Source organism: Spodoptera frugiperda, chromosome 4, assembly GCF_023101765.2.
Source record: "Spodoptera frugiperda isolate SF20-4 chromosome 4, AGI-APGP_CSIRO_Sfru_2.0, whole genome shotgun sequence".
Taxonomy (NCBI): domain Eukaryota; kingdom Metazoa; phylum Arthropoda; class Insecta; order Lepidoptera; family Noctuidae; genus Spodoptera; species Spodoptera frugiperda.
The window spans coordinates 10,137,409-10,281,587 of NC_064215.1; the positions used below are offsets into that span (position 1 = coordinate 10,137,409).

Here is a 144,179-nt window from a genome sequence, read left to right on the forward strand (position 1 = left end):
ATAGCACGCAAAACACATTGGCAATTTCCAAAACTGAGCTCATGTCGGCTAACTACGAAATGCAGGCGTCATTTTGCCAGCAATTCTGATTGCAATGGACACGATTATGTTCATTAGAGTCGCATTTAAGCTGACATGCAACGAATATTACTTGAAAGTCGTTCTACTGTAGACTCGAATAGGAATATGGCATATAATTTGGAAATAGTTTTGGCTTTTTAGATAATTATATAGCTTCTTTTTATGAGGGGAATTCATTCAACGATTCTCCTGCCTTGTTGAGACAAGAGGGAGTGTCAGACTCTTACTGACTAAAAACCACCCAGTTCCTGCTCTTTGAACTGCTCTTTGAACCGGAGCCGTTAAACCCGCTGGATAGTCCGCAGCTCCGGGTCAGGCATCAGCCCTATTTTTGGATTATTATATAGCTAGGATTTTATGTAATACTACATTTTTAACTAATCTATATAGAAATCTATGACTGTTGTCTTAGTACTAAGTGATGACCTAGAATCAAGACGTGGGTTTAATCGTGCAGTCGAGGTAGGAACTGTAAGGTATTTGATCTCACAGTAGAAGCCGCAATACGCAAAGGCCCGAGATGGAGCCTAAAATGGTACCGTAATTGGTATGTAGCAACAGACGCACCCTATATTAATAACGTTTGTAGAATGATTAAAAGGAGAGACTATCTTTTAACACGTGTAATGTGAAGACTATCTTGTAATATTTACTATGATGTTATAGTATATAAACAAACAATTCTACGTATTTCAAGCAAATGCATTCCTCGTAAACTAGCATGCGTATACGCTTTCGTAGGAAAACCTCCTTGCATCCAAATTACGTTTACAAAACGTAAAATTTCGCAAACAAGTCGTAAGTGGTGCGCCATATTTGTTTATACGAAGCTTAAACTGTAACGTTTACTGCCCGTCAAATATTCTCGTGTATTTTATGTGCTTTTAAATTACCGGAACATATGGCATTTGGAAGAAAGTCATTCGACCTTGGACTCTATGACGTTATAGTTTGGTATCATTTTGTTTATTAGTGTTTCGATGCTATTATTGTCCTTTTGTTGCTAGACAGATAATGCTACTTGGAGTTCCTATGCATGGTTTTGGCTGAGAGTATTGATACGCCTTTCATTGACCCTTTTCATTGCTGTTGTCCCTGCACTCTGATTGGTGTTCAAAGTCTTATCGGTCGCATTATGCTTTTAGCACCTATAGCAGTGAAATTCTAGACTAACTAAAGCTTACCCGTTTTTTTTTCAACTACATAATTATAGAAACAAAGCTGACAATACCAGAAAAGCAAACAATAGGTACTTTAGTTCTAATTTCAACAAGGGTTTTAGACATAACCTAAATTCAGTTCAAAACACTTGCCAAATAAATCATTACCCGTTAAAACGTTCAGAATATTTATTTACACAAACCTAGAAACTATAACAACGATTCCTTTGAAAATTACATCCAAAAACTTCAAAGGGAGAGCTTGCAAAATAATTCCTTTTAGTTGATGTCTTCGAGGCAAGTTCCTGGTACAATTTATTATAAAACTAAGCCCCCTGAAGATAAGACTCCGTGCTAACTTGAAACAGTACCTGACAATTTGTTAAAACATCATGATTCTCGTTAAATACTCTCAGTTATCTCAATTTAGAGTAAAATGGAGAGAAAAGTAAAAGGAAGGGTTTGTTTTGAGGGAAATTGTGGCTCTTTGTGCTACACTACAAAGATAACAGGCGGGAGTTGAGAGTTTTATGAGTGAGGCTAAGCCTCGAAGCGTAGCAGTTGGAAAATGTTGGGTGGTAATGCGAGCGGGCGAATTTTATGCAGTATTGTCTTGTTATATTCTAGAATGCTGCAGTGATTACTGTCGTCTTTACTGACTCAAATGATGGTACCTTAAATTATTATATTTTTCTAAGTAAAATGTTGCCTTACACTAGGACTTTCTCCTATGTCGTGGGTCTGTTTACAATCATACAAGTTTAAATATACATGACACCTAGATGCAGTGGCTGGGCCGCAAATGGATGGCAACCGGCTGCCGCGCAACGTCAAGCGGGTTGGTTCCCGCATGAGTAACTCTCTGTGCGATCCACAAATTGTTGTTTCGGGGCTGAGTGTGATGTGTATGTGATCTTGTATGTTTTTAAACACACCCACGGCCACGACATAGGAGAAAGTCCTAGTGTGGAGCAACGTCTGAAAATATAGTCGCTACAACTAGAAACCCACCTCAAACATTACGTGTACTCTACATACAGGTTTCCAGACGTTCTCTCGAGCGTCGTAAATAATGCTAATCCACCAGTTTTTCACGATTAACGGCTATATTAGCCCATATTAGCAGTGATTAGCTAATTTTAGGCTATCAGTACTTGTAAACATGGTGTATGAAACTTTATTTTACTCATTAGATATGAACAGAAATATCTTCGGATTTTAGCACTTTAGTTTAGCAAGATTCCGTTTTCATTTGGTATGTATTTTTGGATCATGACTTTGAAGAATGAAATTGATTAAGGTGTTATTGTTAGGTTGGTTATGTGTTCTCATCTAGGTTAATTTATAAATCTTTAACCTAATCTGTTATATTACAGAAAGATATTGTTACAATACTTGTCCATTGTTTCGTCTTTAGTTGCTTTTCCACCAGAGATGTGTTATGCTACGTTACTGTGAACGCGTTTGACTTCCACCAGTCATATTCATTGGTACACATAGCTTAGCACTGGTGGAAACGGACTCAGCTATGCCTTGTTTTTTATATGGAAAGAAGCGTGCTATGGACGCGTGCTATGGATGGCTTCACTACCATCGAGCTACGTATCTTCCTCGCACAGCTATAACTGCAGTAGTGTGTTCCGTTTCAAGAATTTGACTTATCGTCCAAAATGACCACAATGATCAACCTAGTTTTCTTGCAAACTTTCTGATTTATGACTAACTTCTATAAAACTGAAATTTCTACGAACTGAACACATTGTAGACCGAAGTCTTCATCTTACTAATGTGAATGTTTGTGAGTTTGTGTGTTTGGTTGTTATTCAATCACGTCAAATTGGCTGAAGGGATCGGGATGAAATTGGGAAAAGGAGAAGATTATGGTCTGGTGACACATAGGATACTTTTTTATTCTACAAAACAGCAAGCGAAGCCACAAGCAGAAGCTAGTAACATAATAAATGAATACTCGCTAAGAAATTAGACTCTTATTCATTTCAATGATCAAAACAAAGACTAATTATCATTCTACAGGAATGCAGATGACTAATGATCTATTAGCACGCTAATCTAATTTCGCCTGAACCTGTATACCTCTAGAAACAGCTATGCCACTTAATTACGATCATATCAGCACAAGTGTCGAATAGTTATGCGAGTAGAATTAATTAATTAAGGTCTGACTAATAAATCGTGTCGTAGGGTATTAAGTTCATAGTCCTACGTAGACAGGCTACAGATAAAGTTATACAAAACCAGTTTATCATGGTCTCGCTTAGTATGGTCTTTTCACATATTCAACGGTCAGTTTATACTGGTTTTGTATAGCTTGAAGTGTAACCGTGTGTGTTTACTGTAATAAAGAAAGTTACATATAATATCTTTGTGAAATGATTTGACTATGCAGTAGGCACTCATCAAGAATCGGCTACGAGATGTCGTCTGTTACAATAACGTCTCTCTCCCAGGCTGTCCATCTTGTGGTGGACATCCTGCGCAGTACTTAGGTCGTAATATAAGTATTCTAATTTAGCCTTTACCCCACATCCAGGCCACAAAACATCGGCTTTATTGTATTGACGTTATGAAATATATCATACGTCATACTCTTTAAAGTTGAAATTGAAATGACAAGCCAATTGCTGGATTGAAGCAGTGCTTATTACTTATTATGATATAGCTTCAACCCGGGTACAAGCCGTGTAGTTCAAAAACTCTTTTTACGAAGAGGTACCTAATTGTTAAAAGAAGAATGAAACAAGAAAGAACAAAATCTGTACAAATATGTCGTCTTTCTCTTTAAACTAGTGATTGCAAGCAGTCTCCACCGGTACCCGGATTTAAGAAAGCTTTACCGGATTCTGCAATTAGAAATTCACGGTTGTAACCCCGTTGTAGCAATTCAGAATTGAGCCCGTAGCACAGACCCGTAATGTGCCAAAAAGACTGCTAGCTGGAATCTGAGAAATAATTTTAAATAATAATTTAATGTGCAATGGTATACAAGTGTTTGTAAAAATATATATTCTCAAATAATACATTAATAATGTCAGGCAAAGTATAACTGGGGCTCTTTTTTCAGATTTACGAAAATTTCTCAGTAGTAACACCAAGTCTGGAATTGTGCTCTCTGTATGGCAATAGGCTCACTCCCTATTACATGGGACTTAAAACATAAAGGGTGAAAATTCGGTGTACATTGTGTAGGGACATTACATGCCGTAATGTGCATTTCTGCCTACTCCTACAGGGACAAAAGGCTAAGTTGCAAAAAAAAAATATATTTATGCATAACCTACGAAAACGACACCATAATCAAATTTGTCCTGTGATACCTAAACCTTATTAAAAAAAGGGAACTAGATTCCAAGATAGTTTAATAGGAACCTTAAGTTTTATGTCTCAAGCCTTTAAAGGGGAATAAAATAGGAGCTTCCCTAGCTAATAAAGTGCAAAAGGTTTGGTTTATTGAGCGCATTAAATCTAAACGTATGGCTATCACTTCCAGGGTGAATGACCCTGCTAGTTCATTAATCTTTCGTTTTTCTTTTTACTAAAATTACATCGATAGTTTGTTGACTGAAATCAGTTATTAAGTCTTTGACTGCCAATAGAAAACTGTTGAAGGCAAATCCTCTGCTAACGTCGGTCACCGGTGACCACCACGGCGTTCAATGTGTTAACACGTTAACTGCCACGTAGGTCACCGGTGACCTATGTTAGTGGAGGATTTACCTTCAACAGTTTTCTGATGGCAGTTAAAGGCTTAAATATTATAGTTATTTACAGTTATAGAATATTCCTAAACACTAAATGACTCACTCAATACCACAATTAAAAGTTTACTAGACCTAAAGCCAGGCCACAAAGAAAAGTTACGATCTGTCTGTCAGAGCCTAAGTATTTTTCTCAACGCTCGAATTCAATACAAAAAGTCCTAACAATTTATCGTAAAGGAACTTGTGAGCAAAAAAATCTGCCACAAAAACAGGTCTTATTCAACAAATAGAATATTCAGACCCTTAGTTGATTGGTCCACACGTTTTTAGGCACAGAAACCAGCAGTTTGTCATTGAATTTTCGACTGTAGATATATTATAAGAATAAAGTTGAAAATCGTTTAAAAATTAACAGGAAGAAGTATAGCTTGACCTGCGTTTGTACTAACCTAAATTCAGTTTAGTACTTTATTCTGAAACCACTGATTTATATCGGTTTTAAATCCTTGTAAAGTATTTACACGGCCGTGTAAAATGTGGGACGAATTGCGAGGTGATTTTGAGAACTGTGATTCTGTATACTAATTTCTTTACACGAAAAATTTGTTAATTTAATAACATTTTTATATCCAACTAGCAAACTCGGCGAACTCCGTTTCGCCACCAATGATTTTCCCTGTTTTCCTGCTTTTCTCTTAATTTTTTCCTGAATTTTCTTTTCTATAAACCTCACGGAGCCCGAGACCTTTCCAACGAATGCAAAACCGTGCAAATCGGTTCGTGCATTCTGGAGTTATAGCGTCAGGAAGGAAAACCCGACTTATTTTTATATAATAGATAAGATCTTCTTACACAATACTATTTAGTTTAACCCTTAATGTGCCCAAACGTAGGTAGGTCTAAGCGAGGCACACTGTATTTTTTCTATTGTGCTTAATTTAGTCGAAGTGATGACAAACCAGGATATGATGATAAAACAGTAGCAGCAGCAAAACAGGGCGTAATACTCGTATATTATGTATGTACAGTCACTGTACGAATTACTATATTAGCTTCTGCTTCTTCTTAAAAAGTAGCATAAGTATAACTCCAGCCAGACATTAATCTACCTCTGATCTTGACGTGCTTGAGTAACAAACACTCACAAGCTCAAACTCACTTACTCACTCACATAAGATAAAAAAAAATCATTACTTACAAGACACACTGCAAAGTGCAGGGTCAAAATAAGAATTTCCAAGCCAATTCTATTTAGACAACTGAAAATCTCCCAGAGAAGTTATGAAAAAGTAATTAAAATGCAAAATTGTCATTCTAAAAACTAAAATATTTAGTTTAGACTTTAAACTTTACAAAATACAGTCGTCGTTTGCGCAAAAATTTTGATTCTGTTATAAAAGAAAATTACATTTTTGGATGCAACGCAAATATGGTTGAAATTTTCATTTAAAAACTGTGAAAACAAAACAAAATTCTTGGCAGTTTCACGTTACGATGCGTGAACATGGAACGTATTATGCAGCTTTGAAAATTTAACATAACACAGTTTGACTGCACGGTTGGTGCGGTGGCTGGGCAACAGGCTGCCGCCCAACGGGTAGCGGGTTCGATTCCCGCACAGAGCAACTCTTTGTGTGATCCACAAATTGTTGTTTCGGGTCTGGGTGTCATGTGCCTGTGAACTTGTATGTTTGTAAACGCACCCACGACACAGGAGAAAATTCTAATGTGGGGCAACGATTTTTTATTAAAAAAAAAAAATAAAAACATCCAACAGAAAGGAATAGCTTTCCAGCTTTCCTGATTGTTACTGCAATGTGGAGACTTCGAGAGCAATGAAAGAGACGTGTTATTCTAAAGAAGAACGCTAAAGTCTGAAAAATAACTATGCGGAAAACCGCATCAAAATCGCTTTAGTTCGTAAGATAATCGCGTACAAACATACATACAGGTCAACATGAGAATTTACGTTTTTTGAATTCAGTTAATAAATAAGGTAACCTTTCGTATATAAGACATCAATAGAAAATACATTGTGTCTCGCGTAGATCTGCGTTCCTGCACACGACGGGTTAAATCACAACCTTTTCAAAACTTCAGTATAAAGATAAAACTATATCATCAACATTACAATAAAATTAAGCAATTCCTCACAAAATTCCACAGTATGTATGTACCTATATGTGTCATTACTATTTTTGTTCTTAATTAGTTTATATTAACGCCGCGGATCAAAACCGCTGACTCCATTATCACGTACAGTTTGTTACATAATGTGTGTGTGTGTGTGTGTGTGAGTAATTGAGTATGTTATGACTAATGGATCAGGTAATAAACAGTTTTTTTTTTTATGATTCCATATTCTATATTTTCTAAGGCATTTAGTACTTTAAAATCTATACTAATATTATAAAGCTGAAGAGTTTGTTTGTTTGTTTGTTTTAACGCGCTAATCTCCGGAACTACTGGTCCGATTTGCATGATTATTTTTGTGTTGGGTAGTGCATTTATCAAGGAAGGCTATAGGCTATAAAACATCACGCTATGATCAATAGGAGCTGAGCAGAGCGGGTAAAACCGCGCGGAAGTAGCTAGTTTCTCATAAAATCACGACTCTTATTTTACAAAAATAGGTGCACATACTGCACATAAACATAACATGTAAAAGCATAATAATATTAAATGAGACCACCTATTGTTATTGTTCGCCAATTATATCTCATGTCTATACGTCGCTCTATTCCAAACCGTGATATTTGTAGCATAATTGGCACATAATAAGAGTTATAAAAAGAAAATCTTTGATAGTATCACATTACGTAATATTATGTAACTTCAAGCTATCACCACCATGTAGTATCTTTTAACAAACCAATAAAAAAATACTCAACTTATTCCAAAGAATATGTAAAACCTTTTTCCCTAAAATCTAGTCCTTTCCTCCACATTTCATCCAGAACATCTGATAAGGATTATGAAAAAAGGGTTTTTATACCTTTTTTTCTCGAAATAAGTACCGTACCAAATTCATGGCGTATATTTCAGTAAAGGTGCTCTTTAAGTTACCTTTTACTTAAGTCCATCCCCGCCTTACCCATCCCCCCTATTTATCATCCAAACGACCATCTCTATTGGAAACTGAATGAAAAACTAGGTGCAATATTTTTAGGAGCCGTCCAATATCATCATTTTATTTTATATCTTTACTAACAGATCAACCTGGCTTTCGGGAATTTGCCGTTGAATTTACTATTTTTTTTACTCGCACTTTTTTTTTGTTTTGTGTCGTGGTAGGTACCGTTACCTATCTATACGGTATATAGGTAACGGTACCTATCTTATACGTGGCTTTTGAGTATGGACCCCTTTGTCACTTGAATATGTACGGGCAACTCCGTAACAATTACGTAAGAACATTAAAATTACTATACCCAATTTGATACAGTTGTGTCTCTCTGCCTTTATCGTTTCAAGTGTCCATGGGCAGCGGCGATTGCTTACCATCAGATGATCCGTTGGCGTGTTCTATAAAGGTGTTTAGAAGTTATACTGAGACACACGTACTGATGTTCCACTTTTATTCATAAAGGATACTTTACATCGATTTATTTGGAATTCGTACGTTTCTAGAGGTACATTAGTAACAGATGGTTTGAAATAAATCCTCTTTAGTTTTATTAAAATACTCTTGTTTAATTAGTTATATATTTGTCTTTTTAGCTAAAATCGTATAATTACAAAAGAAAATATAGTTGCGTTGTTATGTACTATTTAATGATTCTTTATTTTTATGTCTGCGTATATACGATTCAAGCTGAGTAATAAAAAGTATCTCTGTGTTAAATTGAAACGTGTACCTCTATTTCGACACCAGCAATTTATACTACGCTAACTCAAAAAAGCGTACTTTACAGTAGAGGCGTTTAAAGGGAAAAACGTGATAACGTTTACATTAATTAAGATACTTTTTTGAAATTTGGTATGCTTAATATTTAATTTATTCATTGTAATATCTCAAATTTATATTTCCTTAATTATTTATATTTTTTGATTTAGCGCAAGTTAGCCGTATATAAACGTAATTCATCAAAAAAATGTTACATCTTATACACGTCTAACTTATGTTAGCGTAGTGTAGTACGGGAGGTCGTAGTGCATGATCAATCATCTGATGCATATTTCAATATTTTTATAAAGAACATGTACTTACTTACAAAAATAATAGTCAACGTGTTGTTTTGTGTATCAAAATTGCAACCCATTGAACATTTACCGCCCTCTAGTGATTTTTCTAGGAACTAAAGTAAGATTGTTATAATCTGTGTAATTGTTCTCAACATTACTTTTTTTAATAAATTTTCACTTGCTCTGTACCCGCCAAAACTGCGTTTCATTATAGGTTATGGGCCCAGCATTAATTAATTTTCTATCCGATAATCAGTGAAGTCCAGTACAGTTAAAGTATTCCAAAACAGTGAATATTGTGTTATTCTACGAATAAGTGGTAGTTTGCAAGAATGACATCGAATTACCTTGTAAACGTGCCTAAGCTAAAAGGGCGCGAGAACTACGGGGAATGGGTGTTTGCAGCCGAAAATTTTCTAGTCCTGGAAGATATGCTACATTGCATAAAGACAATTCCCGGGAAGATACTAGAAACAGCAGATGACACGAAGACTAAGGCGAAACTGATTATGACAATTGATAGTGCGTTGTATGTTCATATAAAAGACGTCAACACTACGTTGCAGCTATGGAACAAGTTAAAGACGTTATTTGATGATTCAGGATTTACTCGAAGAATATCATTATTACGAAATCTGATCTCAATTCGTCAGGAAAATTGTGTATCCATGCAGTCATATGTAACGCAATTAGTTGAAACCGGACAAAAGTTGAGCGGGACAGGTTTTAACATCAGTGATGAATGGATCGGGTGCCTCATGTTAGCTGGATTATCAGAAAAGTTCATGCCGATGATCATGGCAATAGAGCATTCGGGCATCAAAATCACAACCGACGCCATTAGAACAAAACTCATGGACATGGAAACGGATGTGAACGCAAGTCAATCGAGTGAAGCAAGTGGCGCCTTTGCAAGCAGCGCACAGAAGTGGCAACATAAGAAAAATAATAAATTGTCTATGGATAAAATGCAAGCGAATGAAAAACAAAATGTCAACAAACCTCATGTAAAGTGCTACCGGTGTAAACAGAACGGACATTACAAAAGTCAGTGCCCAAATACCGACAATGATAAAAGAAATAATACGAAGCAATCGCATTACAAACAAACAAATGCGTTCAGTGCGGTATTTTTGAGTGACAAGTTTCATAAGCACGATTGGTACATTGACTCAGGCGCAAGTATGCATTTGGTTGCTAACGAGGAGTGGATCCAGAACAGTAAGCAACACGATAAGAAAGACATTTATGTTGCGAGCGGCGAGAAACTGCAGGTATCATGTTCAGGCGACGTGACTATCATAACTGAAACAGATCAATGTGAATTTAAAGTTCAAGTCAAGGATGTATTATGTGTTCCAGGATTGACAACCAACTTATTGTCAGTGAGCCAGTTAATAAAATCCGGTAATAATGTGCTGTTTACATCAGATGGGTGTGAAGTATATAACAGTAATAACATATTAGTGGCTTCAGCGGTGCTGACTAATGGTGTATACAAACTGAGAGTACCTGAAAGCATAGTGGTCAATATGACAGTCTCAGGTAGTACTTGGCACCGCAGAATGGGTCATCTCAACAGTAAATATCTAAATAAAATGACAAGTGCTGTTGACGGAATGAATCTCCAAGAAAAGGTTGATCTGGACAAGTCATCATGCAAAGTTTGTTGTGAAGGTAAACAGTGTCGTCTTCCATTCACAAAAGAAGGTTCAAGAAGTGAAGAAATACTCCAGTTAGTTCACACAGATATAAGTGGACCTATGGAGCATGAGTCACTTGGTGGTTCCAGATACTACATACTATTTATTGATGACTTCAGTCGTATGATATTTATATATTTCATCAAACATAAGAGTGAAGCACTCAGTTGTTTCGCAGAATTTAAGGCGAAAGTTGAGAAACAAACTAATAAGAAAATAAAGATATTAAGAAGTGATAATGGATGTGAATATTGTAATAAGGAATTTGATTCATATCTCAAGAAGGAAGGCATAATTCACCAAAGAAGTAACCCCTATACCCCAGAGCAAAATGGCTTATCAGAACGGAATAACCGCACAATTGTAGAAAAAGGCAGATGTTTGTTATTTGATGCTAATTTGAGCAAAGAGTTTTGGGCTGAAGCCACAAACACAGCAGTTTACTTACAAAACAGGACTGCACTTCCTACATTAAATGACAAGACTCCGTTTGAAATCTGGACTGGTTGCAAGCCTGATGTTAGTCACTTGAGAATATTTGGTAGCAAGGTTATGGTGCATTTGCCAAAAGAGAAGCGCCAGAAATGGGATAGGAAGTCGGAAATGCACATTCTTGTCGGCTATCCTGATGACGTCAAAGGCTACCGAATATATAACCCAAGGACAAAGCGCATAACAACGAGCAGGGATGTCGTCGTTATGGAAGATGAAAAGAATCCAGATGTCAGCATACCAATCACAGAAGGTAAAGAAAACTCATGTTCAGTGGGGGACAGTAATGTGAATGATAAGAGTTCAGAGAATGATGATACAATCTGTGAAGAATCAACTACTGACTCAGATTATACATACTTACCTACTGACTTACTGACTATGAAGATGCCAACAGCTCACCTGAGCTACGAGAAAGAAGTAGCAGAAACAGAAAGAAGCCGGAACGGTATGGGATGTCAAACATATGTATGCCAGAGGAAGTGTTTGATGATGCTTGTGGACTGACCATCGAGGAAGCGTTACAAGGTCCTGAGAAGGATCAGTGGTTATTAGCTGTGAAACAAGAACTTCAGTGTTTCAAAGACAATAATGCGTGGGAAGTAGTAGATGAGCCAAAAGACGGTGGGACTGTAGTGAAGTGTAAGTGGGTGTTACGAAAGAAGTTGGACAATGACAATAAAGTGCGTTATCGTGCGCGTTTAGTTGCCAAAGGTTACATGCAGAAGAAGAATGTGGACTATTCAAATACTTTTTCGCCAGTTGTTAGGCATTCGACGTTAAGATTGCTGTTCGCATTATCTGTTAAACTTAAGTTAGATGTATGTCACCTAGATGTTACTACGCATTCTTGAACGGGGATCTTGAGGAGACTATTTATATGCATCCACCAGAATGTTTACTGAATTCTGAGAATAATAATAAAGTGCTTAAATTGAATAAAGCTATTTATGGGCTACGACAATCCTCAAGAGCCTGGTATAAGAAAGTTGATGAATGTCTTACAAATATTGGTTATAAACGTTCCAAGTTAGAACCATGTCTATATACTAAAGGTGATAATGATAAAAAGACAATAGTTAGCTTATATGTTGATGATTTTTTTATCTTTTCAAATGATGTAACTGAGTGTAATAATTTAAAGAAGGTATTGTCTTCTAAGTTTAAATTAAAGGATTTAGGTCAGGTTAAGAACTGCTTAGGAATGAATGTAAACTTTGATAAAGTTAATAGAACAGTTACATTGTGTCAAAAGAATTATATTATTCAATTACTGAACAGATTTAATATGGCAGATTGTAAAGAAGCAGATACACCGTTAGAGTCCAAATTGAATGTTAATTTAGATAAGAAAAGTAGTCAGGACTTACCATATCAGCAATTAATTGGGGGACTCATGTATTTGGCGGTATTAACAAGACCAGACATAGCTTTTTCAGTAAGTTTTTTAAGCCAGTTTAATAATTGCTACAATAATGAAACTTGGGCTTATGCAAAACGAATCTTAAAATATCTTAAAAAGACTAAGCATTATGGACTTAAATATACTAATGAGGGTAACTCAAAATTAGTTGGATTTGTAGATTCAGATTGGGGTAACAATGTTGTAGACAGAAGGTCTTACACGGGTCTGTGTTTCATGTTATCAGGGAGTGTTATTTCATGGGAGGCGAAAAAACAAAAAACAGTTGCTCTGTCTAGTACTGAGGCAGAATATATGGGTGTTGCTGAAGCATGTCGAGAAGCAGTATATTTAATTAATTTGTATAAGGATATTGTAAATGAGTCATATACCATATGTTTGTATAATGATAACCAAGGTGCAATTAAGCTGTCTTCAAGCGATAATAATTTTAATAAAAGAAGCAAGCATATAGATATAAGATACCATTTTTCCAAAGATTGTATTAGTGCAGGTTTTGTAGAGTTGAAGTACTTGGAAACAGCTGAAATGCCAGCAGACTTATTTACAAAAGGCTTAGGTAGTGTTAAACATTATTATTTTATGGAGTTGTTGGGTATACAGGATGTAAAGTATTAACATTATTTTGATAAGTGGGGGTGTTGTTTTGTGTATCAAAATTGCAACCCATTGAACATTTACCGCCCTCTAGTGATTTTTCTAGGAACTAAAGTAAGATTGTTATAATCTGTGTAATTGTTCTCAACATTACTTTTTAATAAATTTTCACTTGCTCTGTACCCGCCAAAACTGCGTTTCATTATACAACGTACCATTTATAAACTAATTAATACGTTAACACATAAGTATTTACTATGTAAAAGTCGCTAAGTCGTTCATTTTACAAACGAACAAGTATACACACGAACGCACTAAACTACGCTAACTATGAGTTAGTGCAGTGTTGCACGGACTTTGACCAAAGTGATCCCCGCGCACACTCCGCTAATAATAGTTGGCGTAATATAAATCGAGTGATTTCAAAAAGTACCTTTACTTAGCGTTTTATAAGATTTGTAACTTTCTTATTTTTGCATATTTCTTCTCAATTTTTTTATGATGTATGTAAACACACATTTTAAGCAACTTGGCATAAAAAAACGTTTTTTCCAAATTTCGAGTTAGCGTAGTATAAATTGCTGGTGTCGATTTGTGCGGATTAAAAAGTGTGATTTGAGGTAAGTGTCCACAGGCCCGCATCGTATGCATTCAGTATGACGTTATCGGCACGCATCACATGTAGGCATTACTGATGATGCAGTACGTACGATGCGGATCAGTGGACGCAGTTGTATGAGTTTCTATACAAGACAAACTAAACTTCGTTGCGTGCGCTGTGTACGATGCTGGCCTGTGGAGGCGTATCTTAACGCGTTTTTAATAAATGATAAGTTAACAAAATCTATGTCGACATAAACCATCTTATCATAAGATATTTAAAAAAGTCAAAGCAGTATAAAAGTCAATTTAAAGCAGTTTTCAAATATCGCCATCGCAGCGTGACACTGTCACCTGTATCCACCGGAGATGGGGTTTATATTCACGTACATGTAGATTTCTACGTCTCACGTCAATAACATAAGTTGTACCTATGTTAAATAAAATATACATGAAATAAAGTAAACTGTTTCCACTATTCTGTGGTCGTTTGCTGTCGTACTTTGTTAATTCATAGTGTAGGTAACGATAACTGTTTTATTTTTATTTATTACTAGTTTTTGCCCGCGACTTTGTCCGCGTTTGTTTTAAAGGGGGAAAATCATCCAATTACTTCTCCTGCCTTGAGGGAGGCGAGAGGGAGTGTCAGACTCTTACTGACTAAAAAACACCCCGTTCCTACTCCTGCTTTTCGAGCCGGAGCCCCGGTAAACCTGCTAGGTACTCCGCAGCTCCGGATCAGGCATCAGCTCTACTAGGCCCCCTCATGGTGGTCTAATGGTGGGATAGTGACTTTTGGACAGAAATATAATTATTAATTTATTAGCAACAATGTTTTTAAATTAAACACATGACTCGGGGAATATCGTAGCGAGCGTAACTGCTTAAAGAAACAAATAAACTGCTATGTGTAAAAGCAAAGCTGATTACAAGTAACTAATGACAGTTACAAATTAAACAAAAGTTAAGGAAAAAAGTAAAGTGAGTAAAGTTCCTTAAGAAAAGGATGATCCTCCGACAAAGCGAGGTGATCGTGCCTGGCGGGCTTTTTGCCCCACTGTTGTTCATTGGCATTTTCTATTCATGTTTATTCCGATAAACTTCGTATGTACGATATAGAATTTATTACGTCATCCGTTAATTTGCTCGTCGATCGTCTATGTGGGACTTCTATCATCTGTCACACTTGTTATGTGTCGCCACAATGATTTTATTTCAACAGCATTTAATGGTAAACTCACAGAAGGGTAAACTAAACCCCAAAATCATAAACTACACAACCAACATACACTATCATAACATAACATAACTAACACATTAGTATCTCTTGACCCATGCCTCGCTACTCAAATGTCCATCGAGGCGACAATGGCCGGCAGACGGCCATACCAACCAATTTAACCATCTGACATGCATCGTTTGACATGAAATGTGCACAATCTAGCGTATTAATACTGGAATTGGGTGTGAGATTGGAAATTACTATGGATCTTTAGTTTCGTTATTTATAATTATTTAGTGTTCCCACACTATCTAGGGTCTAGTATCTTGGGTGCAGATTCAATAAAAAACTGGTAACTTGATAATAAATAAAAGATGTAAATCTATGCAGAATATTACGCTTTTCTTTTTTCTCAAAGGTAAGTAAGTGTGCATGTATTAAATGTAGAGAAAGCACTGATTCAAACTTCTTACCATTCAGTAGATACCTAACGTAGAAACCTAAATAAAGTTGATTTAAAAAATCGTTCAGATTCACTGGTATCAAGTACCGAAACGTGTACCTATAGATAAAATCACGGATAGATACAACAAATAAAATTTTACGTATACATACATACATATAGGACAGTTTATATAGTAAAATATACAAACCTCCTAGCTCCAAGGAGTCCCGAAGCTGAAGAGACTTCTAAGCACGAACTCTCCCTCTAGGGAGGACGCTGAGGACAGGTATGATGTTACATAATTATACTATGTCGTCAACTGAACGTCACTAGTTCTACATTTTAAGTACCAAGTGTCCAGCAAGTCAACCTACCCCTTTCTCTCAAATTTCTCTATACGATTCTCAACTTTATCTTTTTAATATAGAGTCCAAAATTCAATAAATAAAAATGATGGATTGGGATAGGTTGATCTGCTTGCCAATGTTCCAAGGGTCCTTGTGGATTGACTTCCAAGGTCAAATGAAGGATCTCTTAGTTTGACAACATTTGAGAAATGTCTAGCTTTTAAGTTCCATCTCCGTAGGGATTTTTATACACTACAGCTTGTACCAGCGGCCTCGCCCGCGTTCTAGTGACATAAAAGTATCCCATCTGTTATTCTAGACCATAATCTACCCTTTTTTCAAATGTCATTTTGTGAAGTGAAGAAGTTACAAACAAACAAATATATAAACCTTCGCAGGATGTTTAGAAATTCTGATCCTTTATTTTTATTCATGAACTGGAAAGAAAACTGAACCGTTGCTCTCGGATTCACAAAATGGTAACAGAAGATGCATTTTCAAAAAATCTTCCAATTAACATGAGTTTGGAATTGAAAGCAATCTCGTATTTTGCCTGGAAATACGTACAAATAATTAGTTTCACACTTTTGCATTTATAAAACATACATAATCTCACGCTTGTCTTCTATAGGGGTGAGCAGAGACTATGAAACGCCAATTGCCAAGAATCTTACATACCACTTTCGCTTCATCAACAGTCATCATCATCAATCTTTTCATGTATACTCGTTGGTTAAAGGTACTTTTAATCCCTGTTCTCTACAACATTACAGTATGGAATCTAGCTCATTAACAAGACAAAGCCTTAAAGCCTTCAACCCTCTAACCCTACTCAGAACTCCTTTTATTCAACCACAATCGCAACAACACAAATGCATAAAGACCAATCTATTAACAATAGGGTCATTTGGTTAATTGATCACATAAATCCATGCCACAATTCAATTAGCATTACAACCAGTGACACTGGACATCTCTTGTGCATTGTAAATGTATATAATGGGAGATTATCGATAGACATTGTACACTATCGTTTAATGGCCAGAATTTTGCATGATAATGTCATTTGTGGTGTGATCTAGTGAGTTGTATGCCCTGGTGTAACTGCTGTTTAGTGGGCTTGGTGGTTAAAAACATAATATGGCATATCAAGCATTTTCGGTTGTTTTTTTAGGGGGAAATCATTCTATGACTTCTCCCACCTTTGGTGAGACAGGGAGTGTCATACTCTTACTGACTAAAAACTACCCCATTCCTACTCCTGCTTTATTACTAGCTATACTTGAATATGGAACTAAATATAAAACTTCAAAACATAAATTACAAAGTACTAATTAATGGACTGTAATTCAAACATCAGAGACAAGACAAGGTGAAGGTCATCTAGTAGTCTATTTCTAAACTACAAAACGAATATCTATCAGCTAGGTTCGAGTCGAACTTAAGCCAGGGTTTCCGTATAACTGAGAAGATATTTTAATTTTCTAACTCATACTTAAATTGAGTAAGCGTATTAACTCTACACGTGACCAGAAGGCTGTCTATTTTTTCGGTCAGAAAATAACCATAGGTAGCCATTTATTCACTGTCTTAGTTTCAGTTTATTTTAAAGTGTACATACGAGTATTTATTTATTTTCTTGTCATTTACGTTTTAATAGACGAGACGATTTTAATTTGTTTTTCGTTAATTTAGAGTTATAATTCTCACAACAAATTGGGAGACATATTTACCAGTTTGCAATCTTGCCATGCCAAAATGGCATACTTTGGCTCTACTTCTACTTTGCTCATAACCCACATAAAATCCTTAACAAACATTTCAAAATTTCTGTTACTTCACCAGCGTTCTAATCATGCAGGGAATTTTGTATCAAAAAGGTCGTCTCATTTTGGTGGGAGTAGACAGAAGGATGGTATGTTAAAAATATTTTTGCATGCCTCTTATATTATTACCAGCTGCTCCTGCGTGTTATATAAATTATTAGCATCTGCCAGCGGCTTCTCCCGCGTTCCCGTTTGATAAAAAGTATCCTATCACCCAAGTCAGTTCATACCAAATTTCATCAATAGTTCAGTATGATAGACAGACAAAAACCCAAACAAACAAACTTTCACATCTATAACATTAAGTGTGAAGCGTGATTATGATTTTAACAGCACTAGGCGATGTTGTGCCTAAGAGACAAACCCCTAAATAAATTGAAAAAAAAACTCAAGCACCGATTTAACCAACTGCTCGTATTCGCACCCATTCGTGTGATGTTTTATCGCCATTCTCAACAAATAGACTACTCAAAACAAACATACATGTATTACATCTATACATATAATAAAATCGTAGAAAAGTGCTGTCTGTACATTGAAAATAAAAATAAAAAAAATAGCCGGGGTTATTGTTATGTCGATTTCGAACCCAAAAATGTAATTAACTTTTTTTTGTCTGTTTGTCTGTTTATCTGTTTGTCTGTTTGTCTGTTTGTCTATGCGCGCTAATCTCAGAAACGGCTGATCCGAGTTGGATGCGGTTTTCACGAATATATTGTGGTATGCTTCAATTTACATTTAGTGTTTGTTTCATGTCAATCGGTTCATAAATAAAAAAGTTATGTCAAATTAAAGAATCACGTCGAACACTATTCTATGCTTATACCAATAATCTCCGCAACTATTTGACGGATTTGGTTGAAATTTGGTACAGATATAGTTTAGAACCTTAGAAAGGACATAGGATTTTTATTTCAAAAATCAAAAAATAAAAAATAAATTTATTCCGGACATACAGCGCATGTTCAATTTCGTACTTATAGTACGGAATTGAACGGAATTGAATAGTGGTCCTGCTGTTTCGTATATTCTAAATTGGTTTCGTTGTATTTGTCAATTAATAATTTTATTAGTTGGGTTTTCCTGGTTTTCTGGTTAAACTATTTAACGTAGGTTTAGTTTGATATCGATTATTAGTAGTTACTGTAGTTAGTTTTTTTAATAAAATTGTAAGTCTAATTTATAAATTAATTAGATTAGATTTCGTCGTTTCTTTTAAATTATTTAGTTTAAGCTTGGTTATTATAGCATAGAGGATAGGTTGTAATATAATTTCTTTCTTAATTGTTATAAATTCGTAATTCGTAGCTTTCTTTAGTTTTAAGTTAGTTTTCATCTTAAGTTCGGAAAGATTATAATATTTCTTTAGTTTAAGTCCGTTTTTAAACTATTTTTTCAATGCCCTAAGTGAGTATACATCTATTAAATTCAAACGCAGAGCTCATTATGTTGATTTTTGAAGAGTTCCCTGGAATATCTTCCACATCTCATTTTTGAAGAGATCCCGCGAGATCGGGAACTATGTGGTTAAAACCAAAAATTTGCCGGAAGTCACTATTCCACGCGAACGAAGTCGCGGGCAAAAGCTAGTACATTAATATATCATATACATTTTACAATAAACATCAGACAACAGAAAACACAAGACAACAACAGACATCATATACATAAAAAATATATTAAAGGCTTTTAATGTGCTCATATTGTATGGTCATCAAGATTAAGAGTGAGTACCTAATATCAGATCGATCGGACATCAAGAAGCAAGGTTAAATGCCAATTACTAAAGACCTAAACAAACAAACAGTACTAAGAGAGTACTAATTTGCTTTACGTTTAAAGTAATCGAGACGAGAACGCGTTCGGCCCTGATTGGTTGGTTTATTCGAACCGGCCAATCATTACGTTTCAATTACTTTAAACGCAAAGCGAACTCATACTAAACCTTTTTAATGACGCACAAAAATCAGCTAGTTATACAAACTAGTGGTCGCCTAGTGGTTGAAATTCAACCATATACGATTTAATTTACAATACCACTTAACATACGTTCAAGGATAATTTTTATTTAACTCAAACTCAAACAAACTCTTTTATAAAACTCTATTCATATGAGACGTCAATATCATCGCAATGTCTATCGATTTTGACGTTTTGTCAAATACGATCAGATACTATGCATGTGTGTGTAATGTTTTATTTATTGATTTAATGTACTTTATAAGCATTATTTTTGAAAAATATTAGCGTTCTTCACTTCTCCTACACATAAACTATAAGTGTACCAAATTTTATGCTCCTACGTTCGCGCAATTTTCGTAAATAGCGGTCCAAAGTTTTTGCATCACGTATTAATATATAGATGACAGTGGAAGTGATGTCGTTAGTACCTACTCGTTAGCCAAAAACTAACTTGAAAGAGGGTAGACCGATTTGTCTGCTCATATACTCCAGTTCATCCATGATCATGGCACTTGCAACAGTGCCGAAATATCGGAAACTCACAAAAACTAATAAACATGGTAAATGTCCCGTTTTAAGTTCTAATGATAGTACTAAATAAAACCGTTTAAAAATGGATTTATAAGTACGCCACTGATCTCTTATAAAAAGCTAGTCTACACAGTGCGTGTCAAAAGTCTATTTAGTATCTGCTATTCTTGTTCTTGATACGCCCAGTGGTGTCTGAAAGAATTATGTTTTAATTTTTTTCTTCAGCCATAGTCGTGCAGGGCAAAGGCCTACCTACCCTCCTTCCACTAATACATCATACTCATTAAAATATGAAGTATGTAGGTTACGTATACCTACTGCATCTGTATGCATCAGGAGGTATTTAGGAAGAATTAAATGAAAAGTGATCCTTAATTAACGGTTATGGGAGGTTGTATCAGGCTGGTCGCAAAAATAAGGATTTTTCCTTTGAAACCATGGACGAAGCTATGGGTATAAAGCTCTCAAAGAGCTATCTGACCACCACAGAATAGGGCTGATGCCTGATCCGGAGCTGCGGACTACCTAGCGTATTAACAGGGTCTCTAGCTCGAAAAGCAAGAGTAGGAACGGGGTGGTTATTTTTGTCAGTAAGAGTCTGTCGCCTCGCCCAAAGCGGGAGAAACCACTGGATGATAATTCTCCCTGAAAAAAAAACATGCAATATAATATTTCCCGACATGACAACAAGGCCTGAGTTTACATAACAGATTAGAAAAAAATAAACAATTAAAATATTAACCTCCTCGTATCCGGAGACCACTCAATGATTTCATTATGTTACTTAATTAATTAGTTTGGGTATTAGTTTCAACAAGGGATCGTTTTAAACGTTCCGAGTTTATTGTTCAACTTCATATAAATGGCGGCTTTATTTAATTTACTTTCATTTGTTAAGTGATATTGTTCTGAAGCTCAGTGTTAATATGAACGAAAAAGCGGTCAGGGATAGTGTTTCCTATTTTCCGTATTGTTTCGTGTGAGTTTGTTTTAAGTTGGACATTTTAGTTTGTATAGAAAAATTGTGTGGTATCTTTGTATTTTGAGACGTTTCTACTACTTTATTAAAACCTAAGTGCAGTATCATCATCATCGTCATATCTATAGAATAAAAATAAGTCGGGTTTTCCTTCCTGACGCTATAACTCTAGAACGCACTTACCGATTTCCACGGTTTTGCATTCATTGGAAAGGTTTCGGGCGCCGTGAGGTTTATAGCAAAGGAAATTTAGGAAAAAATCAAGAAGAAAAGCAGGAAAACAGGGAAAATCATTGGTGGCGAAACGGCGTCTGCCCGGTTTGCTAGTCAGTCATAATTATTCACTACTATTATTTATTTAGTAGATATGTAAAAACATAAAAAAGTGACCCATCGGAGGAATCCAAGCTACGCCGGTAGCTTCAGGGCTAGCAGGTCAGAGCACAAGGGAGAGGAATTTCCGAACAATACGCGCCGTGTCCAGAAGTACTGCTTTTTGCATAAGGCCGTTGATCCAACCATCTAACATTAGCCTACTCAGGTGTTGGTTGAGACTTTTAGCTATGCGGCCATTGGAATCAACATACGGTACTATTATTGTTATTACGCACCTTCATCTATTTACATTTTTTATCAGTAAATTAAAAATAATCTTGAATTTTTCAGATCATACAAGGTTCTGGATAGCCGAACAACATTTGAAGGTTACAAGAACCCAGAGAATCAACCCCTTTAAACGATGCACTTCAAAATTTCATCACAACACCACACATGAAAAGTTTTGTGTATAAAAACAACTAAACAAAAACTAAACAATTAATATGAACAAAAACAATGTTTTGAAAACAATAAAAACATGTCAATGGCATAGACTGACAATGGTCTAGTGGTTTTTACGCTAAAGGGTCGTGGGTTGAGGACCCGACTGTTGAACTGACGGGACATGATAAATGCAGTGTATTAGCCTTGCAGAGGTTATCTCTACGTCACACAAGTCAGACATATTGTTTAATTAATAATAAATAATTTATTAATTTACTCTTGAAATAAGGTCAGGCGAGGTTATGTGAAATCATTAGTTTCTCGACTTTCCTGGTAAAAGACTACATATTTGTTAGTTTTGCTTAATTTTATCATTGTCTTTGACACGTGTGTTGTCGCAACTTAAATGATCAAGATTTCACATACAAAGTTCTTGAAAACTACTTTAAGTTCATTTTGTGTTCTTTTTATGTATGATTTCCATATAAAATAGAAGCCGACCAGTAGCGGGAGCATGATCCAAGCTACCGGTGGTTAGGGCTCCAGAGACAGGAACCTCCTCACAATACGTGCCGTTTCGAGGAGTACTGCCTTCTGCATCAGGCCCTTGATCCATCCGCCCAACGCCAGCCTCCTAAGATGGATGTCGAGGCTTTTAGGGATCAACCCATTGGCCGACACGACTATCGGCACAATGATAGCCGAATCCACATTCCACATATCGACAACCTCGTGCTTATGTATGATTTATTATTATGATTTTACTATTGATGCTTATTTAATTACATAATTATTTAATTACACATCTCTGGTGCCGGGGTAAAATCAATAACAACGTCCTAATAAATAAATCGTATTGACACGTCTTTTATCCTCGAAGGGGTAGGCAGAAGTGCACATTACTGCACGTAATGCCACAGTATTATGTAAGCCCACTTTTTCATTAGTTGTGTTATAAGTCGCCATATAATAGGGGGTGAGCTTATAAACCTATTGGACACAATTCCGGACTCCATGCTTATACTGAGAAAATTTGAAAATCCGAAAAAATCCCAGCGGTACTTTGCCCGAACCGGGAATCGAACCCACAAGACTTGGGCGATTACTCTACTCGACTCAACAGAGGTAGTAATAAATATGTATTATAAAAACATAAAACTGCTATCAGCCAGAAGACTTATCACCAGCATGACTTGAGAAACAAAGCCAGTAAAAGAATATAGGTCAAATTACTGCTTAGTAAGTTCCCGATAATATTTCACACAACTACAAACAGCATCCTTCGAAAACAATTGGAAATACTGCACTAAGGCAGTTGTCCCACCGGCAACGATGAACGAGTAACGAGTAGAGCTAGAACTAGAAACGAGTGAAAACGAGTGAAAACAAAAACAAACAAGTGAAGCGAGCACTCGCCGGCAGTGTGAACAGTCAGCGATCAACTATTTGTATATGCATCTCTTTTGTTTACACGGAAAGTATATCTATTGTACTTTACGTACGTATAAACAACGCTTCATAAGTCTAATAAAATTATTACAAATATTTAATATCTCGATTACAAAAAATAACATTAAGAGAGTTCTAGACAGAAGCTAAGAAAAATAAATTACGAAACAATCAAAAGATTAAGTAATTACGTAGCAAAGAATAGCTTTTCAAACAGAATATGTGAAAAAGTATACATTATCTACAAACAAATATCTCTAATTAAATACTATTAAATACACACACACACACACATATATAACTCAGTATACTTCAATTGTATCATTTGTGTAATTTATTAAGTAACACCTCTTAAGTCACAGATAAGATTAGTAATCGTCACGATAAAAAAAGTATTACAACATTCACTGATACTCTTTTCACAAAAAAAAATACTGGCCGGCTGAAATGTGCACGCTAGAAAAATAAACAAACACATGTCAACATGACGCGCGATTCAAATATCGAAGCAAAAAAATAAAAAACGTCGAACGATGTCGACACGGAAAATTCAATATTTTAAATTGTGACGTTTGGTAAATATTTTAGGAAACTGTTGTTTTAATTCCTCTTCCAGGCAGTAATGGGAAAAATAGGGCTTTCGTTTAATACCGTGACGTATCATCGTGTCAGCGGACGGGCAGCTGCTACGGTACAGCACCAGTCTCACATTGAACATTGGTGCGTGAAGACGACTTGACGGCCCGTTTAACGGAAACGTACGTGCGAAAACTTTGTTCCAAATACAATTTTCGAAATAAATTCTGCTTAAAACTGGCTTTGTTTTTCAAGTCATACGACTTGAAAAACAAAGCCAGTAAAAGAATATAGGTCAAATTACTGCTTAGTAAGTTCCCGATAATATTTCACACAACTACAAACAGCATCCTTCGAAAACAATTGGAAATACTGCACTAAGGCAGTTGTCCCACCGGCAACGATGAACGAGTAACGAGTAGAGCTAGAACTAGAAACGAGTGAAAACGAGTGAAAACAAAAACAAACAAGTGAAGCGAGCACTCGCCGGCAGTGTGAACAGTCAGCGATCAACTATTTGTATATGCATCTCTTTTGTTTACACGGAAAGTATATCTATTGTACGTTTCTTGAGCGAGAAAATAGCCGATAGTCAGTCGTTTTCTCGCCGTTGGTGGGACAACTGCCTAAAGAGATTCTTGCGGAACATGGAAATATATTTGAAAAATATATAGACAGCCAGCACATTGAAGTATACCTATTTCCAATTAATTTTCGACTGTATTACAAAAGATGTAAAGTTGAAAATGCCTTGTTGAAATTGTATAGTTAGGATAGCTTCATGTGCTAGCAGTCTGTTAAAGCTATTTGTAAAAATAGGAAAGACAGACTGTAAACCTCACAAGACGGGATTAAGGGATTTTCCATTTGACACTGGCTGTATAGCCGACAACTTTGAATCGGCATCTCGGTTGCCATTCAAGGAAAAAAAGAGATACTCCATGTTTTCAAAATAAAACCTTCTTTGAAACGATATCTAAGATTATTTCCTTAAATAGTGACGCTTCACACTCTAACTTAAGCTCCAATTCATAGCCCACATCTCATAAATTCCCTTTACCTACACAATTTCGTAAATACAAAAGCAACCCTTATTCTAAGGGAATTAAGGTCCAAACCAAATCCAAACATTTACCATGGACGTGTCGGTTTTACCATTAAATATCACGTTATTCATCAAAGCCAGGGGTTTTGAAAGGACCCCAAAACCGTCCATATCTAACCAACCGATAATAACTTCAAGCTTATCCTTATGCTGACTTCGTGATAAAAGGGAATGAATCGATTCAAACATGATATTTCGATGAAATGCTGTTGATTCGATATAATCCGACGAATCGATATCAATTGAGAGTTAATCCCTGGTGCGAGCGAAAATTTCGACAAAAATGTTTTTTAATATTTTAAAAACGATTTATTGTGTTTGTTCAGTCACGGCATGTACCATGCCTTCCTATCATTCATCCTATGGGATGTGTTTATTTGTTTATGCAAAAGCCTTAAAGGTGATCTAGCTTAAAAGATATTAAAAATTAGTCTACTTATCACCTTTAATATTAGCAGATACTTAATACTCTCCGTCAGTGCGTATCATGACCTTTATAAAAGGTTTGCATCAAAAATATCTCATTTCTAAATCATCTTTACATAAGCTCCAAAAATAGAGTACTCTTTACGTACGTATAAACAACGCTTCATAAGTCTAATAAAATTATTACAAATATTTAATATCTCGATTGCAAAAAATAACATTAAGAGAGTTCTAGCACAGAAGCTAAAAAAAAAATTACGAAACAATCAAAAGATTAAGTAATTACGTAGCAAAGAATAGCTCTTCAAACAGAATACGTGAAAAGTGGTACATTATCTACAAACAAATATATTTAATTAAATAGTATTAAATACATACACACACACATACACACCACTCAGTATACTTCAATTGTATCATTTGTGTAATTTATTAAGTAACACCTCTTAAGTCACAGATAAGATTAGTAATCGTCACGATAAAAAAAGTATTACAACATTCACTGATACTTTTTTCACAAAAAAGAATACTGGCCGCTATAAATGTGCACGCTAGAAAAATAAACAAAACACTACATGTCAACATGACGCGCGATTCAAATATCGAAGCAAAAAAAAAGAACGTCGAACGATGTCGACACGGAAAAATTCAATATTTTAAATTGTGACGTTTGGTAAACATTTTAGGAAACTGTTATTTTAATTCCTCTTCCAGGCAGTAATGGGAAAAATAGGGCTTTCGTTTAATACCGTGACGTATCATCGTGTCAGCGGACGGGCAGCTGCTACGGTACAGCACCAGTCTCACATTGAACATTGGTGCGTGAAGACGACTTGACGGCCCGTTTAACGGAAACGTACGCGCGAAAACTTTGTTCCAAATACAATTTTCGAAATAAATTCAACAAATTGTTTTTAAAAACTTTTTCAATCTGTGCCCCGAGATATATTTTTAATTACGTGCGACTTTTTGTTTTGTTTGAAAAGTTTCGTGAATTAATATTTCTGATTTCATTTCTTCGGATCGTCTTTATTGGTAAGTTTTTCATTGTTTATTATAACTTTTTTTACGAGTTTAATGTTTATTTTTCTTGGTGTAATGTGCTCAAAATAATAGATACGATTATTGATATAATAGTGGTTATAGAAAAGCTCAATTATATTTTTAATTTTGTAAATATTTAGAAATTTATATTTTGAGAACGTTACGTTTACAATAAAATATCAGGAAGTGTAAAGATGAAACACATCTTTTACGCCACGTATATTTTTAAAAAAAGTGTTTTATAATTTACTTATTACCTACGTACTTTCCCAGGAATTATTTTTATGTTAAAGAGGTTTTAACACTATTCATATTTTTAAACAATTAAGAAAATGGTTAAATTAAAATATACTTCAATAAAATTCCTTCAAAATGAATAATACCATGATAAAATCTAGAATTCAATTTCAAATCGTGAGTGTCAAACAGTGTCTGCGGTACACGTCTACATCTCAAAAGCCATCAGATAAGGATAACAGACAGGCTAATCTCACGGATTTTACTTTATCAATTCTCGTTAAAAATCGTTTTTCAAATATTCAATATTCATTTTCGAATAAAATTGATTTTTATTCGAACTTAAAACTATTATGAATTTATTTATTCAAACTCGATTTCATCTAAGTTTGTAGAAAAATGTTTCGTATTTATTCGACGAAAGAATTTAAAATTCGAAGCCGCATTTAATATACTTAGCAACTTTATTTACTGTGAAACGGTATTTGAATAAATTTAATATCATGTTTAAATTTAAATATTATTAAGTACATATAGAATTTATTTTTATGTAGGGTATTTATGCAAGTAGACTTGGTGAGCTCTGTATTATTTTGTTAACTGGATAATATTGAACAGTTTCGTTTTAAACTTCTTTGTATAAAAATATTTATTAAGCATCTACTTACTTACATCCTACTAATATTATAAATGCGAAAGTTGGTGAGTATGTATGTTTGATACTCTTTCACGTCAAAACGTCTTAAGAGATCGAACTGAAATTTAGAACAGGAGTATATAGCTTATTGTCTGAGATAATACATATGTAGGCTACTTTTTATCCCACGGGAATATGGGCAAAGACGCTGGCAGAAGCTAGTATTCAATCAAATAAATTATTATGTTACATTTGGTATCTGTAAGCAAAAGGTATGTCGGTCTTAGGTAGACAACGAAATGTTTTGATACTTATACATATGTACCTACATAAGTACATACATAACTTCACGCCTGTTTCCCATACTAATGCTGATACTTATACGCTTGAAAATAAAATTTTATGTAACAACACATCAGATTATACCTACTTAGCCGAGAATTCAACTAATCATAGTAAACCCCAAATCATGCTAGAACAAGATTTTTTTACACACCGAATTTTCTTCACAATTTACTTTCATCAATATATTTTCTCTAGCAAACAAACTGACGACAGCTGACATACTCGTACGTAGTTATCGTCAGTCTATTCAGCGTGTCCTACACGGAACATTAGCTTTGGACCTCCGATGTCTCGTTCCCAAGCTGGCCATCAAATGTAACCAACTGGAACATGGCTAGCTAAGCTAGCTCTCTATGTAACCTAAATAGTGAAGGTTACATCGAAAATGTTGAGTAACATCGACATTATTTGTCTAAATCCAAAGTTACTGAATACTTCTTCTTTTTTATTTTATCAACACGTTGCCTTACTCCAGGATTATCTCCCGTGTCGTGAGTGCGTTTACAAACATACAAGTTCACATACACATGAAATCCTGACCCGAAATAACAATTTGTGGATCACACAAAGGGTTGCTCCGTGTAGGAATCGATCTCGCTACACGTTACGCGCCAACCGTGCAGTCAGTCAAGTTCTTGTTAGTTTCTGTAGTTACCTTTGTACAAGCATTCAGTGACTGTCGCCGCGTCGTGTGTCGCGAAATGTTGCTCATGAATATGAGCCTCTAGCATGGCTTAGTTTCAAGCCATGTCGAGTTCCTCGTCAAATTGTTACGAGTGTAAGCCGAAAAACATAATAATTAATTTAGCATTCAGTGACGTTCAAATCAAAGTATTACTCAGAAGTGATACCTTAATTATTGTTTTATATTATAAGTAATGGATTCTAAATATTTCGCCTACGTTGTCCGAAAACGAGATCATTGGCATTTAGTTAATTAAAAGAGAATAGTAGAAAGTGCAGTCATTTTAAATGAATATCGGGAAATATCATGATTCCAAATCAAATCAAAATATTCATTTAAGATTGACGAAACTCAAGATAATAATTGATTCATTACAGACACCAAAAGAACAATTTAAAATATAAATTGTATTCAATTGTAAAGATTGCGTTTAGCTAAATTAAATATTCGTCGTCACACGTGCTGCGAGAACAATCATATTCAAATGTAATTTTCTCAGTTACCAACGAAATTACAGTCAACCCAAATCAATTACATAAGTATGTACCTTGTATGTTCCTTTTATATTTCAATTTCGATCTTTATTAAAGGAAAATGGCACACCTTTTGCCATTAGTGCAGGGGTACAATTTTACCGAAATGAAACTTTTGCTCGCCTTTCGGTTGCCTGGATGAGATCGCTCTAACCGATAAGACCGTCCATTATAAGTACATTCGCTTAGATGTTTTAATTTTTCTAATGTGTGATCTGTTTTAATGGTGTACAATCAAGCAATTATCTATCTATCTCCCTTCAATTACATGGAACTTATAACATTTAGAACATGTAGTAAGTTACCGTAAGTTTAAGTGACTTAGATTCTTAGGCGACCACGGGTAGCTTACCGCCCGACCAGAACCAGACTCAGACTCAGTCACGTTCCATCACCACAGATGGGGCCCAGTAGGGCTGATTGAAGAGATTAGAGAGAGGATAATTGGGCCTTCGGTAACCTCACTCACACGACAAAACACAATGCAATGCAAGTGTAGTTTCACGTCGGTTTTCTGTATCACTCCGGTTGAGCCAAGCTTTCTCACACTTGAAATAAATATGAGTTTCCATTGCAGTTTTTATTTTTAACATAGAAAATACGTGATGTAATATTATGAGTTTGTTCTGACGCAACATCATACTTGGACGTATGAATAACATGTAATGAAGATTATTGCTAGGTAACTCGTTCGTCACTGATAAAGAGATTTGTATAGGAACTTATTACAGTCCATAGTATGGGTAGCTAGCAGCTGTGTGTATTGCGAAAAATGTAATATTAGTAATCATCATAATCTCGTGTTTGTTATAAATCCTATCCTAAATGTGCTGAGCTACTTATAATGCTGTTACCATCTTTGTTTCTACGAATAAAGATTTATTGTTATTATTATCGATAGTTTCGTTGATTGAGTGGTCAGAAAAAAATCTAAAAACCCGTCTCAAGACAATCTATTTTACTTATATATGTAAAGTTTTGTTTGTTTAAACGCGTTAATCTGTGGAACTACTGGTCCAATTTGAATAATTGTAATTGTGTTATATAGTCTATTTATTGAGGAGGCTAAAACTATAAGCTATACAACACCACATTACGACTAAAAGGAGCCGAGCAGTGTGTGAACAATTAAATATAAACACGAAAGTAACTTACTTCTCTGTCTTTTTTTACGCCTAAACCATTGTACCGATTTGACTTAATAAGGACTTAAAGAACAGTTCAATTTATAGATTTTTTAATTATTTTACAAATCTTCTCTCCTACCAGACGTACTACTAGAAATCATCATAAAGTGGTACAAGGTGCGCTTAATCGATGAATTCGTACATTTCTGCAATGGGGTCACCAATGCAGAACTTTCCATTGGAACGCCAGCCGTGGACCGGCTGCACAGAAGTTGGGTCGAGTCAAGGACGGACTTACATAGGTCTAATAGTTAGTTGATGTATATTGTTTAGGCTAATTCAACTCGGTGCCTATATTTCTTTATGTTATTTAGGTAAGTGTGTTTCTGTGCTGTTAATAATTTTAAAATTTTTTGGTTTCAATGAAATGTTGAGGTTTAAGACGTGTTCTCATGCATGAGGATACGGGTTCTAAACATACCAAAAACAACTACCAATTTTATTTATTTTGATTTATTTATACATGCTTTATTGAACACAATAAAGTAGCCTAGGGTAATAAAGTAACAATGGGCGGTCTTGTGATTGAGCAAAGTGGCGAACAATTGGGGAGGCCTATGTCCAGCAGTGGACTGCTATAGGCTGATGATGATGATGATGATGGGCGGTCTTGGTGATTTCTTCCAGAGAACCTTTGGATGGAATATTTAATAAAGAATAGGGTAAATATGTGACTTTTTCCAAATTACATATATTTTCTAAGATTACTTATATTGTGGAATACCTATGAAACGGCATATCATGATCATTTTTATCTTTCGACAGTAAGAGAACATCAAACAATGACTCCCGACGTTTTAAACAAATACGCAATACTTATCTATTTATCTATATTTTTAACAGACTTTAAGTATCTGATTGTTTGAGAAAAGTGATTTTGTAGTATTATGATGTTATCATTGCCAGGAAATCCTATTACGTATTGGTTCTAGAAAAGGTACGACTTACTGATGTTCGAGTGATAAACTATTAAGTAATAATACTAAATACTTCCGCGCGGTTTCACCCACTGTTCGGCTTCTATTGGTCATAGCATGGTGTGTTATACCCTATAACCTACCTCGATAAATGGACTATCCAACATAATAATAATTATACAAAGCAAATAGTGTGATAGCGGCCAAACGTAGATTCATTAAAAGTAAAAAAAAAAGATTAGCGACCAGTAGTGCCAAAACAAACAAACTCTTCAGTTTTATATATAGTATATATAGAGTATAGAAGAAAAGCGTCTCAGAAATATGTAGCCTTGTCTCTGAGGAGTTGTATTGGTGTAACTATAACAATAGAATTTCCCCCTTATTACATGTGACTTAAAGGTATCTAAGGAAAAATAGGTGTGCCACTATAAATTGTCCAAGTTTTTCGTTCACCTCTAGTTATCCTATTCAACGAACAAAAGCCGACGAAAATAAAATGTATTCTTAAAAAATAAAATAAAAAAAAAAAACAATTTGGCTCATTCTCTGCGCATTTCCCGCTACAATGCACGCTGTTCCAAATTCGAATTGAAATATGGAAGCGTGCAATGGCCAATGACAACAGTAATGGCCAGTATTAGTGCTATGAATGAGCAATACTTTTTAACCGCCTTGTTTGTTTAGCACACAGGCACGACTACTCATTGTGAGGATTTTGTTCTATTCAAAAACATAATAGTTTTGTTGTCTATTTTCAAAATGATCAGTAGTAGCCCTGAATTGGTATTTGTGTCAGGTATATACTAATAATTGCAAGGGTATATATTGACTGCCTCGTTGGTCGAGTGGTCGCAAGTGCTACTGCTAGACAAGGGGTCTCGGATTGGATTCCCGGGTCGGGCAAAGTATTACTGGGCTTTTTTCGGTTTTTCGAAAATTTCTCTGTAGTAGCACGGATTCTGGAATTGTGCCCAGTATATGGCAATAGGCTAACCCCCTATTACATGGGACTTGTAACACAAACGGTGAAAAGAAGATGTACATTGTATAGCGGCATCATTGCCGTAATGTGCATCTCTGCCTACCCTTTCGGGGATAAAAGGCGTGACTTGCGTCAGACACAATGACAGTTAACATTATAATATATAAAATTTAATTAATGTTTTGAAACAAAAGTAAGGTCCATCTCTCATAATTTACCCAAAACCCGATACTTTAAATAACAATATTTATGTAAACACATACAAAACCTTTCTAACACATAAAACCTCAGAGGTCTGATGAATTTACAGAGGTCCAGTTTGTTAACAAAAATGTTTGGCCGGCTTCAAATTGAATTTATATTTCAAGAAGGTATTGAATTCTCGCCGCTAACATAATTGACCCTTTGAATAAACCATGAAGGTTCTTATATCGGTTTTACTTTTTTATGGCGCAAAGGTTTTGTTTACCAAACATTCTATTTAGCTGTCCAGGTGATGATGTTGAAAAAGTAACAAATGTGTTCGTGTTCGATTTTCAAATAAATTAATTTTGATTCTTCTTCGTTTTTTTGGGAGAGAAGTTTAACGCCTATGTGAGCGATCTAGAAGCGAACGCGAAGCTGTGCGGTGACATATGAATACAACGCGATGCGGTGTGACGCGGCGGCTATGTCCTACGTGCATGTGAATCGTTTCTGTTTCCGACAATATAAACAAAAACGTGAAGGCACCGGGTCTCCTAGATCGCAAGAAAATATCAATTAAATGGATCGCATTCGCGCCGCACCGCACCGCGCCTCACCGCATCCCACAGGCAGTTGGTCACGTAGGTCATTTCAATAGATTTTGTCAGTTTGTCGTTTTCGCGCCGCGCCGCACCGCATCGCCTTAACGTCTATCTACATCGCTCACGCAGGACGTCGCGTAATTTTAAGTATCTACCCGTAGAATACTTATTTATTTAACAATTAATCACATTGAACACGCCAATACCTAAAAATCGACTACAATAAGTTTTAAACTTTCGTTAACTTATTTCATATCTTTATTAGTTCAATTAATTAGTTTGAATGATTTATTTGTGGAGTCTCTAACATTCTCGTATCTTGAAAGCATTATGACACCCAAGAGAATTGTAGATTATGACCGATGATACTGAAAAGTCATCCATATTCATTTAAAACTTTCATTAATATACGGTAGTGAACAAAACAATATTTAAAGGCTTAAAGAAGAATTTAGCGTGTTACCGAGGTTCCGGCTTGAAAAGCAGGAGTAGGAACGGGGTGGTTTTTAGTCAGTAAGAGTCTGACACTCTCTCACGCCTCACCCAAGGCGGGAGAAGACATTGGATGATTTTCCCCGTTGAAAAAATGGTTTAGAAATTTTGCCTACGTATTTGCCACTTGGAGGAGTAAAAGACACCTTAATACTATTGTGCGTATGAACTTACACACCAGTTTAATTACACAGAGAAAAGTAAATATGACCAAACCAGTTTGAACCGCTTTGAGAAAATTCGCGGGAAATGGATCATTGACATTTAAATGAGCAAATTCCTCCCAAACACAATTGCAAATAGTAATAATAGTAATTACTTAATTATGTGTCTGTCTGAACACTAAATCATTAATTATTTTAATTACTAGGCTCATGAGATGTTTCCTGTGTGTACTGTTTTGGAATGTGAAATTAGGATGATGGCCGGAACATAATAATACCTTTTTTTTTGAGGGGGAAAATCATCCAGTTTGTCAGACTCATACTAAAAACCACCCCGTTCCTACTCCTGCCTTAGCCGGAGCCCGGTAACCACGTTGTCCGCAACTCCGGAAGGCATCAGCCCACTGGGCCCCATTTGTGGTGGTCTGGCTCCTTGAGGCGCGCGCGAACGCGACGCGCCGTACGCACGGGTCTGGAGTCGGGCGGCAAGCTACCCTTGCTCGCCGCCGCACTTACGGTGGCCGGAGATCGTCACGCGACATAATTTCTACCAAGTCTTCTACAGGCCATACAAACGTGCGCGGGAGTAGCTAGTAGTAAACAGAGCAATAGAGACGAGCCTGCTGCTAAACACCTTCTAATAGATATGACGTTGTGTCATAATCTGTGTAAAAATACTCACGCATAAAAATAGGATCTTTATCGAGTTTCAAAGTTTATTTACAAAACGTGAATGTTTTTGTAGTACCTACATCGTAAACGTTTTAAAAACAAACTACAAAGAATAAACATTAAAGCTAATAATATTGACGGTAAACTATTAAATCTTGGTGCATTGTCCTCTTATTATGTAGGTCGATTTAACGAGGATGAATTCGAGGATAAATAAATGGATTTAAATTAAACATGAAGACTGCAAAAAATACAGGTTTAATTATTATGTTATCGGTTTTCTCACGTAACTGTTGGACTAGGAACTCGACTAGTTTCAAGCCATGCTAGAGGCTCATATTCATAAGTAGCATTCCGCAACACACGATGCGGCGATTGTGGCATAATTAATTTAGTATGTCTCATGAAAGTTAGAATAAAATACAGGTTACCATTACTTACCCATATTTTTTCAATAAGTTGGATATTCTTCGATTTCAGATACGCAATCATTTTAGTTAATATTTTTTTTAAATATGCCGTAGAACATAATTATACATGTATGTACTCACGCCTGACTCCCATGGGGGTAGGTATTAGGGTGGAGTGAAACAAACCAAAAAAAATTTTTTTGTCTTTTCTTTTGTCCTTATTATTAATTGGTCATATGTAAAACTTTGTTTATGCAGCTCTACGACATTATTTTCAGGTGGCGCACCGAGGATACCCCTAAAAAAATCATATTTTTGTATAAGACCACACAAAAAGAGTTGTGCTTATATGCTATGCTTATAAATTTACTGTTTTTAACTTCAACTAAATGTTATCTCGTATGCAAATACAGTATTATCTTATAAAACTTTCTATATAGTTGTAAAATAGTGAGTTAAGTAAATTTTATTAAAAAAGCCTAAAACGGGTAAATAATGCGATGTCCTTTACTTGGCGATCCATTCAATATTCACGATAATTTATGTTACCTACATATTGTGGCGGATAAAACACTATTTATAGATCGACAATATGTTCAGTGAATGTGGAAAGGATCCTTAGAAGAAATATGTGTATGATTGCTTGTAACCAAGTATTGTACAGAACCGATTGAAAAAGACCTATGGAGTTTCTTGCTCGTTCTTCTCCGTACGAATCTACACTTTGGAACGACCAAATAGAGCAACAGAGGACTACAACATTTTGTTTTGTTTACATTGTAATATTTGCTTTGGCGTTCAAAAGTGGCTTCCCGGTTTATTTGTAATAAATAATTTTGACTTTGACTTTCGATTGTAAAGCTATAGAATAAATCTATCTCTGCAATTATCCATCAACAAGTCGTGTCTAGGTTGTCTATTTTGTACTTTCAAAAGTACAAATATGTAGGGTGACGCCAATAAGCAAATATTTACAAATATTTTTTTTAACGTAAACATTTATCCCGAGAAGTATGCAAATGTGTGACTAAAGCACCTGCTGCTGAGGAAAACTTCTTAAAAGATACAGCGCAAAATTTATTTTCTGTATAAGTGACAACTATCTATGCGATGTCATTATTAAGAAGCGATAATATGTGAGTTTGTTTGCAAAATATATCGGGAACAGATGCCGAAGCCTCTGTATACATTTGACACAGCTTTCTATGTTTGAGTGTGGAGGCAATTTCAAACAATTTACCTCCAGGTGCAATCATATAGTGATTTCCGAGTCGCATTTCATTGTTACAGGAGGTTCTGTTATCTTTTTTTCGCCAATTCTATTAAATCATAATAATTAGTCGAGCAAGCAGTAGAAAGGTGTGTCATAACGTATAAAGGCTTCGGCATCTGTTTGTGGACCCGATGATGAAATGGTTTATCCGAATAAAATAAAATCCAGGCAAGAAATACCTATATTTGACACTAAATCTCAGTATTTTTGCAAAATGATGAAACTGGAACCTCTGGTGGACATCAAAATTTTATTTTTATGGTAATTTGAAATCAATTTTATTATTCTGGAGGTTTAGTTTAAATTTTTTAAATATATGATAATTAGTTAGAAATAAATATTTGCTTGTAACTTACTTTTCAGTTATATACATACCTAATGCGCCACCTCAAGATATTAGTTAGAAAGCTGTATTTTGCATGAACAACCTATTACTATGGGTCAATCCTGAAAACACAGGAAACTTCAAATTGATTTTTTCTCCACCCTAGTAGGTATGTCGAGAGAAACATTTCACGCCTGTCTCCCATGGGGTAGCAGAGATAATGGAATGCCAATTGCTACGATTCTTACATACCTCTTTCATCAACAGTCATCAGTCTTTTCATGCACGCTCGTCAGTTAAGGGTACTTTTAATTTGGCTCTTCTTTAATATATCGCTCCCGATCGATGTCTGTACAACATACACTCTTCAATATTTAAAGGATCGATAAATAAACGAATGATTCATTGCTTAAATCTAAACGGAAAAGAAAATCCTCTTATTTTTTAATTTCCTATAATTTCTTTTCATTTAGTCAGATCAGAGAATTAATAAGAAACGAACCAAAGAGACAGCGAAACGAGATAATCAAGCCAGTTTGGCGAACATACAAAATATCTGACACGAAATCGGCATTAAGGTCGCTATTGTCAGGAAATACAGTTTCCTTTTCCAAAGACGATTTGCCCCGTAATCCAGTGAACGTGTGGATTGGTTCCCAAATGTATGTAGGTCTGTATGTATGTCTTGTAAACATAGAATCGTCTCAGCTCGCGAATGCCAAAACGATTGACGAAGCGAATTGCAAATGAACGGATCACACGTTCCTCTTGTTTGAACGTTCGGAAATCCGGGGCCTATAATATATTTTTATTTTATTTTCTTTTGTTACATCGCTTCATAGATGGTTATTTTTTTCTTTTGTTGTTGGTGTGTTTTACATATAAAGCTCGTGAACAAAGGTGTATTTTTGGTCGATGTATTTTTCTTTTTATGGTGTTAGAGGCAAACGAGCAAACGGATCATCTTATGGTAAACGATCAGGTAAAGTTCAGATTTTATTTTTCAAAAGAAGGTTTGATTTTTGTCGAGAATTTGTGGTAAAAATATGTTTATTACATAAACCTTATCTTTCCACCCTAAATTTACGCTATCCCCATCATTAAAACATCACACTAATATTATAAATGTGATAGTTTGTTTGTTGGTAGTTTGTCTTTTCACGCTGAAACTATTGAACGGATTTTGATGCAATTTGGTATACAGATATGAGGTATGAGCTTTTTATCCCACTGTAATCTAGTTTACAAATAAAACTAAGCCTCAATAAGAAACAATATTTTAGTTGCCTTTTCTAGAGAACATTGGCACTTCAAACATCGGCCCAATGAAGAATCACCAAAAACCTTTTGCAAAACAAAACGTTATCATAAAAAGTTCATTCCATTGTCCAGACTTGGAATACGCAGAAAAATTGAAATTCCATGCAAATGAACTCCCTAATATTTATGTTAATTACGCATTTTCCTTTCTACGTAACTTAACATAACTTTCTTTCTTGTTCATTAATTTTCATTAACTGTTTGTTTATGAAATATGACTATTATGTAGTTGACTGTAAGTTACTTTTTCTTTGTGGGGATGGACAATTATCAAATGACTCCTTTTGTCTTGCCAGTTAGTGTCATATCACTCCGTTCTAACTCCTGTCCTATACCGAAGCTGTATGTACTAACTAGTCTCGCTAACAATCCTCGCAGCTTGCCGGTCAATAGCCTAAAATAGAAAACATGAAATGACTTCTCCCGCCGTGGGTGAAACGAGAAAGATTTTCAGAATTTTACTGACTAAGAATCACCTCAGTCCTACACCTGCTTCGAGCCGAAACCCCGGTAACCCGTTCTGTCTTCTGCAGCTCCCTATGTATCGTGGTAGTAGTTCCTTGCTCTTATGGACATCACCAAGCAAGCATTTGGGTTTTTCCGGATTACTGTGAATCTAGCGATAATCAGTAAGTAAGATGAGTAGGTAAATGTCTAGTAAACAGCGTTTTAGCGTGGAAAATTTTGACCTAATAAAGTACGAGAAAAACAATAGCCTTGTGATTATGAGATCATCATAATCTATTTGTGTATGATCAAAGACTCACAGAATTTTCGCGTTAGTACGAGTAATCATAGTAGGTAGTAGAATCACAAATGTATGTTACTTTTGAGTTTAGTTTTATCACAAATTTTTATCTCATTTTAGTGCGAGTATCATTCTAATGTAGATTAGATAAACCTTTGAGAGTTGTTTTAAAACGGTGAAATGTTTTGAGATTAGAACGCGCGATTGACTAAATACTCTAAACAAATAAAATATGTGCCAAAATATTTACCTTACTTCTTTGCCAATATACGGAAACTATAGAGCATATTTTTTATGACCATTACTCATTATAATATTAAATTACTTACATACTAACTTCTTTAACTTCCCTCACTACATGTATTTTATACTTCTATGTATGTAAATCGAGTTCAAATTCAAAAACTATAAGAATTTTTACCCATGGCCAAATATTTTAGGATGAATGAAGAGCAATATTTAAAAATTATAAATATTTTTCTTTCAATTTCTTTTACCCACTCGCATTACTTTAATCGATAACCTCTATAAATTATCGTGAACCCACCTTTCCCATTCCTACATTACTTCCTTTTTAAAATTCTCTTTTCAAGTATCTCTCTTTAAGTGAACTTCACCTCTATACCCAGTGCAATACATTATAAAATGGCGTGCAAACTCTTCATTGGGACCCCTGAACTACTCACAGGTCCTGCACTGTTGAACAAAGCACTCGTTTCCTCATCATTTTGTTTGTACTCTCGAAGCTATAAAAAGGTTCCATTTTAAAAGACAACCTTTTAAAGGAAATTAACTTAATTGGAGACCTTTGTTTCTAAGGTTTTTTTGTTCTAACGTCTCTTGAACAAGAGGATGCAACTAGTAAGTACCTGTCCTGTCGGTCATGAGTATGTTTTCCCTTTTTTAAGTCTGATAGATTTCATGTTCTATCTATTACGACTAAATATGGTCTTGTATGTATTTGTGTTTTATGTTATACAATCAGCATTGCCAATGGCAACACCAGAGGAACTCCTCTGGTGTTGCACAAATGCGTTGCCGTTGATGGAGAGATTTGAGGTCAGATTCATACCAATTCCTTTGTTCACTATCAAATTAAAGAGATAATTGGGAAATTAAATACACTTTTGAAATGTTTACTACAAAAATATTCTTGATTGATCTACTTACGGAATTTTTTAAAGAATAATACTCAGATTAATATTGCATTTCCCATATTTTTATCTGACAGATTGATTGTTTATCTATCTGATTGATAAAACAGATTGCTATCAAGTCGCATATTTTGAAACTTCAAAGGATTCTTTATCTTGTATCTATAGGTTTACTTAAACCGATATATTTTTACGGTATAAGCCGGTTAACAAGTCAAGCCAAGACGGATCACCTGATGGTAAGCAATTGCCGCTGCCCTTGGACACCTAAAACACCAGAGGAGTTACGGGCCGGGTTGTTGGGAACCGATTTCCCAAACAACCCTTAATATCTTAACCCTATTAAATTGGAAAGATTTGGGGGGGGGGTAATTGGGCCTCCGGTAACCTCACTCACACAACGTGAAACAACGCTTGCCTTGTTTCACCGCAGTATTCTGTGAGGCCGTGGCGGTACTCCGGTCGAATCGGCCCATTCGTGCCGAAGCATGGCTCTCTCACACTTGTGGGTATTTATTTAAACAGGTAACTAGGTTTTGTTTCCTGACTAGTAACCTCAGGAGAATATGGTTTAAATTCGTTGAATTTGAGCGATAAGGATAAACATTGTCTTTTCATTAACTTCAGTAGAATAACATCACAACTCCACCATTATTACATAAAAAAATAAGAAAACTTATTAATCATACACTAAATTACATATACTAATCTTCTAGGAAATAAAGAGGGTTTCATCAGTGATTATACATTCACCCATTTAAATAATGATTTACGTAGCAATGTAAGTCCATATTTTTATTGTACACATATATTATATTTTACTATACATAGACTAGATCCTAGACATTCAAAGAAATCTGACCAAAAATTATGTCCAAACTTTTTCTTATCATCTGACCCGTACTAATGGGGTCATGTCATCTTTATATGACAGTAGGTACCTACAGATTCTATTCTTACGTCACAATTTAATCGCGGTTCATACAAAAGGTTATCATTTGCCCTTAAATGACAATTTTACGGGTGATTAACTTCAATGATAACTTCTACGTACTTGATGACAGATTGATATGAAAGAGGATTATTATATGTCTATATTTGAAGTAATGGAGACTTGACGTCTTTTGTTAATTGGATTTTTGTGTTATAGTTTGATGATTATTAAGATCTTAAGATTGAAACTGTAGAATAAATTAGTTGCGTAAATTTATTGTGACGATTTCCTTTCAATGAACGCCGTGGTTCACCGGTGACAGACGTTAGCGGAGGATTGGCTTTCAACAGTTTTCTATTTGCAGTCAAAGACTTTAAATTGTAATTGCATGGTTATAACTGTTCTCTGTCAAGTCTTTAAAGTGCTTTTTATAACATCATCACTGTCAGGGGCTACGGGGAGTTTGACTAAATAATTCGGTCCCTCTTGCACTGCTCAATGAATCGACCATTCTGACACAATTGTATAGTAGACTAGGCCCCAACAATACGTCCACTGCTGAACATAGGCCTCCCTCAATGACTTTCAGATAGGCCGGTTGGAAGCGACCTGCATCCAGCGGCTCCCTGCGACCTTAATCAGGTCGTATCACTCTCATTAATTGTTTATTTAAATACTGTCAAAAAGTATCCTACCGTAGCTATTAAAAAAAAATTAACAACTTACCATTAGCATACAAATCAGACTTACAACCAAAGAAAAAATAACCTACCAACTATAAAGCACCAAGGTACAATTTCCAAAAAAATCAAAGTCAATTAAGCTCCACCATTGATTAGGCCACGCCCTTCACATGTCAGGTGATGGTGGCCTTATTTACCCGTGCACCAAATTACCCTCAACTGTTGCCCTAGTAATATGAGTGTTCATTACTCCATTACCGTCGTTTACTCAGGCCTTCGTATTGCTAACTTCGTGTTATAGAAATTGGTGGATGTTATTGAAGATACTTTTGCATTTACCACATCATCTCTTGTAGAGTTTCTCCTTTGTATCCTAAAGACTTTGACAAACAAAATTGGGCATAAAGATGGGGTATCCCGCACGAAGCAACTTGTTGATCCACAAAGTATTGTTAGAAACCTAGGTATCATGTATTTCATCGGCTCCAGTGTGCACTTGTAACCCTGTAAATACACCCATGACACAGGAGAAAATTTTAGTGCTTGCAATTTGCATAAAAACGGCGTATATTTATTTGGACATTATATAGCATAATGTCATCCCAAAATCTCTAGAAAGAAGTCTTTTGATCATGTATAATAAGTATCTTGAAACAATAAAACGGTTTTCTCACGTAAATGATTGGGAACAGCTCCGCAAACGTCGCCGCGTTCGCTGCTCATGAATAAGAGTCCCGTTGTTACTTGAAACTAGTAGAGCGTGAACCGTTATTTTCAATTAATCTGATAGAAATAACTCTAGCGAAATATAAATCAAGTTCTAGTCAAGTGACAGTTGACTGGCTATACTATTCCGAAACAACCTGCCAATAGTTTTGGAAAGTTCTGAAGTAGTGTTACTGTGCTCAAAAGACGTCTGAAAGTCACGAGAATTTGGAAAATGGAAGAATGGTCTATCAATGAGTACAGCTAAAGTTGTCTTGATTAGAAGTGAGCGACCAAGCATAATGTAGTGTAGGTACTTATGTACCTGATGATCCAAGCGTTATGAAAGTACTCCTCTGAGTGTCATCCACTGTAGTACTTATTTCCTTTCCACATTCACTTACACACTTATTTATTATTTATTTATTTTATACTTTATTGCACACATACATAAAACACATTTACATTGTAATAGTAATTAGAGTACAATGGGTGGTCTTATCACACACGGTGATTTCTTCCAGACAACCTTTGAATGGATTCAAATGATCTGGGCTGAGAAGTTCAATGTCAGACATAAAATGTTAAAATAACCCGTCGGACATAAAATAAGTTGCTGATTAAAAAAAATCGTACATCCAAAATAGCTTGCTTGATGTCATCACAGGAAAACCAGCATTTATAAAACTCCCACTAAATAAAAAGTCAAATCCTTCTACAGAAATTCTTGTTTTAATATCAAAAGTATCACAAACCACTCGTATTTATAAGCTCAAGACATGAAGAGAAACAAAATAGACCAAGCGATTATATAAGTAAGTAGGTAGATACAATCGCTTTCATACCGAGGATACCTTTTCACTAAAATGTCATTTGTGCAGAGTAGGGTCAACCGGTTACCTTGTGCTTATATTTTAACGTATAACAATAATAATATGATAGTGACAACCCTATTTTAAAGGTCGTCGGGGTCAAAGGAGTAGAAAGAGATAAGGGTTGATTACAAGAGTTTTGGAATGTGTTATCCGTGGTAATTTGGTTGTTGATCCAGAAAGCGCGGAAGTGTTATGGAAAATATAGGAAAGTGTAATTGTTTTTCGAGTTGAAAAAAATTGAAAATATAAGTAATATGCAAAATTATAAAATGCTTGACGTATATCAAGACCACATATAGTGATATGTGGTCTTGATGTATATCTATGTATTGTAATCAAATAACTGGACGGTTGGCTGACCGGCTGCTGAGTAACGTGCCGGGTTCTGATTTTCTGAGCAAAATCTCAATTTTTAGCCCAGAGCCAGGGAGTTCAGCGGTATTTCTCCCCCGTGCTTCGGAAAGCACGTATCGGTCCTATCTTTTCGCTGCCCTATCGGTTTTAAAGAGTTAGGGGACCAGAGGTTTTAGAGAGTTACCAGAGAGTCTGATCCGGAGCTCCGGACTACCTAGCGGGTTTTAACGGCGCTCCGGTTCGAAAAGCAGAAGTAGGAACGGAGTGGTTTTTTTTTTTTTTTTTACATTTAATGGGTCGACGTTTCTCACCTAATGGTAAGTGATGATGCGGCCTACGGTGGAGCACGTCTGCCCATAAGCAACCTATTCACTCGGGCCTTGAAGACACCCAGGTTATACCCATCAGGAAACACAGACTCCGGCAAGGAGTTCCACTCCCTAGCAGTTCGCACAAGGAAGCTTGAAGCGAAGCGCTTCGTGCGAGTTGGTGGGATATCTACCATGAAGCGGTGACGCCTCGCCGATTGTCTTGTGGTTCGATGATGAAAAGGACTAGGGGGAATCAAGTTGTGCAATTCCCCCGCACACTCTCCGAAATGTATCCGGTAAAAAACGGAAAGGCTTGCGACCTTGCGCCTGTGTTCAAGGCTTTGAAGCCGGGCCTCCACAAGCGCATCATCGTTGATGAGCTTCTTGGCACGCCTTTCAATGTGTTCGAGCGCATCTAGCTGGCATTTAGCCGAGCCGTCCCAAAGGTGAGAACAGTACTCCATACATGACCGAACCTGCGCTTGGTACAGGCTCAGCAGTTGTTTCGGTGTGAAGTACCGTCTCACCTAGAAAGAGGATACCCAACTTGATACCAGCCAGATGCGCCTTCGACTCTATATAAGAGCCGAAGTTTAGCGTTGGCGATAGAGTTACGCCAAGAAGCTCTAGTAATGATCCGATATTGGAACGGATACATTTCGGAAAGTAGGAGCCAGCGGAAATTGACTCCGTTTGGCAGAGAATAGACACGCCTGGGTTTTGGTAGCGTTGAACTTGACCAAGTTGGCGTCACCCCAATCGGAGACCGCCTTCAAGGACGAGTTCAACCGTTCGACCATGGATTCTCTTAGAGACTGGATCTGTGTTCCGCTAGTCCGCGCATCGGACACATACCTTTCAACAACTGTGCTGTCATCTGCATACCCAAAGATACCGGGCTTAAGCAGGTCGTTGATGTGCAGCAAAAAGAGCGTTGCTGAAAGTACTTACCCCTGAGGGACTCCGGCGTTGATACCAAATTGGTCAGACGAGCAGCCATCGATGACTACTCGAATTGACCGATCCCTCAGGAAGTCTGCAATCCATCTGCACAGATCAGCGGGAAGTCCATATGCAGGAAGCTTGCCGATAAGGCTGTCGTGCCAAACCCTGTCAAAGGCCTTCGATATATCGAGAGAGACCGCTATTGCCTCCCCGTGCTTCTCGATGGCCTCGCTCCAAATGTGGGTGGCATACGCAAGAAGGTCCCCAGTGGATCGGTTGCGGCGAAACCCATACTGCTGATCGCTGTAATATGCAAAATTATAAAATGCTTGACGTATATCAAGACCACATATATTGATATGTGGTCTTGATGTATATCTATGTATTCGGAAAATAACTGAACGGTTGGCTGGCCGGCTACTGAGTAACGTGTCCGCTTCTGATTTTCTGAGCAAAATGACCATTTTTAGTCCAGAGCTAGGAAGTTCAGCAGTGTTTCACCCCCGTGCTTCGGAAAGCACGTATCGGTCCTATCTTTTCGCTGCCCTATCGGTTTTAAAGAGTTAGGGGACCAGAGGTTTTAGAGAGTTACCAGAGAGTCTGATCCGGAGCTCCGGACTACCTAGCGGGTTTTAACGGCGCTCCGGTTCGAAAAGCAGCAGGAGGAACGGAGTGGTTTTTAGTTAGTAAGAGTCTGACACTTCCTGTCGTTTGCGAGACAAAGTCATTGGATGATTTTCCCCACTCAAATATCTCCTGCATAGTAGGCCAGTCTAATTAGATAGACTAATTACCATGATCGAGATTTATGTAATCAAAGATATGTTACTCCTACTTATATGTAATCATTAAAAAAATCATTGACGTCAATAAACATATTTAGAAAAATCTAATTAATCTTTCAAACGAAGTTAATATTTCTCTCTATACGTATCTAAGTACTCAAGTTAATATTTAATCATGTCGGCTAACAAGTACATAAAGTCGGGCCAAAGTATACCCACTTCAACAAATTGGTATAATAATAACTTCGTGCCTTTTGTTGGCTAAAGTTGAACGATTAATTTTCTAATGATTTGATTGCATTTAATTTTATTTTTAGTGCTTTTTAGGTTTATCGTTCTTCGATATAATGGATGCTGGTTATATGTTTTTGTATGCTGAGTTGCTAGTCCTAATTAGGGTCATAGCTTTTTCTTTCACTGCTAAACAATCGTAGACTTCTCTTCATGTTTTGATCTGTAACCTTAGTATGAGTTTGCTTTAGGTTTAAAGTAATCGAAACGAGAGTGCGTTCGGCGCTCTGATTGACCGGCTCGAATAAACCACCCACTTTTCTTTACCGCCTCCATTTTTTAAGTCAATTAATATCTCTAAAACATTTTGCTAAGTCTGAAAAATACTATTCTGAAAACCGCATCAACATCGGTTTAGCCAAACACGAGATAATCATGCGCACAAACTTACAGTACAAACTGAGCACCTCTTCTGTTTTAAGTCGATTAAAAATTTTATTTAAATCAAATTGCTCAACATTAGCTTCATTGCTTGAAAACAATAATAGAAATTGTTTCATTATTTCAACATAAGTACTACTAAGATAGCCATCAAAGAAATATAATCCAATAAACAGATCTAAGGAACCCACACACAAGTAGCAGGTGGAGGGAATCAATCAGCTACGTCACTTCAAATAATATTCCTGTATACAATCAATAAAAAGGTACTTAAATAAGATTTACGTGTTATGTAAACTATTAAGATTTATTACCGCTGTTATAGTTTGTCGTTAAACTTAAGCGTTTGCACACTTTTTTAGTAGTAAATAGAGGGACTAGTACGTTTATAGTAATCTTAACTAGAGCGCGTTCGGCGCTCTGATTGGTTAGTTTATTCGAGTCTGGACGGCTGGACTGGATCAGAGCGCCAAACACGCTCTCGTTTCGATTTCGTAAAACGTAAAGCAAACACATACTACGAATTGTGATTGGTTGGTTCATACGCGTCGGCCAATCAGAACGCCGAACACGCTATTGTCCTTTACATTTTCGTTCAATATAAATGAAACTCGTACTAAGGGTACTGAACAGTGGCTGTAGTTTCTATAATGGAATAAAAAAATCTTTAAGGTGCTCCCACACAGCGGTTATATAACTAATAATATAATTAATAGTTAATAATTAATATTTATATAAATTTTCTGAATTTTATATTTTTAAATTTTTGTAAGGTGTTGAATAGTGTTATTGGCTTGTACCGTTCTATTCAAATAAATAAATAAATAAATAAATAACGTTATACAACAATGTGTAACAATAACATTGTGTTTAAACAAATTATAACAGTGGTTGTAGAGTATGTTACATGCTGTTATAAATGTTACACAATGTTGTATAACGTTATATAACTGCTGTGTGGGAGCAACTTAAGTAGGTATTTCTTCGTTAAATACTAGATTTTTACAAACAGACAAGTCCCGAAACAACAGTTTGTAGATCACAGAAAGAGTGGCTCCTTGCGGCAATCGAACGCGCTACACGTTACACGACATCCGATTGCCCAGCCACCGCCCCAATCCTACAGTCTATTCAGAATTCTTATACCAATTTAATAAATGAAAAATAGGTAATGTTCGCTTACTCAAATAAAATACTGAAAAAGTACCGACATACTGGGGTCGTTAAAAAAGGCTAGAATGTTGGTAGGTGTAGAATGCAAACACCAGAGCGGGGTCGGGAGAATTGTTCCATGCGTGGAACAATACCGGGTTTCCCTTACATAATAGTCTGTTCAAAACCCTTTTTTTAATTAAAAGTATCCGCGTTAATTTGATCGTATAATGGGGCTTTTCCAACAGGGATGTGCTGTATAGGTATGCTGCGAAGTTCACAGCTTAGCTATTACAGTTAAGCTATTACAGTGAAACTTTGTGATCGTTTCCACCGAAACTAAGCTATGTAGCGGTGCGAGCAAGATGTGCTATGAAGATGTTTGTGTCGCCGCAAAGTACATAGTTGTGCGAGGACGATGCGCAACTCGAGTATGTTATGTATCGATAGCATCTTTCCATATAAAAAACATATCTTAGTTGAACCTGTTTACAACAATGCTAAGCTATGTGTAATTGTGTACTGATGAATATGATTGGTGGAAGCCAAATGCATCCACAGCAACATAGCATAGCATATCTCTGGTCGAAAAGCACCCTAAGGATCGCCGAGATACGGTGACCCTTTTTTCGATAGGTATCTACCAACAGTGGTACCTATATTGTACTAGTAGGTAAAGCTTTAACTAATCTATTCGTCTCGTTAAACTATGAACATTTAAAAATATTTTTTTTTCTCTTTATTTACCAAAAAGGAGGCAAAAGAGTAAAAGCAAATGTAGTTAGAGAAGAAAATTTTAATACTCGTAAATATGCATAAAAACTGCTCGTATGTTAGCCGACCCACCAGGTGATTAAAAGGCTGGCTTTTTCTTACGGCGTTGCCAAACAGCCGCCAGTCTTTTGAGCACGTTTTCCGATAATAGTGACGCGTTTAAATGCATTAATACTTACTTAAATCTTAAAAAATATATTATAACTTTCCTGAGATAATCCTTTATTATGTATTATGATGTTCAGCATACTCACGTAACTGTTTGACGAGGAACTCGACTAGTTTCAAACCATACTAGAGGCTCATATTCATGAGCACCATTACGACTGTCGCACTGTTCTACTACTACTCAGTCCCTCGTCAAAATTACATGAGTAAGCTGAAAAACATAATTATTTAAAAAAAATGTTAACTTAATGATATCCTCCAAAAATAATTTGATTAATTCCAGGTAATGTACTCGTAATTACGTTAATCTGACAAGTAAAAAGACATTCATTCAGCCCACACGTTTCATTTCATTTCATGCCGGGAATCAAATTGGATAAAACGAAAAAGAGCGAACAGTAACGGTCGGCATTTTCCACCGACTGTAGTTCAATAAGGGTCAAGGGATAATTGCAAGTGAACCATATAAAGTATAAACGGTACTCAATGTTCCATGTTATTTCTGGCAATTTATTTTGTTGTTACAGTCTAAAGAAATAGAGTTCTATTTATATTGTGTGTTGTGTATTTGTTGCTAAAATGGACAATAAATTACTTACATTTGCACAATATTGGGCCAGTCAGACATTGGAATCGTTCTTTTTAACATAAAACTAAACAACGTATGTATTCATAATGTTAACAAAATGTTTAAACAAGCTCATTTCATAATGGATTTTGAAAAATACTTCAGCAATATATATGTATTTTATTGGGAGAGAAAAATTAGAAAAAAAAAGTTGTAGATAATATAACAAAATAGCTGAACTAATGTGTTATTTAAAGTGTAATGTAAGTATGTATCCAATTTGCGGGTAGCAAGGGTAGCTCGTCGCCCGACCAGAACCAGACCCGCGTGTACGGTGCGTCGCGTTCAGCGCGCGCCTCAAAGAGCCATCACACCACCACCACCACCACAGATGGGGCCCAGTAGCGGGTTTACCGGGGCTCCGGCTCGAAGAACAGGAGTAGGAACGGGGTGGATTTTAGTCAGTAAGAGTCTGACACTCCCTCGTCTCGCCCAAAGCGGGAAAAGTCATTGGTTGATTTTCTCAACTTAAAAAAAAGTATGTATCCAATTAATCACCTTAAAAAATTGTCTAGCTTTATGCGTAATATTTTTTTTTCAAAACAATGCTATTTCAATTCAAATGATTAATGAGAACTTATTTCATGACCTAAACTTACAAGAAACAAATCTCATTCATGCTAAACTAAATACTTTAGTTCTCCCAACCAACTTTGTCCCATTTCAGAACCATAATGACAGTTGACAAAAAGAAAATTAATTTTCGTAAACTTTTCTTATGTTTTAATAGTTGTTCTGGAATTTGGGGCGAAGAATAAACCAATAAAAAGATCTTCGTTTATACATCTTAAAGTAGGAAGATAAATAAAACCCATACATACATAACTTCACGCCTGTTTCCCATGGGGGTAGAAACAATGGAACGGCAATTGCTATGCTACTTACATACCTATATCGCTTCATCAAACCAGATATATTAGTAATAACAGTGTTCCTTCAATTTTTTACGTACATAATATGAGATATCATTTAAAAAAGTAACGTCACGCTTTTTTATCCCCGAAGTGTTTAGCAGAGGTGCACATTACGGCACATAATGCCGCTGTACTATGTACAACTATAATCCAACCAAAAGATATCATTTTAATAATAACAAAAACTTAAACCCATTTAAAATACAAGTCACAATTTAAAATAATTTTCCCTATTATCCAAGCAGCCATTATTTCAGCACAGATTCATCCAATGTTTATCTTAGTGCATTCACGACAGTTTCTAATTAAGAGTTTGTGATTTCAACGGAGTGTAATCAGTGCAATCACGTGTGCTCCCTCTTTAAATATACGTACAAAGTAATAAAAGATAATGCAAACAAACAACTGGACTGGAGTTTAAAATAGTCATTGGCAACTTCGTTATAATAATGTATAATGATTAACGACTGACTTATAATATTAATTGTTACATTCGAAGCAGTTCACTGTTGACTGATAATCCACTTCCTACATATGAGTGGTTACCTAGTCTTCTTTTTTTTGAAGGGGAAATGATCCAATGATTTCTCCCGTCTTGGGCGAGGTGAAGGGAAATGTCAGACTGTTACTAACTAAAAACCGACCCGTTCCTACTCCTGCCTCGTTCCTACTCCTTTTCGAGTCGGAGCCCGGTAGCTCGGAGCCGGAGCCGGCTCTGGCTCTAAGAGCAGGTGTACGAACGTTGTGGTTTTTAGTCAGTAAGTGTCTGACACTCTCTCTCGCTACGCCCAAGGCGGGAGAACCTATTAACCGACCCCCCCCCTCCGTAACAAAAAGGTGAGTCTAGATATTTTATAGTTTTACTTTTAATTTAATATCTAGTATCCAAAAACATTATAATTTGAATAGATTGAAAGCGGTATTTTAGATCTAATCATTTCAAACATAGCCATGTATTTCATTATAAATGAGATATGTCGTGTCAATGTATGGCAAATTAAATAAACCATCAATATTCAAAGTGGCATTGAAATATAAACCTTATTACAATCATGTTTAGACAATTTGTTGTTGTATTAAATTATAATGTTTCAACGTCAAAGTCAAGGCTGCCAATATAATTAAACGGTTAAGGTCATGAAAAACTCTTTGGAAACTGTTCAAATATTTAATAGTTTTGGCTACGAGTTTTAAATTGTGTTTCTTGTCCACTTAAATATCACAAAATGGAAACTAATAACTTAATTGGATATAGTCGAAATCGGATAATGTTTTAAAACTTTGGACTACAACTACGATAACTCCTCTGGCGTTTCAGGTGTCCATGGATGGCGCAAATTGACGTTCAAGACATTCATGTCTAACGCGTTAGACTTCAGTCTTCCGTTGTTTTTATGGTTGTATCTGTTCTAGATCCTGGCTTATAGGTGTTGCAGCGGTTTCTCGGAGGTTGTGACGGGCTTGCCCCAATAAAAACAAGTATTTTCCTTGAGAGCTTATGTTTAGAAAACCTTCGACTAGTGGCTCATTTCGCTTATTATAATGTTTACCGGCTATATATTTATAGTTGTTTAACGGACCTTTGCGCTGTTAGCTTCTACTCTTAGAAACTTTAAAGACAGGAACCCAGTGGTCCCTTGCGTGAAAAAAACAGTCTCTTGTTTAACGGCAAAATAAAATTATGTTTTCGAAAAAGATGTAGTTGATGGCAAAAGATATGGTTTCATAAATTTATGGCTGTATTCCACGGCAATTTAGTGCACATTTGACCTCAATATGAAGGTAATTGCTTCGCTTGTATTAAACGTAAAGTACTTTGAAACAGCTATTAATATTTTATAACAAATAGGCTATAAACTGCAAAAGCTAGGCTTAATGACTGTGGTTAGCGTAATTTAAAGGATAACTCAATTCTTTATTGTAATTTATTAAACACCCCTTGTGTTTTTTTTTTTAGGAAATCATTAGTTGCTCATTACATGATGCGCTTAACATTTTATTTTCAAGACAAGAAATAGGGTTATGGTAAAAACATTTTCTTTGGACAATGTTTTGAAAGGTAAACTGGTTATCATTAAAATAGTAAGGTACCTATCTGAAACTTCAATTATTTTTAACTAAAAACCTTGGTTTACTCACATACATTAATGGAGAAAAGCTCTACTAGTTTCGAGTCACAGAGGGTCTCTTCATTATAAGCAGCGCGACTGACTGGTCAGTAGGCTTTTCTTCATTGATGTACGTAAGTAAACCTTGATTTTTAGTTATTTAGTATGTCTTACGATACTTATTACTTCAATTCTTATATAACATTGGTTCTTTCTTTGATCAGGAAAGAAAAATAGTGTTCTTTGACCTATATAAGCACAATCTATCAATATCTAACAAATAAACACATTAATATTGTGTGTTTTGTATCACAGCAAATCACGCGATGCCTTTATTGACATGTTCCAACACATTATTTGCGGATCCATTACCTCATACACCCGCTGTGTTAGGCTGGAACTTAGTGTAGATGGCGGGAGCGAGAGCGGAAAGCGGAAAGTGAAATGTAAAAAATAATTCACAACATGGCATTTTAACTTAAGACCTTATAAAGATGTAAATAAATGTCCATTTCTGTTGTCTTTTCTGGACACAGCGTGATTTCTATTATTGTAGTTTTCTTATTAATAAATTATTTTTTTATGGTTTTGGTTTAGTTAAATACGCACATTTCACAGATACGCTTTTCGTTACGTGATGTTTTTCTTATTGTGTAGCCAGTAAACGAGCAGACGGATCACCCGAAACACCAGATAAAGGCGTTGCCGCCCTTTTGGGCGTTAGGAATTTAAGGGTTGTTGGGGAATCGGGGATTGGGAAAGGGGGTAATTGGGCCTCCGGTAACCTCACTCACACAACAAAACATCGCAAACGTTGTTTCACGTCGGCCCATTTGTGCCAAAGCCTGGCTCTTCACATTGAAAAAATAGACTAGAAATCCTACGAACTGGAAATCTACAAACGCTAAGTACACATACAGACAAAACATCATATTTACATACATTAGCAACAAAAACATGTAGTAAATGTTCCGTAAAGAGCTTATCGTTACATTCATTTACTTGTTAATTAAAACTTGCGAACAGAAACGTTGATGTTAAAGCTCGTTATGATAACTAAATGGCTTCACTGCTTAACATGAGTTCACGGTCCTTTATCTGAACATTGTAAGCCAAAATAAACCAATGTAAGAGTAATTTGGTTTTTAGCCAAGTAGTTTATATTCCGGGAGCAACACTCTCCGAAAACATAGCCACTACAATTAAAGAATTTTCTACATTGTCCGCAAATAATTATTTTGTGACATATCTCCGATATTGGTAATAAAGCTATGGTTTATTTATACGGGGGAAAATCATTCAATGACTTTTCACGCCATAGGTGAGGCTAAGAGTGTCAAACTCTTACTGACTAAAAACCACCCCGTTCCTAATCCTGATTTTCAAGCCGGAGCTTCGGTAACCCGGTATACTCTTAGTCCAGTTCTATTATAAAAACTCACATTTGACTTAATCTACTTAATACAATTGTTGTCAATTCTAAAACTACATTTTTGTAATCAGATGAATATTTATCTGGTTACAAAAATGTACTGCACTTTATGCAGCCATCGTATAAAAATATTTCAGTATCTTGCTCCAGAAATTGTATGTTCGTGTTTATTATTAGGTAACTAACGTAGGCGAGTTACTGCAAACATATTTTTCATTTACGTGTCTCGTATTTTTATGTTGAAATGGAAATTGGCACATGAGAATACTATTTATATTAGACTTTGAAAATAGTCAAGATTTATAGTCTAAATGCAAAAATACTCGGATCAAAATAGTCTGCTTACATAAGTAATAATAAATGCATGCAAATCGTATAGATTTCACATCATCAGCCTATAAGTGACCACTGCTGACCAAAGGCATCTTCTCACACGGAGAAGGTTTGAGCATTAATCACCACGCTTGCTCAATTTAGAAATTATAAGTCCAGGTTTCCTCGCGATGGTTTTCCTTCACCGTTTGTCAGTGGTGTCTAAATAATCTAAGTAAGTACATATAACACGGAGAATCTCACATTGCTATTTGCTATTGTTATGCTATGTTTCGAACCCGCACTCTCATCAATGAGAAGCGGGCTTCTTAAACTACCGGGCCACCTCTACAAATTCATTTTCCAATTAAAAAAATATTATTATACTTCTTTATTTCTCTAACTTACTATAAATAATAAATAAAAATGTATCAAAATCATTTCATTACTTTATGGCCCCTATTTATAAATAGGTATTTATCCTTATATCGGAAATCTACAGTTTTTTTTAAGGGGGAAAAATCATCCAAAGACTTCTCCCGCCTTGGGCGAGGCAAAAGTGAGTGTCAGACTCTTACTGACTAAAAACCACCCTGGATCCTATTTTTGCTTTTCTAGGTGTATGCACTATGCAGGTCGTCAACCGGCCTATCTGGAAGTAATTGGGGGAGACATAGACCGCAGACGACTTTTGGCTGATATGATGATGAAACAGTTGCATTAATTCTTCAACAAGAAATCACGACATACAAACAAATTATACGAAAATCAAATCGTACCAAAAATAATTTTACGACAGTGTCCACCTTTGATCGAAGCAAGAAGCAGTTTGTTTTTCCGGCAACCTTCATGCATGGGCTCGCAACCAATTTAACTCGGCGACGGCAACGGACATCAATCATAAACAAACTAAATTATAATCTACACACAGATTCCGCTACGAAAATAACTTTAATTTTATGTAATGCCGATTATTACGACTTGGAAGACGTAGTTTTTGATGTTCCAAACTCTAGGTAGCAAAAAAAAAATATCGGCTCGCTCGTAACTGTTTGACGAGGAACTCGACTAGATTCAAGTTATGCTAGAGGTTCATATTCATGAGCAGCATTACGCGACACACGACGCGGCGGTTGTCGCACTGCTACTGGTTTATTAATATAGTATATCTTACGAAAATTATAAAAAACATCAGTAGAAAATAACGATTTTTCGGTACCTATGTGGCTAGATATCACACTATTCGTAAAGTTCTAAACACGGTGAACGCCAAAGCTACTTTAACGTCCGCCACCAATGGCTGACAAGGCTCTATAGGTTTTAATAATTTTTGTATTTGTTTTTAAAGGACTTCTCAAAAAGGAGGTAGTTCTCAATTCATGGACCGATTTGCGTGATTCTTTCTTTGTTCGACGCGGATTAGCCTACATTTTTCTTATTCTTTGTAATTAGAATACACCAATCGTGATCAAGCCAATACATTTTTCTTGCCAGTATCTAAATGCATTCCACACCCTAATCCAAAATAAAAAAAGCACCACGACATTCACCAAAAGAATGCCTAATTGATAAAGTTAAAAATAAATTGAAAAATGTTCCTTCATTAGTTGGAACATTGTTCTAGTTTCCAAATACGGTTCAGTGGTGACACGACAGCGAGAATTTGTTACACGACGCGGTAACAATTTGCCACTAATTTTAGTACTTCGACTCCCCATCAATTGCATCCATTGACCTAGTTGGGTTTCTAAACCAGGGTTAACACATATTTATTTAAATGCATATATGCCGGATAAAATCGCTGTTTAGTGCTGCAATAAAACACTATTTAGTTTGTAAATCTTATTTGTAGTAAATATATATCATTGGTCAAATAAAGCTGAAGAGTTTGTTTGTACGCGCTAATCTCTAGAACTACTGGTGCAATTTGAAAAAATATTTAAGTGTGGGATTGTCCGTTTCTTAAGGAAGGGAGCCGAGCAGAGCAGGTGAAACAAAGGAGTAGCTAGTAGACTAGAAAATAGTACTTTCACATATAAATCTTTGAAAATCATCTGGATGAAACAAGTATTTTCAATAACAAACAGACAACTCAAAAATACAGTACAGTACAACCACAATAACAAACAGACAACTCAAAAATACAGTGCAAGTACCGAAACTCCCATGCAAATTCATTCTGTAGTGGTCTTTTGAGGAAGTCTTTGAGGAGTTCTCCACATAAGCTTGAGTGGACCTGTCTTGACGGCAAGCACGCATGTGTTAACAACATTTCATAGTCTATTGTGGTAGTAGTAGTGGGAGTATCTTCATCACGTGATTCTGAATGGTAGACCGCAAAGTTTTCAATTGTTTCGGCTTTAACTAGATGGACATGACATAGGTACAATGGTACAATACAAAGGTAACGTTGTCCATCGAAACTGGACACAACCGTGTTGTACACACTTATAAATTACTTGCTTATATACTTGTGTAGAATTACACTGATGTGAACTATACAAGAACCTACCACCTACGTGATAAAATATGTACCTTTGTAACCGACTTCAAAAAAAGAGCTTTCTTTGTGGGTCGTCTATATGTGTTTGTGCGCGATTGTCTCGCCTTTGGGTGAACCGATTTTGAAGCGGTTTTCATCTTAGTATTTTTTAGGCTTAGAATAAATTTTAGGTTTATTACCTACTTTAAAAAATTGAAGCTTGCACTTTAACACACATGTGATAAAACAGTAGTTTTATATTGAGCTATTGTGATAAATTATAAAAAAAAACTTAAGATCGTTTAAAGAGCTAATTTAGAAAGTTGAAATAATACACCAACTCATCTTAATTATACTACGTTATTCTGCGCTTTATTCGAAATATTTCCCCAGTACCCTTTTTCTCCTTATTTCATCCAAGTTGGCATTGTAACACCAGCTAAATATGTCGTTGTACGCGGATAAATAGGCGACAATTTGTCCTTTTCTCAATTTGACAAGCCACAACCATTTGCAAATTGACAAATTAAGGCAATAAGTTCTCGAAAATTCCCTAATCCACATCCGAAGCAGCTACGCAGTGAAATAATTTAACAATAAATAAGTACGTAGGTAAATATTCAAGTATAATTTATCTCATTTTCGAAACGTCTAGGAACGAAGGTCAAACTCTTGAATTATTTATTTTATACTCTATTTTAGGTTTCTATCTGTTATTTTGATCTAAAGAGTTTCTATTTCATATAAGAGCTTAGGTTTATAAAGTCTTACTTTAATGTTTATTTTCTATTCACCTGATATATTACGAAAACAGCTTTATACATTTTTAAAATATATCTTCAAGATAACTAAAAGCAGCGGTTTACTTACGTAAATATATTGAATAAAGCTCTACTAGTTTATATATAATACACAGAGCATTATACACAGAGCATGTAATGATTTCATTAACTATCTAATAAAAATTTATTTTAATACCTATTGGTAATTATTAATATTAAATAGTTGAATAAGAACAGAAGCTTACCGATGCCAATAACAATTTTTTTTATTGTAAACTAGCCTTGTCTTCAACCATTTTTTTTTATCAAATTAGACTTTATCAACCTAGACTTTACAAAAGAGAAGCCGTCGGATGATTTTCCGCCCATAAAAAAGTATACTAATTCAACAAAATATGAAAGTTAAAAAGTAATTTTTCCATAATCGCGAGAGTCTATCAACATACTCTCTCCCTTCAGCGCAAGGCGACGATTTGGCGCGAACAGTAATTTGTTCGACATCACCATCGATCGAGAGCCCTTATTGCCACGATTGTGTTGTTTATGGCTTTACGTTATTGACGTTCCGTGATAATGATAATTACATTTGGTTAAGTGATACTATCGGGGAAATTCACAATATTGTTCAGAGTTCTTTGAACTCTGTTGTCAGTAAGTGGTATTATGGCGTAGCTGGTAGCTATAATGTACTGCGTTTAAAGTTTCATAACATTAAGTATAAGTAATGTCCGCATATTACAATTCAAAAGTAAAACTTCACTTGTCCATATAAAACTATTCCACAATGTTATTTCACGTCACATCACATCATCAGTCTATAAGTCGCAACTGTTGGCCAAAGGCCTCTTCTCACACGGCGTCACCGTGCGAGAAGAGTTTGAGCATTCATTACCACGCTTCTTGCTCAGTGCCGGTGGGCGATTTCAAACTTATAATTAGAAATTATAAGCCCACCTGGGCTTCAATATCGTAAGGAAACCTTTCCTCACGATGTTTTCATTCACCGTTTGACAGTGGTGTATAGATAAATAAATCTTAGAAAGAACATATAACTCGGAAAAAGTCACACTCATGCATGAGAAGCGGGCGTCTTAAGCCACCGGGTGACCATGACATGTTATTTCAAACTCTTATAAAAACACATAAGTATCATTGTAACTATCACTATACCATCCTATCAACACAACAGCATCATCATTAGTTTAATGTGTTTACAAACACCTCAACTCACAACAGCAATTACTTATTTACACAAAATACGTTCTCTAAGAAAATCACGGAGCTACTTAACATTGTCAACTTTGGCCTCATAATTTTATAACCTCTGTAAAAACATTAGCTACAGTAATGTTATGTACTGAGCTCGTTAGTACATGAGCAATGACTGTGCCTTATCATACTTCTTAAGACTTGAGTGTGAGAAGTCTCATAGAACTTGAAAATGTTAGTAGTGATGGAGTTTCGTAAAAAGATAGCACTGTTTTATATTCATCTTATAGATTATAGGGTTTTATGAACTAAATGAATATTTATTTTTCATATAGACATCCCTTAAAACCAAACATACAGATGACTTATGAATGACGTTTAAAACAACAACCCATGTTTGTATTATTCGGTAAAGATTGAAGTGCCCTAAACATATTACTTATATATTATCCCACAAATTTGTAAAAACACCCTTAAAAACACCCCTTTAGACTAACAAAACTATTTATCAGTACCCATAGTATACAAAATAAGTGAAGCTACTTAATATAATAGCTAATCTTTTATTAAGGAGCATGAGACTTTTAACGTTTTTCTTTTATTTATTTTACAATCCGTTCTGAATTTAAACTTATTACATCATTTTGCAAGCACCGGCACATGTGAGAGTAAACATAACTTTGTCCTATAACCGCTTTTTAACGCAACCCATGGGTTTACGAGCTCGTGAGCCGTGACGTCACAAATAATGACGTCATTATCCACGTTTGGAAGCTGGTACAATGCGTTTTCTATTACGTAGCGTTCCATCACAGCGTAATGTGTCTTTATTTACATTTCGAGTATATTATTTTGTTTTTAAAACAGTTCACTTTATACTTTACTCAATGCTTTATGTTAAGTGGTAAATCAACTCTTGCGTTGAAGAGATAAAATAGTAATAATTAAGACAAAATAGAAAATTTTCTACCTAGTTAATGAAGTCTACGTGTATTTTTGATCATGTAAAAACATAAATATTTGTCTGCACAGTTGGTGCGGTGGCTGGGCAAACGACTGCCGCGTAACGTGTAGCAGGTGATTCCCGCACGGAGCAACTCTTTGTGTGATCCACAAATTGTTGACTACTGGCGTCTATCATGGGCTATCCTGTGGCTGGGACATCGAAAAAAATCTTTCATACAGTACAATGTTTTTTTACTTTTCCCAAACATAAATAATTATTCAACGTTTCTTTAAAAGTAATTTGAATAGGATAAGATCCCAAAGGTCATGTAAGTACTAAGTACAGCCTTTTACAATTGGGTCTAAGCTAGGTTTCATTCGGCCGCAATAAAACGAGGTTGTTCTAAAAACGAATTCAATATGAGTTTTAGGGACCACAATAAAAAAGATATGTTACAATCATTGGCGTATTTTTCGAACATTCAATCTCAAGGATTTTATTGGTTGTTATTCATTACTGAAACGCGATGTAGGTACTACGTGAGCGATCTAGAAGCGAAAGCGAAGCGGTGTGGGGACACGCGAAGTCAACGCGATGCGTTTATGTCGTTTCGTTTAGTTTGTGTTTCCCACATTATAAACTAAAACGTGATTATTTAACGTATGTTTGTGCGATATTATTTCGTGTTTGGCTGAACCGATTTTGGTGAGGTTTTCAACATAGTATTTTTCAGACTAAGCAGGCAAAAAAAGTTGAGGTTCGCACTTTAACACGTGTTTTTAGTTTATAATTTTTGAAGTCGGTTTTTTAAACGTAGTTTTATATTATAAGTACTAATAAAATCCAATGACCGCTTTCGTTTACTAACAACACAAAAAATCATTTAACACTTCAAATCCTTAAAACATAATCACGAAAGATAAATTAAAACATCAAAACCAACTTACTAAGCGACTTAATAAAAACCCTTTTAAAATATGACGTTGGTTGAAGACGAAGCAGGAAAACGTTTTAATTTAATTTTAATTATAATTGCTGAGATGCTACAAGGTGAAGTACTTGGGCTGGAACTTGCAAACAATGTTACCACTGTTATAACTGCGAACTGCAGCGCCTCTGTCTATAGTCCGAGAGGTGCAGAATAATTGCAAGACTTAAACTTTAAGTTTTAAAATAGTTTTAAGTTGTTTTGTAAGTCTTTTAGCTGTTGTGCTAGTTTTCTTTAGCATAAAAATGAATGTTTTTACGAAATTTGTAAGTATTTCTTGAAATATAATAGGTAAACTCTAGGTATGTAACATATATAAAATAGTCTATTTAGATTTTAGTGTGATTCAGTCACCCTATATATATACATGGGTACATAACCTCACGACTGTTCCCCATGGGAGTAGGCAGAGACTATGGGACTACAATTAATACAATACTTATATACCTACCTCTTCATCAATAGTCACCAGTATTTTATGCGTGCTCCTCAGTTAAGGATACCCTTCTTTTAAACTACCGCCAATCGGGTCGATATATGTCCGTCAAGGACGCCCTCTTCCAACTAAAGTTTAATATTATTTGAACAAATTACTAATATGAAAATAAAAAGGTCCATGACATTATTTGTAAATTACAAAATTATATAAGACCTATGTTGTACGTGTGGTAATTCCACACAAAATTCGTAAGGACTGTTTGTAATTACATAGCAATTATATTATTCTTAGCACATAAAGCGAGTTACCAAAAACATAACTACCGTACTTATTACACTTTAATCACACTACAAAACAAACTAAAGAATATTCGTACATATAAAATAAAAAAACATAGTATTTACCCACATATTAATAAAGTCATTATGTTATTAAGTTTGAAATAATACGAGTGTTACGACGTGAAGGCAATTTCCCTAATTTTATCGGCGGCATTAAAATATAAAGGTCAGGGCACAAGGTGGCGTGTTGCTCGCCCGCTCGTATAATCTGTCATTAACATTTGTATATTTTTAATACAGGAAAAGGCTATTTTCTCGGTCTAGTGGTGATGTGTACATGGCCGAAAGTAATGTGTCTTTTATCGTATAAAGACAAGACGATATTATAGAAATATACCTTGATTAAAATTTGTTGGATACTTAATTCATAGGCTGAAAATGCTGTATGAATATACATGTAATGCGATAGAACCTTGAAATACCGAAAACAATATCTAACTTTAAAGGTGGAATTGTAACTATACAAACCAAACTATACCTAGAAACTATACAAAATAATGAAACAGACGTAACGATTCATGAATTTTATTGTTATTAATATGCTTATCAAAAATATTGGTGTATATTACAAGAGTCCTGTCTTGTAATTTTTATTTATACACCAATATTTGAATGATCAAGATTCTTCTAAAATAATATTTTCATGTCACTTCTCATAGCTCAAACAATCGCTACCGCTTGTGAACAAACATACCACCCTAAAATTCCTAAGCAAAATGTTTGTCGACACTAATGATCTTTAACCTGCCACTTCCAGTTACACGTGGCATATAGTAGTATGTAGTATTTACAGTATTGACTCATACATAGTACCTAGTTACTTAGCCATTTTAATTCCAATTTTCTCTTTGGTCATAGAACATTATTAGGCTTATTTTTGAATATTCATTTAGATTATAAAAATGATATAAAACTTCGTAAGGCCAGTTATTTTATATAGTACTAGCGGATCCGACAGACGTTGTCCTGTCTACACGTCTTTAATTTGAAAATTTTAAACTTTTTTTAATAAGCTAAAACATTCTGGACCTTTTTGATGAAAATTGTTATTCAAATGTTATGACAATATCTAACGTCATTCATATTTGACACTGCGATGGTAGCGCCGTCTGTCGGATTCAATGTAAAACATTCCAAAATCAACAACTACTGATAAATTAAAAAATAATCAAAAAATCATTGTCTAGCGGACAAAATTGTGAATCTAAACCATTCTCAGATCCTCTTGAACACACACAAAAAGTTTCATCAAAATCGGTCTAGTCGTTTAAGAGGAGTTCAGTGACATACTCACGTACAGAAGAATTATATATATAAAGATATAATTTCATAGAATAAGTTTGTTTGTAAAAGTCTTTATAAGGCACCTATATTTTAAGGGCAATGGGGTAGATGACTAATTTTATTTTAATGTCCGTCTTGTAGATTATTTTAAAATATTAGACACATTTTTTATTTTCTTACGGAAACAAGAACTTTCGATGATATATTGATTGGAAATGTCGCTTGACGACACTTCTAGGTACGTTTTATATGTAGAAATTACGTAATTTCTTCCACTCCTAAACTTTGATTCGTTTTATCTGAGTATTAATACGTGTCTAATATTTTTTTCATTATCTAACTGACGGACTAAATACATTTTTAATTTTCATACCCCGTCGTTATTCCTATCGTTGAATCTCTGAATCAATAAAACCTTCGATGAGAACCAATCTAAAGGTATTTTTGTCATCTGTATATAACATGTAAATGTAATATGTATAACAACGTATTTATACCCATATGAATAAAACCGCACAAGTTACTTTTATATAGAAACTCAAAAATAAGCAACCAATGGATGAAGGTAAATGGTTTTATTTATTTTCGACATCAATGTGAAAACCAATATAGGTGCAGTACCTAGAAATTGATTGATTCTGAAAGTCTGATTGATTAATTATGAATTGGAAATCCCAAACGTTTCAGTTTAAAAATAATTAATTAGCTCGCTATACGCAAGCTTTGGTTTTAATAAATAATTTATTATGTTTTGTTGTTCAATTAATTATGAATTTCAGAATGATTTATTAATGTTCTGATTTCCCAGATTTGACAGTCAATTTGTACTGATGAACCAGAGTAAAAAAATAAATTGGTATGATAAACACGTTATAATGTGATTAAGGGATGATCCTTATAACACAGAAATTGCTAAAAGTGGCGATAATAGTGTTATTACATTTTAATAATATCGTGAGACAAACTAAATTATAACTAAAAATAACAATTTACAATTTACATGAGAAAGAGTCCCTCTGTGACTCGAAAGTATTAGAGCTTTTCCCAATAATAATATATGTACATGACAAAACCGTTACTTTTAGTTAACTTAGTTATAATTGCACTTCTTGCCTACCTCACCATGGATATAACATGAAATATTTTTTACACGAAACCAGATTTCATGTATTCTCAAATTACCCCAACAACCTAACAATCCTATTCCAACTTCAATTTTTAACAGAAAACAAGCCTATCTAAAACCCGAAGCCTAATTACAAACATACAATGTTGTCATAAAAGTTACACTTAGTACCAAAATAGTGGTACCGTTTAAAATTTAATGTAATCACTTCATATCCATACTGTTGAGCTGTGGCCACTAGCCTGGAATATACCCTCAACCATATTTTCTAGTTAGAAAGCTATTCAACTGAAAATTTCACCAACTTTATGGACTGAAATTAATTTTCGGTAGGTTCCAGTGCCTTCATAGTTTATTTACGTGTCGTGTCACACTAGAACGATGTTTGTTAAATAATTTGTGTTTTATGTTTACTAGGAAAAGCTTTCTGTGTGGCCATATCGTGGTTTATTCATATCAACATATTAAATGTGATTTTTACACAAAAATATTTTGATTTTTCGCAAAATTTACACTTTTTTTAAGTAGCGCTAAAAACCTATAAGTATCGCAGGAAACCGGTGGATGACGGAATGCCTAGCAGCAGCAGGCTCTGTCTTAGTATGAGTTTTTTTTTATAGAATATGAGGCAACTGAGCACACGAGTCACCTGATGGTAAGCGATCAGCGCCGCCCATAGACACCCGAGTTTGATTTACGTTTAAAGTATGCAACGCAACGTCACGCCTTTTATCCCCGAAGGTCCACTGGACACTCGCTCACACTAGACAATGCTCAAATACGATCACTAGTTACACGTTAACTTAAAGTATTAATTTATTCCAATGCAGTCTAGGGATCCTGTGGCATCAAGCAGATATTTTTTTTTATGTGAAAGATTAAATTATATATTATTATTATTTGTATAGAAGCATTATTTCAAAATTGTAAGTGTACATATGTGGGCACTATGTTTGAAATAACCCGCTATTTTATTTTCTTTACAAATTGGTTTTATTGTCCCGTTAGTTTTGACGTATTGTAGTTACATTGTTCCTACATATATATACAATAGATAAATAGTGTATCAGAGAAATTGTAAAAAACTTCTTTTTTAAAAAGAGTAACGATGGAGTTTCTTGCTCGTTCTTCTCCATTCGAAGCTACACTTTGGAACGAGCGCCTAGCTTCACTGACAGACAGACTGACGGACAATTCAATTTGACGTTTCAAAAGTGCCTTATTTAGGATTAATTGAAATAAATGCTTTGACTTTGACTTTGACTTTGAAGGGGTGAGCAGAGGTTCACATTACGGACACGCACGTAATACTACTGCACAATGTACGCCCACTTTTCACCATTTTTGTTATGTCCCTCGTAATATGGGATGAGCTTATTGCCATACATTGCGGCGCTCTCATTGGTTGTTTTATTTGAGCCGGCTAATCAGCTCATTTCGATTACTTTAAACGTAAAGCAAACTCATACTAAGGGTACAGACTAAAACAGTAATACTAAAAAAATACTGAATCATCAAAGCTACATTCGACCTTTTATTTGTAAATCTCCCAAAAAACACAACCTTAAGGAACACGAAAAAGGGTTACTTAACCAAAATACTCCTAATACGTACTGATACTAATTTTAGTCCTCAGTCAACATTGTATTAAATCCCTTACTCCAACCAAGCGTGCCTTGTAGTCAAGATTATGATAATCCCAGCAATGCGACCTACATACAAAACTGTTTAGATTTTGAATTCAGAACACTGTTGGCAATACTGTTTTTTTTCTTTTGTAATGTTGCCAGACTAAAATACTTTTTGATGTTGAATATGAAACTCCTTTATGTGTACCTTCTTGTTGTAAAAAATGCTAATGTGATGTTTCTTGTTGTTAGGTATCGTTTAGGATAGTGTTATATCTACATTGAAAGATAAAAGATTTTCTATAATAGCCAGACGAAAAATAGCTGTTCTATAATCTTATAAAAAATTGGTATTGTTAAGATACTAAAATATAATAGGTATGTTTTTAAAGTAAATGTTTATTTATAGTCATGCCTCGTTGGTCGAGTGATCGCAAGTGTGACTGCAAGACAAGAGGTCTCCGGTTCGATTCCAGGGTCTGGCAAAAGTATTACCAGGCATTTTCGGTTTTTTGAAAATATCTCAGTAGTAGCGCGGAGTCTGGAATCATGCCCACTATATGGCAATCGGCTCACCCAAATAGTGAACAGTGGATGTACATTGTATAGCGACATTTCATCCGTAATGTTCACCTCTGCCTAGCCCTTCGAAGATAAAAAGGCGTGACGTTAGTTTATTTATATTTTTGTTAATAATTTGTGCCACGCTTTTTTTAATCTTACACAGTTCAAGGTCGTGTTCGTTATTCCAATCAACATTCAAATTTCAAATATGGAAGTGGTATTGGAAAACAATATTTTGTTCCAGTGTGTGTGGCCAGTCATACGGATAGCGATCATGTCGGTAGTTTAAATTAAACTCGTGTCCACTAGTTGTTTTGTTTCTACCGCAACGAATAGTTCTTTTGTACTAAAATCTACTCCATTCCATTCAGTTTTTGTCTTTTGTTTCTATCAATTTGCTGGATGGGATAGGTTTTTTGAGGTAGTAGATCGACGGTCAAAAATACTTTGTGTTGACTTTTATATGTGAACGGAAGACATGATTACTGATGTCTTGTGACTTCTAAAGCATTGATTATTATAACAAGGTGATGATTATGAGAGGATTGCTGTAATAATTTAATTTTTTATAGGATAAGTTTGGTAATAAGCAGTCGAATCACCTGATGGTAGGCAATTGGTTTCACCTATGAGCTTGCAACATCACAGGAGTTACAAGTGCGTTTTCGGCCTACCTCTTTCTCGTCCATACTCATTAAATAAACAACTAATGAAAACACACTTTTAAGTGTGGGAGAGCCATGTTTCGGCAGAAATGGGCCGGCTCAATCGGAGTGATACCACGGCCTCACAGAAAATCGACGTGAAACAACGCTAGCGTTGTGTTTCATTATATTCCCAATCCGAGATTGCCCAACAACCCTTAAACTCCTTATCCCCAAAAGGCCGGCAAAGCACTTGTAACGGCTCTGGTGTCTCAGGTGTCCATGGGCGGCGGTGATTGCTTACCATCAGGTGATCCGTCAGCTCGTTTACCGGCTTATCTCATAAAAAAAATACAATATTTGTTTGTAACTAATTTAAATTTAAAACTAGAAATATAAATGTCTGTTTATCAAATCCCCAGTAATATTTACACGTAAGGAAGACAAAATACAAGCTCGGCAAACCTAACAGATTGACGTTGTAAGCAATCTTACCGGGATTACACATCTTTGAAACATCTTTTGTTTTCTTAAGAACCTTCTACATTTTTTCATATCCCTCGAGAAATAAGTGATTCCTTTTGTCAGTGTTTTTTTTTACGTATTTTTCTTGCGTAAGCACTTTTGGTAAATGGAAATAAGTTTCGTGTATGAAGTTATCATTTTTTTGTGCGTTCAAAAGTCGCGGTTTGGTAGGTTGTATTACATTAGTGGAGGTGAATTTTTATGTTGTTTTATGGAGATATACTTTATTCTCTCTATAAAGTTGTGGTTTTTTTTATTTCAGTTGCAACTAATATGTTTTTTATATTATTGCAATGTAACATACATTTTTTATTTTGAGTATTTTGTTAGAAAGGGTTGTGAATTTATATTATATATCGCACGCCTTTTATTACCGAAGGCGTAGGCAGAAGTGCACATTGCGGCAGTATTGTCACTGTACATTGTACACCCACTTTTCACCATTTGTGTTATAAGTCCCATGTAATAGTAGCCCATTGCCATACACTGGGACTATTCCAAACTGAGAGACATACTTTGCCTGATCCGGGAATCAAACCCGAGGCCCTTGTGCTAAGCGGCCGCACTTGCGACCACTCGACCAATGGAGGCAGTGAATAAACATTACAATTGTTTCTATCACGTTTCGATTACCTACTTAAACTTAATTCAATATTCATTACAATACTAAACACAATTGCAAAGATTTATTACCCACCGTCAAACATAAAACACCACCCAAACTTCTTACATTTTTAACAAATTTAACAAATTCAATTAAAAGTAAAATATACCGAAACAACACTTACTTTAACTGCGCTCGAGGGAACTAAACAACAATATCTTAACTACAAACAAACAAAACTACTTTAAATTTGAAAATGAGTATCGTAGAGCGTAGTTTGGTCTCATTAAACTCAGTTACTGGGCATAACTGGTATGTTAATATTTCATTACTCGCTGGCTTCTAGTGCAGTTTATATGGAAACATTTATTATAGTAACTCTACAGGTATACGTGGCGTATATTATGGTCTGTCTGTACGTAATCTTTGCACAGATTTAACGGTCTTTTTATACTGGATTTTTACAACTTAATGTGCCACCGTGTGTACATAAGTCTTCCATTTCAAATGAACAGTTGAACTGTCATTTGTGATGCTTCGGAGAGCCATGCTTCGGTACGAATGGGCTGGCTCGATCTGAGTGATACCAAGGCCTCACAGAAAACCGGCGTGAAACAACGCTTGCGTTATGTTTTGTTGTGCGAATGAAGTCACTGGAGGCCCAATTAAAACCCTTCCTAATCTTCCCAATCACCTAATCCCCAACAACCCTTAAATATCCAAACCCCAAAACACCGGCAACGCACTTGTTACGCTTCTAGTGTTTTGGGTATCCATCGGCGGCGGCGATTGCTTACCACATTGTTGCATACCAAAAACATATACGGCTGGTAAACAGTTAACGAAGAGCCAGTCATCAATTTTTACTAGGGGCGTTCGAAAAGTCCGTGCAAAGTCAGAGAGATAGCACTATTGGCGCGTATCGAGGTTATGCCTAGTTAGTAGCGTCTTTTGGAAGACCACACACCAAGTTTCAGCCAGATCGGTCTATTTCTTTGTGTTTGGCAATCGTTTGAATCGAAGAAGTCGAGTGATTTTCAAAAAATGGACGAAAAAGAATTTTGTGTGTTGACTAAACACTAATTTTTGAAAGACAAAACGCCTCAGGAGGCTAAAGAAAAGCTTGATAAACATTATGGTGACTCTGCACCTTCGATTAGAACAGTTTATAAGTGGTTTCAAAATTTTCGGAGTGGCCATATGGGCACAAATGACGCTGAACGTTCTGGACGCCCTGTTGAGGTTACCGCTTCAGAAATCATTGATAAAATCCATGATATGGTGATGGATGACAGAAGAGTGAAGGTGCGTGAGATTGCTAGTGCTGTGGGCATCTCGAATGAACGGGTACATAATATTTTGCATCAACATTTGGATATGAAAAAGCTATCCGCAAGATGGGTGCCGCGATTGCTCACGCTTAACCAAAAACGAAATCGTGTGAAGTGTTGCATGGACGGTTTGCAGCTGTTCTAGAAGAAACCGCAGGTCGTTTCGTCACTGTAGATGTAACATGGATACATCACTACACTCCTGTGACCAAAGAACAATCTAAACAATGGGTTACCAAGGGGGAATCTGCGCCAAAAGAGGTGAAGACCGGTCCTTCGGCCGAAAAGATTATGGCGACTGTGTTTTGGGATTCGCTAGGCATAATCCTCATCGACTATCTGAAAAAGGGTAAAACTATTTCAGGTGCATATTATTCATCGTTATTGGACCTTTTGGAAACCGAGCTGCAAGAAAAACGCACACGATTGGCCCACAAAAAGTCCTTTTCCATCACGACAACGCACCAACTCACACCTCAGCAGTTGTGGTCGCAAAATTAATGGAAATAGGGTTCCAACTCGTTTCTTATTCCCCTTATTTTCTAGACTTGGCTCCCTCGGACTACTATTTGTTCCCCAATATGAAGAAATGGCTGGCGGGTAAAAGATTTTATCCAAATGAGGAGGTGATTGCAGAAATAAACGGCTATTTTTCAGACTTGTACAAATCCTATTATTCGGAAGAGATCAACAAACTAGAGCAGCGTTGGACGAAGTGTATAAGCCTAAAAGGAGACTATCTTAAAAACTAAAAACGGTTTACCCCAAAAAATTATGTAGTTTTAATTTTTGCACGGACTTTTCAAACGACCCTCGTATTATGATAATTTAATGTTTTTGTAACAGGATTTTTTATTTTACATAGAATAGAAGTTAGCTATAAACTGGGTATTTCCATCCATCCAAATAACACATGTACACTCACATAACAACAACAGAATTAATACCCAATAAATGATTACTATGTTTTATTGCAAAAATAAAGCGATGACGTCACTGCGTGTCAAGTGTTACTTTTTAGCAATTTTAGTCTGCAACAGTACGGTATCTGCGGTATTAATTTTTATCTCAGTAGAGATTATAAGTGCTTTAGATTTGGTGGTAACGATAACGCGTGCATTGGATGAACTGAATGGAAATTTTGGAGTGGGATCTGATTCCATATTGCTCTGTAAAAAGATAAACAGACTAATCCCGGTGTATGTGTTTCTATTTTGATAGACTGTGGTTGACATATATTACCGTAAGATTTGTTTCGACCTCCCTCACTGGGATATATGACTATTTTTATTATTAATCATTTTAAAACATAAGACACGTATTTATGTGCCTTACGGAAGCAAATAATTTCAACAATATATCGATTTGAAATATCGTGTAACGTCACTTTTTGGTATATTTTATACGTAGAAATGACGTAGTTAGCTCCCGCCTCCTTAACTTTGATTTGTCTTATCTAAGTATGGTTCTCTTGTACGACAAAATAAAAAATCTAATCTAGTCTTATATTGTTTCATTACCTAACTGACAGATTGGATAGATTTTTAATAAAATTTTCGTACCCTGTCATCACCCTATTGAAAGAATAACGCATCATAATATGCTCATTTCTAAAATCGAAGACAAGATATCACGTTCACGCTAATAACAAGCTTCTCACGAAGATAATTAGATACAAATTAACTTACTGGTAGCTAACACGATTATATTATATTAGTGCTAGTTTAATTATTGCGGGTTGTATTCATGCGAAGATTTATGATTATAGTTATGGGAACTAGTAGCTTGAAAGGGTGATAACCCTAAGCAGTTAAGGAAGACCGAATAGGTACATTCTCAATCATATTAATTATATTATAAATGTGAAAATTCGTTTGTTTGGATGTTTGTTCGTCAATCACGCTGAAACTACTTAACGGATTTTGATGTTTGGTTCATGGATAGGGTATGTTGACTTGCTGACTTGGGTGATAGGGTCTTTGGCTTTTTATCGCACGGGAACGTGAACAAGGTCACTGGCAGAAGCTAATGTGAAAATAATTATAAAATATACATTTCTCGAAATGTAGTACATAAACATCTACTTAAAATCATTTAAAATAGATCAGTAACATAAAGAAATAAACTTATATTACAAGAACTTTATTTTATTTTCTCATGGAGAAAATAATACGCTAAAATAGAAATAAAGCAAAAATTTACTATCTGTTTGTGAATCGAGGTCATTGGATCAACTGCCAATTATTTGTAAGGATGGATCAGATAGAGAAAAGAGAAGAAAATAGACAAATGATTGAAGTCGTGAACCAAAGGAAGCCTTTATAAAAGAAAAATAAACAATCCACCTCCTTGTTCCAGTCTCTGGTAATCTCGAGTCTACTTATTACTCAATCAATTACTTTAATCTTTACTTCATCCTGCACAATTTGCGTTAGCAATGATTTTAAACCTACCTTTGTTCAAGTACCATTGTATTTGAGCAAACATATTTTTTTTATGATAAAAGGTTTTAATGTGTATGAGTCATCAAGATTAAGCGTGTGTACAAAATATCAGATCGGTCGGACGCCAGGAAGGGGGTAAAATTTCAATTACTAAAGACCCAAACAAACAAACGAGGCGAGCTAAATAAAATCGGATAAAAAAGGTCATTTAATATTATCGTATCTTTTTCCAAAACCCCGACTAAACAAATCCGAGTTCAATGAACCTTAGCCCAAAAATAAAAAGAGAATTGTAAGTACTAGCTGCTAATACGGTAAGGGATCGATGCCAAATACCCTTATTCGGCATGTAAGAAAGGAAAGGCGGACACGCCAAGCGTATTAACGACTTCCCTAATACCAGTTAATCTGTTAGAATACTTGTCTAAATTATTTATTGCTATTTTAGGCTTACACTTAGAAATAGGTTGCTTTTGCATTTTTGTTAGATCGTACTATCGTATCTTATTAAAAGTACCCTTAACCGACGAGCATGCATGAAAAGACTGATGATTGTTGATGAAGCAAAAGAGGTATATAAGATTCGTAGCAATTGGCGTTCCGTTGTCTCTGCCTACTCCCATGGCAGACAAGTATGTATGCCATATATTGAATTTCAGTATATAAATCGAGATAATAAACTAATAGCCATACAAAAGAACTGCAAATAAAAAGCAGATCTTTTAACATACGGTAACAATTACAACCACCAATGACATTATAAGTTCCTTGGGGAAAGATAAGGAAAAACGAGGTTTTATGCGTGAACTCACCACAGTTAGTAGCAAGATAAATCAGACAATTCAATTATCTGACTCCAGAGACTCCTCTACCACATCATGCTACCACATCCATCACATAAATTATGATGACTAAGCGCTGCCCACTTAAGATACCGATATACGAAGAAATCACTCTATTTTACGATGGAACATAATCACACACTATCAACGCATGTAACGATAAAACTACCCCAGGTCTTTACCCACAAACGTAACATAACGAAACTCTCTCCCAACATCACGGAAAAGCGGTACATCGTTATCGTTAATCCGGTATACCTAATTTTGGGTAGCCTTAGTAATGGTATCTCTTTACTTAAGGTTTTTCGTAGATGAAGTAGTGAATGGCGTGGTAGACTCATTAGGTTCAGCAATATTCATGAACAGGACTGAATGAGCGAAGCATGTTTGACATAGTTCAGAATGAACGGACATGTCTCGTCGAATTTAGAGCTGGGATATTTAACTGTGTGACATTGTTTGATGATTCGATTCCTGGACATTTGATTGTTGATTGAGTTTTATTGATTTTTTAGAATGATAAATAATGCTCATCATTCTTGATTGTTCTTGATTCAAGTGTGGGAGAGCCATGCTTCGGCACGAAAGGGCCAGCTCGACCAAAGTGATACCATGACCTCACAAAGTAACGTGAAACAACGCAAGTGATCCGTCTGTTCGTTTGCCGGCTTATAACATAAAAAACAAAACAAATACAACCCGAAAGTAACAAAATTATCTGACAACTTTTGGAAAGTTCTTGTAATCTTATTGAAAGTACTTATAATATAAAAAATATGTGACCGTATTAGCTGTAAATAAAAAAATCTCTATTCCAAATCCTAAAGTACAAAACACAATTACAATCCAAGTCAACATTGCCTCCACACCAGATCAAACAACTCACTCGTTGATTTAAAAGGTTCAACATTTGACTTCATGCTTCTTTTTGACACTACGCGATGCATTGGGAAAAAAGAAAATACAGTGTAGACAAAGCGAACGAGGTTCAAGCCTGGTATTTTTCCTGAAATGTTTCCCACAGCACAAAGTAAACTAGGATGGTTTTTGTAGGTTTAAAATAGGAGAAACTTCAATTTTTGGAAAAAAATACTAGGCAATACCGATAAGGGGATGGTTGCATAGGTAATTAAATATGTCACATGTATTAATGTAATAGCATGACAATGGGCCCCTGCTTCAACTCGAAATCTCGTACAATCTAATGTAATCAATTTAATATTTCTCACGCTAGTTAACCAAAACGATACCATCGATAAATACTATGATTCTACATCTATCACACGAAATATACTAGAGGCCCATAATTATTATGAGTTTTCGGCGGATTTCATGACTAGTTTCAACGCCATGCTAGATAGCCACGCTTAAATGCTGCTCATATTCATTCAAATGCTGCTCATGAGCATAGCATTTGAAACTAATGACGAGTTCAACATACGATCACGGCGACAGTTGCGCTCCTACTGGATATAAGCCTCTAGAATGGCTTGAAATTAGTCGAGTAATCATTAATTCCTAATTTATCTATGTCTCACGAAAGTTATAATACAAAAGTAATATAATTTATTCAGGAATCCACACATAACGTTACCTCTAAATTACACAACACACTAAATTCAAAGAAGAATGCAAGTTATTTAATATTTAACAGTAACAAAGATGACCATTCATTCTTTTAGCGTTCCAAAGCACCTTCCGAGCCATAGCACTTGCACAATGGCCTTTAAATGGTGGACGATATACAATGTCAGCTACATTTGTACTACGCTCGTAGACGAGTATAATAAAAGTATAGAATTCAACAAAGGGATATAAATTGGTGGCCAGTCGTGTGGAGCTGCGGTCAGTTTGTACTCGACAAGGGATGAGAGGTAGCGGATTGTTGTTGCTGTGACTGAATTTTAAGTTTAACTTATACTACAACTGATAATATAATGATGCCATCGAGGTTTATATTAACGAGTGCTACGCTACGTTGTTGTCTACTTCAACCAATCATATTAATTGGTACACATAGCTTAACACTGGTCGAAACGGACCCATCTAAGCTATGTTTTTTATATAGAAAGATGTTTGCTATCGATGTGTGCTATGGATGGCTTCCCTACTATCGATACATCACATACTCGAGCTGCGCATCTTACTCGCACAGTTATAGTATCTTACTAAATCTAAAAATAAACGTAAAATTCTTAAAGTGAACCTAATTTTGTATCAGATGTGGTTTAAAAAAAAAAATGTATTAATTTTGTTTTCTGTTTCTTTATTCCAGGTAAGTTCCTGTGACTGTATATTTCAACCAATTAAATGAAGTAAGTGGTAAGTGCAAGTACCTACATATACCGCATGTCCGCAGACCTATTCACCCCTCTTCTGACTCTATTCACTTCTCATTCCCTATTTTCCCAGGTATATCAGTGACTCTCACTAATTGAGAATAATCTCTCATAACTTGCATCCCCAGATTTCGTTACAGTTTGCTTTATTGACGAACAATAGTAAAATTGATTGACCGTTGACTGCTCAGCGCGTCACGAGTGAAATGTGATCAACTTTCAATGCTTCGGTCAACCACTGATTTTTATTTATTTACATATTTGTAGGTACAGGATTGACGTTTTGGTCATTTGTAAGTTTATTTTTATGCTGTCATACTCTGGATCATTTAATGTCTCTGAGTTTAGATGGGGTAATTATAATTGGCACATTTACGGGAGCTTTTAAAACATAAATGATTTACAATATTTTTCTATATTTTAGCATGGTATTAAGGATCTCTCTATTCTTACTAGATCACGTATTTTCAGCCATTAAGGAAAATTAAAGAAAGAGATTAACCGACGTACTCAGAGTACTTAACCCAGTCTTTACCAATTGTTTTCGGAACAAAATCGTAACTTAGAAATAGTTTAAGAAATCATTAAATGATTCTGAATGTGGCAGTAATTAGTTCAAAAAGACCATACCTAATTATTCCCCACAATTTTAAACACAATTTTATATAATCCTAGCAAATAATTTATACAATACACATATTAAAATAGATGGTGTTTATTATGTAATCAGGTTAGCTCGTCTGCCGGTACTTAGCATATAATGCGGGAGCGATAATGTGCTTTCTTAGTGTACCTAGGCTTTAAAATCAACGGCTAATGGAGGTTGTGTAGACGACAAGGTTTATTTATTGCTGTTGTTTTAATTTTAATGAGTTTGCCTTGTAGTAATAGCTGGGTAGGTATTTATTACCATTACTTCTACTAAGTATCTTGGGGATCGTAAGAACTAAATAAAGGAAAATATGTTTAATAGAGAACAGGCAGCAGCAGCAACGATTTCTGTTAAACATGAACCTTTTAAACGATCTTCGGTTTGCCATGATTATAAGGGTGCTTTTCCACCAGACCTGTTATGTAGCTATTCTGCGAAGATGTTATAACTAAGCTGCGAAACTATGTGACCGTTTCCACTGATACTAAGCAACTTAGTTGTCCGAGGAAGATGCGCAGCTCAAGTATGGAATGTATATATGAATACACGGTTCTTTCCATATAAAAAACATATCTTAGTTGAACCCGTTTCCACCAGTGCTAAGCTATGTGTACCAATGAATATTATTGGTGGAAGCCAAACACATCCACAGCACCCTAATACGGCCGTACATTCCTTTTATAAAAAAAATATAATACTGGCACAAATAGGTTACACAAGTACTTATTATGCCTTTTCATTACAATCAGGTGTGCAAAGGGAAGTGAAGGCCACTAACGTATTCTGCCAGTATTAAAAAAAAACTGTTTTGAATGAACATAAAAGTCACAGATGTTCCAATTTCAAAAGTTAATATACAAAACCCCAGACCGTTAATAAAGAAACTCGTTTGACAGATGTTCTAAAATTGAATTAGTCTCAATGGATGCCAGACGTACTTATAGAAACAGAAACTACGTACACTTGATATTTCAAAAAGAACTTGCGTCAACTGTAGATATATGTATAATATATCCTATAAATCTTACTCAAAATTTTGCATAGTTATATATTCCCAAGAGATTCCCATGAATATCATTATGGAGAGAATAAAAAGACGAGTATCACAGCACCCTTTGACTTTGTACGAGACGAAAAATTTAAATAATAAATTCTATAGCGCGGTCTGATAACGATACCTTATAGTTTAAAAAGAGAACCAAAAAGTGTACCAACATTATAAAACTTCTTTTGCTCTCAAAGGATGCTGGCTACTTTTATTTTTCTTTATTCAAATTTTAGTTTGCAGCGTTCGATAGTAGCGCAGAGTCTGAAATTGATCGCGGTCTATGACAATAGATCTACACCAATAACTTTCGTCCATATTACTACGGAACTAACCGCCGTACTCAGAGTCATTTAATAGTTACTCAACCCAGTCCTTAGCTATTGTTTTTGGAACAATATCGTTATTAAGGAATAGTTTAAGTGACCATTAAATGTCTCTGAGTGCGATAGTAACTACTACAATTATTACAAAGTTTGTAATTGCACTTCAGCTAACTACATTTTAGAGAGTGAATGTGGATGCTTTTCCATCAGAGATGTGCTATGCTACGTTGCTGTGGATGCGTTTGGCTTCCACCAATCATATTTATTGGTACACATAGCTTAGCAGTGGTGGAAATAGACTCAGCTAAGCTATGTTTTTTTTTATATGGAAATATGCGTGCTATGGATGCGTGCTATGGATGTGTGCTATGGATGTATGGTATGGATGCGTACTATGGATGTGTGCTATCAATACATCGTATACTCGAGCTGCGCATGTTCCTCACAGCTACGTATCAGTGGAAACGGTCACATAGTTTCACAGCTTAGTTATTACATCTTCGTAGCATAGCTACGTAGCACATTTGTATTGGAACAACACCCTTACACTGGCTAGACACTACTCATGCCACAAATTCAGAAACTAGAAAATGTAATCATCCTATCAAAGTTTACCCACCTGAAATCATTCGAAGGATAATTTATTCGCATACAATTAAACCTAACGCAATGTTAGTGGATCATTCTCATTGAAATGTTTCATTGTGTATTTCAGAGAGACAGAAATAATCTTTGTTCTAACAACATGTCATTTAATTATTATTTACAACTAACTAGCGACCCGCCCCAGCTTTGCTTGTGTGCAATGGTGATATATTATGCATGTATTATACATATAAACCTTCCTCTTGAATCACTCTACTTATTAAAAAAACAGCATTAAAATCCGTTGCGTAATTTTAAAGATTTAAGCATACAAAGAGACATAGAGACAGAGAAAGCGACTTTCTTTTATACAATGTATTGACAAGATCCTGCCAGAGGCTTCACTCGCGTTTCCGTGGGATAAAAGGATCCTATCACCCAATTGGACAAAAATTGGGCAAAGATTTATGATGCTCATTATAACTCGAGCGCTTATTTTGGAACTATAAAAATAAAGACCGGTATACACCTTCTATTTTTAATTGACCCACAAAAACCATAATATTCAACGTATTAACATACTAAGCTTGACATCGTTAGAAGCACTATAAAAGCAACATTAAATTAAGCAAAAATTAATAAGACATTCTCCTAGAAAATTCCTTTTCACGGTAAAATGATTACTAAATACATGGCTTCAAGGTTCTTTTTACATAAAAAGACTTATATCGGTACAGTTTCTTTTAAAGACATTCTATTTTTAAAGCTTTTTTTAACCACAATAATATTAAAAGACAAAAGAAAAGAAAAAAAAGAAACGTTTTTGTAAGTGGCTTGTGCGTATTTAGGAATTTTGAAAAGATCCCTTGAATTCGAATTTCGAAATCTTCTTAATGATAATGGTTTTGCTTCAACAATGAGGTTTTTGTCTCCTGTACAAGATCTTTTGTAGGTACTACGGTTTCACTGTTGTTTTATCGTATTGAATTGAAGTTTTTTGTGGTTTCGTAGTGATCAATAGGTTTTAATAGAAGAATTTGATTTTATTTAAGACTATATAAATAACAAATATCAACGTCATGCCCTTTTATCCCTAAAGGGGTAGGCAGAGGTGCACGTTACGGCACGTAATGCCGCTGTACAATATACACCCAATTTTCACCATTTGTGTTATAAGTCCCATGTAATAGGGAGTGAGCCTATTGCCATATACTGGGCACAATTCAAGACTCCGTGTTACTACTGAGAAATTTTCGAAAAAAAGTTCAGTACAATTTTTCCCGTCCCGGAAATCGAACCCGAGTCGCACTTGCGACCACTCGACCAACGAGGCAGTCATTTAAAACTACAACACAGATAATTAATTCCTGTTACTAAGCTAGATATAATACAGTCTATCATTACACATGTTCAATACCCCAGCTTACAGAGAAATCCTTTACAAACATAATCCTTTAGTACCTATACAACATACATTACAACTCATTTTACCTGCGACCTCCAATCTGAATTAGAGTAACTGAAAGGTCTGTGGCTTCATTACTTTCCTCTCCACCGCTTTTACCTCATCTAAAAGCATTCGTTTCACTCACTAGTTTAATTACAAAGATTTCTATTTAATAGTCTCTTAAGAACAACGGGTTAATTTTTAATCGACCTCGCGAATTAACCCTTGTCCAAGAAGCAGGCCTTCGGGCCTTTGTAAGGCACACAAGAATAATTTGTCGCCCGCCTTTCCCTACTTTTCTCGGAAAAATTATACAGCCACTCTGACGTAGGAGTTCGAACCTTGACCCAAAGTAATAAGGTAATATTTCTCTTGAAATGTAAATCTTCTCTTAGTTATTCAACGTCCAAGTTTATTGTTTCATAATTTCCTCGCGAACGCTCCGTAAGTTGTTATTCGCAGGTTTTTTTTTTCTCTGAATTTATGACATTATGGTGTTATAAATGTTTAAGGGCGCGAAGATGGATGGAGGGAGATTCTGTGATTATTTTCACTGGCAATGTTTTGTTTATAATAAGTTAAGTTCATGAACAAAGAATAGGATCTCTTTTCCTTTTAAGTAAAATGGTATTCATAAATACTGCCTCATTGGTCGCAAGTGCGACTATCAGGCAAGGGGTCTTGGGTTCGATTCCGGGGTTCGGGCAAAGTATATAATTACTGAGCGTTTTGCGGTTTTTCAAAAAACACTCAATAGTAGTACGGTGTCTGCAATTGTGACCATGAGACTTATAACACAAATGGTGAAAAGTGGGTGAACATTGTATAGCGGCATTACGTGTCGTAATGAGCACCTCTGCCTACCCCTTCGGGGATAAAAGGCGTGACGTTGTTTTGTATTCATAAATATTTGTAGCAAGTTTCAGTCTTGATTTACACGGCTGTTACCTTAGCTTGATGTCAGCTTTGTCTTGCACACAATGCAACACTACGTACACTGCAGAGATGCAGATGTTCAAGACATATTGCTGCAATACAGCCTCGGAATAACCGTACCATATATTCGCATAAACCTACATTGCAATAACTCGTATTTTAATTAAGCCATTCACAACTGTGATAGGTATATTCGATATGGAATTTCAATGTTATAATAGAGACCTCACAACCCTATTTTTCACTGTAATAACAGTGATCTTAGACCAAACCAAAAGACCCGTTGTTACTTTAAATTAGACTGTTATACTCTATATGGAATTTCAATGTTATAATATAGACTTCACAATCTATTTTTCACTGTTATTATCTTAGACAAAACCACAAGACCAGTAAGTTTTTTAAATTAGATTGTTCATCATCATCATCAGCCTGTTCTCGTCCACTGCTGGACATAGGCCTCTCCAATGGCACGCCACTGAGCTCGATCTTCAGCTCTACGCATCCAACCACTACCTTGCGAATATCGTCACTCCACCTAGCTGAAGGGCGTCTACACTACGCTTGCCTAGACGCGGTCTCCACTCTAGAACACGTTTACCCCAACGGTCATCGGTTCTTCGACAAATGTGACCGGCCCACTGCCACTTCAGCTTGCTAATCCTTTGAGCTATGTCGGTAACTTTAGTTCTCTGCCAGATCACCTCGTTATATTAGACTGTTAATTTTACTAATTCACATCTCTATTACCATTTTCTTGCCACTTAAGTGTCAAGGAATGATTTTTGCCTGATAGAAAACTGACCACTTTCCCGTAGTCTATAGACATCTGCAACCAACACTATAGGTGTCGCTTCCACGCAAACTATGCATTATTAATAAAACAAACTTTCACTCCAATAGTAACAAAATACTGACCCATATCAATAACCCACGTCAAAATCAAAACACTACACACTGACAAATGCGTATTCATTCAACCAAATGTGTCAATCAAACGGGACATTTGGCCTTTTCAATACATTTGGGAACTACTGGTACATTGGCGTGCATGGAAATGTATAAACTTTGATATTATAACTTGTACTGTACCTATACCGTATATGCTCTGTGCTTTTTGTTATTGAAAATTCTATACACCAATACAAGTACATAATTAATTCACATAATCGTGACTTTCCAATTTCAAAACGAGGAAAGATTTTTATTTTATTAAATAGGGCCATATTTTTATGTTATAAATTAATCCAAATATGACTAACTTCACCAAAAGAAATAAATATACATTACTTGCCATAATGTGCACCTCTGTCTACCCCTTCGGGGATAAAAGGCGTGACGTTACTTAAAAGAGGATTTGTGTTAACCACAGACCCATTCACACATGTATGAATTGAAAGGACCCTTTGGGGATTAAACAAGCAATTTATATTTTACATCAAAATATTTAATGTTGATAATTGTTTGCGTCCAAAAATCGTAAGCTTATAATTGGTATTTTAATTTTTTCGTCGTTATAATTATTTATTGTGCGCCGTAGACAGAAACTGGGGTAAATAATGAAAATGTTGGATCCAAATTTTCGCAGCGCGAAAATCGGCACCATCTCTCAAAATATTAATTGGTACTTAAAATTTTCATATTTATTCATGTGAAGATAAATGAGTGTGAGATTAAACTAGGTGTATACAATAAAAAATTAAAAACTTAACCGTCATCATCCCTATTAGAAATAACTTTGTCCTAATGGGATATCCGAAGGCTATTCATTACACACCACACAACAAGTGGTTGGTAACTACAAAAAAAACACAAACTAAAAAAGATTTACTACAGAAACAAAGCTATAATTTTCAAACGTCAAAAGATAACATCAAAAGCAACAAAATGTTGAGTACATTTAGGTAAGAGAAACATTTATCTGAATTCACAAACGTAGTCATGTTTTGTACACACGGCTTTACATCGACCTAAACAAAACCAGTTTATCTTGGTCTCGCTTTGTATTACCTTTGCGGGCATTCGACGGTCAGTTTATACTGGTTTTCATAGCTTCATGTGTTACCGTATCCCGTGTATACTCGTGCCGGTATCAGCAACACGTATCCCGTTTCTCACAAACCAGTGCTTAGCACATAAATCCTATCAGATCCAACGCATAAAAGTCCCCGATCCCATTTGCTGGATTTGTTTTCACGCAAATTCTGTGTACCCGTTATTTTGTCCGCCATTTTATTTTTCGCAATAAACCGTGTCGAGATTTATTCGACAACAATAAAGTTAAACCTACGCTAGGACCGATGGGTACGGGTGACAAGTAAATTAAGGGAAATGCTTAAAGTTCCCAAAGTAGTAAAAGTTTATGTATAAAATGCTATATATATAAAGGTATCTATTGGACGCTAGTAAGATTAGATGCGTAAAAAACGATTTGATTTGATTTTCGGAAATACACTTTATGTTTAGGTATGTCGCAGTAAGATTGATAAAGCGGTAAACTAAACTTGAACCGTTTTATAACTATATTCCTAGTGAGATGTATAATGTAAGGAATCGCTTTCGTATAACTATGTTACGGAATATAATTAAATCTCTAGGGATATAACTACGTATATTACGGCTTTATCTATCTTACAGTATCCGGAGCTGCACAAATTCCTAAGCTTTATGTTTTATTTTTGTAAATGCTATAATCGAATTCTCTTATTAACTTTATTTTTTATTACAAACATCACTTTTCATTGACGACCTAAAAAATTATTTAACGAAAAAAATGTTTCAAATTTAATTGTATATATACATAAAAAGGTTTTAAGAAAAGCCCTTCAAATTACAATGGACTTGAGGTCCGGTACTGGAAAATTTTAACAAATTAAGCTTGACTATTTAGAGTAAGTATTAAAATCTTATAAAATATCACGAACAAGAATTCAAAATATTTGACTTCGATTCATTCCAGTCTGGGCTGCTGATAATAATGACTTATATTTTTTGTAGTATTAATAGTTTACTTTTATTAACGTTTTTCTTTACAATTTTATGAAATTAATTTCTATTTGTTGTATATGTAATAAATAAATATAATAATTGTGTCCAGTATATGGCAATAGGCTCACCCTCTATTACATGAGACTTTTCACAAATGTTGAAAGTGGGTGTACCTACATTGTATAGAGGCATTACGTACCGTAATGTGCACCTCTGCCTACCCCTTCAGCTCAAAAGTCATGACTGTATTACACTAGCTTCTGCTTCCCATTGTGATAAATCCCTATCACCCAAATCAGCTCACACCTTGTCTGTATACCAAATTTCATCAAAATCCGTTCAGTAGTTTCCGCGTGTTTAACAGACAAACATCCAAACAAACAAACTTTCACATTTATAATATTAGTGTGATTATAAAAATATTAATAGCTTTTTTTATTACCGTTTTTGTTTACGATGTTATCAAATTGTTTAAAATTAACAGTTTTTTTGTAAACATCGCTATGATTCATTAGAGAGAACTTGTTTAGATAACTCTTGATTTACTTCGGGTAATCAACGTTTATTGGTATAATGTTTACATGAAAAACGTAAATATTGTTCTGAAGAATAATGTTAGCGTGTATCTGGGGGCACGGCAGTGCCCCCGCCAAGTCGAGCAAAAAAAGCGGCACGCTTACCATCCTTTTCTCGAAGCAATTCGGGCCTTTTTCGACCCCCTATAATTCGGTTGTTATAAAGCAAGAAACCTGAATCTTCAGTAACTAATCCGGCATTGTATAAACACGGAATATTTAAAATTTCAGTCAATTTGAACCAGTAGTTTCAAGAATGACAACTTGTTAAAGTTTCTAAATTTTTCACTCACTGACTCATATCATCAAAAGTCCAAGGCACTTCTAGCAGACTTAGAAGCTTCATATTTGGAATACAATAGAGTTTAGTGTCTTAATCATGGGAAAACTTAAATATTTTGTAATTTCGGTCCAGTTTTCCAAATACACCAACTGCATTAATAACTTTGTAATCCCATATAAATATATGGGATTACAAAGTTATTTATGCAGTTGGTGGTTGGTGGTGGTTATAAATTTAATAGGTGTAGATAGGTACCTACCATATGAGGCAAGGGAGGGGGTATAGGGTGGGTAAGGGTGTGTGGAAGACTACATATAAAAATAAGAAAATATCATAAGACCTTTAACAAAATTCGTTAGAAGTAGATGGTATCAAAAAGAAAGGCTCTACAAAAAGAAGTGAGATCCCATCAAAAACATCCTGTAAAAAACCCAAGTCTTCAGTCTTTCTACCGTCAAAAGTTGTGATCCATGTATACCAAGCAATAATCTATTTAGTGTCTACTTGAAGGACCTTCTGTCTTAATTAACGTTATTTCATGCCAATATTACCGATTTAACGTTAACCTCAAATTCGACTTTCGCATAAAATGAATATTACAATATTATATTAGATTCTTTAGTCTTCGCGCCTCACGCGATGAAACTATCGTTCCTGTTGGTCGCTGGCCCGTCGGGCTGTGTAGTGTAACATCTAATAATCAAATCAAGCGATTCAAGTCGATCTATTTGTTTAACAACGTTAAATATTTTTAATATTGGCATGATAATAACTTATGTAATAACTTAAGAGAGAAGGTCCTTCAAGTAGACACTAAATATTAACCGACTTGGTATTACATGGATTCACAACTTTTGACGGTAGAAAGACTGAGCTGCGAACTTGGGTTTTTTACAGGATGTTTTTGATGGGATTTTGTTTACAGTTTAGTAAATTGAAATGAGATTGATTGGTTTCAATGATAAAAATCATAATAAATATACATACGTTTACCTTGTTGTAGTTTAAATAAAAAAGTGAAATATTTTCGTAATGCTATAGTTATTATTAACAGTTTAATCGCCCAGTTAAATATTGATTACCGCAACGGCTACAAATCGTAAAAAAATATGTTTACCTTTTTAGATTTGTAGCCAGGGACGCAGTAATTGATATTTAGGTAGGCGCTTATAGGGTTAAGAACTTATTGTTCTTAAAATCACAATGGTCAAAATACATGAAGAATTCACGCATTCATAATTGAGAAAACTTACGCGTTTGTACGAAATACAACAGATGACAGTCATTGTATTTAAAAAGATAATTCATTACGATGTTTTTTTAAGAACTTTTTGTATGAAAATATTAACTAATATATTCCAATTAATAATTTCAATCTCGTCTTTATATCTTTGTTTGTATATAAACATCTCGCCCTAATGCAATTTCACGATACTGTAGCTCAGGTATTTCTTATTAAAAATAAAGCAAGCTGTGCTTCACTTTCATCAAAATGAGAAATATTTGTCTCAGTATTATAAGGTTTCATCCCTTATTTGTGTTCTCAGAGAACGTAATGCTATTGATGTTTTTGAATAATAAAGAATACTTGTGTTCAGATGTCAACACATCTTTTTGAGATATTTTGTTAAGGTAACTCTTTATCATGAAAATCTGCATTTAATCTAACTCAAAGACTCTGAACCGCAAATTCCTTCTTCTGAGAAAACGAGAATCCTCTGGTTAGAATTTTTCAAACAGGGGGTCAAAAGAACCTATCTTTGAAACCAAATTTTTAATCTTAATTTTACCTTATTTATATAACACTTTCTATCGTATTTACTTTTCCTGCCACAAGCCCATAGGAAGAAATTCCGATAGGAATATGTGGGACCTATGTACTTCGATATTATATATGTGTGGTCCTTTGTGTTATACGTGTGTACATGAACATAAATAATAATATACAATTAAAAAAAAGAAAAACTTTAAAGAAACATATAGGTACATTTCCGCATCCCTATTTGGTAGTATCAAAAATCTGTTATTCAACAAACGGCATACATAAAGCCATCTGTCAAAAAATGGAAGCCATTATAAAAAATAAAATACACGCAACTAATTCAAAATGGCGGCTATCGCTCGTGACGTGACAACTGGACAGCACAGCGTCACCTGATACTGCCATAGTTTATGGATGAATGGTTATTTTTTTATGGAAATCCATACACCATGTTATACTCTGGATTATGATTGTACACTTTTTATTTGTTTCATAGTTTTATTTGTGTGGTCCGTTAAAAGTGTGTCACGGTTTTGATATCAAATATTGAAATGTTCGATTTCTATTAGTTCGGTATGTGATTGATTTTTGTTTGTTGTTTCGAATATTTAAATAGATTATTTTTAACAATCAACCACAATATATCACTACCTATACAATACGGCACTTGGTGAGCGTAGGTTTCTCAAGGACTTAAAACGACTTTAGCCAATACAACTTTGTAATAACTGTTGCCAGACATACTAAATTAACTAACGATCACCACCAGTATGCTGCGACATCGCTGCGTTTGCACGCTCATGATGAAGATCCCCTCTGTAACTCGAAACTAATAAAGCTTTTCTATAATAATTTTGGGGCAACCTATAAACAAAAATCCAAATGGAAACGGTAATTTTTTACATTTTCCAAATACATTTCCTTCTTTAAACGATTGAAGTTTAGCTATAGCTTTTTACTCATCCGGTGTTATGAGAAACGAGCAAGCAAATGTAATATTATAAGAACACCGAGGCCATTTGAGTAATCCTGGCCTTCTCTATGATTTAAAAGCTTACAACGTTGTTGATAGTAGGCGAGCCGGCCAAACATGTATGATTAAAAACCGTATAATCAAAACAAGTTAAATAGGTCATAGTCGAAATTGTAACTTTCGAGTTTTCACTTGGTACAATAGTGGAGAATAGGGGTTGGTTTCTGGGTACACTGTTGGATATATTGGCTATGAAAATCCTTAAGTTTATTTATATTTTAAAATAGTTTGTTATCCATAGTCTGTGTCCTTGTTGCTTACATTTTTATAGTCAAAAAAACTTAATTATTATGTTATCACCTTACTCACGTAACTTTTTGACGAGGAACTCGACTACTTTCGAGCCAGGCTAAGGGCTCATATTCATAGGCAGTTTTCGCCGACATACAAGGCGACGATTGTTGCGCTGTTACTAGCGACTTGAGTTTCGCGCCTATCGCGCTCTACTAATCGCGCGAAACTAGTCGAGTTCCTAGTCAAACAGTCATGTAAGTAAGCCGATAACATAATAATTAATTTTGTATGTCTCACGAAAGTTACAATAAAACTTATTATAAAGATATTTCATGCTACACCAACAAATAATATTGGGTACACAAAGTAGAAATTCGTATTTACAGTATGTTTAATTTATGGTAATAGCGGGCTCTTTATCACTTAAGTCTTAACAGTGAAAAAATTAGTTACACTAATAAATACAAAATGTGGGAATAAGCCTATTCTACAACACATTACGAGTGTTTTATATTTATAACCCCATACGATATTATGCTTTAATTACAAATCAAAATGGTATATTTTACTTTTCAGGAAATACACGACGTAGTTTTACATACGTATGTAATATACAACATGTACTTGCAAATTACATATGTATATCTCACGGCCATCAATCATAATAATATGACGTTCGTGATATTTGAGTCGTTTTACTGATGGCTCTGCTAATTAGTGGGATATTCAAATTGGTGTTACATTACTTGTACGTTACACGTGTACTAGGTACGTGTAAAACTGACTCATTGGTCTATTGGTGGCTAGTGTATGAGCACTGCCTAGTTGTTCGAGTAGTGGTACGTGCCACTGCCAAACAAGGTGTCTCAGGTTCGATTCCCGGACAAAGTAATACTAGGCTTTTTTCAGTTTTTCGAAAATTTCTGAATAGTAGCATGAAGTCCAGAATTGTGTCCGGTATATTATATTTATAACACAAATGGTGGAAAGTGGGTGTACATTGTATAGCGGCATTACGTGTCGTAACGAACACCTCTGCCTACCCCTTCGGGGATCAAAGGCGTGATGTTGCTGTGTACTATGTACGTGTAAGACTGACTCATCGGTCAATTGGTGGCTAGTGTATGAGCACTTGAAATGAATCTTAGTTGTAATCTCTAGATTGGTGTATTGGGTATTTCAGTTTTGACATGTAGTATCTAGACTTCTAGTGTCTGTTATATTAAATCAACTGCGTTTTGCTACTTGCATATGAATATAAGAGTAGTATGTACGATACATGCACCGAAATCATATTTTTTACAATTTTTGTCTGTCTGTTTGTTCCGGTTAATCTCTGAAATAGCTGGACCGATTTCGATGAGATAACCGATTTGGTATTTTTAGTCAGTAAAAGTATGACATTCCCTCTCGCCACGTCCAAAGCGAGAAAAGTTATGATTTAATTTTCCCCACTATTAAAAGCTGTGAATATAAAATAATACAAACAAACTAACTCGCTTTAATATAAGCCTTAATAACATAAGCAAGTAATACAGAGTACGTGTACTACAATAGTACAGATTCAATTTCAGTTTGTACGTCACACAGACTCGTAAAATATCCGCAAATAAACACCAGACATCAAACATTTATAGAACGCAGCATAATCAACTCAACATCACTGTACTTAAACAGCTACACTCGATCTTATTACTTTCAAGATAGAGATGATTTTACCATTGATCTTTGATGTAATACGTTTCAATTTCCTTTGAATATAGCTACGCATCAAGTTGTACAAGACCAGTTTGTCTTGAGCTCGCTTTGTATGATCTTTCCACACATACATCGGTCAGTTGATACTGGTAATATCTGACTGACTTGATATGGTTAGTATGTTAGTAAATTGGTAGTAAATAGTTTAGTATATAATGTTGTTAAATCGTCATGATTATTGAGGCGATATTTGTTCAATATTTAGTGACATATATTATGTAATATCTGTGAGGAAATTTTATTATAACTAAGTAAAACTTCGTGTTGGAAATGTACTGTTGGTTCTGTACTTCTAAATATAAAATTACATAATTAGGTAATAAAGGCCAATAGGCCAATAGGTAGGTACGTCGAGTTTATAATGAAGATGGACATATATTTATGTAGTTTAATTTAATTCATAATAAATAAAAAATGTAAGCACAATAACATGATGTACCTAAGTACCGTACATCTTTATGTTGAATTCTGTGACTTTGCGATGCGTTCAAATTGCGTCAAAATTTTATCAATTTAACATTTTCTTTTTTATGCTTTTTAAAAAAGAATAGAGAAGAGATGAACAACTTATACTTATATTACTAAATTAATTATTATGCTGCTAGGCTCAGTAGCACCATGACTCTCGCCCATCGTGGGTTGTGAAATGCTGCTAATGAACATAAGCCCCAAGCATAGCTTGAAACTAGCCGAGTTCCTCGTCAAACAGTTACGTATGTGTAAGCCGATAACATAATAATGTTGTTTGTTTAAATGCGGCAACCCTATTATTAGTACAGGTTCAGTAACTTCGCTGAATTTTCTCTCACCTTTACCAGTTTCAACTCCAACCTTTCACCCAAACCGCTTACGTCGCTACATGACACAATCCGCTACATACTCGTGCGTGAACCATCAGTAATTTGTTAAACAAACTCCCTCAACTACTCACAGGGTTTATTTAAACTGGAAAGCTAGTACACAACTCTATATACATTATTATATGTGTATATATACGTTTAATGTTAACCCTATTTCCTCTGAAAATGTCCTCTGTAGCTACTGATTATATAAAGACTTAAGATTATTCAAGTACCTATCTATCTGTCGACTTCATATCTTACTAATATTATAAATTCAAATGTTTGTGAGTTTTTGGGTATGTTTGTTACTCAACCACGTCAAAATGGCTCACGGATTCGGTATGAAATTTGGAACAGGGGTAGAATCTGAGTCTGGATTAACACATATGACACTTTCTTATCCATGAGACCGTGAGTGAAGCTACTGGCAGAAGTTTTATATTACGTCTACAATATCCTCATTACACGAGGAAGTCTCATACAGACAAGACATTTAAGTTTTACTATAGCCAGTAATTTCCATAAAGATTATGACCGCTTAACCTCAGGCCATTACCAGTGCGAATGGTTTAGATTACGACCAGTAGTTCATTGTCGATATTACTCGTAAAGAATGGAAGTACTAAGAGTGTGGATAGACTTGTACTAAAAAAGTGTAATGAGAAATCGTAATTTTTTTCATATTCATATTTAATTATCTAGATCATACTAGCTATCCGGAGCTGCGGACTACCTAGCGGGTTTACCGGGGCTTCGGGTCGAAAAGCAGGAGAAGGAACGGGGGTGGTTTTTAGTCAGTAAGAGTCTGACACTCCCTTTCGCCTTGCCCAAAAAAAAAAAAAAAAAAAGATCATACTAGCTGGCCCGGCTAACTTTGTACCGCCTCAAACATATTTTTCTCATCTTTTAAACCTTCCCTAGACTTCCACAAATAATTTAAGATCAAAATTTGCCAAATCTTTCGTCGTCGTTCTCGACTTTTAGCGAGGCTAACGAACTGTTATTGATTTTTATATATAGAGATTAATTTAATAAAGAATAGTATTGGAACAGAAATAAAGATAAAACATGAAGATATTTCTTTCTTTTTAATAAAAAGGTAGTTTATCGTTGAAGTTGATGTTCTTTACAGGTTGAGATAGAAGCTGGGAAATAACATCATAGTTATCTATTTGTCTCATTTTACATTGTTTGTCACAGACAGCGTGTCACATCAGAATCCGTTTAGCAGTTCTTAAGTTATTACATTATGTTATGTATATCTATGCAACTTTTTCTTATTGATGAAACTATATTCAATTTAAATACGTTTCCAATTATGGCTAGTGCTAAAAGAGCACAGAATCTCAGTCCTAAGAAGAAGAGAATCAGTAGGCTGCGCGACGACACCGCATCTGCGCACGCTGCTCATAATGAAGAGTCCCTCTGTGACTCGAAACTAGTAGAGCTTTTCTCCATTAATACACACATACAAGAGTAAACCGCGATTTTTTACGATCACAAATAATACGTGAGTAAACACTGATGTTTAGTTAAGATCACATATTAAAATAAGTTACAACACTTGTGCTACGTGCCTTAGGAATAAGATGTCATCGCAGCATGACGTACAACTTACATATCTCATTATCATTTCATTATCACTCGGTTTATGACCATTTTACTGTCAGCTGCTCGACTAATGCAAAAATCTACAGACCGTGACGTTAGGCGTGGGTTACATAGATGGAATGGAATGGGCATGTCACGTAGAAGACTTATTTATTTAATTTAATATTATGGAAAACAATAGCAATTTATTTTATAGGCACTCAATTCATCCTTAATTGGGATTTTTATAACTTATGTCTAGACATATATTATGAACCAATGAATCAGGTTCACAATACAATTCTTGGTTACATACAAAGAATTGTGTTGTAAACCTATGGAGTTTCTTGCTCGTTCTTCTTCAAGGGAATCTACAGTTTAAAACGAGCAAATAGCTTCACTAGAGGACCGACCGACAGACAGTCATTTTTTTATATTATAATATTTGCTTTGACGTTCAAAAATGCTATACCGGTCTATATGAAATTAATATATTTGACTTTGACCTACTTTATTTTTACAAATATAACAATAGCCATGGTTGTAAAACTTCATTAGGAGTTCCATCTTGAACACACTTACAGGTCTCCCAAAGAGTTATACAGAACTGTTAACAGTTCTATTTGCTATAATATATAGAAGGTGAAACTGTCTTTCGCAATTTAAACAAACCTTACAACAACCTGAGAACGCATCCAGAATCTTCACATCTGTCATCATGGCGCTTGCAACAGTGCCGAAATGTCGAAAACTCATAGACATAAATAAACATGGTAAATATCCCGTTTCACGTTCTAATGATAGTCTAGTGACCAAGTCAGTTTAAAAAGCTGGATAGACTTTAAAATAGTGGTTACCTAATACTTTACTCGTAATTACATATTTATTATAGTCACTTCACACCACTATTCCAGTACCTAATGCTGCAAACATGCATAAAATATTTACTGTATAAATAAAAGACAAGTTCTATTTACTTAAAACCATACAATAGAAACCTGAATTCATCTCTTTCACGTGGAATATAACCTACATGTGTCACGTTCACACTACCTACGTGTTTGTACTGTGTGAGCTAAGCCTTACAGCTAATCCATGAATGGTATATCGCGTCTTCTTTATAATGCCTTGATAAATGATAATCGTGATTATTCATTCCAGTAGCCAGTTACATATTGGACGGTTTGCTTAATAAGTGTAGATGGATAGTAGTGTGGATTTAAAGTGATTGTGATTTGTTTGTAAGTAAAATTTTAGTTGTACGTAAAAAGAATTGGTTTAAGTGGCAATGTGTTGAAAAATTGTATCCAACCGTGAGTCAAGATTAGATGATGTTTTATGGTGTGTCAAGACGTGGGTTATATTTTAGTTTGTATACGGTATTTACTAAACTATTTTAATAAGTAAATCAAAACATAGATACAGTTTCTTTTGACAGCACGGTTGGTGCGGTGGCTGGGCAACTGGCTACCGTGCAACGTGTAGCGGGTTCGATTCAAAGCTTAGTGGATATTTTATAGTGTGCCAAGACGTGGGTTATATTTTTATTTTAGTTTGTATATTGTGCAAAGGTTTATTAAACTATTTTTATATACCTAAGCATGTTCAGATAGACAAGTAAATTCAGTAATGACGGAAAGAGACAGTAACCATTATAGTAAATCAAAACATTGATACAGTATTGTTAAAAGCAGAAATTTTTGTACATAAATACCTACAGTCATTGTACTGAATCAATATAATTTTTTTACCTGCATACCATATACCTTGGTTTTCTTTATTATACGCTTTTTCATGAAGGTATCATATAATATAATACTGAATAATCTTTTCTCTTTTAACACAAAATCAGCTGAACAAAATGAACAGCACGATCTCTCCGATAATGCATATTATTATATTATATAACAGAATTTGCGAAAAGCCAATTTCATACATCACGGGAGATTACCTGAAATTGAGAATGTGTGAAGGAGATAAAGCCATAATTTATTTAAGGAAGAAAGAGACAGATTGAGTTTAGTAAGCTTCGGCTGATTTATTTGGAGTATAAAAAAGGTTACATAGAGTTTCCTTTTTTGTTTTTTTTTCTTACTACTTATACAGTAGCAACAAAACTTACGACTTTTACTTTTTATTTAATACTAGCTTATACCAGCGGCTTCGCCTGCGTTCGTATCGAATAAAAAGTATCCTATCACCAAGTCAGCTCATACCCTGTTTTTATACCAAATTTCATAAAAACCGTTCTGTAGTTACACCGTGATTGACGGACAAAGATCCACATATCCAAACTAACAAACTTTTACTTTTGTAATGTTATTGTGAAATGTGATTGAAATTCTTTTTTTCGCACGGAGCAACTTTTTGAGTGATCCACAAATTGTCGTTTCGGGTCTGGGTGTCATGTTTAAGTGAACTTGTATGTCAGTAAGCGCACCCACAATACAGGAGAAAATCTTTGTGTAAGGCAACGTTTTTTTTTAATCCAATATCTATTTCCAACTAGTTTTATCTCGCCATCCCTTTTCTATCAGTCAACAACTCACATTTGCTACAACACACACATAAAACCAATTATATAATAAAAATAATTTTAGACACATACTTAAAATCCCCATTAAACAGCCATATCACTGCATTGTAAACAAAACCCTAAAACAACCAGCAACTAGGTTCAGTTTCAATTCCATAATAAAACAGTAGTATTATAGCAACGCTGATGTTAATCAGATATCAATCTCCGACCGGCCGCAGCCCTGTTCCATCAGTCAGCCGCCTGGATTTCTTCAGACCACACGTCAGACTGATCTTGACTAATGATCGACAGATTGCCATCGCTAAGGACACGAAACAGACCTATAAGAAGGGATATTTTTTATAGTATTGGTTAGTTTTTTGATGTTTTACGGTTTAAGTAATATTTTGTAATGGTTATTTTGGTTAAAAGTTGTTTTAAGTTTGTAAATGTGTATTGAAGGTTTCATAATAATACATGGAGCGACATCTATTGCTAAATGATAATAAATAATACATATACGATGCTATAAATGCACATAAGTGCACAACAATTAAACAATTCAATATTTTAACTGGAATTTTTGATGTATAGAAACTTTTTTCTCTAAACCAAATGTAAAAAAAGACTAAGATAAAATACTTAAAAAAACCAGCGATTTGTGCACCGTAAAAAAATTGATAACACACGCATAAGCATACGCATTTAAAACAATATAGATGTATACAATATAGAAGCAAGCGATACATTACCAATTTATCAAATCAAGTTGTCTAACATATTTCATCGTTACAGTTCCGTATTCCACCAAATATTACCATGCCAATATTTCATCAATAAGAAAAAAATATAAAAATCCAACATTCTCAAGAAAGGGTTTACCGTCAATCTTCATTCACGTCCATCCATTAAAGGTGCTTTAGGAAAAATTTCCTTACATTTGTGTCCCTCTTCATTCCAATTGTGTCTTCCATTGAAGGCTGGACTATCGGATTTTTTCTTAAATCGACAACAAATGTCAGAGGGATCCCTTTCTCGGGTTGGCTGTGAAGAGGGTTCTTCTTATATTTGTAGCAACTGTTGGTTGCTTTACTAGCGAATGATTGAGTACAATAAGAGTTAGGGTTGCTTTAATAGATTTGTCTATAGTACTAACTTAAAACTATTTGCTTACGGTAAATTTACCGGTTGCTCTGCCATTTGCGGACTGAATTTCAAAATTCCTTTTTTTTGTTCGAAGAATTTACACTCCTCAAAGGGTCCCATTTTCACCAGATCAGAGTCTGATGATGGGTTCTATACCAAATGATTCATTAAAACCTTAATATATAGCATATTTTGCTGTTTCTTATTACTATTAATAATATTATTTTAATGAGCGTTTAACCAATCATTAGGTGCACACTGAGTGTGTATGTGTCATTATAATATGACTAATACAACTTAAAGTAAGCTTTTAAGCTTTACTTTTCATTTGTTTTTGATTTTTGAAACCGCCAGTGGTGGACATAGCAAAGATATTGCGAATCTTAAGAAGCTCTTTTATAACTATTAGCAAACAATTTAGAATAATTCAAACTCATTTTAACCTATCTATTAACTTATTATATGTCTTAACGCGATACCGTTTACGACGTCAAGGTAAACAGTATAATATAAATACAATAACTAGAAACTTTAGTTATTAATTCGATATAGATAACGACGGTATAGTTTTCTAAGCGCATTAGCAGGAATTAGTCCCGCACTCAGAATCGCTAATCTGTTTCACAAAGCGGATTTACCTATTAACTCGCGTACGTGCTCCTTATCCGTTCCTACCTTAGTTATTTCTCTTATTATTAAAGGGCTATAGGTTGATGGCGAACCATTGGCATGCGTGCCATCAATGGCACGCACCACAACTTGGTTCACACCATTGATCACAAAATCAGTCCTATGCCTGTCGTTACCGGAGCTGTGGACTACCTAGCGGGTTTACCGGGGCTCCGGCTAGAAAAGCAGGAGTAAGAACGGGGTGGTTTTTAGTCAGTAAGAATCTGACACCTCTCGCCTCGCCCAAGGCGGGATGGAGAAGTCATTGGATGATTTACCCCCTCGCCTTAAAAGTCATTGGATGATTTACCCCTTTAAAATAAATGTTTGTCGCTATTTTCAGATATGAATAACATTAAAGAATCAGAGTTACACAAATGCTTCCAGTTCAGCATGAATTTTGTTTAACGAATCGTATGTTTATTCATATGTTTGTAGTAAACTGGTATTTCAATTACTATTGACTAAGTTATATTGCATAAACTATGTTTACCAATGAATATGATTGGCGGAAGCCAAACGCATCCACAGCAACGTAGCATAGCACATCTCTGGTGGAAAATCACCCTTTGTTTATGGAATAGGTGGCAAACAAGCAAACGATGGTAAGCGATCAGCGCCGCCCATGGACACCCGCAACACCAGAGGAGTCACAAGTGCGTTGCCGGCCTTTTAAAAAGGAGTATGCTCTTTTCTTGAAGGTTTGATTCCCTTAAGTAAAGAAACAAAATCCTCGCCTTTCACTATAAAGAGTAAGTACTATTTTTGAACCATTAGAAGCTAAGTGAGGTGGATAAAAGCAGTGTTATACAATTGAGTAGGTTTCAACAGTGGACCTGCATCCAATGCTCATAAAATGCAGGGCATTAAGTTTTTACTGGAATGGAGACGCGACGCAAACTTATAGTGTAGGCGGTGAACTTTATGTCTTCGGCTTAATGGGGGGCGTAAATAAATAGATGGATGGAGGAACTGTGATTTATATAAAAAAAAAAAATACCTGACACTTTTGAAATGTTATCATTACAACTTGAAACGGGATATTTACCATGACCGTAGTCCGTGTAGTTTCCGATGTTTCATAGTAAATATCCCGTCTCAAGTTCTAATAATAGTGTTAGTGACCATGTCAGGTTTGAAATGGTTTGAACTTGTACGCGAACTCCGGGTACTTAAGTCTAAAATTGAAATGATTGAACAACTAGTTTCTGCCAACAGCTTCCGCACGTTCCCGTGGGATAAAAAGTTTTTAGAAATTTCAACTCGATCCCTTCAGCCATTTTGATATAGTTATGTTTTAAATGATATGTGTCTTAAAATACATTTATTCTTTGAAATCTAATTTCGCGTAAAGCTAATAGTTTAATATCATTCCTAGTATACATAACATCACATCAACTGCCTACATGCCACTGCTGACTAAAGAGCTCTTCTCGCACGGAGAAGGTTTGAATAAGCGTGGTGATTAATGCTCAATTAATCACCACGCTTGCTCAATGCGGGTTGGCGATTTCAAACTTATGATAGAAAATTACATAGCGTTAGCGTGCATACTTTTTCTGTTTCTACATAACGTTTCTGATTTCACAACCATGATATCATATTTTAGTATCCTTTTTTCATAACGATAACAAAAACCAGACACATTACTGTATTTTACTTAAATCTTGCTTGCTCAATAACCAAGTATCTATGACGATAATCAAAATATCCGGCGACAATGTAGGCGGCGAGCCACTCACAGAAATGCGTTAAACACAAAAACCTTTTCGTTGATAAGATAAAAAATAAACTGTTTTACTAGTGTCCCTCGTTCAACCTAAAACCGTTTGATAAAATATGATGGATATATACGTTACTATTGCTACTGGTACTTATTACGTCAATGGCAGAGGATTTTGTTAAGTTTTTGTTTTTTGACACCAGTTGGCGCTTTTGTAGAATTGAGTCCTGATAATGTAGTGAAATTTAGTCAATGCTGAATTGTGGCATTATTTTGTAAATATCTTCCAACTTTAGATATTTTATATATCTTAATATTTATGTCGTAGTTATGGTGATGTGAGGAAAAGCTTCTTCCAGCAAATGCTAAGAGGTATACACTTATGCAACGTCACACCTTTTATCCCTGAAGGGGTAGGCAGAAGTGCACATTACGGCACGGCAGTACGGCACACTTATACATTATATGTTTTATCTAGAATATACCTCATACTTATCTATAGAATTAAAAAATATTTTTCCAAAATTGAGTGACAGGACAAAAAATAAATACTTTGGCCGCATCATATAATTTTTTCCCGTTGTCAAGCATCGCTCTAGTAATTAATCATCTACCCAATTTCCATTAGCGGGAGTTGATCAATCACTCAATTTATTTGCGCAATATCGAATTAAGCAATCGGTCTCTAATATTATATTTTACTCTTTAAATCTTCGTAGCAACATATATAACATAGTGTATTAATTGGCAAAAATCATGATTAATATTAACATTCACACATAATACCTATTAAAAATGCATCGATCAAGCTTAATTTCAGAAGCTCCGCATAATATGCTTTATGATTAAAAACAATTAGATATATCTTCAAGAGTTACCTTTAAAATAAACCTTATACCAAGTAAATAAAATCTATAACATAAAACTCGAACTCACAAAAACAAAACCTTTTTCACTAATCCAGTATCAATTTTCAATACCCCTAAATCCGACCAGTTTCCGCTTTCGTCTTCAAATTACCATTTATTTCGAGTTACGCGATAAGTAACCAATGACAAGCCAGTTGTCGACAGTCGAGGTATCCATCAACTGACATCAGCGCCCACAGACCTCCACAAAGCGAGAAGGGTCCAACCATAATAAATATTCCCTATAAATCTTAGTTGTATATCAAGATATACAAAACCAGTTTATCTTGGTCTCGCTTTGTATAATATTTTCCCACGTTCAACGGTCAGGTTATACTGGTTATTCATGTATCTATGTGTGTATAATATGTCGTTTATTCATTTCTATCATCATTTCCATGGTTATTTACTTGTTATTCGTTTAATTGACTAATTTCCATGTATTTTGTCAAACATGACAGGTTATTAAAGCTGTAATATCCTATGCAGGTGTGTAGAGAAACTAGAGTAATAAAATGATATTACTTTGTGAAGTATGAGGGCATTTGACAAATTTTCTTGAAATTTTCTGATATCATACGACAGAATTATATTTATTAACTAGCTTTTGCCCGCGACTTCGTTCGCGTGTAATAGTGACTTCCGGCAAATTTTTGGTTTCAAACCACATAGTTCCCGATCTCGCGGGATCTCTTCAAAAATGAGATGTGGAAGATATTCCAGTGAACTCTTCAAAAATCAACATAATGAGCTCTGCGTTTGAATTTAATAGATGTATACTCACTTAGGGCATTGAAAAAATAGTTTAAAAACGGACTTAAACTAACTTAAAACTAAAGAAAGCTACGAATTACGAATTTATAACAATTAAAAAAGAAACTATATTACAACCTATCCTCTATGCTATAATAACCAAGCTTAAACTAAATAATTTAAAAGAAACGACTTAAATCTAATCTAATTAAAAAAAAAATTAGACTTACAATTTTATTAAAAAAACTAACTACAGTAACTACTAATAATCGATATCAAACTAAACCTACGTTAAATAGTTTAACCAAAAAACCAGGAAAACCCAACAAATAAACTTATTAATTGACAAATACAACGAAACCAATTTAGAATATACGAAACAGCAGGACCACTACAGACAAATAATCATACGACTGATAATACACTTTTTCTACGATAGTACCGAAGCGCTCGGCCGATACCCAACCAAATGAATGTAACGAAACCATAGCGCGATCTATTTCGATCCGAAATCGAAAGACAACTTGGATTATTTATTTATACTCCGTTCGGGCATTTTCTTTGTACTAAAAGTTTAATTATATTGATATTATTTTTTTCATACCTTTTTACTATTTATTTACTTTTTTCGATGAATTAAAACAATAACATGAACCGAAGTCGTGTAACGATCGACATAGAATTATCTATACTCCGTTAGAGCATTTTCTTTGTACTAAATGTTTTATTATATTGATATTATTTTTTTCATACCTTTTTACTATTTATTTACTTTTTTCGATAAATTAAAACAATAACATGAACCGAAGTCGTGTAACGATCGACATAGAATTATTTATAAATAATTTATTTCTTATTTTTATTTTTTGATTTTTGAAATAAAAATATATGATGTCCTTTCTAAGGTTCTAAACTATATCTGTACCAAATTTCAACCAAATCCGTCAAATAGTTGCGGAGATTAATGGTATAAGCATAGAATGTTCGACGTGATTCTTTAATTTGACATAACTTTTTTATTTATGAACCGATTGACATGAAACAAACACTAAATGTAAATTTAAGCATCCCACAATATATTCGTGAAAACCGCATCCAACTCGGATCAGCCGTTTCTGAGATTAGCGCGCACAGACGAACAGACAAACAGACAAACAGACAAACAGACAAACAGACAAAAAAAAAGTTAATTACATTTTTGGGTTCGACATCGACATAACAATAACCCCTGCTATTTTTTTTATTTTTATTTTCAATGTACAGACAGCACTTTTCTACGATTTTATTATATGTATTTTATTATATGTATAGATGTTTGGAACAATTATCATCATCATCATATCAGTTATGGGACGTCGACAGCTACATACGCCTCCCCAAATTGCACAATTATACCTAATACTTATTAACCTCGACTCTTATATAAATTTCTTATACAGTATAATATTCGACTTACTTACTTGTTGGTATATTTATACTTGCTTATAAGTTACGAACGAAACAAATTAAAAAGTTAATAAAAGTGAAATTAAAGCTAACATTACATAACAATATTAGTCGTCAGCAAACTAAAAAAACGTTTAAATAACACCCAATTAGACTTATTAATAACTTTTCCAAGATTTCTCGAGATTTTAATTCCAGGAAAAGTAAATTTCAAACGGCTGAAATTAAATGTTATGAATGTTCCCATATTTTTGTGGAAATTCAAGCGTAGATGATTAAATTGTGCTACTTTTGGCGCTAAGTAGGGTCCCATTTATTTAATGGCATCCTATTAGTTATAGGATTTCGTTGATGACTTTTTTTAACAACGTTATAAATTTATTTTACCGTATTTTTTGGATTGCTGAAACCTTTTAGGTATAAAAGGTTACTTAACATGACTGCGATGGACATGCTTTCATTTTTCATAATAATTTAAAAATAAATACATATTGTATTTTTAATCACTGTTTTTCATCGAATGAAAGGAGTTTGTTCGTGCTCGTTCTTCTCCGTTTGAAACTACACTTTGGAACGAGCACCTAGCTACACTGACAGACAGACTGACGAACAATTCAATTTGACATTTCAAAAGTGCCTAATTTAGGATTAATTGAAATAAATGCTTTGACTTTAACTTACTCAAGAACACAAAAACAAATCAATCTCACGAGAAATCTAATTATAATTTATGAACGATTACATAAATATTTATTTATTTTTATTATCTTTTATATATAGAATATTGGCTGGGATCCAAGCGGGCACATCTGGGATCAATTCAGACAATATACATACGTTATATATATACGAAGTTCGATTGATTGACACAAGTTATATAACATATATCATCGATTTTTATGACTACAATAAATCATGATGACGTTTATGTGGAGCTGATATTGATTTTTTATTATGACATGATATCATAGCTGTTTTTGTTAGAGGTAGGAAAAAATATGATCGTGATTTTTCCACTGGTTATTTATAGATAATGGCTTTTCTCCTGCAGTTTTGCTCTATCGTCGATATAGCAAAATGATCCTATGAATAATGGGATGAAAGATGCCTATGTACCTTCCTGAAAAGTAACTAAGTTTTCCAAAGAATAAAAGTGTTTCAAATTGGTCTTGTAATTTTGGAACCTATACTTATACAAATACAATGCAAACCTATTAGTATGAAATCTTCACACAACACTACCTTCCATTAAAGCCGTGGCAGATACATTTAGAACACCTTATATATAAGTATATAGAAAAGGACGTGGGTAATCAAAGGAAAAATTGTGCGAAGGGAATTCAGCAAACAAGTCGACGTAATTGTATCGCCTGCGCCGGGTTATTTAAGCAAATGTATTGTTTAAACATTCATCCTTCGTTCATTTGTTAAGGAAAATTACAGATACCTCGTTAATGTTTAATACGGTCTATTTTCGCGTAAAATTTTGGCTTTCAATTGTAATTATGTTCCGGAATGGTGTATTTCAGTCAGAATGCTTTGCTTCAGTTCACCTTTTTCTTTCTCTGTTATGTTGGTAGCTGTATGCGTGACGTAACGAAAACAAGCGGCTTAAATCATTCTTCAGTCTTTTCAAATTAAGAACACATATCACATCAACAGCCTATAAGTGGCCACTGCTAACCAAAGGCTCCTTCTCACACGAGAAGGTTTGACTATTAATCATCACACTTGCTCAATGCGTTTCGGCGATTACAAAGTTATAATTAGAAATGTATGCTCACGATGTTTTCCTTCACCGTTTGTCAGTCCGTTAGATACGATAGTTATTTTTCATAAGAAGTTAAAGAAACTCAAAAGTATTTTGTACTTTATACAAACAAACTATTTATAAACTGAAAATTCCAAAACGAGAAACATAATTATCTAATTTTATTTCACGAATACTTATATCTTATCTGATTCCTTCATTCCTATCCAATACATAATATCCGACTCAATTAAAGTTCATCAAACTCTATATTATACAACATCATATTATATAAATCTTCGTAGTATTCAAGTCTCGAAGTAACTAAGGTATCTAATTCCATTTAATTCTCGGAATAATTTACTTTTTCCAAGTAATGTCAAATCAAAAACCTAATTACGACTGAAGCCAAATATTTTTATACTGACAAGTATACATAAAAAACTTATTTTCACATCTTTGAAAAAGAAATGATGATATAGTTATATGATATAGTACATACATACATACGTAGGTGTTTATTAATAGTTGTTATATAATATATTTTATCTAATTTGACAATGCCATTTCATATAATTGCGGCTGCACGGTTGGCGCGGTGGCTGGACAACTGACTGCCGTGCAACATGTATTTGATTCCCGCACGGAGCAACTCTTCCTGTGATGTGGATCACAGGAAGAGTTGGTCTTGTGATCCAGAAATTGTTGTTTCGGGTCTGGGTGTCATCTGCATGTGAACTTGTTTGTTTGTAAACGCACTTGCGACACAGGAGATAATCCTAAAGTGTTTATATATACGTATATGAGAAAAAATATCCATCATCCAAGGTATCACAAAATAGCCTACCATATTATATAAAAATTACACAGCTAATTTATATAACACGTTAATTTATATTTGGATTGTTAAACTGGCACATTACAAAAACATACTCGTATCATTACAAAAAAAGAATAATGTCTTCCAATTTCAAAATGTATTCGATTCAAACATTCGAACAAAAAAGGAACACGGTTTATCTTCGGATCTGCAAGGAGGATGATAATGACAGGAACGATTTATTGGGCCTCCATTGATGTCACGATTATTTGAATAAAGAAGACTAATGGCCATATCTTCAGACAGATAATTATGAATTGTCTGAACATTTTTAGTGACATTAAGAACAATTTTTTTTTCATGTAGAAATGTAGTCATAAAAAGTTAAAAAGAAAATGAATTATCTTAGAATTGATAGATATTGTTGTAAGTGTAGACAGTCCCCGTTGGCAAAAATATAAACTTTTTCAATATAAAAATTTGCAGTGACAACCATTGAAATTATGATTAGTGCTCAGTGTTCACACACTATTAAAATGGGACAAATTCCATAAATACTGACATCTGACTTTATTATCATTGAATTTTAAACGTAGTGTACCATGAAAATAAGTATCTACATAATTCATTGTGTCTATTTCTATTTTTAAAAGACTTTTAAAATAGGAGGACACAATATTATTCATCATCATGTAGTTCTTATAATACATCAAAACACATAATTTTATCCATGGAAATTGCCAGAAAAACAAACAAGAATTCTAATTCCGAATTCAAATAAAATCAAACGACGAATGTGTATGCATTTGTTTTTTATTATCATAGAATAGATGATCCTATTCGAATTTCAAAGTAGACAATGTTTTGACTGTGTTGATACAAAAGGCCATAAACGAGACTATGTTTAAGAAAAAGTAGGTACTCTTTTTTATTAAAAGGCCGTGAACACACGTTATAACTCGTCTGGTGTTGCCTATCAATATATGGCGCAGATCGCTTACGAGGTAATACATCTGCTCGTTCCCTTATTCCTCAAAAGATTTCTTAAGTTTGTTTCCCGACTTAAGTAGTATTTCGACAGCGACGTACCAATACCTCATAATTGTATTTTTTTCTAAAACGTCGTACGTCGGCGTCAATTTGTATTATTCGATTCTCTTACTTATTGAAAATTTTAGGTTTTTTAAGGGGTGAAAATCATCCATGACTTCAGACTCTTACTGACAAAAAACCACCTCGTTCCTACTCCTGCTTTTCGAGCCAGAGCCCCGGTAAACCCGCCAGGTAGTCCGCAGCTCCGGATAAAATTTTAGGTTTAGTACTGAAAACGGTATCATAATATACTAGTGGGTGTTATGTTTATATTACCCGCAGATACATCTTGTAGTGACTTCACCGTTATAGATTTTACAGACATATTTATGGTAGAACCCATTTGAGACTACGTTTTATAGGTTCCACTTAACCGTTCCGATTTTATAGACACAAGCATTTTACAACCAATCAAAATACTTACGGAGTGTGAAATATTATCTCAGAGAATTTAAGACATAAAATACGCTTCGGTCTAGTGTTGGCCATTTTATGAACTATAACTTCGTGTAAAACTCGGAAACTCTTCTCCAAGAGTAATTTTCTTATGTTTTATAATACTAAACCCTTTCGTAATCCTTGAATTTACTTAGCTTGCTTATCCATTTTTCAAACTTAGGGTATATTTATCCAAATTATGGCGTCCATAAATAACATTTTCAATACCAAAGATTACTGTGTACAAACTTTCGCCATTACAGATATAATAAACGTTCTCTCTCTTGTTTCAGATTTCAACCATCAATCAAGAATGATCGCCCAGTTATAGAAAACAATGATCAATTATCAACAACAATTGATTGATCACAAACATATTAAAGAAACGGTCAATTTTCGTGTTCAACAGCATGAGAAAAACTGAGCTTCATATACACATAGAAAACATAATAAGAGATACCAAATATGATAGCAAAACCAAACCTAAATGGTTTATGATGACAATTTAGGACAAGAAGGAATTATGCCGACCGAACTATGGACCACCGATAATCCAGCCGACAATGACACATTCAGCGCAATCAACGATGAGTACCAAAACAATACAACGACTGACCCGATTGAAGACAAAGCGATTCAAGCAGCTTTCTGTACAGCATACACCATTATTTTCGTAGTAGGAATCTTTGGGAACGCGCTAGTATGTTACGCAGTTATCAGGAACAGAGCTATGCAAACCGTCACTAATCTCTTCATCACGAACCTCGCACTGTCTGACATACTACTCTGTGTATTTGCGGTACCATTTACACCACTTTACACTTTCCTCGGTAGATGGGTTTTCGGTGGACCTCTGTGCCATATTATGCCTTATGCACAAGGATGCAGCGTCTATATTTCAACGTTAACTTTAACTTCTATAGCTATAGATAGATTCTTCGTCATCATATATCCCTTTAAGCCTCGCATGAAGATTCAAACCTGTATTTGTTTGATTGTTTTCATCTGGGTGTTCTCTCTGTCTGTGACCTTCCCCTATGGATATTACATGGCCCTCCAAGACGTGTACTGCGCAGAGAAATGGCCGTCAGACCAAATCCGCAAGGCCTTCGGCGCAGTCACTACTATAATGCAGTTCGTAGTCCCCTTCATTGTAATGGCATTTTGCTATACATGTGTTAGTATAAAATTGAATGATAGACTAAAGTCCAGACCTGGCAGTAAGAATAGTAAGAAGGAAGACGCAGAAAGAGAAAGAAAGAGACGAACGAACAGAATGTTGATAGCGATGGTGGCCATTTTCGGGTTGTCGTGGCTGCCGCTGAACCTAATTAATATAAGTAGTGACTTTTATTCATTGGCAGAAGACTGGAGGTATTACATGGTGTTATTTTTCGTTGCGCACTTCATAGCTATGTCTTCCACTTGTTACAACCCGTTCCTCTACGCGTGGTTGAACGAGAACTTCAGAAAGGAGTTCATGCAGATACTGCCGTGTTTAGGAGCGTTGGTCACTAAGAGGGCTAAGAGGAAATTCAACCAATCAGAGAGGACAGGTATGTTTCGCTCAGAGAAAACTTGTAACGGTAACGATACCGTGCAGGAGTCACTCTTAACTTCTACAGTTAGTAAGATCCCCTCAGTTAGATATAAAATAGAATTCAATGATAATTTAAAGGTGTATGAAGAGGATGGTGTAGACAATATAAGTCCAGATGAGAAGCCAGAGGACAACCCGAGTCCTAACGAAGACTGTGTTAATATGTATATGTTTGTAGATAAAACTGTAAATACTTCGGATAAGGAACCTATCGTGTCTGCGCTGTAAATATAGTGGTAAGTTGAAACGTCATTTAGATAAAACAATGCTTTAAATTATCCTTGAACGATAACAATGAAATAGCATTTAAACAAACTATCTGCTTCTCTCTAACATTATATCAAATTGGACAACTACATTAACCTGGTAAATGCCTAGCAAGCTGTAAAATTACACTCTAAATGAATTATCTTAATTGGAATTCTAAACAAATTCATTAATTGTAGTGTTCACTGTGACTGAAACAGAAATAAATGATGACAAACAAAACCCATTAAGTTTTAAATCACATTATTGTTCGTAATGTTTTATTGTTGTTTTACTGTGAGCTTAAATACAAAAGTATACATAATATAATTATATAGATATATCTTTATAAGTATTTACTTTACAGTAATATCTGACAGTAAGTCAGATATTCATCTTTAAGCTTGCAACTTAAGATCCGGAGCTAAGGCTTTGGCTCAAAGCAGAAGAAGGAACGGGATGATTTTAGTCAGTAAGAGTTTGACACTCCCTCCCGCCTCACCTAAGGCGCAAAAAAAAGGTTGCAACTTAAAGCAAAATATATAAACAAGATTCCGACAAACTAAAAACCTCCTGCTTTTGAAAGTCGGTTAAAAATATTATTCGACAAACATAAAAATGTTGAACTTTCATTTAACAAAACTACAATGTATGGACAAAATAGAACTAATATTCGAGAAAGTTGTTCTATTTTAAAAATGGACAATAAAATGTACATTTCTAGCATAGAATTCAATTGAACATGTTGGCAAAATTGTTTTCCACGTTACTGCATTCTATGTTTCCATATTTTTCAGTTGTATTGTCACCTGCACTTGATAATTGAATTGTTATAGCTTTGGAAAGAACAAATTGTATTTCAAAACCGTTTTAGATTATAAATAAAATGTTTTTCTTTCTTCTGTAATCGTCTGTTGCTTTCTTTCCTAATATATTCTTTATTCGCTGTTTATAATAAAAAGCTTCTACTTTTCCTATAATTCTTAAGTAAATATTTTTCTCAAAGTTGCACTTTATTTCGTTAAAATACACGAAAACATTTAAACAGTAGGCTTGTTGTTATCGAATAATTCGATGACTAACTAAGTACTTAACAATTTTTTTTATGCTGTTTCAAATAATTTTATCTGTCGTTACCAACCGCACTGTACCTACTTGTATCAAGGTGTAATTGTGAACTTACACGACAGCTGTCAATTTGGAAATTTCCTGCGTCGAATGAGAAGGGGAAAATATATTTCTGTATATACTTTTTATATCGCTTAGCATTCGCGAGAATTTTCAATTTAGCTTGTGTATATGAAATTATGAATACATTTATTTAAACTTAGTGATTTAGGTTTTAAGTATGTTAGAAATCAAATACTTACTTAATTCAATTTAATTTTGAAAGTAAAAATATGTTTTTCGAAACGAAACATTAAACAATAGTATAAATATTAGTAGCAATACGAGTTAATTACGCTGCAATTTATTGAAAAAAAAAACATGCATTTTTCTTCATATTTTTTCTACCTAGCACATGTCCAAACTTCTTGCTACTCATAAATATTTCAAAGAATTCAATAACAAACTATAAAAAAATCACATTCCAAAGTACCTTCCCGTATTCAGCTATAAAAATCTATTTTGAAATTCGAATATAAAATACTGAATTCTGATTCACGGTAGAATAAAAAAAAAAAATATGACTAATGAAATAAAATTGTATCTTCAGTACCTATGGAAACTATCGGACAAGAAAAAACTTTTATGGAGTAGTAAAATCGATTTTTATTTACGATTTCGTTTATTTCCGAGACTTTTTTACGATTTTCTTTAAACAATACGAGTTTTAAATAAAGATATTCGTCTCTGAAATACGTCACTGTGGTAGTAAAATGTATATAGACGTTCGATTAAACCTGTCTGTTTGTTTGTTCAACCGCCAATTCCATACGTTGTGTCGATTCTATTACGATATCAAATAGTTTTATGTTAATTTAATTCATTGAACTAGTGGTAATGTTATTTACGTTGAAACATAGGTGAATATTGTTGTTCATTGACAAATATTCAATTTGCGGTAACACATTCAGACAAACTAATGAATATTTACATGGAAAATGGTGGCGTTATTTGAGTGAGATTACCAGAGGCCCGAGTATCCACCTTTCCAATCTTCCTAACCCCCAATTCCCCAACAACCTTTAAATTCCTAACGCCCCAAAGGCCGCCAACGCGCTTGTAATGCCTCTGGTGTTTCGGGTATCCATAGGCGGCGGTGATTGTTTACCATCAGGTGACCCGTCTGCTCGTTTACCTGCTTATACCATAAAAAATGGAATAGCAAGTTCAATTTGTTAAAAAAAATAAGCATAGCTATTTATAGTTACCATAGGTGTAATGCAATAATAACAATAATCAATATTTAAAATATACGACACTGAAATTGCTGTACATTAAATTGTACAATCATACTTATTTACGTACAAATGAAAACAGAGACAATGGAACATAAATAGCTCGAATATTATCACTCTTTCACTTATACCTCACTCATCAATCTCTTTTGCACGCACGATTGAAAGCACTTAAAATAAAAACTCGAAGTGACATTAAAACGTATACATTACACATGGGCATATAATTATCGTGTGTAAAATTTGGACTGTTTTCTTCCATTTTTGCAATTTCACAACTACTATATAACATTAATGAAACCGTTAATCCGTGATATTGCCATGCATATAGGATTACAATGGACTATAGATTTTTTCTATATGAAAAGGCTTTTCTGTGATCTTAAAGCTGGGCAGACAAATTGAAAATTTTAATTTAATCAGAGTTAAAAATACAAGTTTACCCTACTGCCACTTACCTCTTCTCTATAAAATATATAATTATATACATTTTACTTACGGAATTCCGTAATTGCCTAATGAACCCCACACAAGAAGTAAGGGTAGGATGGTGACAACATTTTCTAAGAAATCTTCCTACACAAGTCTTTATCAATACCTCCCTTCCTTTAATACGAAGTCCATTTACTCGAAACTTAATTTACATATGTGTGTGTGGAGTATTGCCTTAAGTCGTCACTCGTGTGTGCATGAAGGAGGTAATGCAATAATGGGAGTATGTCGCAAACTCATTGGGACTCTTTGCTGTACACTCGGTTAAAATAGGTAGTGATTGGGTTAGAATTTGTCGAGATTGGTTAGGGTTTTTTAGAATGGTAAGGTAAGTAGGTTGATGTGTAAATGTGGTACGTCGTTGGTAGAATTGTCTTAAGTTTGTTTCGAGAAGCGGGAAAAGTGATACCTAAGTAGTTTTTTTTTTCGAAATTAAATGACAAAGAAATGGAGCTATCCCTACAGAGTGATGACTGACTCGTTTATTGTTATAATAAAAAAAATAATTAAGTACATGTATTCAAAATTAGTAGACCTTTTATCCATTAATGTAGGTATGTGAGTAACCCGTGATTTTAAAGTAACACCATTTAAATCGGATCTATACTTATTAGTAGCGTGATACTGTTCAAAGCCAAAGGCAAATCATTTATTCTAACTAAACCACAAATACTTAAATACTTTTGAAAATATTGTTTAAATTATTTTGACGACATTGATAAATAAATGATAATATGATACAGGACTTACTATTCGTATTTTAAGGAATTACACTATACACAAGCACCAAGCTACACTTTACTTTTTATTCCGTACTATATCTTTAACTCGCTGACTGTACAATTTCGTAGTCAAAACACGTGAGCACACTAAACAAACAGACGGTACTTTGGGACAAAGATATAGCTAAAAAGTCAATGTCCCTATCCTCTTAATTTTGTCCCTTTTGGATCGAGACTCCTTCGGACCTCTCTTGAATCCAGACAATTTACTTACCCAACGATATTCCAGTCACAAGTCTTGCTACAACTGAATTTTTACTACAATTCTAGTTCTATGTTTGGTGTTGAGTTGAATTTTAAATATTTATTTAAACTTTTTCTTATACTTAAGCAATTACAGGTCTTTTTATAGTCTTATTATTATTTTAGTCTTATTTATTTATTCATTTATTTCAGGACGAAATATGCGTACATACAGAGCGTTATTTTTCTAGTTAGTATAGTACATCCCCGTTTCATGACACTGCTCTGACGATGTCGTCGGTCCACCTAGTGGGAGGTTTTTTTGGTCGCACATTTAATGGGTCGACTTTCTTGAACCGTCCCGAAACTAAAACCAGGCTACGCCTATGATAAATACTATACATACATTACAAACAATATTACAACAATTTGATACTTAATAACCAGGTAATAAGGACCAGTGTCTGAAACATGTAAATATGTATCTAAATCCAGCCCTCTAAATGATTATTACAAAATTGTAAAACTTAATAATTATTTGTCCAGCTCAAATATTTAACCCGAAAATTAATGTTGGCAGTAAAACAATATTGACTTAGTCCACAAATCCTACAAAGTAATTGCCGAGAAGACTTGTTGAGTAATTATAGAGATGATAAACATTATAATTATAATATTAAAAAGTAAAGTGCGACTGCTGGACAAGAGGTCACGGGTTCGATTCCCGGGTCATATAAAGTATTACTGGGAATTAATCGGTTTTTCGAAAAATTTCTCAGTAGTAGCACGGAGTCAGGAATTGTGTCTAGTATACGGCAATAGGCTCATTCCCTATTAACATGGAACTTATAACACTAATGATGATAAGTGGGTGTACATTGTATAGCGACATTACGAGTCATAATGAGCGCCTCTGCCTACCCCTTTGGGGATAAAAGGCATGACGTTACGTTGCTAAATAGTTGAATAATATATACCTAGCTATTCAATCAATTTTAAAAAATCAATACACAAAACAGACAATTTTCAGCATAAATCTTATTAATATTCCTACGTTGCTTGAACACAGAATTCAGAATTGCATGTAGTATATTTGCACAACAAGATAAATTGTGCAGATTTATGAGTGCACAATTTATCTGGGATTCAATCTTGTATGCACATTGCACAGTTCGTTTAATCAACACTACGGTGTAATAAATTCTCGTATTGTAATATATTTGGTACTGGCGAGACAGAACTTTGGTATTTACAGTAAAAAGCTTGAAACATTTTAGCAGTCTATTTATGTACTTTATATTTTAAATCTTTTAAAGCTTACTTCTATTCTTCCCGCGGCTGTCATAAGAGTGACTAAGAGTACTACTTATTTGATTAAGTGTGCTTTTCCACCAGAGATGTGCTATGCTACGTTGCTGTATGATTGGTATACATAGCTTAGCACTGGTGGAAACGGACTCTGCTAAGCTACGTTTTTATGTGGAAAAATACGTGCTATGGATGGCTTCCCTACTATCGATACATCACATACTTGAGCTGCGTATCTTCCTCGCATAGCTACTTTGCGGCGACACATCTTACTCGCGCAGCTAAGTACATAACTTGGTATCGATAACAAAAAGAAAAATTATAGATCGATTGTACTACCAAAATAAAATCATTAATAAAATAAAACCACGAGAAAATGAATGTTGCTTGTTGCAAAAATTACGCTGTACAAAATGTACAATGTCATTCTTGAACAACAAAGCTCCGAGGAATCATTTACAGGGATGAAACGAACAAAGAGGTCTTATAAGATTTCTCATAATTCTACTACAAAGAATAATAAAGACAAAAGCCCACCGATCAGAAGTACTTACAAAATGAAACATACATTTTTTATTTTTTTATTATATACTTGGGTATAAAATAATGCCCCTTTTTGTCTGATAGGTTTATCTGCCTTTTATAATAGGGGGTGAGGTTATTTTCATTATTTAAGGATTCGTATAATTTTAAGAAATCGAGCTAATAAAACTTATAAATGTCAAATAATAGCAATACCACTGTTTTATTCCTCTTAGGTATTGATATGTCATTATTGATACTTCTAATTGCTTTATACAATATTTCTAATTGGCTTTTTGATGACTCCTTTTTTCATTAAGTTTTTGTTAGCTGTAAGTCCTTCACGTACTAAATAAATAAATATCTACCGAGTTTTTTTGAGGGGGAGATAATTAAACCCTTCTATACTCCTGCTTTTCAAGCCGAAGCCCCATTAAAACCACTAGATAGCCCGCAGCTCCGGATAAGATCTTCAATGAATAATCTTAGGAAATACACTTACGTGGAACATACTCTACCTTGATTTATACATAACTTCGGAGAAGTCAATAAACACGCATTCAAAGAATTTTATGATAATGTTCAAAGCGGAATGGATTCTTCCAAAAATTCTTGTTTTGATCACTTCAATTTTATGGTCCACTCATCTTAAGATGGACATTCCGATATGAATTTTATATTTCTGTAGGTACGATTTTTGTTTATCTAGTCCACGTTTGAAGTGAGTCCGCTTCAGTGGTCATAAAATTATTGGTTTACGCAACGTGTAGATAGCTTTTCTTTAAAAACAAAACGCTGCCCTACACTAGGATTGTCTTCTGTATCGCGAGTGCGTTTACAAACATAATAAGTTCACATACGCATGACAAAGTCAACAGTGGCTATGTATAGGCTGTTGATTTGATGTGAAACAAAAATAATATAGAAGTACGACCACTGACCAGTAATAATGATTTTGATGCCATAATTTCATTAAATATCTAAAATATCCAAATACCTGGGCTGGGCTTCTCATGATTAGAACAGAAATGGGTCGCTATTTCAGATATTTCATTAGTCAGTACGATTTACGATTCCTATTGGATCGTTATTTTAAAACTTTTCATTAATAAATATTTTGTGTTCCATTGTTTTGTTGTGAATATTTTTTTAGCTATTGCACAATACGTTAGGTATAATGTTGCCTTTAAATAAAAAACAAATCCTTTGCGTTATTATAATTGCATAATCGAAACTATATTCGTTATACAGCACTTGTAAATATTTTGTATCAAAATTCTTTGAAACGTACTTTTTGAGGGAGGAAAATCATCCCATGACTTCTTACGCATTGGGTGCGGCGAGAAAGAGTGTCAGACTCTTACTGACTAAAAACCACCTCGTCCCTACTCCTGATTTTAGAGCCGGACCCCTGGTAACCCGCTAGGAAGACCGCAGCACCGGTTCTTTAAAAAAAAACGTACTTGGAAATGTAATTTTATATTACATGAAAAAGGAAAACCAAACATTTGTTATTGACCTCCCTTGGGGTGAAACAAAAAAGGGATAACTTGTAACATTTATTACTAACCAACCAGAACTTTCTTTGTGAAAACTCCAAACTTTTTTTATTACTTTCTTTTTTAAATTCTATTTTCTTTTGTTACAGGTAACACGCTGTAGTGATCTCCGTTCGAAGTATAAATAAGGCAGTGTCTACATTAGTGTTTTGTCTACACAAAAGGACTTTAAATGTAAGGGTTGTTGAAAGTGGGAACTATGCCTAATTTATCATTATATATTTTTTGTATCGTTTTCGAGTCTATGCATGTCAATAGCTGTTATATTTTAAAGACTTATAGATAAAAATGTTAGTCGTATAGTTATGTTATTGTATAAATACTTCCTTATTCATATGTAATATGAAATTGCCGTAGTATATGTATGTAAATAGAGAGTTTAAGTATACGAAAAATGTACAGGATAGCCAAAAACTTATGTTAAATGTAAATACAGTGTTAAAAACTAAGAATAAAAGTATTTACGTCAATTATGTAGTTCTAAAATGAACTTTGAGCCCATTGACGAAAGTACTTTTTTCTATAAATGTATAGTCATTAGATATAGGGTGTTCTAAGTAGAAATGTGTTATGCTAAAAATATTTTTGTAATGTAAAAAAAAACTATTGAGTATAAAAATGTAAATAATATGCAAAATGCCTTGTAAGTAACGTCAATGGATAAACTACGTGCAATTCGCTGTCATTATATTTAATAAAGTGTACCAAAGATTCGTGTTCATTTTATTGTCTTTATGGAAATGACACTTAAAATTATAGCCCCATTGTTTTTATAGTACCTACACAGTTCATTTAATTCCATTACATATTAATTTCTAAGTCGAATAACAGTAATACCATTAACACATAGACATAACTAATTGACTGCACGGTTAGGTTGGTGCAGTATCTGGGCAACTGACTGCCGTGCAACGTGTAGCGGGTTCGATTCCCGCACGGTGCATTATTTCTGAGATCCGCAATTTGCTCTTTTGGGTCTGGGTGTCATGTGTATGTGAACTTGTATGTTTGTAAATGCACTCGCGACACAGGAGAAAATCCTAGAGTGGGGCAAAGAAAAAAAATAAAAGTACAACAAGCAAAATAAAAACTAGGGAAATCGCCTTTACAACTGTGACAAAGAAAAGTTTACAAAACAATAATCTTAGAAGCAATCCAAATCCGATCCACACACTTACATTCTGTTCATCTGCTCAAGATGCAGCAATATTTAAACTTATTCCATTTTAGAATACAGGTGTCGAAATTTAAATATTTGAATACAAAATTTTGAATGTAGTAACGTTGAAATTCTAGAATACAATCACGACAGTCGGATATGTTTGCTGAATGAATTCGAATTGAATATGAACAGATTGTAATATCGTCTGATATTGGATTTTTAGTAGATCAATTTTTATATTTTTATAGATGTTATAAAACTTAACAGCATCAACCTATTTCCATACAGTATAACCATAATATGTATACTGTAGACTGTATTCTATTACTGAGAATTATGAAAATCAAGGAAATCTAACATTAATGAACAATCCTCAATAACATTGCGAATAGAATTGAAAATGATGTGCATTAAATACGAAACTTTAGGAAAGGAAAGTTTTACTTTATAGAAGTAGTCCCACCAGTTAAATGACGGCACTTAATTCAAACTCATAACGAAATTAATATATCGTTTTCAGAATTAATTTCAAATTTAGGTACCTATTTAAATTGCGGCAGTATTTGTGCCGACTCGAACGGAGTGTTCACAGAAATCCGACGTGAAACAAGGTTATTTTGTCGTATTGCTGAGGTTACCGGATCCCAATTACCCCTCCCCAGGATCAACCAAATTAAATCCCATATCCTCAAATTCCTAACCCCCAAAAAGCCGCAATGCACTATGTATTCTGTTGTTTCGGGTGTCTATGGGAGGCGACGACTGCATAGCATCAGATGATCCGCCTGCCCGTTTACCGCCTTATGTCATAAAAAAATCATTAATAAGTCTATAGGTAAGTACAAGTTTGTGAATTCCATTCTTCAACCACCAATAATACACATTACATCATCAGTTATCGAATCACGTATCCAAAAATCTATTGGAGCATTCGACATGTCCCATATCTATACCGAGACGAACTTCTGACTTTGAGAAGGAAACACATGTCACTAATCGGTAAAGTTCCTAGTAACTGTCCAACGTCTGGCACAGATTATATAGACAAAACCACTAGTCGCAAGTTAAGTAGATGCTAACTTATAATTTGCGCTTTATGTATTAAGGTTTTAAGTTCAGTTTTAATTGATGACTAGAGTTCAGTTATGTTGTAGCAACAATGATGCACTGGACCACTCAATGGTAAGCGGTCACTGTATCTTAGTACACTATCAACACAAGAGACATCTCTAGTGCGTTGTTTACCGTGTAGGAGACTGTTTATTGACTAATATATGTCATAATTATATATAACATATGGACCGTGAAAAATTGGTCAACATAGGTAAAAACTGCATAATTTTGATTTGCTATAAATCTACTAAAATAAAATAAAAAACATACTGTATATGATTTTTCATAGGTATAATAAACTTGAATAAATCGAAACACTACCGCAAAATGAACACCACATATCAATAACTTTAATCAACGAACGATTCTAAAAATTAAATTTCAATCGGTAAAATGGAAACTCGGTCGTTGGATGGTCGTCATAATTTTTTTATCCAATCAGATTTCTCTTCAAGCACATTTTGTGAGGCACCGCTTGCAATCAGACCTAGATCTATTCAAACTCATCTGGTGCAAACGCAGAGGGTCTGCTAATTGTAATTGGTTTATTTGTTATTCAAGCAATTATCCAACTAATATTAAAAATGCAATGTTTTGCTGACATTCCCATCAAAACAGCTGAAAGAATCGAGACAGCGCGTCATTTGCGGATGCCATAAGCGTCAATGGAAATACAAGTTTCGGATGCGACATCTTTCGGTACTCGTCCATGGTTCGATACCGACTGCAGATGAATAAAGCATGCGGCATACTTGGCATGGGCGGATGCCAGGCGTCGTAGGGCTGACGACATTCTTCAGAGGAAGAGAGCCTATAACCGGGCTGCCAAGTCATGCAAAAAGGCATTACGGATGGCTCGGTTCAACCACATTGGCCGAATAGGGAACAAACTGGCTTCTTACCCAGCGGTAAAGCGTTTTGGTCCCTGGCCAAGGCTGAATCGAACTTCTGCCGCCCTTCACTCCCACCTCTCCTGGGGCCTAACGGGACACTGGCACACACCGCGGTAGAGAAAGCGAACCTGTTTGCTTCTCTATTTGCGGAATCTTCACGTCTTGATACTGGTGGCGCTTTGCCTCCTTCTCTCCATAGAGTTTGCGAGACGAATATGTCAAAAATTCGCATACGACAGAAGGAGGTATATAAGACGTTGCGTAATCTTGACGTGAACAAGGCCAGTGGCCCCGACGGAATCCCAGCCGTGGTTTTAAAAATCTGTGCGCCTGAGTTGTCTCCAATCCTGACACGCCTGTTTCGACTTTCTTTGGAGACTGGTCAAGTGCCGGTAGCATGGAAGCTAGCCAACGTGCAGCCTGTGCCCAAAAAAGGTAGTCGTGCCGACCCTAATAATTACCGGCCAATCTCGGTCACGTCCATACTCTGCAAGAGTATGGAACGTGTACTTAACAACAGGCTCCTGGCATACCTTGAAGGTAACGACCTCCTCAGTGATCAGCAGTATGGGTTTCGCCGCAACCGATCCACTGGGGACCTACTTGCGTATGCCACCCACATTTGGAAGGCCATCGAAAGCACGGGGAGGCAATAGCGGTCTCTCTCGATATATCGAAGGCCTTTGACAGGGTTTGGCACGACAGCCTTATCGGCAAGCTTCCTGCATATGGACTTCCCGCTGATCTGTGCAGATGGATTGCAGACTTCCTGAGGGATCGGTCAATCCGAGTAGTCATTGATGGCTGCTCGTCTGACCAATTTCGCATCAAAGCCCTCAGGGGTCAGTACTTTCAGCAACGCTCTTTTTGCTGCACATCAACGACCTGCTTAAGCCCGGTATCTTTGGGTATGCAGATGACAGCACAGTTGTTGAAAGGTATGTGTCCGATGCGCGGAGTAGCGGAACACAGATCCGGTCTCTAAGAGAATCCATGGTCGAACGGTTGAACTCGTCCTTGAAGGCGGTTTCCGATTGGGGTGACGCCAACTTGGTCAAGTTCAACGCTACCAAAACCCAAGCGTGTCTATTCTCTGCCAAACGGAGTCAATTTCCGCTGGCTCCGACTTTCCGAAATGTGTCCGTTCCGGTAGCGGATCGTCTTGAGCTTCTGGGCGTAACTCTATCGCCAACGCTTAACTTCGGCTCTTATATAGAGTCGAAGGCGCATCTGGCTGGTAGGAAGTTGGGTATCCTCTCGAAGGTGAGACGGTACTTCACACCGAAACAACTGCTGAGCCTGTACCAAGCGCAGGTTCGGTCATGTATGGAGTACTGTTCTCACCTTTGGGACGGCTCGGCCAAATACCAGCTGGATGCGCTCGAACACATTGAAAGGCGTGCCAAGAGGCTCATCAATGACGATGCGCTTGTGGAGGCCCGGCTTCAAAGCCTTGAACACAGGCGCAAGGTCGCAAGCCTTTCCGTTTTTTACCGGATACATTTCGGAGAGTGTGCGGGGAATTGCACAACTTGATTCCCCCTAGTCCTTTTCATCATCGAACCACAAGACAATCGGCGAGGCGTCACCGCTTCATGGTAGATATCCCACCCACTCGCACGAAGCGCTTCGCTTCAAGCTTCCTTGTGCGAACTGCTAGGGAGTGGAACTCCTTGCCGGAGTCTGTGTTTCCTGATGGGTATAACTTGGGTGTCTTCAAGGCCCGAGTGAATAGGTTGCTTATGGGCAGACGTGCTCCACCGTAGGCCGTATCATCACTTACCATCAGGTGAGATAGCGGCCAAACGTCGACCCATTAAATGTAAAAAAAAAAAAAAAAAAAAAAAAAAAAAGATGAAATTTTAGAAAAACGGTGTATCATGGTACGGAATAATACATAGGTCACGTTTTATCGAACAGGAACGCGGGCGAAATCGTTAGCAGAAGCTAGTATGTTATAAAAAGTTCATAATTTTCAGGTTTGTACTGATTTGTAGTGATATTTTTTTAGCATAGGAATATCGTTTAATTTCTTCTTCCACCTTGGGCGAGGCGAGAGGATAGTCTCAGACTTTTACTGACTAAAAACCACCCCTGTCCTACTTCTGTTTTTCAAACCGAGTCCCGGTAACCCGTTGAGCAGTCTGCAGCTCCGGGTCGGCGGTTTACATACTATTTGCCTTTTTTCATCCTAGCCATAGTGCACTAAATATATCCAGTATTACAATGTTTTGAAAAAAAAACAATAATAAACAAGAAATCTTAAACATCCGAATCTTTTTTACGACTAGCTACTAATCCAAAAATAAATAAAAACAAGCTAAACCCAACCTCTACTTAACCGTAATTTGGACGTAAACAATCTTTACTTAATTAGTTAAACGAAGAAAAATGGCGCTCGCGTCACGTGATGCAATTTACCTGATGGCTATAATATGATCGTTTAAAAACCGCTTACCTACGGCGTGATGCAAACAAGTTAATGAGATTAATGTGAGCCAGCTGATATTTCCAAGATATAGTCGGCACAAGGTCGGTACATAACCTATTTACTAGAAAAACTAAGGTCGTGGTGTTGTGATGACACATATTTTTTTAATTTACTTACGTCAAGCTGCTTACTTGTAGAGATTTTGTAGTCTGTGATATCATAAGTTTTACGCAAATAGCCACTATCCACCGTACTTTATTTTGTAATTCAATTACGCAAATGAAGCCACCGATCATACCAAATGCCTTATCTTGTAATTCAATTGAAAGTTTAAAAAAATATTAATATTATTTAATAGCACACAGAGTCTGAAATGTGCAGAAATGTGACAATAGGTAATAAAATTAATAAGCTATCTCATGAAAAGTTAATGCAAGATGCCCATAAACTGGGCACGATTTCAGAATCCGTGCTTCGACTGAGATTTTTTTCGAAAAACCGATATGAACCCAGTACTACTTTGCCCGACCCGAGAATCTAACCCGACCCTTTATCCGGCAGTCTCACTTGCGACCCCTCGACCAACGAGGCAGTGAAAAGTTAATTTATAGCAAAATATACGAGTCTACACACTATCGTAGAAAACCTGCCTCCATTAAATCAATTCAGGCAAATCAAATTCAACATTCACTTGGCCACTACACTCGATACAAATGTACAACATCTCGAATTCCCAATCCAACTGCACATGCAACGCTAACAGCTTGGAAAGTTAGCAGATCGAGGCAGGAGTGTAACTGTGCCAAATCAATTAGTTCGGCAGCCACCGAGCTCCAATATCCATACAACCGTGCTTTATAGGAAAACATGGCGCCCATGTTTGAAATCTCTAAATCCAAAATGGTAAATAGAACATAACGTCTTTTATTTTTCGATTTTCAACCTTCATTCTGTACAGTAATGTTTGAAATCTGTTGTAGTTTTTTTATTGAGTAGGTATAGTTTTTTTTTTTAGACGTTGCCCCACATTAGGATTTTCTCCTGTGTCGTGGGTGCGTTTACAAACATACAATTTTACATGCACATGACACCCAGACCCGACACAACAATTTGTGGATCACACAAAGAGTTGATCCGAGCGGGAATCGAACCCGCTACACGTCTCACGGCAGCCAGTTACCCAGCCATCGCGCCAACCGTGCAGTCATTTTGATGAGCTGGGGTAAAAATAATTGTGTCAAAATTAAATTTTAACTTCACTAACTAACAATCAACGACTATAACCTTTTACTATAATTTATTACGAGTTCTCGAATGGAGACCAGGTACCAACAAGCACAGTGTAGGACGTTCACCCACAAGGTGGACAGATGACCTGATTAAGGTCGCAGGGAGCTGTTAGATGCAGATCACCTCCAATCGGCCTATCGGGAAGTCATTGGGAGAGCTCTATGTTCAGCAGTGGACGTCTTGTGGCTGATATGATGGAGATGGTCATTTATTACAAGTTCAAATTAAAATTCTGTGCAAAATTCCAGAGAATTTTTAAGCTACGCTATCATGCCATTAACACAATGAAAACAAACAAAAAGGCTGAAATATCTAGATAATGAATGCTCTCCAATTTTCTGCTTATAACAGTAAATAAATTACACTCGTTCCGATAAAAATGTATCCGTATTATCCCACCGGCTTTCGTCGACTCGGAAATTAAAAACGATTGGATTAAGAGGACACGGTTTCTATACTTCATGAGTATAACGGATAATTCAAATTGACTTTAGAATTATTTTTTATCATGGGTATCAGATAAACATTTACTATTAAAATTATTATTCTTCTAATAATATTTTTCTATATAGTATGGAGATCACTCGTATGATTTAAATGAAACTACAAGTAGTACTAGTCCATAGAAGCATAATACAACTAAAAATTTAAACGACTAAATAAATAAAAATGAAAATTTTCAAACAAAATAAATAATGAAACGAATCAAGTATTAAATTTTGTGGGATCAGCTTTATGTTCCGTAAAGAAGACCTCACAGAAGAGCTGTAATGTTGTAGCATGTCTAGGAATATTATGGGAATGCGGTGCGACTGTTTTAATGTCGTATTCGTAAAGAGTGATAAAATTAGCTCAAAAAGATAAATGCACCTTTGGCTTAAGTGTACCCTTAACGAGCATATCTAATCATCATAAAAAAGTCGAATCCGACAGCAGACACATATTAACGTTTGAAATGAATAACCCATCTTAACCCATTCACCTATTTATTCTAGACACTTGGCAGCACTAGCGATTTTGGTCTACATAATCATACAATGAACCGCCTATAAACATAATTTGGATCCCAGTGCCTAATGCGATATCCGGCATGCGACCTCTCAGTGATTTATTTATATGAGTTCACCACACGTCTGCTGTTACATACGAGTATAATATTACTAGGCACTGAATATAATTTAACAAAATTAATGTTTCGTGAACAGTTTATATACTTTTATATTTCCTCTTGTATTAAGTCTTGAGTTTATTTAAAACTCCGGTGTAACTGTTCAGTGAATTTGTTGAGATAGGCAGTTGTATCACTGAATTGTTCTTCTTCACAGCAGTGTAGCTGATTTATGATAATGAAGACTGACTGCACAATTGGTGCAGTATTTGGGTGACCTGCTGCTGTCCAACATGTCTCGGGTTCGATTCTCGCGCTGGCCAAAAAGTTTGAAAATAATTTTTCTGAGTGAAATGATCATTATTAGACCGAAGTCAGAAAGTTAGGCGGTGTTTCACCCCGTGTCTTGGAAAGCAAGTAAATCAGCCAGAATCAAAAATCCCCCCGGATGTCAGTGGATGCAGGTGGCGGCTTTTAGTTCTACGTGGAGGACTAAGAGGGATTGGAGGCCTTTGTTCCACAGTGGACGTCTTCCGGCTGATGATGAGGATGATGATGATTGTATAAATATCCACTTTGTCTTTACACAAGTTTTCGTCTAATTGTAATTGGATTTAAACTTATTTCGATGAATTTCGTTGGTATTTTCAATTCGGAAATTCTCAATTTTATGTAAAACGAAATCGGGAATTGTGTTCCAAGAAAAGTAATTGACGAAAATCTTGCTCTTTCGTAAAATACTTATTAAATAACTGATTCGATAAGAAACAGGCATCGGTAGTACAATCGACAAATATTTATTATTATATAAAAAATATGCCTCACCGTGTGTGCCCAGCTGGGCAGGTCTCGAAGTCATAATTGCCTCGTTTATCAATCACCAGATATTAAGCACTAGGGACTAATATTACATTAAACTTTATCTTAATAGTCCTACAGAGAACCGTGGCAATTGGCGTTCCATTGTCTCTGCCTACCCCCATGGGAGACAGGCGTGAGGTTATATATGTACATAGGTATGTATGTATGTCCTACTGAGAGCAAATCGATGTACATTACAATAATAATTTAAAAATTTAACGAGACTGCCTCGTTACTCAAGTAGCCGCAAGTGCGACTGCCGGACAACGGGTCTCGGGTTCTCGATTCCCAGGTCGGGCAAAGTATTACTGGGCTTTTTTTGAGATTTCGAATTTGTTTCAGTAGTAGCACAAAGTCTAGAATTGTGCCCAGTATATGGCAATAAGCTCACACCCTATTACATGGGTCTTATAACACAAATGGTGAAAAGTGGGTGTACATTGTATAGTGGCATTACGTACCGTAATGTGCACCTCTGCCTACCTCTATAAAAGGCGTGACGTTGCATATAATGAACTGTATTTTTTTTATCATAAAATCTCATTTTGAGTGACCATAACAAAACTATTCGTTCCTAGTTATCTTTAAAAGGCAAATCTTCATGATCTGAAGTTCCTCACGTAGATAGCATTAGGTCGTTTGCTTGTTTTGCTCCCACCAATAGGGAGACACCACAATTTATATTGCAGCACTAAATAAATAAACAGCTTGGACTATATTTATTTGCGTCTAGTTGTAATTGTAACTTTACAGCGCTGTTTATAAAGTTCAGAATTGTTAATGTTAAATAAATATCTCGAGGTACATGAATAAAATATCTCACATTATAAAAAAGAGTGTAAATAAATGGTATAATAATAAAACGGTCCATTATAAACACATTAACTTCCTTAAAAAACTAGAAGTATCTTTATTACGGGGAAAACGATCTTCAAAATATGACAAAACAAGAAAACAATGGCATACAACAAAAAATATTTTTAACACATTTAACGCCGTGGTGGTCACCGGTGACCGACGTTAGCGAAGGATTTGCCTTCAACAGTTTTCTATTGGCAGTCAAAGACTATTTATGTATAACTAGCAAACCCGGCGAACTCCGTTTCGCCTCCAATGATTTACCCTATTTTTCTGCTGTTCCCTTGAATTTTTTCCCGAATTTTCTTTGCTATAAACATCACGGAGCCCGAGACCTTTCCAACGAATGCAAAATCGTGGAAATGGGTTCGTGCGTTCTGGAATTATAGCGCCAGTAAGAAAAATCCGACTTATTTTTATATTATAGACTAGCTTTTGCCCGCGACTTCGTTCGCGTGGAATAGTGACTTCCGGCAAATTTTTGGTTTTAACCACATAGTTCCCGATCTCGCGGGATCTCTTCAAAAATGAGATGTGGAAGATATTCCAGGGAACTCTTCAAAAATCAACATAATGAGCTCTGCGTTTGAATTTAATAGATGTATACTCACTTAGGGCATTGAAAAAATAGTTTAAAAACGGACTTAAACTAACTTAAAACTAAAGAAAGCTACGAATTACGAATTTATAACAATTAAAAAAGAATCTATATTACAACCTATCCTCTATGCTATAATAACCAAGCTTAAACTAAATAATTTAAAAGAAACGACTTAAATGTAATCTAATTAATTTATAAATTAGACTTACAATTTTATTAAAAAAACTAACTACAGTAACTACTAATAATCGATATCAAACTAAACCTACGTTAAATAGTTTAACCAGAAAACCAGGAAAACCCAACAAATAAACTTATTAATTGACAAATACAACGAAACCACTTTAGAATATACGAAACAGCAGGACCACTACAGACAAATAATCATACGACTGATAATACACTTTTTCCACGATAGTACCGAAGCGCTCGGCCGATACCCAACCAAATGAATGTAACGAAACCATAGCGCGATCTATTTCGATCCCAACGCCATCTATTGAGGATAAAGACAACTTGGATTATTTATTTATACTCCGTTCGGGCATTTTCTTTGTACTACACACACAACGTCACGCCTTTTATCCCCGAAGGGGTAGGCAGAGGTGCACATTACGGCACGTAATGCCGCTATACAATGTACACCCACTTTTCACCATTTTGTGTTAAAGTCCCATGTAATAGGGGTGAGCCTATTGTCATATACTGGGCACAATTCCAGACTCCGTGCTACCACTGAGAATTTTTTCAAGTGAAATAATGCCCAGTAATACTTTGCCTGATCCGGGAATCGAACCCGAGACCCCTTGTTCGGCAGCAAATAATATCAATATAATTAAACTTTTTTCTTTGTACTAAAAGTTTAATTATATTGATATTATTTTTTTCATACCTTTTTACTATTTATTTACTTTTTTTCGATGAATTAAAACAATAACATGAACCGAAGTCGTGTAACGATCGACATAGAATTATCTATACTCCGTTAGAGCATTTTCTTTGTACTAAATGTTTTATTATATTGATATTATTTTTTTCATACCTTTTTACTATTTATTTACTTTTTTTCGATGAATTAAAACAATAACATGAACCGAAGTCGTGTAACGATCGACATAGAATTATTTATAAATAATTTATTTCTTATTTTTATTTTTTGATTTTTGAAATAAAAATATATCTATGTCCTTTCTAAGGTTCTAAACTATATCTGTACCAAATTTCAACCAAATCCGTCAAATACTTGCGGAGATTAATGGTATAAGCATAGAATGTTCGACGTGATTCTTTAATTTGACATAACTTTTTTATTTATGAACCGATTGACATGAAACAAACACTAAATGTAAATTTAAGCATCCTACAATATATTCGTGAAAACCGCATCCAACTCGGATCAGCCGTTTCTGAGATTAGCGCGCACAGACAAACAGACAAACAGACAAAAAAAAAGTTAATTACATTTTTGGGTTCGACATCGACATAACAATAACCCCTGCTATTTTTTTTATTTTTATTTTCAATGTACAGACAGCACTTTTCTACGATTTTATTATATGTATAGATAATATGGCCACTCAGATTATCATAATTTCACATAAAAAAAAAACTTGTAATATCAATCAACTCATTGTGATGTCAGTTAAATATGCAAATAACATTTACAATTTCTGTCTAAATTCAACTACTACAGAGTTTCAGAGTTTCAGTTTTACAGAACCGTGAAGAAAACAAGGGTATATTAGTTAGATTAAGTACCACCACGCATTATCAATGGCGCCGGAAATGTCTAGAAAAATGCCAACTACCTACTAATTTCAACTCAAACTTTTTAATTTAAGTTTGTACTATAGATAAAATTATAATGAACAAGATAGGCCACTTAAAATGAAGCTTCCTGTCTGTACGATAAAGTTTAGAATAAAAGGGCCTAAAATTCACAATAACAGCTAAGTTTGGTCTAGGAAAAGTTTTTCTATCCTGTTAACTAAGTGTACTTACAATCTACATTATACCATCATTTAAACATGAAAAGGAACTTTAGTCGAAAGTTAATTCATTTGAAATTAAAGTTAAATCTTATTACGAAATAGTAACTTCCGCACGGTTATATATGTATACAAAGAGTCGTATTTTTATCTTTCTTTAACGAAATTACTATCTAAATATTTGACACACAGATACATAGATTAGCTAGTTTGAAATATCACACTCAATTTCATCACATTAACGTGGGTTCACCAGTAGCAAAAATAGTATTTTAATTCATCAGTTCCCTGAGGGGATTTTACACCAGACATGTGCTATGCTACGTTGCTGTGGATGCATTTGGCTTCCATCAATCATATTCATTGGTACACATAGCTTAGCACTGGTGGAAATGGACTCAGCTAAACTATGATTTTTATATGGAAAGATGACTGCAATTAATAGCTTCCCTATTATCGACACATCGCATACTCGCTGCGTATCTTCCTCGCACAGCTACACAGCTACATATCAGTGGAAACAGTCACATAATTTACTGGCACAGCTTAGCTATGACATCTTCGTAGCATAGCTACATGGCACATTTGTTTGAAAAACACCCTTAACCTATATTGAAAAAAGTACAGGTCGTGTCAGCTTATAAAGTAAATGTTAAAGTGTACGTGCTAAAGAAACAAATGCTGACGGCATTGTTCACTCAGAGTTTATTTGCACGTGTTAAAAGTACTAATATATATGTTTATATACACATACATATACATATATACATATATTTACTTATATACACATACATATACATATATACATATACTTACTTATATACACATATATATATACATATACATATACACCACACACATACACATACATAGGATAAACTTATTACCTGGTCAGAATATATTTTTATTTAGCATTAGTATGACATCACCAATAGTTTATTTATCTAATAAAATAAATAACTTAATTTATTCAGGTCATGACTTTATATAGTAATTAAAGACAGTTTAATTGTACTGAAACTTTTAATTAGCTACCATCATTATTTATATCTAGAATTACATATTAAATTAATTTATTCAACATTGTACATAATATACTTTAAACAAATAAATACGGTACTTATCTTAATTACACACAGCTATCAGTAGGAGGTCCGACCACTATCGTGGTCAGGCAGCAACTAAACTGTTGTAGTAGCGACGCAGCGCTTTTATAAGTCTTGTCCCACTACTCGACATTCACAGATACCCACTTTTTGAATTTAAAAATGATAGTTTATGAATTTGAATCTCATACATAATAAAATAATGGCAATTCATTTTTTTGATAATTATTTTAGTAAATATCATTCAAAAATAGATTTTAAAAATAACAGTATTCTAACACGGCCATACTGACATGTACTTCGTTCTCGAAGTACAGTTATGATATTCTAACACGGTCATTTCAATATCCAAAGTACATATCAGTATCAATTAATCTATTAGAGACATCAGTAATGTTACCATATTTCATAATCATTATTACTTCGCAGTAAATCACATTCACAGTTTAATCAGTAATAATCACAGTATAATCAATAATAATAATCAGACCTTACTTTGCGCGACCAAACACCCGCAGTCGGTGAAGCTGAATCACCCGCAGTCAGTGAATGTCGGACAACAGTTAAGGCATTTCATCTTTCATAATAATCACAACATAATCATGATACAATTCACTTAAAATAATTGCATAAAAATAAGTTATATCACATGATCTTCTGAAATAGAGTTTTGTTCCACCCATTCACCAGGCCATAGACGAAGTTTCTCTTTAGCGACTGTAATATTTCTTAGATTGCCAATACCTCTTAGTGAAAATCTATCATTATCTAATGTACCTGTTATTACGTAAGGTCCTTTAAATTTTGCTGATAATTTGTCATGTCGTCTATGGTCCTGATTCACATAAACAGTGTCGCCTACGCTATAATCTACATTGTTCCTACGGGTTTGATCAAAACGTTCCTTAAATTTATCAGCTATAATGTTAAGACGTTGCTGTGCTAAATTTCTATCAGCTGTTACATCTATAATTTCGCCATCATTATTATCTAACACTTCGTTTAATAGAGCCTGTATGGATGGAATATTGGAATTTCTACCGATTAGTAGCCTCATAGGCGAGAAACCAGTCGATTGCTGAATCGTAGTATTTACGGACAATTGAACTTTCCCTAAAACGCTCGGCCAATCTGACACATCAGTACAAGAAGTATTTATCATATTTGTGATCGTGGAGACATATCGCTCTACCTGGCCGTTACCACGCGGGGTACCAGTCGAAATCATGTGGTGTCTAGCTTGCCATTCGTTAAATAATTCTCGCATTTGTCGGGAACAAAAATTTGTTCCTCGATCGGTGATGATCAAAGACGGTGTACCAAAGTCAGTGAAGGAATTTCGGACAATATCAACTAATTCATCAGTAGCCATTGTTTTCAATGGTTTTAATATACAGAATTTCGTAAAACCGTCTACTATAATGAGTAAATATTTATGACCACTATCAGACCGCGGAAAAGGTCCTGTACAATCTAGATGTACAGTGTGAAAAGGAATTGGTGTTTTTTCTATAGGGTGTAGCATTCCCTGTTTTGGTCCGTGATGAGTTTTCCTTTCAATACATATTAGACAGTGAGCAATATACTTTTTTATGAACTTAGATATGCCCGGAAACCAAAAGTATTCTGACAACTTGTTGTAAGTTTTATCATAACCCACATGGCAATTCTCATCATGGAACAAACGAAGGATGCTTAGCCTACTACCTTTTGGAATATATAATTTAGGGGAGACTGCTGGAGTCCGTTCTGATTTGTAATATAATAAATTGTTTCGTACCGTATATTGATTAGAGTCCAAATCTCCAGTTCGAACCTGTTCTATAAGGGCCTGAGTTTCAGGGTCTCTATCCTGAGCTATTTCTAACCAAGACCTTGGATCATTTATTGGATTAATAGAGCTATTTTCGGATTTGCTTGGCGTTGATATTGAGGCTAAAGATTGAGAAGCAATATTTGAATTCTGATCAACTTCTGGGTTCCGACTGAGGTAATCGACATGACTAACGAACTGTCCCTTTCTGTATACAATCTCAAAGGAGAAATCTTGCATATATGTCCACCATCGCGCAATTCGTGGTGAAATATCCCTTTTATTAACTGTGGATTTTATTGCATTGCAATCAGTAATAATTTTAAAATCAATGCCTAATAAGTATACACGGAAATGTTTTAAAGCATTGTATACAGAGAGAGTTTCTAGCTCGTAGGAGTGGTATCGGGACTCGCAAGGGCTTGTTCTTTTACTAAAATATGCGACCACTTTATTTAGAGAGTTATTTTTTTGCAATAGTATGGCACCGAATCCTATTGAACTAGCGTCTGTGTGCAGTTCAGTAGGTAGTTCTGGATCAAATATTGTTAATAAAGGTTCTTGAGTTAGGTAGTTTAAAACATAATTACGAGCATTTTCTTGTTCCGTCCCCCACTCCCATTTCTGGTCATTTTTTACAAGTTTCGTAATTGAAGCCGTTCTAGAAGCAAATTCTGGTATGAATCGTCTGAAATAGCTTGCAAGCCCCATGAACTGTCTTACTTGTCTGACATTTGATGGAACTGGGGAGTTAACTAAAGCAGACACCTTTCTTGGACTGGGTTTAACACCTTCATGTGAGATGATACGGCCTAAATATTCGATGCTTGTCTCAAAAAATCTACATTTATTTAAATTTATTGTAAATCCTGCGTTACTTAAAGCTCTAAAGGTTTGATTTAGATAGTCGATGCCTTCTGATATTGTACTAAATGGTATCAACAAGTCATCGATATATACTAAAATGAATTTGAGATCTTTGACTGCTCTCATTATAGCTTTCTGAAATACAGAAGGACCATTGCATATACCGAAGGGCATTTTCAAAAATTCAAAGTGGCCGTCAGGAGTAACAAAAGCTGTGTACTTTGTGGAATCCGGTGAGATAGCAATCTGGTAAAAACCATTTTTCATATCTATAGAAGTGTAATATTTAGCCTTTCCTAGACGATCGATTTGGTCTTCAATAAGAGGAAGTGGATAACGTTCTTTTTCTATATTCTGATTAAGGGCTCTGTAATCAATACATAACCGGTCACTACCATCCTTCTTTTTTACTAGTAGAACTGGACTCGCGAATTCGGATTCACTTTCTTTTATAATTTTCTTTTTTAGTAAATCATCAATAATTTGCTTAACTTTTTCTCTCTCTATTGGAGCCAAACGATAGGGACGATAATAGATGACTTTATTTGTTTTTAAACGAATATGGAGTTGACATGTTGTTACTGTACTAATATGATCATCTGAAGGTAAGATTGAGGGATACTTTTGAAGAATGGTAATTATACTATTTTGCAAAGATGCCTCTAGATGACCGAGAGCTTCAGCAAGATATTTTGAATCTACACTAGGTATACTCTGTTTTTTAAATGATCCAATAAATAAATCAGGCTTGTTTTTTAATTTGACTAACTTGGTACCAGAGGAATCTAAAACTACAGCTACGTTGGAATTTTGAATGACATTACGTCCAATTATACAGTCATAGCGGAAATCTTCATCCTTTGCAACATATAGCTCTAAGTTTATACTCAAATCATTAAATTGAACAGGAACGTTAACTTTGGCAAAAACATGAAGCCTTCCGCGACCTATTCCATCCAAAAACAACGAACAAGGGAAAAGAGGACATCCAAGGCGTCTGGCTATACTGTCTTTTATAATACTACAATCAGCTCCAGTATCCAATAAGGAATCGATCTCAATATTGTTTATATATATTTTTGTTAATTTCTTTACTAGTCATTTAGTGTCTGTAATGCTAACGTCTTTGTTTTCCTCGCGTTTTTGGAAACGGTGAAAGCACCTGTCAGGTGAATGACCCATTTTGTTACACACAGTACAGGCTACACGATGAAAACATTTTTCAAAAGTGTGACCCTCTTTTTTACAGAAGGAACAAACTATTTTGATTGTTTGTAAATTCCTTTGGTTTGATTCCTTGTTACTGGACTGACCAATATTTTTTGAGCACTGAGCCATAAGGTGTCCCCCTTTTCCACATGTAAAACACTTTTTTTCATCCCTGAGTCCTACTTCATTATTTGACTTAAAACGCTTAGCATTACTAGAAATAGATTGTCCGGGTTTTGTGGCTTCTTCTAACGATCTTTTCTTAGGGGCTTTTTCATACGTGGAGAATAAGGCTATCAAATCGGGTACTGTACCGACTGAACTATTTAAACTAGCCATTCTCACGTTTACTTCACTTATTCCACCACAAACAAGCTCAATTAATTGTGGTTCCGTAAAGGCCACCTTGGTGCAACGTAGCAACCTGACCTTTTCCCTAGCGTATTCACAGTAAGTTTCGGCGGAATCTGATGTGTACAGTACGGCTTTCGATAGTTTTTCAGATAAATTTTTCTTTTCCGGATACAAATCCACCAGATCCTTACGTAAAGCCTCCCAGGACCTTTCAGTCTCCGGTTCCCATGCTTCGAACCAAGATAATGCAGAGCCCCGTAGGGCCTTACCAGCCTTGGCAGCCTGCTGGATACTGCTCCACTTGAATTCAGCGCCAAGTTTCTCGATGCTTCTGCACCACCCTTCAGCACCGTTGTCGTTTTTCTCAGGATCGAAGAGAGGCAGGGCGATGTCATCATGCCGCTGATTTGTCGTAATTGCATCGCGGATGGCTTTCACCAAACCTTCCAGTAGAACGGTCGACTCCATAATCTATACATAAATGAGTTATTAATTATACTGGGCGAGAGGATTTATCATCCCACTTCTGATGTTAAAAAAAGTACTAATATATATGTTTATATACACATACATATACATATATACATATATTTACTTATATACACATACATATACATATATACATATACTTACTTATATACACATATATATATACATATACATATACACCACACACATACACATACATAGGATAAACTTATTACCTGGTCAGAATATATTTTTATTTAGCATTAGTATGACATCACCAATAGTTTATTTATCTAATAAAATAAATAACTTAATTTATTCAGGTCATGACTTTATATAGTAATTAAAGACAGTTTAATTGTACTGAAACTTTTAATTAGCTACCATCATTATTTATATCTAGAATTACATATTAAATTAATTTATTCAACATTGTACATAATATACTTTAAACAAATAAATAACATAGTATACTTATCTTAATTACACACAGCTATCAGTAGGAGGTCCGACCACTATCGTGGTCAGGCAGCAACTAAACTGTTGTAGTAGCGACGCAGCGCTTTTATAAGTCTTGTCCCACTACTCGACATTCACAGATACCCACTTTTTGAATTTAAAAATGATAGTTTATGAATTTGAATCTCATACATAATAAAATAATGGCAATTCATTTTTTTGATAATTATTTTAGTAAATATCATTCAAAAATAGATTTTAAAAATAACAGTATTCTAACACACGCAACGTCTGGGCATACCGTCCGCCATTTTTCTTAAAGTCACCCTTAACTTACTTGCGTGGCATTAGAAACAGATGCTTTGGATTTTTGTTTTTCATACGAAGTTCATTATAATATTTATTTTTGTTGCATTATTACATAATTACATACACACACATATTTTTAACAAATGGTTTCAGTTGCACCTTTTGTTGGTGTAGCGCTCTGATACTAGATGAAAATAGAAGATTTCAACTGTATCTCAAACCTTTACACCTAGTATTATGTTTCTCTGCTTCACCCTAAGATTGATGGTTAGAGAATACCACTAGGCATTAAGTATACCATTGTTTAATGAACATAAAGTGTAAATAAAAAAGAACAATGTTGATTTTTAATTTTAACGAATGAAACGAGATATCGAAATCGAAATAAACAAAAAGATCCAATACACAGTACCGTCTGCAGTCTTAAATTCACCCATGCAGCCATATTGGAAATCCGTTTAAAAAGTTCGATTCAAAACTGCCGTAAACTGGCTCGATCCGGTTTCAAGCAGTTAGAAGCGGTTCGAAGCGGTCACGGCGTTTCATTGTTTTACGCCCCACAATAAAAGGAAAGGTCTGGAACACCTGAACTATAAATGGTGTTGTTTATTCTCTGCTAAATAAATTACCTTGTTCTGTTTTTCTAGCAACTTCTACCTATACTTACTAACATAAATAAGAAAGTAACTATATGTCCAATACTTCACTACGAATTTTTCAACTTTATAACCTAATTTTAAAAATGGGCAAAGGGTATTTAGTATAGTTATATTAAATAATACCATTTGCCAGCAACGTATTCTTTTGTACTTTGGCCACACAGTCCACAGAGGCGGTGAGAACCTAGAAAAACTGATTGTGGTTGGAAACACCGAAGGCAAGAGATTGCGCGGACATTCCCCAACGAGATGGAGCGATCAGGTGGACGACTAGTCCTCAAAATTTTACACGGATTCAAGAGACGCGCTGGACAAAAACCGCTGGAAGCTGATCATTCGCTCTAAATTCTTTTTTTTTTTTTTGTTTAAAAAAAACGTTGCCCCACACTAGGATTTTCTCCTGTGTCGTGGGTGCGTTTACAAACATACAAGTTCACATACACATGACACCCAGGCCGGAACAACAATTTGTGTATCACACAAAGAGTTGCTGCGTGCGGGAATCGAACCCACGGCACGGCAGCCGATTGCCCAGACACCGCACCAACCGTGCAGTCAAATAAATGCAACCCTGATGCTGACCACAATCCTCAAACATGAGGGAACGACCAGAGAGAGAGCCCCTTTTTCGGAGTGCTATAAAAGTGTGAAATAACAGGAAAAGCTAGTTTGTACCAATGTGTAAATGAGCCACGATAACATCCTGTTTTAGTGTGTCGGGTCGTATTTTCTTGATATTATTATTTGTATCTATTGTTGTTTATCTATTGTGCTGAAATGTGATTTATTTCTGACATATTAAGGTTGACATTAGATATATTGGCCTGATGATAACAGTTCCCTTTGTTTTTGTTGTAATAAATAACTTGTTTCATTTACATAATAATATGTTAATAGTGTTGATTGAAAATTGAAAGCTCATGTGAAAACCGAATGTGATTTGGTTATTCTTTTATTTTCTTTTTTTAATAGTATTTCTATTTTTTATGTAAATGTATTTTTAATTTTGAGTAGTTATACTAGACTGGATTTTTCGGTTTATCGAAAATTTCTCTGTAGTACGGACTCTGAAATTGTGTCCAGTATATGGCAACAGACTTACTCTGTATTACATGGGTCTTACAATACAAATGGTGAAAAGTGGGTGTACATTGTATAGCGGCATTACGTACCTCTACCTACCCCTTCAAGGATAAAAGGCGTTGCGCTGAATTAGTTAAACTACTCAAAAATAAGTGGCAAGTTCGATTTCAGATTACGTAATCTGTTTTTAAACACTCAAATTCTAAGCACAGTCAAACAAAACGCTTTACAGATAAATCCGAATTACTCGTACTAACAAATAACAATAAAAAAGAAAATAAAAATGTGACAAAAAGATTCGCTATTCAATTTCAGATCAACACGATATCGTTTCAATATCCTAAGTTTATAAAGTTTTTGTCGTTTTCAGGCCTGAAGCGTACGAAACAAACGGAATGGTGACAATGTAATTTCACAGCCTTTGTTCAATACAAATGGGGCTTTTATCTAGATCTTGTTCAAGTTTTGAGGCTCTTGAGTGGTGTCCTAGGCAGTTAGAATATAATTGGGTACCAGATTTAGTTAGTAAAGTGATCCCAAATATACAACTGGTTTGGAATTAAGATTTTGTTTGGACAATTGGTACAAGGTTTATATAAGAAAGTACAAAAATATAGATGTAAGTAAATATCCCACCCAAAACATAAATGTGAAAGGCTGCCAAGTTCGATAATATTGGAATGCTTCGCCTATAAAAGAAGTGAGATCTAAATAAGTACCAAGTTCCATACACAGACCTCAGTTAAAAATAATATCATTCATCATCAACAATATCGTTTTTGACTGGATTGGTTTGCACAAGTTTATTTTTGCACGCCGTGTGCCACGGCAAAACATGTTGTACACATATTTTATTTTAACATCTTGATACCTACCATGTTTTATGCAAATAAATGATTTGATTTGATTTAAGTGTGGAATAGCCATGCTTCATGAATAGGCCGACGTGTAAATATACATATAAAGTAAATATCTAATCCATTTATAGTTATCATTACTCTGTTCAAATTCATCCAGACTAGTAATAAATTCAGTGAAAACGGTAATAAAATCCAACAGTTTTACTTAACACGCAGTAGAGCTCACTATTTGTCATTCCCACATTTGTTTGTAGGTGACATGTTTGTTTATTACCCATATTAATGTCATACACATAGATAGATGATGGTGGCATATTTTTTTATTTACCTTTTCCATATTTGTCTGTTTTTCATTGCCATGTATGAAATGTTTGTTCACTTCTTCACACAAGTCGATAAATCTTAACATAAACTCGCACTTTTGCGATATGAAGAAAGGACTAACAAACACACTTTCCCATTTACAATACCCACTACACAGGAGGAAATCCTAGAATGGGGCAACGCTTTTAAAAAATATATAATGTTAATCCTTAATAACTAATATTATTTGTAAACACATGTGTGTTTGTTTGTCTATCTTTTACATTTTATACAGTCAGTATGGTTTTGATATCTGGTAGTAGCCAGTAGGTTGAAAAGCTACATTATTTCCTTTTAACAAGAACTGTGCCCGCTGTTAGCAACAGATACGTCTCCAATGACCTTGAACTAATAACTGCCTAAAAATTAATGTCACTTCGGGGAATAAAGCAATGAAAATGTTTTTAATAGCCTGTCCTGTTTAAATGCCTCGCAATAGTAACGTTTAAAGTATAACTAGCTTTGTATAAAAAAAGCCTTTTTTTACCATAAGGCAGGAAATCCTCATGGAGCCTTGTCGTCTGGAGAGAACGAAAGGGACTGTCAAACTCTTACTGACAAAAACTTACCTTCATATTATACCTATATCAATAAACTATTTGTCAACAAACACCTCTTATCCCCGTAATCATCAGTATCAGCCAACTCTTCTCACCCATTACTGGACGCAAACTGCACCAATCTACATTTCGAGCTCCTTACATCCGACCAGTATCAAACACTTCGTGGATATAATTACACCAACTTCCTGAGAAACCTATAAAATACAACCTTATTGGTATTACACACATAAACAACAGCACCCAATCAGTATAGAAATTGTTCCTAAACAACGTGAATTAGTATCATGAAACTGTAGGTACATAGGTGTGACTTCCCTATTGTCTAGAAAGTTACTACTGTGTACACAATGGCTAACAAACGAGCGCGTTCAGTCTCTCCTACTTACTTAGCTTATGAAGTCAATATAGGTTGGATAAACGCGATCATTGAAGCTGTGGGAGCTACCTCCTGATGATATGCAATGAAAAGCTTTTTAATACCTGATGGTAAGCAATCGCCGCCGCCCATTGACACTTGAAACACCAGAGGCATTACAAGTGCAATGCCGGCCTTTTGGGGGTTGGGAATTTAAGGGTTGTTGGAGAATCGGGAATTGGGAAGGGGTGAATAGGGTCTCCGTGTGGAGGACCGAAACATATGTGGAGTGGTATATTGTATGTCGTGTATATGTTATGAGCATTAATTGCGGGCGCGAGGACGGTGCTGCACACAGCATGCTGAAACATACATCTATAAGCGGAATGAAAACTAAAAATCTATTTTATTGTTAGTGTAGCATGGATTTCCGTAAAGTAGCGCCTTTCTATTCTATATACCTAGGTTGGATAAGGCGTGTTGCGTGTTTTAGGGACCAGTGAGTAAAGTTCCCTAAGAAAACGAGGATCTTCCGACATAGCTGGGTGATTGTGCCTGGCGGGCTTTCTGCCCAACTGTTGTTCCATGGCATTTTCTATCCATGTTTATTCGCATGTAAACATCATATGTGTGAGGTAGTGACGATTTATGACGTCATCCGTTGATTTGCTCGTCGATCGTCTGTGTGACTTCGGTCATCTGTCACTTGTCGCCACATGTGTATGAAGTTATGTGTTAGAAAAAGATATATACGAATAATATCTCCAAAAGTAAAGTCGATGCTTTATTTTTATAGAAGATTGGCAAGTCAATAGCTATCTATGTGTGATACCAGTTACGTATATAGTACGCTTTAAAACTCCAATATCAAGAGTTTCTGATACTAAGATCCTTTATTTTAAAGGAATATCAAGCCCTTTAGTCTTTATTTTATTTAAAGTTTATCTAGAACGAATTGAAGCCATTCAGAATAATAGTATAAGCCAAGGAACAAACGTGATACTGCCTAAGAACTATCTGTAAACAATTATATATCAAATTATTAAAAGAATAAAATATCAAATTGCTGGAAAGCGGTGTAATGCCAATAGAATTCTAGTCAGACCAAATCGAATTGAGTCTATAAAAACTATCAAGTCTACGCCCTCCATTTAACAAAAGTACGTGCGGGTCAATCGCCAACTATACGAGTGTCTTACCTGTTAGCGTCACAACCTATTTCTATAAAAAATAATGTTACTGTCCACAATATACATTTGGGAGCAAAAAATCAGAGTCACTAGCGTTTTTATCATTTTAAAGAACACTCTATAACTTTAAAAAGAAATATTCGTTATACATCAAAATAATCTCATTTAAAAGGTAATTAAATAAGGCAATGCCACTGTACATCCACTTTTCACCATTTGTATTAAAGTCCTATGTAATAGGGGCTGAGCCTATTGCCCTATACTAAGCACAATTCCAGACTGCGTGCTACTACGAGTGAGAAATTTTCCAAAAACCGAAAAACGTGCTACTACGAGTGAGAAATACTTATCGAGAATAATAAAAAAATAATAATCGAGAAATGAAAAGAAAACGCTGGTGTCTCCATTTCTTTGCTTCCCAGTGTAGACACATAATACCCAAACTTTCCTAAGGTCAGTATTAAAGGTGTAAGTGGCCACTTACCGTACGCCCCTAAAAATAGAAGAATGTTTACAAAACTTTATCTTTTCACAAATTGAGGAAAGATATCTGTTGTTATAGTGTATTGAGAAGAGATAAGGCGTTATTATTAAAAGCCAAACGATGTTTCTGTGTAGGTGAAAAGATTTTAGCTTTTCTTTTTTCGTGTATAATATAATGTTCTTTTGTCTAAGTGTTTTTCCTGCTTTGGGGTCGCGATCTTACCAAAATATGACGTGTTTTGGAGTCTGTTTAGATTACTTTAAAGTTTACTTAAAGTACTGAGGACTGTCGTTTGATAGGTCTTAGTGTCAGATAATTCTGATCAGGTCTAAATGTCTGATAAGACTGCACGGTTACCGCGCTAACCGCTTTAATTAAGTGTGGGAGAGCCATGCTTCGGCACGAATGGGCCGGCTCGACCGGAGAGATACCACGGCCTCACAGAAAACCGACGTGAAACAACGCTTGCGTTGTGTTTCGTTGTGTGAGTGAGGTTACCGGAGGTCCCCCCTTAATCTTCCCCATCCCCGATTCCCGAACAACAACCCTTAAATTCCTAACTCCCAAAAAGCCGGCAATGCACTTGTAACGCCTCTGGTGTTTCAAGTGTCCATGGGCGGCGGCGATTGCTTACCATCAGGTAATACGTCTGCTCGATTACCGGCTTGCAGGTCCGGGCGTCACGTAGCAGGTGTATGCGGACATGTATCTTTATAAACGCACCCACGACACAGGAGAAAATCTTAGTGTGATAAAGAAGGAATGGAGTACTTAATGGAACCTTAACTTAATATCGCTTTTTCTGTTACCACCACATATTTGCCAGTTAAACTTCGAGTCATTCTTTCAGATAGTTTTGTGTACAAACAGCTGTTGTTTACTTATATAAATAGTAAATAAATCTGACCTAATTTCACCACTAGGTACATAGTTCACATGTGCAAAGAAATGGAAAGTATCATAGACCTCCATGACATATGTCGAGTTATAGAGTTACCATAGAAATGAATGGGATTTTCGTGATCAATAAATCCATTATGAGCTACCATGGTGATGGGGAAATAGCCCATTGATAACTAATCGTTACGGACAAGTTGAGGGGTAGAAAAACTCATAATAGTTCTTTCGAGTTCTTTATACGTTCGCCAATATTATTATGGAAAAAGTTATTTTTCTATGTTTGTTCGAAGTGTTTAATAATTGATATCAATATTCGATAACTTATGTATATAAGCCGGTCTTTTTGGTACGCAGTTTGATGATATCTTTTTATTTTCACAATGTAATTAACTGCCTTACTCAGAGTAATTTAATGGTTACTTAGTCTTTAGTAACTGTTTTCGGAACAAAATCGTCACTAAGGAATAGTTTAAGTAATCAATAAATGTCTCTGAGTACGGTAGTAAGTCAGAATTATTTTCAACTATTATTGTAGAGACAGTCTGTTTATGAATCAACATATTCCAACGCCAAAATGAAAACTTGAATTTTAGTTTAATGTTTGGTGCTTTATAGCACCGAAACTAACACCAACTCATCATGCAGGTGTCCATAATTGATTATCTTAACACCGTACCAACCGTGTAATCAAACTGAATTTAAATTATATCATCATAATAAAACCCTCTAACATTTTTAGTACAGTGTATTCGGCACTCTGATTGGTTGGTGTATTCGAGCCAACCAATCAGAGTGCCGAACGCGCTCTCGTAAAGCAAACTCGTACTAAGGGTACAGGTGGTTGTTTTGGAAAGTTTGCCATTACCCACCGGTACTACAAAAACTTTTCTCACAACGAGCACTGCTTCTCCCATTCCACACTCATTCAATATTTAATTAAAAGAAAGCATTAAAACTAGCCCATTCGTTTACATTTCATTATCTGAGCATGGACTGCATGGATCAATGTTTCTAAAATGTACATATATTTTTAGAACTATTGTTCCGCTCTACTGTAGACAGAGATATGGATTAGGTACCGTACTTTATTACTTTGTACTATACTAGCTGGCTCGGCAAACTTTGTTCACCCTCAAACATTTTGTTCTCACCTTTCCTGGTCTTCCAAATCGGTCCACCCAACCTCGAGTTTTAGTGAGACTAATGAACAGCAATTTACTTTTATATAAGTGTAAATATTATAACTAACAGATCCTAGTATGAATTTATTTGTCGTTAAATATATCGACACATTTATGACGTTTAGAACTCTGATTGGCCAACTCCAATTTCTACCAATCAGAGTTCTAAACGTGGTAACGTTTCGATTGCGTTAAGGTAGAAAAGAAACTCGCAATAGGGCTTATTGCGAGTTTCTTCACTTTCTTTTAACCTTGACAATACTGGTTTAATTTTATTTGCAAAACTGGTTAGGTTAGCTTAACATATCTCAATAAATAGTAATAATAAAATAAAATACAAGACATAATTTATACCAGAATAGATATGGCCTAATGATTCTATCTAGTGCGCAGGGAATTAAACAGCAGCTCATGCAAACTGTATCTAACATTGACACAGGAAATCCTGCAGCTGTCCTTTATTTGGTTAAACGACCACAGAATGTCGCAAGGAACTAATATTTGTGTTGGAAATAATTAACTAGTTAGGTTAGACTGTAGTGCATAATTGCTTGTATATATGACAATGAAATATATTTTGTTATATTATTTCTTCTAAGTGAGATATAGAATTGAAATTGAATAATAGAATGTAGATAGAGTAAACATTATAGATTAAGGTTATAACCTCAGTTATAAAAATGAGTAATTGATTCAACTAGTAAATACAACGTCAAATTACAATAATACAACCGACAGGTATAGCGGGGTGCTTTTCCAGCAGAGATGTGCTATGCTGTATTACTGTAGATGCGTTTGGCTTAAACCTATCATATTCGTTGGTGGAAACGGACTCGGCTGAGCTATGTTTTTGTATGGAAAGATGTCAGTGGCAACAAGCGCTTAGTTTCACAGTTCAGCTATTTCATCTTCGTAGCATAGCTACATAGCACATCTCAGGTGAAAAAGCACCCTAATAAACCCTAACCTTCCAAAGAATAATTGGCAAAACATTTTAATTAAAATAAAAACACTAAACAACGTCGGACAATGTTTAAAGCACATAAATAATGTTCTATTCTGTTCTAGATAAGGCTTAAGTTTCCAATTTGCATCTTGTGGAAACCTAATGCTTCCCTCCAAACTTCGGACAAATTATAACCGCGCTCGAGTTTGTAACATTACCTAAACTGGACGCCCACACTTTGGCTGTTGTCCTAATAAAGACAAAATTACTGAGAAGTTAAATCATTTACGTTTAGAATGTCTAAAATATTGCTATTCCTGCATGATTATTTTTTATGGTACAAGCCCGCTCCAACTCCTGTAAGCCAAAATCTAAAGTAAATAAAACCATGAAAACACCGGAACACTGAAGTCCGGTGCATCCCAGGGACATGAATAAAATTCTCGGGTCCCGGAACGAAATAAATTAGAAGAAATAATTAGAGGACAAGAAAAGAAAACGAATAATTTCCTCTTCTGACATGGTTAGTATCTTTCTACTTATATTTTCTGCTGTGTCGTAGGTACATTTACAGTCATAAGGACATACACATCACTACCAGCTTTAGACCATCAACTCATGGATCACATACACCGAAACTGTAACATGTTTCTCAGAAAAAATATATGACAAATTCACGGACCAAGTGTCCTTAAAGAAGTAATATGAATATAAAAAAATATGTTCCACAGTAGCCAGTATCCCAACCATACAATCTTCTTTGGCACGTCATCATTTTAAGAGTTAAAGTTCCTTATTTGACTTGAAAAATTTATTAACAGTATTATAATTTTTAACCGGATTATTTTTCAAATCATTTTCTAAATATAAACGGCATTTTTCCCTCTATTTATAAAACCTTCCTCCTTGATCTTCTAAAAACTAATCTGAACCTTATTAGCATACTATAATAACAAAATCGTTTCGTTTATCTTAAAGCCGGCTTTCGTCTCTCGGTGTTAAAACGATTAGCGAGTATTTAATCGGATATCGAATTTATGTAAATCGATTATCGACACTGATCGAGATTAATGTGGTGTTGAGATTAGTTGTCACCATACATGCTTGCTTGCATGGAATGTTTGATAAATCGGTTTTTGTTGCATGTTTTAAAGGAGCAAGACACGCTGATGGTGATTTATTTTTTTCATACCGTACGAAAAATTCAAACCATTTTTCAAAGCTGCAATTCTTGAACAAGCCAAAAATATATTATTTACGAGCCGATATTTAAGATTTAGTCGTATTAATGAACAATAAAATAACTATAAAAAATAACTACACAGAAATCTTATTCGATAAGTGCTGACAAAACGTTTACGGTAACATTAGTTGGACGTTGAAATGACGTAAAACAATAAATTATTAGATTTATAAGGAATAAAGAAAGAAATATATTTTATTGACGTCATTGAAAGCTGCCTGTTGCCTATACATATGAGACCATTAAATGAATCAATCATTTTCTTTTCTAAGCAGTTAATATTTTTTGTTCCGCTAACGATGCTGTTACTATACGATTTAAATTGCAAATAAAAAGGTGCTAATTGTCTAACTTTAATAGTTTTAGTAAGTAATACGTTTTCTGATACGTTTAGGTGACCATTAGCACCGTAACGTAAAATACTTAAACAAGTTTTTATGGACAAGAGTGCGGTAGAATATTTACTCAAACCACACGAAAAAGTTAGTACCGTACCTAACATTTTAATAATACGTAGCAATGCCTTCGTAGTAGTGCTACGACGTAGCGCTACGGGCTACGAAACTGTTTGAAGGTAATCATGGCCAGAGTAACTTGTAGTATATACCAAACTATAGAATTAAATAATATACAGCGTAGTACATGCATTGTTTTATTCATTAATAGAGTATCTTTGATGTTTAGTTAATCATCTTCATTGGTTCAATGTAGTTATTTAACTAATGGATATGAATCCGTAGATATAATCAAAACTGCATACAAAATATTAGTGTATTTCTGCTCAAAGCCGCTAAGGTAGCTTGGAGCTTTATATTAACATTGGACTCTATGCCTAGTATGAATAGAGATCTATATCGTATACTGAAACACAGCCTGCACCGACAGGCTGTGTTTTCAAATGTTCGGTTAGAGGTAATATGTAGTTCAGCTTTGTGTCGGAAACACTCTGGTAAAACGACTATGTTTTGTGTCTTTCAAACACATATGAAACTGACTCATATTAGATATGAACATGATAGATGTGAGAGATTTAGAATATTTTATTAGTACACAAGATAGAACTAATGAAAACTATTTTAAAATATAAAGTGTTCTAAAATTAACTGCCACGGCTTTAAAGGGAGTTAGTATTTTGTTTGAAGATCATAATAGTGAAGAAATTGTGTACCCCGGACCATTTAATACAATTTTAGAATATAAGAAGTTAAATAAACGCTTCGTCAAAAAAACTATTACTATAAATTGTTGACAGAAACAGTGAAAGAGATATAGCTCTTTCATTACAAACTCATACGCAAATTGTTATGTATGTAAAAAAAAACTCATAATAAAAAAATGTATATACAACACTAACTCCCATTAAATCCGTGGCAGACATTTTTAAAGCTCCTTATATACAGAATAATTTACTTAGCAATTTAAATCCCCACACATTACATAATATTTACATAGCTAACCAAAATAAAATGAACTTTACACCACCAACACCTACGCGCTATAAACATGACGTGACGATACCTTCTAAGTACACATTTAACGAGACAAAAATACATTCACTTACATTATCACCCTTATTTTTACACAAGACAACTGTACAGCCGAGTGGTTGCAATTGCGACTGCCGGGCGAGGGGACTCAGGTTCGATTCCTGGGTCGGGCGAAGTATTACTGGGGTATTCTAGGTTTATCGAAAATTTCTCATTTCTCAGAGTCTGGAAATATGCCCGAATGTAGGCTCACCCCCTATTTATTACATGGGACTTATAACATAAATTGTGAAAATTGGGTGTGCATTGTACAGTGGCATTACGTGCCATAATGTGCACCTCTGCCTACCCCATCGGGGATAAAAGACGATACAAAAAATAACAAATGTACTTGAAATTCGTTGTGACAAAGCTAATAAAGATTTTAATCTCAATATCCCATTGCAGAGTAACTTTTGAAACCTCTTCGCGTACGTGACGGTGGGCGGGCGTTATTAAATTATCGCGAAGCTGTCCCACTGCTCGCTGTGATACTCGTGGTGTTTGAACAGTGGCTGCGAGCCTCAATTAGCGTTCCTCAAATATGGCCGCCACTCCTTACTTTTTGAGGTTAGGACTTAGATCTGCGGTAGCGATATTCTGTTTGGTGAAGAGCTATAGCATAGCTGACAATTAGAGGCAGTTAAAAGCAAAGAAATTTAAATATCGAATACTAGATTTTTTTAACATTTTATTGAATACTAGCTTCTGTCAGTGGCTTCGCCTGTAGTCCCGTGGGATATAATGTATCTTAGGTGTTATTCCAGACCATAATTTACTCCTGTTCCAAATTTTATCCCGATCCCTTCAGCCATTTGACGTGATTGAGTAACAAACATACACAAACACACAAACATTCGCATTTTGTAATATTAGTAAGAAAAAAAGGTTTCAAGAAAAATTAAATAAAACAATAACAAGTTTTACACAAAAAGATGCATAGAGTAACGCACCTTTCCCCGCTCTTCTTCATAGCTTCCCACTTTCCGCTAACCGCTACCGCCCATCAACATAAACCAACCTCTAACAAGTCGAATGGCCGTGTTTGCAAGCTCTAGTGACATTCTGATATAAAGTTACATTTTAATCACCCGCCGGTAATACTGACGTCAAGCCGTTTTTAGGAAACGTGATTTGACAGTTCTTAACGCTAACGTTAACGTTCGCGTTTGCGTTCGTAACGCGACGCTTCATGGCGCGTTCTCTTAACGACTTTATCAATATTTATGAAGATTCATCTTTGTTAATGGCTACATGAGACTAAGTTGGTTGCTTGTACTTGAGAGTAGGCATTATTACTTAGTACATAAGGCTTATTATCTAATGAAAGGGAAGTATTGTATGTTTGAGATCATGTTAGTTTTATTATTTTGAGACAATTATTAGTTTTAGAGCTTTAGTTGTTGTTTCAATGGAAATATTTAATTTAAAAAAAAAACATCATGCATTTGATTGCACAAATGCTGTGAGCATTATCTACCAGTTTGACTTAGGGGTGATGCAGAGAAAAGGTAGGTGCAAGGAGCAGGTGCAAGGACCATCAGCAGACGGATCATCGTCTACTCAAATATTGGCTTATACCAAAAAAAAATCAATATAATTATGGAAGCAATTCTTTTCGTTTATAATTCCTTCAGGTTTACTTAAAAATTACAATGAACATTTGTATTTTTAACACAAGTTCATATTATTATAAAAGAAATTCGATTTGGTTATGCTTATGAGCAAGTTCTAGTTGGAAAATACC

General features: G+C 35.2%; 2 protein-coding genes across 5 annotated transcripts; one reads left to right on the forward strand and one right to left on the reverse strand.

Annotated features, from left to right (window-relative positions):
- The first annotated feature begins 26,367 nt into the window (after positions 1-26,367).
- Positions 26,368-112,900, forward strand: LOC118272588 (neuropeptide Y receptor type 2). 4 transcript variants are annotated; one of them, XM_035589186.2, is made up of 3 exons: positions 26,368-26,625; positions 103,389-104,651; positions 112,279-112,900. In XM_035589186.2, the coding sequence occupies exons 2-3, from the start codon at positions 103,583-103,585 to the stop codon at positions 112,290-112,292; spliced, it is 1,083 nt and encodes a 360-aa protein (XP_035445079.1). In that variant the 5' UTR covers positions 26,368-26,625; positions 103,389-103,582; the 3' UTR covers positions 112,293-112,900. The 4 variants fall into 4 exon arrangements, with proteins under 4 accessions (XP_035445079.1, XP_035445077.1, XP_035445078.1 ...); XM_035589184.2 differs by having other exon boundaries at positions 26,371-26,625; positions 103,389-104,931; XM_035589185.2 differs by lacking the exon at positions 26,368-26,625 and adding an exon at positions 90,954-91,073 and having other exon boundaries at positions 103,389-104,931.
- A 16,478-nt stretch (positions 112,901-129,378) lies between these two features.
- On the reverse strand, positions 129,379-131,050 carry LOC126910670 (uncharacterized). Its single transcript, XM_050693479.1, has one exon. The coding sequence runs from the start codon at positions 130,309-130,311 to the stop codon at positions 129,379-129,381; it is 933 nt and encodes a 310-aa protein (XP_050549436.1). The 5' UTR covers positions 130,312-131,050.
- Positions 131,051-144,179: the final 13,129 nt, after the last annotated feature.

What these genes read in the sequence shown, in the direction of transcription:
- LOC118272588 (XM_035589184.2), top strand. Translation starts at nt 103,583, where the DNA reads ATGGTTTATGATGACAATTTAGGACAAGAAGGAATTATGCCGACCGAA.
- LOC126910670 (XM_050693479.1), bottom strand. Translation starts at nt 130,311, where the DNA reads ATGGAGTCGACCGTTCTACTGGAAGGTTTGGTGAAAGCCATCCGCGAT.